The 144,179-nt window shown below is 38.6% G+C and overlaps 1 pseudogene across 1 annotated transcript; it reads left to right on the top strand.

Annotated features, from left to right (window-relative positions):
• The first annotated feature begins 49,293 nt into the window (after positions 1-49,293).
• Positions 49,294-108,524, top strand: LOC149172601 (serine carboxypeptidase-like 20; annotated as a pseudogene). The gene is made up of 14 exons (XR_016259275.1): positions 49,294-49,499; positions 49,683-49,828; positions 50,657-50,730; positions 51,400-51,522; positions 51,774-51,876; positions 51,981-52,018; positions 52,127-52,228; positions 52,554-52,639; positions 52,755-52,926; positions 53,780-53,845; positions 101,846-101,970; positions 107,853-107,966; positions 108,063-108,108; positions 108,253-108,524. The product of XR_016259275.1 is annotated as a serine carboxypeptidase-like 20 (transcript).
• The last annotated feature ends 35,655 nt before the right edge of the window (positions 108,525-144,179 follow it).

Genomic DNA, 144,179 nt, shown 5'->3' with positions numbered 1-144,179 from the left:
ATTTATATTACATATGTTCACATTCCACGATCTGAGAATTCATTACCAGACTCCATTGCTAATCAAGCATTAGATTGGCATATTAATCATGCATCAAATTAAACAAACATCAAAAAATTTGAATCTGTATATATATCATAAAATCACCTGTGTATAGATAAAGTGCTCAAAAAATAATATACAAAATTGGGACAAAATGCCCTCAAAATTTAGGTTCATGCCTATAATCATGTCCAGTCTATCTATCGACTCGGCTTAGGATGAGCAGCTAAAACATTAACTATTTCATTGGCTACATGCCGAAGTATGCGGACCCACTCCCGTGGTATCCCTACCATGCGATGGTGCATCTCCTTAGGTAGATCCTCTATGGCTATCATAGTACCTAGTGAGTCAGTCTCACCAAGTTTCTCTAAATTGCATATAGGACTCTCTCTGTCTTAGTTGCTACCTCCTCGGCACCTCTTCCGCAATGCCTGTGCCTCGGAAACCCATTTGGTCTCACTGGACCCACATCTGGATCATGGTCATTTTGTCAGTATTTTGTCTCACCAAAAATATTTCTAATTTCATTTCATATTTAAAAAAAAAAAATCTCTTAAAAATTTAGAAATACTTAAAAAATTGTTACCTATGTCTCCCCATGCTGTGTTTTGTGGCAAAACCAAGTCTGGATCTCCTCAGAAATCCATACTAGTATATGGGTAGTCATCTACTGCGATGATCTGTTGGTCCCACCAGGCAAAAAACTCATCATCGAAAGTCATCCTAAGCATGTCCCCACCTCCAAGGCATTTCAGCAGGTTAGCCCATCTACCCGTCTGAGGATCTCGAGGGCTGCTGATGGAGACAGATAATTTGGGATGTCACCCAAGAACCTTCTCGAAGAAGAATGAGCATAAAATAGTCCCATATCCAAAGTTCTTTTTCTGACCCTTCTGAATAGAGGTCAATTGGCTCTTCATGTTGGTTAGAAGAGGCATGCACCAATCAAAAACTGTGGTAAGGCATTCCACTGCCAGGCCCATGGACACTCGTGAAGCCTGGTGTAATGAATCTGATCCATTTACCCTTGCAATGGTAAATAGTAGAATCCTCAGAGATAAACTTTCCATGTATTTGATTGGAATCTAACTTCCAATCCTTTCTGGGTGTCTAGGACAGTATATATGTACATAGTCTTCTACTGAAAGACTACTTATTGTCCTACTAGTCGAATTCACGACCCCCCCTCTTCGGGAGAGACCTGTAATAAAGTAGATGTCTTCAACCTCAATTCCTAGAGGCATCTGAACTATCATGAAGGCATCATCTTCTACACTCCAGTACTGGATCAACAATTTGAGCAGGCATGTGTTGGCTTTCATGTTTGGCATTTTGAAAAATTTCAATAAGCCACACCCTGTGAATGCATCTAGTGCATTTTTGTCATTCATTACCTCATTATCAATTGTGGTATGTTCTATTTCTCTCCATGTGATGGTCATCCTAAAAAAAATGAATTTCAATCATTAGTTTTTGTGTTTAAACTTTAACTCACGTTCACGGAGGTTCCCTTTACACACAATCATGTGTTAGGCCATCGTATACGCGGGTTGATCACATCCAACTTGCGTGTATGCAGAGTTGGATTTTGGGCATAAATTTCCATTGTCAAATATTCATGAAAACTTCTAAAAACTATCACAAAACATTGCAAGCATGATTTGAGGGTTACCTGATAACTTTGGTGTGATTTGAACGGTCCAATTGTTTAGGGGCAAGTTTTCTCCTTTTTGATCCACAGCTCTTTGCTCCAAACAGAAATAAATAGAAAAACTGTGAGTCTAAAAGTCATTATATAACTTTGAAATTACAAAATATTTTTTTAAAAATTGATTTTTGTCTCATGGATTTTTTGACCTGTGGGCTTAGATTATCGAGAATGGGTTATCTTTCAGGATATTTTGGAGACTTCTTCGAGATTTTATTTCAGTCCCATGACCATTGACCCATCATGGTAGGTATCATTCACTCACTGGCATATAGGTTAGGGAAAACCAATTTTTCCATTGCATCTTGCATACTAGCCTTTTCTCAGTGATACATTAGGCATAGGGTCGACCCCATCATATCTTGGTTAGAAAACCATGTTCACTCACCGATTTTTAAAATCATGATGCGATGGTAGAGCCATACCTTACATGGGCACTGTTAGAGTCAGTCTGGTCATCCCTCAGTCAGAGATCAAAACTCTTTTTGCATTTTCATGTTTAGGTGTCCCATCTCGCTCGATCAGTTCCATTATGTTAGGAGCATGCCATAAATCTGATGGAAGGACTTTTTTCATTCATCCCCCTGATGCTTTGCACTGTTGGCTCAGGTCTGCTCATCAAAATCAAGTCTTAAAAGTCATTTGCAGTCCTGTTTCAATTTCTAGGTCATAACAGTCATTTTAGTCATTACGTATAGGGTTAGTGAATTTGGTCTTCAACAAGGTCTAATAAAGCCAGTAGGCCAGAGGGAGGTTCTTAATAAGTTGTTATTTCAAAGATTTTTATCATCATACAGATGGATTGTGACTTTTCTTCAAAACTCACTTTTGAAGACAAGTCAACATTTCATTTTTGTAATAATTTTCTAAAATTTTCAGTTCTTGAAATCTTCAGGCACAACCCTGGTCTCCTTTTCCAAATTCCATGTCAGTTATTCCTGCAAAAAATTGCCAAGAATTTCATCATTTCAACCAAAAAATTGAGGAAACAAAAAGACAGAGTTGTATTAATTGTGCAAAAGTGCCAATTTCAAAACATTACAAAAATGGGTTTTGAAGAACCAAAAATCAATTCAATATCTTTATAAGCTTTTGCCATGAAGATCAATGTCATTTTGCATGCCAAGGTCAAAGAAAAGAATTTCAAACTGAATTGGGTGAGCAAGTGCATGTTTTGGGGTGAAACTGCTTGCAACTAGCTGGTGCAACGCACAGAATAGGTGGCGCGGCACACTGGAAGCACGCGACGCACTGGGAGAAACTGCCCAGTGTTATTTTGAATGGTCACGACACACTGGGAGCGTGCGGCGCATACAGTCCATAGCCCGATATTGCTTGAAATTTGTCCAAGTTGCTCATTCCTTGCGTGAATTTACCAGGTAGGGCCTTCTTCTTGATGTTGCATCAAATTTTGTGATAAGTGTTGGTGGTTTATGGGTGATAACGGTTGAAACAAAAATCCAAACCCTACATCTAAAGTGCCTTCAAAGGAAGATTGTTGTGGGTTCTTAAATCTTTGATTTGTCACCAAGGACTCTCCTTCTTCCCCATTTCTCCCTTGTTTCATCATTTCCTACCCCGCCCCACTAAGCTCATCAATCCTACATTTTCTTTCCTACATTCAAATCCCAAAACCCCAAAACCCTAGCCCTTATAAAAATCTCCCAACCCTATACAACAATCCCAAACCCTAAACCCTATTCCCATACATAAAATTCCCCTCTTCTCCTTAATAAAATTTATTTCAATATTCCCTAATCCCCTACTTTTTTCCCCTTCCTAACATTCGTTGGTTGCATTTGTTCTTTCCCCTTGGTGGAAGAATCCAACTACGTTATAAAAGAGCAATACACAGTTTCATCACCAGCACTCATTTCTCCAAGGCAGTTTATATAAAAGCAATTATGTCATCTGATACTTCATATGACTATGAAGAGGATACCCAAAGTGACTCACTCATGGAGGGACATGCACCCAGGAGGCTTTAAAGAGGTGGCAGACACATCATTAGTTGTCATGGAACTTGGTGTGCAAAACGAGAATCAAGGTGAAGAGAGCATTAAGGAGGAAAAAAGTGGATGAAGGACTTCAGATATTTTCCAAAGCCTCTTCGGATCATCATAGCTCTTCATAAAGAATGTCTAGCCCAAATTTCAAGAAATTTGGAGCAAATTTTTCATTTTGAGAAATTTTTGCACTAAAAAACAGGGTTTTTTCTCCCTCTGCGCTGCGCCACGTGGCGCACGCTTTTGATAGGAAGCTCCGAATGCAAAAAAGTTTATATTTTTGCATTTTTCATGAAAAATAATGAATTTTGGTGCATGGACAAGAAGTTTGGGAAAGTTTTGAGTCCTCAGGAGGTCAAGAACACCCTAAAAATGACCTCTTTACCCCTAATTTCACACACAGGAAGAAGTCTTGGGAGATTGCGGTTTTGGAGGGGAAAATGGGCACCAAATTCAGAAATTCCACTTGGGTTGGAAAGTAGAAAAGCATTGATTTCCAACAAGCACACCTGCGCTCAAATTTTTCTTTACGGAGTGCCTCAAACTCAGCTTGAGAGTGACGCAATGCATACAAATTTCGGCACGGTGCATAGAGGAGTTTTGCTCAATTTTTCACCTTCCAGCTCAGAAATTCGGCCAGTTTGACTAGTTTTTCTTTGTGATGTAATTTTTGATCTATCTTGAGGTAATTGTAGGTTTTAACCCTGTACAGAAATTACCTACATACGAATTCTAAAACACAGAAAATAAACAATGCGAGAGCGTAACACATAAAACACATACACAAAGATTTTCCCCTGGATCCCAAAACCGGGACTATCAGCTTGATTTTTCATTATATTCCTTTCAATGTTACAATACATATTTATACATGTTGAAGCATCCAATACCATGGACTGAAAACCATCGCGTCCAAAACCATGGACCGAAAACCATAGGTAGGTTCACCCAACCTAATATAGGGTCCAAAAAAAAAATTTCCCGGGGTGCTGCCCCGGACCCCGTAGAGGGGGGATACCCATCCCCCTCAAACCCCCTGGACAGGGGGGGTTTTCGCCCCCCCTGTGACCCCCCCATTGTGTAATCGGCGCAACAAAGGGGGGGCTCTGCCCCCCCTCTAACCCCCCGGTTCACTACGTAGGTTAGTCGTGGAAAGAATATAACACAACCCAACAATCTCCCACTTGTTGTTTTCTTTCCAGAGGGGGCCACAGGAGAGCTTAGTCATTTTTCCAACCCTGAAATGCCAATTGTTTCTCTACACCAAGACAGCTTCTCAGAGCTCACAGATTTTGTCAATGCATCTGCAGTATTCTTCAAAGTTTCCACCTTTACCAGCAACACCTTTTTGTCTTCTATCATATCCCTCACAAAGTGATACTGAACATCAATGTGCTTTGTCTTTGAATGATAAGCAGGGTTCGTTGCCAAGAAAATTGCATTTTGGCTGTCACAGTCTATTCTTATAGCTCCCTGTACTAACCCCATACTTGAACACAATCTCTGCAACCAAACTGCTTCCTTGCTTGCATGAGTGGCTGCCATGTATTCTGCCTCTGTAGTTGATAATGCCACTACAGATTGTTTCTTATTCATCCAAGTGACTGCAACTCCAAATAGGTTAAACACATACCCACTTGTAGATCTTCTCTGATCCAAATCTCCAGCCCAGTCTGCATCAACAAAGCCACGAATATCCAACACTCTGTCAAATCCTGGTCTTCCTTGGTAGTACAAACCATAATCACTAGTGCCACGCAAATACCTGAACACCCGCTTCACTGTTGTCCAGTGCTCCTTCCCTGGTTTTGACATAAACCTACTCAATACTCCCAACGCATGTGCAATGTCTGGTCGAGTAAAGACCATTGTAGACATCAATCTACCGACTGCACTCGCATATGGAACACGGGACATGTCCTCTTCCTCTTCTTGTGTCTTGGGACACTGTTCAACAGATAACCTCACACCTACAGGAATAGGAACCTTCACCGGTTTACTATCCTGCATATTAAACCTCTGCAGTATTGTCTTGACATACTTCCTTTGGTTTAACTAGAGCTTCCTCTTTTCCCGATCTCTTTTAATTTCCATGCCCAAAATATAGTTTGCAGCACCAAGATATTTCATGTCGAATTTGGAGGACAATTGGGTCTTCAAATCCTGGATAATTTCTTTGTCATTTCCAACCAGCAACATATCATCCACATACAAGACCAGATAAATAACACAGTCACCAATTAATTTAAAATACACATAGTGGTCTGCTTTGCTTCTGGTGAAGCCAAGTCCCCGTATAAATGTATCAAATTTCTGATACCACATCCTTGGTGACTGTTTTAACCCATACAGAGACTTCTTTAAATTTCATACTAGTTCTTTCTTAGCCTTCACCGCAAAGCCTTCAAGTTGCTTCATGTAGATTTCCTCTTCCAAATCCCCGTGAAGAAATGTTGTCTTCACATCCATCTGTTCTACCTCAAAATTAAAAGCAGCAGAAACAGATAAAAGTAACCTAATAGAAGTTACCTTGGCAACAGGAGAAAAAATATCACCAAAATCAATTCCCGGCACCTGGGAGTAACCTTTTGCTACCAACCGAGCTTTGTATTTCTCCACCTTCCCTTCTTCATTTGTCTTCTTTTTGAACACCCATTTGCTGCCAATGGGTTTCCTTCCAGCCGGAAACTCCACCAGATCCCAAGCCTCATTTTTGTGCAAAGATGCCATTTCATCAACCATGGCCTCTTTCCAGAGTTTTCCATCCTTTGAATCCACTGCTTCCTTCACAGTTCTGGGATCATCATCAGTAACAGACAAAGAAAAATTTGAACAGAAAGCAGATGCACTATACCTTTCTGGCTGCCTTCTTTCTCGAATTGTTCTTCTCAGAGTTGGAGTTTGTGGCTCTTCATCTTATGATTCCTCCTCTGTTGTAGAGTCTGATTCTTCCTCCTTTAGCTCAAACTCTATTTTCTCAGGTTCCTTTGGCTGGACTTCATGTTTAATAACATCTTTCACCTCTTTGAACACCACATCTCAGTTGTACACAACCTTCCTTGTTACTAGGTTCCAAAGCTTATAACCCTTTAAACCATCCTTATACCCAATAAAGATGCACTTTTCAGATTTACTATCCAACTTGGTTTGTTTCTCCTTTAGAACATGTACATATGCATCACATCCAAATACCCTCAGATGTGAAAGAGAGGGTTTCTTACCAGTCCATACTTCTTGTGGAGTCTTATCCTCCAATGCTGATGAAGGTGACTTGTTGACCAAGTAGCATGCAGTATCCACCACCTCTACCCAGAATTCCTGTCCTAACCTGGCACCACTGAGCATGCTTCTTGCCATTTCCGTCAATGTCTTTTTCATTCTTTTTGCGACTCCATTTTGCTGAGGTGTATATGGAGTAGTCTTCGGCCGTGCTATACCAAACTTCTTACAAAATTCTTCAAATTCCTTGCTACAAAGCTCTCCACCATTATCTGTCCTCAGCACCTTTATCTTCTTCTCTGTCTGATTTTCCACCAGAGCCTTAAATTCTTTAAACCTGTCAAAGACTTCAGATTTCTTCTTAAGGAAATATATCCATGTATTCCTTGAGAAGTCATCTATAAATGATACATAGTACACAGACTTACCCAGTGATGGAACATTCACAGGTCCAAACACATCATTGTGCACAAGATCTAATATATGTTTCGCCCTCTTAGCACCAAAGGGGAAACTCACCCGATTCTGCTTCCCATATACACAATATTCACAGAAATCAAAATCCAGAGAGCTATTACTCATACCTTCTACCATACCTTTACCATGAAGTATTCGAAGGCCCTTCTCTCCGATATGTCCAAGCCTTTGATGCCACAGCATGGTCTTCTCTCCAGAGACCACTAGATTTTTAGCTCCACTTTCAGGAACTACAAAATTGTTGCACCCATCAACAACAGTGCTACCTTGCAGCTTGTATAGAGTTCCAGTCTGAACTCCCTGCATCAATACCAGTGCTCCTCGAACCATCTTGCAAGTATCCTTCTTGAACACTATTTTTACACCTACATCATCCAACTTTCTTACAGAAATCGGATTTCTGGCCAATGCAGGAATATGCAGAACACTCGGAAGTGTTCTAACCCTTCCACCTTGCAACTTCAACTTTACTTTTCCGCAACCAATGATTCTATCCTTCCTATCATCTCCTAAGAATACATCACCACCATCGTATTTATCATACTCACAGAACCACTCTCTATGGGGAGTGAAGTGAAAGGATGCACCTGAGTCAATCAACCATGCCTCATGATCTACATGTGTACTTGAAGAAGCCAAGTACACATCCCCACCTTCATCTGAGGTGGTTTTCGCCTCTGCAGAAGGAGCATCATCAGATCCCTTTCCTTTATTAGGAGCTTTATATTTACAGTCCCTTTTGAAGTGCCCTTCCTTTCTGCATTTCCAGCACACCACCTTTACAGGTTTTCCTAGAGATTTAGATCTCCCTCTAGATTTAGATCTCCCACTCGATGAATTATTTTTGTTTCTATTCTGGGACCGTCCTCGTACAAACAAGGCATCACCATTCTATCTCTCCATATTTTTCCATCTCATCTGCTTTGTCAGCAAGGCTAAGACTATTTCATCAAATTGCAAAGCAGTTGCATTGCTACCTATTGCAATAACCAGACTATCCCACGAGTCTGGTAGAGAACACAACAAACTAATGCACTTATCTTCATCTGAAATTTTAATATCAACAGATGGTAACTGACTTACCACAATATTAAATGCATTCAGATGCTCTGTCACCAAGTCTCCATCCTTCATCCTCAAGTTATAGAGCTTTTTCCGCAGGAACAGTTTATTCACCAGAGATTAGATTGGTACAAAGTCCCTAACTTGTCCCACAAAGCCTTCGCCGTAGCTTCCCCTAATACATTCAGCAATACTGAATCTGAGACACACAATCGTATTGCGCTCTTTGCCTTCCAATCCAACTTCTTCCATTCTTCGTCGGTAACTCCCGTTGGTTTAGTACCTGGATCTACCGCGATCCACTGATCTTTATCCACCAACAGATCCTCCATCTTGAGTTTCCACAACTCAAAACTCTGACCATTGAACTTCTCGATCTCTATATTTCCGCTGCTCGCCATCTTCTTTCACCACTAGAATCGATCTCGCAAATCTCCCATTGAACAGGTTCTACCACAAGCTTGAGCAAAACCCCTCAGCAGCAAAGGCGTCCCCTTGATGCCAAAACATATTTGATACCAAATCTAGGTTTTAACCCTGTACAGAAATTACCGGCATACAAATTCTAAAACACAGAAAATAAACAATGCGAGAGCATAACACATAAAACACATACACAACGATTTTCCCCTGGATCCCAAAATCGAGACTACCAGCTTGATTTTTCATTATATTCCTTTCAATGTTACAATGCATATTTATACATGCCAAAGCATCCAATACCATGGACCGAAAACCATCGCGTCCAAAACCATGGACCGAAAACCATAGGTAGGTTCGCCCAACCTAATATAGGGTCCAAAAAAAATTTCCCGGGGCGCTGCCCCAGACCCCGTAGAGGGGGCTACCCGCCCCCCTCAGACACCCCGGACAGGGGGGGCTGCCGCCCCCCCTATGACCCCCCCACTGCGCAATCATCGCAACGAAGGGGGGGCTGCCGCCCCCCCTATGACCCCCCGATTCACTACGTAGGTTAGTGGTGGAAAGAACATAACACAACCCAACAATAATTGGATAAACATGATGTAATTTTGGCACTTATTTACTTGTTCTAGAGTATTCATTCACTAAAAAGTGAAAATTTAATGAATGAATCAGTTTCCTAGCATATAGGGGTAAGTTGTTTGACTACCTAGATTTCAGCTCCTTGTTTAGAATTAGTTCAAACAGCTCCTAGAATGATGAGCTGGACCCCTAGAGGCAAGGGCATATGTTTGGCTTTCCTATATTATGTAATTTCTAATTCATTTTTAGGTTGGACTCTTGGGAAAAGTTTGGCACTCTATTGTACATTCACTTCTGCATTTTTGGCAAAGGAAAGACCAGGGTTTTGCAGCATTGTTTAGGATCCATGAGGCTTTATGTTTTGATGGTGTGCTTCTCTGAGTAATTGTAAGTCCATTAATGTTATGTGTATCATTTTCCTACTTCTTCTTCTGAATTTGAGAAAATGAGTGATTAAGGTAGGATCCATAACTGCTATGCTCTACCTTTCAATTTGTTTAAATTTTCATGTTTTCATCTGTTTAAGGAGAATTTTGAGACTTTCTTGCTCTCCTTAGCTCCTCACCAGTCTAATCTATCCATCTCACTCACTTTAAAGCATCAAAACGATTGCCTTCCTTGCCCCAATCAGAACTCGGCAGAAATTGTGCCTCATCCCCAAGCCCAAATTTGCCTTTCCCATTTTTCAACAAAACTCACAAAAAACAAAATCAAATCCCTCAACTTAATACGTAGCCTAAGATCAGTTGCAAATTTAGTCATCTCGAGCCTCATCGATTACCTTTTGCCGAGATTGACCCGGAGAGAGCCCTCTCCTATCCTCGTAGGGCTAGCTACGTGGCTGAGCATGGTTTGATGTGGACCTAGAACCTTGTCTTTTTAGCCTAAGACAAATCTAGGCTCTAACAGGCACCTTAGTTAGAACCTCACTGAAATTGGTTGCCCATGCTGCTATACTGAGTAGGCTTAGGAGTCCTCCTTAGTCCGGCCATGACTTTTGCATTGAAGACACATTCTCCTTTCTTCCGTGCTGATTTTTGGCCTTATACCCTAGAGGCTCCTTTGTGTTGAGCTATACTGCTACATTGAATTTTGACTATTTGCACCTTTTGGCCTTGAGCAAGCTTCACCTGGACTCGTGTTTAAGCCACTTATTCGACCATGTCTTCTGCAAAATCAACCATGCAATCACTTAGCTTGAAACTTGATGCATCCTTTGACCCATGGAAAGAACATCCCTTTGAGTGTCCTTGACCAGTTTCACCTCCTTACATTGAGCATAAGAATGTTCCCATCCTAGGGACTAGATCATCTATTTCTCTGACCCTCATTCTTTCCATTGCATTATAGCATTCTTTTATTCTTTCTCCAGCATAAAAAAAAAAGACAAAAAAATTTATATTTTCCAAAAAGAGCGAAACAGGACAACATTTCCATATTTTTTTGGTAGCTAGAGTTAGTCATGATGCCCTTGAACAAAGCACTCAAAAGAAAGTCTCTCCTCCATTTTGGGTGGGATTTTGTTTGACTTAGGTATGCCTTAACTTTGTTATTGAGTCAGTACTCCTCTGGTTGCTTACCTCTTCCAATCATCTGTAGAGTTTTCTCGTGCTTCCTGCATGAAGAACTTATACAGAGTTATCATATGCTGCGATATAGTCATCATTGAGTCATGCTTTTGTTCAAGGGAAGTTAGCCTGAGTCGGCCTCTCTGCAGTATCCCTTGACCTATTTTTCAGTCGGCCATCCCTGGTTTTCAGTGTCATGTTTGTCATCACATCAATTATATTGGTCCTTTGCTCATGCCAGTTTGAGAAGGTCTCCATTGACTTCTTGCTGGTAGGTCTTGTCCTTATTGATGACAACATATTGCTATGAGGGTAGACCTAGAGCTGCACCCTAGCCCTATTTTCATTATTGATAGGTCACCTTGTCCTCAACATTGATCAGTATCATGGGTCTTTGACTAAGTGGTTTCCCTTTTGTTCGACATCGGCTTTCATTATCACACATTGGGATTTGTGCAGTGCCTCGGTTTCCATTTGACCCTATCGGTGGATTCATCGCCTCTGTGTCAGCTTTCATTATCGGCTGGTTTAGAGGGTTTCTATCGTGTGCTAGCTACATCTTGTGTATGCTAGAAATGTGCTTCAATTGCGTTACTACATCTTTTTCATCTGATTCCTTCCACATTATTGGCCTGCGGGTTACACTCATGCTAGATTGATGAAGGATGCCTTAATGTCTTCCTTCTAGTGGATCTTTTCCTATTGACTACAGCTCATTTGCTCTGGGAAAAGGATCTAGATTCCATTTGGTAGTGCCTTGGGGTTTGCAGTCATCAGTGGCAGATTCCTTCACTATCAACAGTCGGAAACCATCATTGTCCCCTGATTGATAGATTCTTCCAAGTGTTCAACTTTAGCTCATTTATTCGCACTTGTTAGATTATACTAGGTACCTTGACTCTCATGTTCATTATCAGTGAGTAGTCTCGCATTTGTTAACAGTATACATCAATGACTGGTAATCAAATGATTTCTCATGTGGTCAGCATCAGATCATTTATTCCCATTGTGTAGAAATGTACCGTGGCGATTGGTGAAGACCTTGAGTTGCATTACATGTCTTGGTTCACTTGTCAGTTTCTCCTGTTGCTACTAGTTGACACCATCCACCATATATGTTGCAGTTCTTCACAGAGACATTTTATATGCTGGCATTTGGGATGCGATGTAGTATCATTTTATTCCATCATGTTCATTTGGTATTGTTGGGATCAATTTTTGACATCAGTGATCAGCTTCATCTTTCAGCTTCATTGATCGTCTTCTTATATGTGATATTCAGACATGTACTTTTTCAATCATGATCAGATGATCCATTATGTACTTTCAGTTCTTTGTACTTGTATCCATAGTGGATCCGCTTGTACTTGATATGTAGACATGCTTTACTTTCTCTAAGCATGGGTATGCCCGCCTAAGACAAAATTTTCTTTCTGATCTCTTTAGATGGCTTAGCAGGCTGAACTCTGGTGAAGTCCTTCTCAGTTTTCACAAGATTATTTCAATACAATTAATACATTTCAGCGATCATGTACCCCTTTTGACCTCATATATTATGGGGAATCTATTATAGAACTCGTTATCACCCCAAGAAACTCTCCTAGGTTGTAGCTTGGAGATGCCTAGGAAAATATAAATTCAACTTAGTGTTGCAAATGGATGAATGGAAGGAATGATGCTTGTTCAAGACAGATATCCACTCCTACTTTGTTTAACTCCAAAAATAAGTGAACAGCCCCTGACTACAAGGCTTTAGATCACCAATTACTCACAGTTTAAGGATTGGGTGAATATGGAGAATATTGACCACACCAGCAGATGCACAAAACCATGTGCTGGTCGGCTGCAACTAGTAAAGAAGTTTGCAAATCTAATCTACCAATGCATAGACAGGATGACAGCTCTCTGGCACGAGAAGAAGAGAAACTTGAGTAACTCATTCAATGATACATACAAGACTTTAACATAGAAATAGGATGACAGCTATTCTAATGCTAAACGTCAAGAGTTCAGGAATACATCATATCAGGCACAGCTTAGAAGATGAAAGAAATGGAAAGTGAGCAATTAATAGCAAAAGAAGCTTGTATTAGCTGAAAATGATGACGAGACACTGCAAGTATCAAAATAGTTACAGTTTCCAGAAGTTGAACCTTACATCAAAACATCAACCATCAACCCTGATTACATCTTATTTTTGGGTATATATAGAGTTTCATTACAAAGGAACTTGGCCAATTTAGGTATGGAGGGGTCGTAATTGACCACCAATCACATTTAACTACTAGGTTGAGTCTCTAAGTGTGCTTACTTGTCTTAGTGAATGAATTTGATCTCCTCAGGTGCTCCGTTTTCCTCTCAGGTGGCTAGAGTGTCATATAGGGTGAAGTTCCATAACTGTTAAATGCAGTTACCTGGTCAGGCTCTGTCTTTTTCCTTCTCAGCCATAATGTTTGTTAAATATGGTTGTTGAGGAGCAACTGTGACTGCTACTAGAAGGCCGGTCACCTTCATCCTTTGGACATACGGAATGGTCAAGGGAAGTGGACTGCGTGGCAAACGGACGAGCTGGATGAGGGAGAAAGATCGGTCGTCGGATCGGAAGGATAGACAGTGAAGATGACTTGGCGGAGGGCATTGGGTGGGTTTTGAGTGAACATGAGCCATTGGATCTCAGGCAGACAGATCCAACGGTTAATCGGAAGGAGAAGGCGTACGGCAATTATCTAGCAAGTACAGAGGTTTACGGGGTAAGCGGCTTTGATCGCACTGCCGTTGGACGTTGAGCAGTAAAAGGGTGAGGACGCGCGACCCCATTCAGTGTGCGACACATGGCAGTGGGAAGAGAGGAAAACCACCCTCCATAGCGTGTTAATGGGCCATTACCTCATGGGCACAGTGAGAGCGAATGTCGTCCAATCGTGGTGGAGATGATCGGATGATGAGGGATCAATCGTGCAGATTTTCCATTAGATGTGATGGGAAACGATTGGATCGAGAGGTGGAGATCAACGACAGAGGTTACGGGTTAATAGTTTGTGGAGGCACAAGGTCATATGGGGTGCGGTTTTATGAGGTTTTGGTTTTTAACACTCGGGGCTTAAGAAACAGGGGTGTTGTTGGTTTTTAGAAGAAAGCGGAGGGAATGAAGATAATGGAGGGTAAGCAGGGTAAGAGAAATGTGCAAAAATGACCATTAGGGGCTCGTTTGAAGTATAACTGAACCAACCAAACTTCTTTCTGATCCTCCAATATCAATGATATGTAGCAAAGCTAACACTGACTCCTTCTGGGGATGAGATCCTCCCTATGAGGCCTCAAGAACTTTAGACCAATGCCTTTCCTGTCAAAACTAGATGACCAAAATTTCCTAATGCTCCATTGGGCATGGAGTCTAATTAAGCTTACATCTAAACTAATAAAACAACATATTTACAATTTAAAGGCCTGAAGACCTTAAACAATATAATTTTTCAAAAATCGCCCATTTACTGGGCCATCAAAAGTTGTCTATCCTTCCATACTTTGCAGCATGAAAGTATTGTTCCCCTGGATCTGAGTGATGACAAAAGGTCTCGTCCATAGGGCATCAAACTTCCCATGATTTCCTTTCTTCTCTTTCAGTGCATCCCACTTAAGAACCAAGTCTCCAACCTGAAAATTATCTGTTTTTTCCCTCCTGTCAAAGGCTTCCTTAATTCTCTTATGATGTGCCGCAGATCTTTCAACCAGCTATTCTCTGATTTGATACACTTCTGCCAAATCACTGATCCTCCTAGCCATGTAATTTTCTTCATTTTGTCCTTCCTGCAAGAATTTTGCCATAGGGAGAGCTAACTGAATTGGGAATACGGCCTTAGTTCCATAAACCAACTTGAATGGGGAATTCCCTATGGATTTCTTGGTTGTGACTTTGTCAGCCCACAATGCATATTTTAGCTTGGAATCCTAATTCTTTATTTTGCCTTCCAACAGCTTTTTAATTATCCTTATCAGTCTCCTGTTGGAAGATTCTGCTAGACCATTCCCTTGAGGGTAATATGAGGTGGAATGAACCAGCTTAATGCCCATTGAGTCACACAGGTCCACCAATTCATTTACCCTGAAGGCTATTGCAATGTCTATAACTAATTTATGTGGACAACCAAATCTGGTGAAGATATTCTCTGTCAAGAACCTCATGATGACATGATGATCAACCTTTTTGGTAGGGATGGCCTCAATCCATTTAGTGAAGTAATCTGTAGATATTAAGATCCATCTGTGCCGGCCACTGGAATGTGGATTGATTTCTCCAATGAAATCCAAACCCCACTATTGAAAAGGGCCGCTAGCATGTATGGGTTTTAAGGGCAGGGACTTCAATTTTTGTTTCCCTTCAAATCTTTGGCACCTGTCACAAGATTTAACAAAACAAAAAACATCAGATAATAAGGTGGGTCAATAGTACCCAGCTCTGAGGATATTATGGGCTATAGTTTTCCAATAGTGGTATCCTCCATACATGCTGGAATGAAACTGCTGCATGACTTTAATGGACTGTTCTTTGTCCAGACACCTTAAAAGAATTCTAGAGGGGTCCCTCCAATAGAGAAAATTTTCATGAATGTAGTATTTGGCTGGCCTGAGCTTGATAGTTATATCTTGGCTTGAACTAAGGCCTGGAGGAACTTCTAGCTCCAGCAAGAATTGAGCTATTGTAGAATACCATTCACAAGAAGCTAGATTTTTTGCCAATGACTAATTTTTCCCTGGTTCAACTATCTCCTCTTCTGTCTGACTATTCTCTAAATTCATGATTATAAAGTTCATTTCCAACATTCTGCAATTTTCTTCAGCCATTAATCTAGCAATTCCCTGGGCTCTGACAAGCTTGGTGGGCTTCAGTTCTATGCTAAATTCAATCATCTTTGCAATCCATTTAGCCCTTCCTCCATCAACATTTGGCTGCATTAGGACATATTTTACTAAAGTAGAGGGCACATATACAATTACCTTGGAATACAGAATGTAAATTCTAAAGGCTTTCAAAGATTTGATAAGGGCATATGCCTGCTTTTCAATGATATCATACCTCACCTCAGCATCTCTTAAGGTTTTGCTAAAAAATGCCACTGGATGTTCTGAACCTTCCTCATCTGCTTGCAACAAAACTGCTGCAAGGGTATCATCAGAGGCAAACGAAAATATATGGAACTCCTTGTTATAATCTAGGCTAATCAAAGTAGGAGCTTCCATAATAGCTCTCTTGATGGATTCAAACGATCTTCTTGCTGCTTCGGTCCATTTGATTTCTGACCCCTTTTTCAACATGGAGGTAATGCGTTTTACAAGTTCTGCAAAATTTGGGATAAACCTCCTTACAAAATTTATCTTGCCCAGAAAGGACTGGATATCATTCTTTGATCTCAGGACAAACAAAGTTTGTATTTCTCTTACTCTTTCTGGGTCGATTCTAACACCTACAGCAGAAACAACATGTCCTAACAACTTTCCTTCTTCTAAAGCAAACTGTGACTTTTAAGGATTGACTGAAATCCCAAACCTTCTGCACTTCAAAAATAGTTTCTTCAAATGCTGAAAATGGTCATGATGGCTACTGGAGTACACTGTTATATCATCTAGGTAGATAATGACAAACTTATCCTTATCTCCTACAAATTTTATATCCATAGCTCTTTGAAAGGTGGCTCCAACATTCATCAGCCAAAAAGGCATCTTGGAATAGATAAAAGTGCCCCAAGGAGTGGTGAATGGAGTCTTCTCTTGGGCATCTGGATGTACAGCAACCTGGTTATACCCTGAAAATCCATCCAGGAAAGACATCACTTTGGCTCCTGAGACTTTCTGCAGCAAATGCTCCATCTTGGGTAGAGGATAGTTGTCTTTCTTAGAGCATTTGTTTAAGTTTCTGAAATCAACAAAGAGCCCGAATTCTCCACTTTTCTTCCTTACCACTACCAAATTGGATACCCATTTTGAATATCTAGGAGGGACTATGATTTTGGGAGCCAGTAACTTCTTAATTTCCTTTTCAATTAGAGGAAGGAGCAAGGGATTTATGGGCCTCAGCTTCTACTTAAAAGGGATGGTGTCTTTCTCTAAAGGAATTTTATGTTGGATGATCTTTTTGTCATATGTTTTCATGTCACTATATTCCCAGGCAAAAACATTAGCAAATTGCTTCATTAAATTGCAGTACTCAGAACTTTGGGCAACAGATAGATGGGTGGACAGATTTATGTATCTTGGATGCTCTGGACTCCCTATGTTATGCTTATAGACTGCAAATTGATCTTCTTTTTGGGCAGCCTTATAAGGCACATCATTCTAGTCAAACAACTTTTGTAAGGGAACTAGACCTTTAGGTATTCGATTGCTGGGCAGTTGGACAATGCTATCTTTGCCAATTTTGTTTCTAAGATGGGGTTGGAGACTTTATTCCAAGGCTTCATTCTCTTGGTCAATTTGCATTTCGGAAAATTCATCAATTACCTGAAGAAACCTATTTACCTCATCTTCATCCTCAAAAACTTTCCATTGCTGGACATTATCAGGCAAGGATGGTCTATATTTCATCTGGACTTCATGAACTAGTCTAGGAGGCATGGGAGGGATAAGCATGCTAGCAGATACAGCAAGGGAATCAGAAAGCTGATTTTTTACTCTAGGGATATATGAGATACAAAAATTATCAAAAGAATCTTTGAGTCTCCATACCTCATCTCTATATGCTTTTAGCCTTGGGTGCTTTGCTTGAAATGTTTTGTTCACTTGCTAAATGATAAGGTCTGCATCTCCAAACACCTCTATGTTTCTGATTCCTCTGTCTTTAGCTGTGTTAAGTGTTGTGGGGAAAAGTATCCGATGCGGATGACCCTATCCCTACTCTAAAGGTGACAGTCTTTAGCAACAACTGAAAGTAAAGTTTTGATGATTTCCTTTATGAAAGTACAGAGAGAATGAAGAAAGATTAACCAACCTGGCGTCTTTCGCTTAGTCGATCCTTGTCCTCTCTCTTTGTCTCTTGTTCCCAGCTCTTTGCTCTCTTTGCCGGTTCAGCTACACACAGATCCTGCACAAAACAAGAGAGCAAACTACAAGATACATGTACTCATAACTGAAGCATGGATTAGGATGAATCAAATATACATGTAAATACAATACATCAATGCAATACAAGTATATAGGAGAACATGCAAAACTTTATTGATAGAAGTAACAGGTTTCTGAGAAGGTTACAACCAATGATGGCTCCAATCCAGCAGCACCTCCCCAGCAGCAAGAACTCTCCTCTTCACCTCTAGTAAAACAATCACCCAATAGCTCTAACTGTAAACCAACAGCACCTCCTTGCTTTACACAAAATTCCAGCCTCTCTAGACCTCATAGAAGAGCTCTATATATAGGAGAGAAGAAGAGAGGATGAGTCAGCTTGAGACTGACATGAAGCTGCCTTGTGTCCTCTCCCTCTTCAGTTAATCTTCAGTTCTTGAGTCCACTTGGAGATCCTTGCTTACACATGGTGATCAAGTACCTCTTACTCATCACAGGGCGAATCTCATGAACCAAGTGTCAGTTTGGAAGCTTCCTGGGCAGTTGACACCTTGCAGGATGACTGTGCCACTTGGCCAATCTCGCCCAGCGCAGGTAGCCTTCATTAACTTTGACTTCCAGCGCAGGTACAAGGAGGGACAGTTGCATTCCAGCGCAGAAGGTCAGTGGAGCAGCTGACATGATCCAAAATAAGCCTGTTTTGAAGTGTTTTCAGGTGGAGAACTGATTGGAAGTGCTGTTGTTTGATGACCTTGTTCTTTTAGGGGTAAGAACAACATGTTTAGGGACTGAGGATCCCTGTAATTATCGACATTTCATGCTCCATGATGCGAGGCACAAAAATGTCTATAACAGTTGCCCCCTAAAGTATGAGGCCGTTTATCGGGTGAAATGCTTTATCTAGAGGGTCCGAAGTTCGTTCCAGTGCTGAGGAGGAGCCCTGTAATACAATACAATACAATACATTATTTTTCATTCTATTTTCATGATCTAGCTGAGGCGGGCATTCCCATGCTCAGCTTTTATAAATACATTTTGGTACATATGACAGACGATCGTCTGAAGGTAGACTGATAATTTTCTGCTGAAATTATCATCCTTTGAATAGGATGATCATCTGCTGCAATGATGTACATGACAAATGCTTTTATATTTCCTGAATATATATCGCAGCCCGGATGGATGAAACTAGATCCGGGGTCTTCAAACTCGTTCGATCTTCACTCTAAGTACAAGTCGATCCATGTGAGAATTGCGCTGAAGCCGAACATGGAAAGACATCGCTTGATTACCGGTCAATAATGAAAACCGTTAACAAGCACGAGAGGAATCACCAATAATGACGATGACCCTCAAGGTACTGCAGTACAATTCACGTGGCGTGAATAAAGGACTTGGCGTCGAACGCCACGCAAAATCTTCTGGTCGAAGGTCATTGATGTATACCTGTCGCCGGAAGTGAGAAACTTGCCATTGAGGCATGCAAGCTTCAAAGTACTGATGGGGGTGTTCCTAGATCAACTTCTTGGATAATGAGCTGAAGTCGACAAGAAGCGATCCGTCAAAGGAGGGCCTTAATGAATCCCACATCAATGACACAGAATGGAGCTAATGACTTTAGTGGAGGTGAAAACAAACTGTGACATATGATTCAGGGTGGCAATCATGAATGGATGAAGGATAATGTATGGCAGTGGATGGGACACGGTTGACACTTTCAGAATGACCCCTCTTGAACATATAACGACACTGATGTGATGGATCGGTAGCATTACCCCAAATGTGGATGGTTTGGCGAGGACCATGGTGATGAGACCGGTGAATGAAACAACCCAACCCGATGTGGTACGGAGGAAAAGTGCCATGTTCAAGAGTGACTTGCTACCTTTAAACTTTGATGTTCTCCCAATTTTTCCCCAGTCATTTCTGACCAGTACCTCTTTATTTTTGTCAAGCTTGAGGAGGATAACATATGCTTGTTCTATAACCTGCCCTTCGGGCAAGCCCATCGCTATGATTTAACGAGCCTAGCGATAGGGAAACTCGTTCTCGTCTAAAGACAAGTTTGTCGCTATTTAATCATTTTAACGAGTCTAACGACAAAGAAAACTCGGTCCTTTTCATTTTTAGAGAGTCTGAAAAGGTACAGAAAGTCAACTCCATGATTCCTTTTTCGTCAGCAAATCCCTTAAGTCCGAAAAAGTATAAAACAATACAGAAGGGATGGTTGTTCGGTACTTTTAACGAGCCGAACAAGACAAGCGCTCGATCCTTTTGTGCAATAATCCCTCAGGTCCAAAAAGATTAAAATTTAGAGGAGGGATAGCGTTCCAGTCATTTAACGAGCTGGAAGGCCAAAACTCGGCAAACTTTTCATATTTTATGAGTCAGTGAAAAGAGCTGAAAGAAGACTCGTCTTTTGAGGAACGAGTGATAAACAGGGATAGCAGCAGATTCCAGGTACAGGTTGGAATTTTCCAATCACGGCAGTGTCACAAGGATGGCTAGGTGAAATCACTCTTCGCAGCTGTTTCTCAAAAGAGGTAAACACACAAATGGAAGTGAATGATCGGCCAAATGAACAGTGGAGGTGATGGATGAAAACACGATCAAGGTTCTTATGGCTGATGAATTTACGATCTCAAAAGGTTATTTACCGGTTCATTTTTTCATGAGCTTGAACTCTGGGGGAAACTTTTTCTCACACTTTTCTATTTTTTAACGAGCATAGATTCAGTCATAAAACTGCTCGAATTTGCGTTTATTTTTTAACGAGCATGAACTATATGCTAAAACTGCTCGATATACCAGTCATAAAAAGAACGCCTCCCATAAGGACCAATTTTTATAGAGCTTATGCCTTACCACAGCTATGCTCACTTTTGGCAAATTTTACTTTTGCCCCACAGGCTTCTTTCATGCAAGTTTGGAAACGGCTAATCTTAAAACCAGATAAATAACCGTCCCTAGCTTGCACTCCAGAAGGTTTGCATGCCCCCAGGTATAGGATAGAATTTCGAGGCTGCCCCTCCTCTCCCCTACCTCTGCTTTTCTTTGGGTGTTCACAGTTACTTGTCATCTTGCCAATCTAATGCTAACGATACTTGTCTTCTCGTTATTCTAAGGGGTCTTACGCAGTACTCAGGCTTCCCGTCGGCCCACTTTTAACAAACAGCTATTTGTGACAATAGAAGAACACCACTCAAAGATAAAACATTGGCATTATTGAGGGAGGCTTGCCTCTTTCTTATTATTCCAAAGATTGTTCGATTTGCTGCCGCAAATCAATCTCTTTCTTCGGCGGTGTCTATCATTGGGATGTCCAAAGATGGTTACCCTCTGTCACAACAATACGGTCTCCTTCTTCGTAGACTGCCCCTGATTATCCTTCAAAACATATGTTTCGATGGGCGAGGCTTGAATTCAAAGATGGTGACTACTTGTTGCAATAAGGGAATTCCTACTTGGGCATTGCCCACTTTTTAGACAAAGGTGAATGATTCCCAGACACATAACTTTAACAAAAGATCATTATTCTAGAACAACCCCACTTCCTACGGACGGGGTACGGACTAGTCATGTTCTTCTGCGGAAATTCTTTCTTATACCCGGAGTTTCTTCTGCCCGAAGCAGACCAGGGTGCATGCCCCCTGGGTCCTAGTCTTTCTTTCCGAATCACTCGCGCTCATCGGGAAGGAGGACCGGGGGTGGAGGCGAATCTTGAGTGAACAGACCATTTAGGAATGGTATTTGACTATTTGCGATGCGAGATCCCGGAAACGAAAGTTGGTCTACGAGCTTGACCACCCTTCCTTCGTGTGGAAAACACATTACTCTAAAGAGTGAGGAGACTATCGCTCCCATGCAATAAATATAGTCGCGTCCAAGGAGTAGGTTATAATCCAAGGGTCCTTGAACTACCAACACGTTCATCCTGACGGTCTTCCCTTTCAATGTAACAGGTACATCGGGGAGGATCCCTAATGGTCGACTGGTTCCTTTATCAAAACCTGAGAGATTTCTCAACTCAGGTAAAAGCGCTGGGGAACCCAGTGCTTTCCAAGCAACAGAGGAAAGGATACTCACAGACGCCCCTTCATCAATGATAGTACCAGCCATAATCATTCTATAGATCTGGACAATGATTCTGAATGGTGTACTGGCTGGTAACCGGGGTCTGCCTAGTTGATTCCAATCAAAGGATACAACCAGGTTGCTTGGTGGTGGGACCGAATATACGGCCGGATATGACTTCGATGATGTTCCTTCCTGCGATAAAGGAATGGGCGCATTGCCCGGATGCTCATCGGAGTCGGTGCTGATGAAGAGAACCTGGATGGTGTCATCCTTGTTCTCATCAGTGAGGGTGTCGCATGAAGATGACTCTTCGACGACGGTGTCATTTGAAGACGGGTCTTCAATGACGGAGTCATTGGACGATAGAACCTCTGAAGGAAGAACCGGGCCAACTGCCGTATCGACCTTTAGACTTGCGTCTGGTCTGGATTCAGTAGGTTCATTCTCAATGACCGACACTTCAGCTGACCACTTGAGCGGGCCAGCTGGATTTTCAACTATCGAGGGATTAGGCACGAGTTTTTGGTATCCAGGAGGAAGTCGTAACGGTGATACCGGACGATCTTCCAAAACTCTCTTGGCCTCATCTAAGAATGGACATTTGTGGATGGCATGATTGCCTTCACACAATAGACAGGGTGATCTTGGTCCCCTTCTTCGTCCTTCACTCTCGTTAGTTGACGGAATGCAATCAACATGACAACCAGAGGTTGATGCTACCGGATTGTGCAACCTTGGGGACCAGTCCCTTAGTATCCGGGGAATACAAGGACAATCACGATGGAAGTGGGTCCCTTTGCAAATGACACATGGTGATTTAGGCCCGGTCGGTGCAGTGTGTGGGTTTTTGTCAGCTTTCTTCTGCTTGCCCCCAGTCGCCTTCGCCAGAGGCTCCTTCTGCTTCTTTTCTCTCTTCTTCTTTTCCTTCTTCTCCTTGGGAGGCTGACTTTTGCCAGCTCTACCTTGCGAAGATGAAGGATCAGAGGAAGTGTCATAAGAAGTGGAAGGCTGGTGGGTAGTTCTAGATTGTTCTGACTGTTGATTCGACTGCTCAGGATTAGTGGCGATCTGGACTACATTAGTTGAAAAGAGCCATACAGGGAGGCCAATTGTCAATCCTGGAAGTGACAATGTAGCCATATGAGGCACACCAACATCTCCCCAAGAGGAGAAGGGGTTTGGACTTCCGCCAAGGTTACTTCCTTGGTTGGTGGGCTCCATACTTTTCAACTGAAAGATCAACGTGGGAATAATAGGTGATTATGTTCCGCTTAAAATAAATTTTATTAACGACGCTTTTAGACACAAACTTGCTTTTTCATGTTTTAAGAGTCGAGAAAAAGCTAAAGATGACTCTAGTCGCCTTCGATGTATTAACGAGCCTGAAGTGACAAATGCTCGGTTGGACTTTTTCAGTTATAGAGTTTGAAAAAGGCCAAAAGAAACTGCTCTGGAGATCTAGTCAGAGGGTGTGCCAAACCTTTCGCGAAACCACAGAATACGTTTTACGGTACGGGTGGTCGATCTTCGTGAATGCTGTGTTCACTGCATCGCGATCAATAGGGCGGCCGACACGGTTTCCTAAGGATAAAGGATAAAAGCCTATAGGGGTCTCCCAATATACGCGACGGTACGCGGGAGCTCAAGTCCGTGTTAGTGCCACCGACTCTCAGGAGGAATCACCCACCTTCGTAGAGATCGACAGTCACTATGTTTAACGACGCCGGAACACGTCTCTACCTAGACCTCTAGATGTTTGCGTTAAATTCCAAAGCGTTGTTATGTAAATTGAGTTTATTTTAATGTTGATCTTTCTTAACAGTTTGCCTTTCAGGTTCGCCACGAGATGTATATATACAACTTCTTATATGCAATCTAAGAATGAGAAGCAAATCTTTTCAATCTTTCAACTTTGAAAACCTTAATCTACTTGAGGGAAAAGAAAGACACAACTTTTTCCACAGATCAAAGAACACACACTAAAATGCACATCTTCCTAAATCGTCAAACATATAGTCAAATGCAAAATGCACAATGCATGTATTTCTTTTCGTTATCCTTAATGTTGATGCTAGACAGAAAGGAAACTGTTGTATAATTTTGAATCTAATTTCAAGTAGAAATAAACAAGCTTGTCCACAATCAAAAGACACCTTATGATAGACTTGTTTAAAACACAGGAAATGTATAGATTCAAACCATGAAATGAAAAGCAAACAAACTCAAATAGCCATGAACAGTAATAAAACTAGCTCATAAGATCACAAAGACACTTTTACAGTTCAGGATCTAAGAGGTCACAGCTATACTGGTTCGCTTTTCACAATGGGAAACTGTAACTGAAACAAGAAATACTGAAAGAACATTCACAGTTTCATCACACAACTGAGGTGGAATAATGTCAAGGAGAAGTGGTCTACAGCAAGTACAATGACCAGCAAGCAATCAGCAAAAAATCAGTGAAAACAGGGCCAAGACACAATGGGAAAACTGAGCAAGACAATGGCTAACTGGACCAGCGCAGGTTCTAGTCTGCCAGTTTGACTCTCAGCGCAGTTCCCGAAGCGAGTACCTACGCTGTAATGCAGACTGCCTGTGGACAGCCTGCACTGACTCACGAGAGTTTCGTCTACAAAGAATTCCGGGTCATAAAAAGCTCAAAAATGCACTGTTTTTGCTGAAATAAAAAGCTATAGGTCAAGTACAGGCTAAGGGATGATCAAGAGGATGAAGATCTATCACAAAGAGTAAAGAGTCTTTTGTAGATAAGCTCTTCAAATCTTGAATTCGCTCAGCAAAGGAGCAAGAGTAACAGACCCTCTACTTTGCTTTTGATATAGTCAAAAGCTTTTCGATTTGGTACTCTTTTCTTCAAGAAATGAATAGCAAAATACTACAAACACCAACAAGATACTGGGTTCCCCAGCGGAGTCGCCAGTTTGTTGTGGGGAAAAGTATCCGATGCGGATGACCCTATCCCTACTCTAAAGGTGACAGTCTTTAGCAACAACTGAAAGTAAAGTTTTGATGATTTCCTTTATGAAAGTACAGAGAGAATGAAGAAAGATTAACCAACCTGGCGTCTTTCGCTTAGTCGATCCTTGTCCTCTCTCTTTGTCTCTTGTTCCCAGCTCTTTGCTCTCTTTGCCGGTTCAGCTACACACAGATCCTGCACAAAACAAGAGAGCAAACTACAAGATACATGTACTCATAACTGAAGCATGGATTAGGATGAATCAAATATACATGTAAATACAATACATCAATGCAATACAAGTATATAGGAGAACATGCAAAACTTTATTGATAGAAGTAACAGGGTTCTGAGAAGGTTACAACCAATGATGGCTCCAATCCAGCAGCACCTCCCCAGCAGCAAGAACTCTCCTCTTCACCTCTAGTAAAACAATCACCCAATAGCTCTAACTGTAAACCAACAGCACCTCCTTGCTTTACACAAAATTCCAGCCTCTCTAGACCTCATAGAAGAGCTCTATATATAGGAGAGAAGAAGAGAGGATGAGTCAGCTTGAGACTGACATGAAGCTGCCTTGTGTCCTCTCCCTCTTCAGTTAATCTTCAGTTCTTGAGTCCACTTGGAGATCCTTGCTTACACATGGTGATCAAGTACCTCTTACTCATCACAGGGCGAATCTCATGAACCAAGTGTCAGTTTGGAAGCTTCCTGGGCAGTTGACACCTTGCAGGATGACTGTGCCACTTGGCCAATCTCGCCCAGCGCAGGTAGCCTTCATTAACTTTGACTTCCAGCGCAGGTACAAGGAGGGACAGTTGCATTCCAGCGCAGAAGCTCAGTGGATCAGCTGACATGATCCAAAATAAGCCTGTTTTGAAGTGTTTTCAGGTGGAGAACTGATTGGAAGTGCTGTTGTTTGATGACCTTGTTCTTTTAGGGGTAAGAACAACATGTTTAGGGACTGAGGATCCCTGTAATTATCGACATTTCATGCTCCATGATGCGAGGCACAAAAATGTCTATAACATTAAGACCCAATATCAGAGCCTCATACTCTGCTATATTTTTGGTGACTTGGAAAGCTAGCTTAAAAGACAGATGTGTGCTTTCTTGTTTTGGAGATATCAGCACTACCGCTGCTCCTGCAGTTTCCCTTGAGCATGTTCCATCAAAAAACATCTCCCAAACCTGATTTCCTTACTCTCCGAGGGCCTGGACTATTGGTTTCTTGAGTTGCATGGAGGCCCTCTGAGATTCTTCTATTTGGAGAGTACATGCTACAAAGTCAGTTTCCACAGCGTAGATAGGATAACTGGAAGGATTCTTCTCATCACTGATGATGTAGGCCAACTGTGCTTCTCTGTACAATCTCCTGCTTTCTCCCCCAAAGACTACGATAATGGCATAATATAAGTCATTTTGTAACGTCCCACCTAGTCTCTTAATTGATCCTCTGGACAACAGCATGCCAAACTTGGGAAGGACGTCTGCTACCACAATTTCCATCATCATGCTCTTCATGGGCAGCTAAGTTAGGGTAATAGCTAAATCTTTGATTAATCCCAGACATTTGACCTTTCTTGAATAAGAGGAAAATAGATCATGATAGGGTTTGGTAATATCAAGGCCTAACTCTTCCATGACAGCTTGGGGCATCAAATTGTGGTTGGCCCTTGTGTCCAGTAGGCAATTGTGGAGGATTTTGTCATGAATGGTCAAGGAGAGATAAAATGATGGAGAATTATCATCAGCAAGTTCAGTCATTCGGCTAAGGAGAACTACAGGCTTATCATCTTGCAAATTGACGTAGTCAGTGGAGGCTTGTGAGGCTTTCAGATCAAGAGCATCAAGGATAGGCTTTCTAAAAACTTCACTCTTTGCAAGTTCTATTAGAGGCACATATATTTTTAACTTCTAGACTTCTCATTCAAAGCTGAAAGGGGAACGAGACTTGTTCAGACCTCTTACATCTTGAGCTATTGCTTTGAGGATGACTAGGTCAGTTGTTGACCTTTTATGTTTGGTGTTCGGATGCTCTGTGGGGATAACAGTTCTTTGGATATGACTCTCCTTGACATTTCTTGTTCTTGATATCAAATTATATCTTTGTTGTTCATCAGTCTGTATAACAACCTCTCTATCCCACTCTTGACTAGTTTGATCCTAGAGTAATGATTCTTCATAGGCAGCCAATGTCAAGAAGTCAGCACTGCCCTTATCTTCCATGCAATGAATTTCATCCTCTTCTTCAAACTGCTCCTCCTCAATGACTACGTTTTGGAAAGAAGCCTTAACCTTTTGTTCTTCACCTGCTTATTTACCCCTCTGAATGATTTGCAATTGTTCATTTTCTCTTCTGAATGGATTTGGATTTCTTGGAGCAAATGTGTTTGGAAGCCTTGCCTTCCCTGAACTCTGCTCAACCGTTAGCTTAGATATCTCAGCAGCCAATGACACTATCATTTTAGTCATTTTGTCCAACTTAGGTTATGAAGATGAAGCAGAGGAAGTAGAAGCCTCACCTCTCTACCTCCTTCTATCAGCATGACCTTTGAGCCTTTCTACGACCATGATATTAGATTCTACCTCTAGGGCTGCATCCTGCATTTCAACTAGAGTGACACATCTTCTTTCTCTCAAAAGTAGGAAAAAATCAAAGTCAAAAGCATTGGCATAGGTGAGTTTGGTAGAGGTGGGTGTAGGGTTTACTTCAGCTAGTATCTTACTATACATATGATTGAATATTTTATTGAAATTAGACAATAATTCCCCATTTTCCCTCTTCAGGTTACCATACTCGGTATGATAATAAAGCAAGTCTTTCTTATCCCACCAATGCTTCAAAAATGCATCATCTAATGCTTCAATGTCTATTATATACCTAGGGGTTAGTTATCTGAACCATTTCCTAGCCTCTCCATCAAGGCTCTAGACAAATACCCTCATCCACACATCATCCTCACCGATATCTAGGTTATCAGCATAACTATAAAAAGACTCAAGATGTTCTTCGGCTGTTACTCCCTCTGTACCAGTTAACTTAGGCATGTATTTTTTATATTCTCCTGTAGGCATGGCATTCAAAGGAACAGGCAAGACCAGGGGTCCATACCTTGCAGCTATGATTCTTTCCATCTTTGTGGGAGCTTGTTGGCCTGCCATGACTGGGGTAGGTGCTAGATACTAGAAGTTTGAAAGGTAGGGAGCTGTGAAATGAATGATAGAGATGAAGGAAAATGATGGACTATGTGGGAGGCTGTCTTTGGATTGAGATCCAAAGGGGAACTTATTGAACAGGGAGCTTTATGAATATCTGGAAGGATTTCTTCGCTAACAATGCTAGGCTCTATACTCTCAACACGTACATGCTCAGCTACAAGGCTTTCTTGCAGAGATACATAAGATTTTTTAGACTTACCTAATCATGATTCTCCTTTCTATGATGTTCTTCTTTGCTTAACAATCTTCTCGGGGTCAGGCACTAGGTCAGCTGGTGATTTCTAAGGATTTCTCTGAGTATGCTGCACAAACTGAGCCAGAACTGCAATGTGGAGTCGCCACTAGGTTGGTTCTCCTGTAGAGTCACCAGATAGATGATTACAACCATAAATGTGTCCAGAATTTGACTATCATCAAAGCTGGAACTTTCATTCTCCCACGGAAGCTAAGCTTCAATCTCCTCTCCCCGGAAACGGTGCCAATTATGTTATCACCCCAAGAAACTCTCTTAGGTTGTAGCTCGGAGATGTCTGGGAACATATAAATTCAACTTATTGTTGCAAATGGATGAATGGAAGGAATGATGCTTGTTCAAGCTAGATATCCACTCCTACTTTGTTTAACTCCAGACATGCGTGAACACCCCCAGACTATAAGGCTTTAGATCACCAATTACTCACAGTTTAAGGATTGGGTGAATATGGAGAATACTGACCACACCATCAGATTCACAAAACCATGTGATGGCCAGCTACAGCCAATAAAGAAGTCTGCAAATCTAATCTACCAATGCACAGACAGGATGATAGCTCTCTAGCACCAGAAGAAGAGAAACCTGAGTAACTCATTCAATGATACTTACAAGACTTTAACACAGAAATAGGATGACAGTTATTCTAATGCTAAACGTCAAGAGTTCAGGAATATAGCATATCAGGCACAACTTAGAAGAGGAAAGAAATGAAAAGTGAGTAATTAATAGCAAAAGAAGCTTGTATTAGCTGAAAATTAAGATGAGACACTGCAAGTATCAAAATAGTTATAGTCTCCAGAAGTTGAACCTTACATCAAAACATCAACCATCAACCCTAATTACATCTTATTTTTGGGTATATATAGAGTTTCATTAGAAAGGCACTTGACCAATTTAGGTATGGAAGGGTCATAATTGACCACCAACCACATTTAACTGCTGGGTTGAGTCTCTGAGTGTGCTTACTTGTCTCAGTGAGTGAATTTGATCTCCTCGGGTGCTCCATTGTCCTCTTAGGTGGCTGGAGTGTCGTGTAGGGTGAAGTTCCATAACTCTTAAATGCAGTTACCTACTCAAGCTCTGTCATTTTCTTCTCAGCCATAATGTTTGTTAAATATGGTTTTTGAGGAGCAACTACGACTTCTACTGGAAGGCCGATCACCTTCGTCCTTCGAACATATGGAATGGTCAAGGGAAGTGGACTATGTGGTGAACAGACGAGCTGGATGAGGGAGAAAGATCGGTCGTCAGATCGGAAGGATAGATGGAAAAGATGACTTGCTAGAGCACATAAGACGATGTGGGGGTGGAGCGAACGTGAATCGTTGGATCTCGGGCGGACAGATCCAACGGTTAATCAGAAGGTGAAGGCGCACGGTAGTTATCAGGCGGGGACGCAGGTTTATGCGATAAGCAGTTTTGATCGCACCGCTGTTGGAAGTTTGGTGGTAAAAGGGTGAGGGCACGTGACCCCATTCAGCGTGTGACACGTGGTAGTGGGGAGAGAGGAAAACCACCCTCCATCGCGCATTAACGGGCCATTACTTCATGGGTGCGGGGAGAGAAAATTCCATCCAATTGTGGCAGAGACGATTAGACGGTGGGGGATCAATCATATGGATTTTCCATCGAATGTGATGGGAAACCATTGGATCGGGAGGTGGAGATCGACGGTGGAGGTTACGGGTGAATAGTTTGTGGAGGCGCAAGGTCGTATGGGGCGCGGTTTTATGAGGTTTTGGGTTTTAATGCCCGGGGCTTAAGAAACAGGGGTGTTGTTGGTTTTTAGAAGAAAGTGGAGGGAATGGAGATAACTTGAAACTATGAAGGTGTTTGACTAGCCTTGGTATCACTAAAGAAAAAAAAAGGGGCATTGAGCATGATAATATATTGGAAGGAAACAATTTTTCTCAAGATTTTTTCCTTATTTTATTAGTCATTTTGGGTTTAAGGAATACAATATATATTGATAATGGTGCAATGAGCAGTTCTTTTTTTTTCAAGGGCATGGATGCTTGGTATATCGTATGAAATAAGGTTGAAAATACAAATGGTGATATTCTATATGGATAAAATATAGTTTTTCTCTTTCCCAGTAGAAGTATTTTTTTTACAGTACACAGATTTTTTCTTGCTAGCAGAAGTATTTTTCTATCAGCAGAAATATTTTTTTTACAGAATGCATTCAATCATATCTATGGTGGGAATAGTTCTCACTGGCAAGGAGAACTATCCTGAATGGTCATGAATAATAAAACACACCCTCATTTTCAATGAGTTGTGGAAAGGAGAGTGTGTCGGAGACAGAGACAATGAACTAGTACAACCTACCTCAGACAAAGAGCTCGTCATTTGGGAAAACAAGAACAGAAAAGCTTATGCATTAATCGCAGCATCTATAAATGAAGAGGTGAGTCGCCATATTTTGTCATATTCAACTACCTTTGAAGCCTTACAAATGCTTAAAGAACTCTATGACTCACATTCTGCACTTGAAGTTGTTCAACTCATGATTAAACTCTTCACTCTTGAACTACAAAATAATGATCCTCTTGCTCTTGCATCTGAAGTAAAGTCTATAATGCATGATATCAAATCCACAAAAGTTGAATTGGATATTCCACTTATTGCTTTTCTCAAGGCACGTTATCCTACTTACTCCAGTTATCTTGAGTCATTGCAAGCAAATGGAAATCCCAAAGATATAACCTTTGACTCTCTTGTGAAAAAGTTTGCTGAAAGAGAGAAAGCTTTTGGAGAGAAGACAGCCCCTGAATCTTCTAAAGAGGTTGTGTGCCTTGCTCATAAAGAAAAGCATCCTGCTCAAGATTATACAAGAGGAAGAGGTGGTCGAAGAGGAAGAGGAAGATATTTCAGAGGCAGGGGGGGCAGACATTCTCAAGGAGAAAAGGAAGATTTGCACTACATTCGCTACAAAAGAAATGGATCACATGATGCCTCTACATGCAAGCTACCATGGGACAAAATTGAGCAGAAAAGAAACCAATAGAAAGGTAAAACCGATGATACAGACAAAGGTAAAGCACATGAATCCGCTCACTATGTTGTGGCACAATGTAACATTGGAGTAAATGAAGATTTGTTTAATGCTTCACTTGCTTCTTGGAAAAATGATTGGTTGCTAGATTCAGGAGCAACCTGTCACATGACTCATAGAAAATATCTTTTTGAATATTTCACTGAAAATGTTGATGGAGCAGTATACTTGAGGACCAATCAAAAATCAAGCCATCAGCGCTTGGCACAATCAGGCTTAAACTACCTGGTCTTCTAGAATTTCTTCTGCATCATGTTCAATATCTCCCACAACTCAAGAGAAACTTGTTGTCATTGGTCCACATCCTCCAGCAAGGTCACTCCATTCATATGTTTGATGGCAAGCTTGAGGTAAGAAAAGCATTTGACCACTCACTTATCATGAGGGGAATAGAAGAAGAAAGGCTTATCGAGCTACAAGGAACCTCTTCTTGTGCAAAACATTTCTCATCATGAAGAAGGTACACTTCCATCAAGTTTATTATGGCATGCTAGATTTGGACATTTGAACTATGACAGTCTCCACTTGTTGAAGAAAAATGGTGTTGCTGGTTTTCCTACAATTCCTAGGAAACTTAAGCAATGTGATGCTTGCATTCTAGGAAAGCATAGAAAACAGTCTTTTCATGATTCACATTCAAGAGCACATAGAAAACTTGAACTCATTCATTCATATTTATGTGGTCCAATGCCTGTTCCTTCTGCAAATGGAAATAAATATATCATGACATGTATTGATGACTACACCAAAATTTGTTGGGTTTATTTATTGAAGAACAAATCTGATGCTTTTCAAACATTCAAGAATTTTCATAAATGGAATGAAAATGATGCACAATCTCATATTGGGTGTATTCACACTGATAATGGAAAAGAATACACATCAAATGAATTTGAAAACTATCTTCGCCAACATGGGATCAAACATCAAACAACTCTGCCTTATAATCCCCAACAGAATCGTCTAGCTAAAAGAATGAATAGGACAATCATAAATATGGTACGATCCATGCTTTTCTTCAAAAATGTAAAGATAATATTTTGGGCTGATGTTGTTCTATGTGCTGCATATATAAAGAATAGATGTCCATCTAATGCTATAAGAAACAAGACTCCATATGAAATGTGGTATGGACATGTTCCTTCGGTAAAGAATCTTAGGGTCTTTGGTTCCACCTGTTATGCCTTGATAGTAAAGGTACATAGAAACAAACTTGGTGCTAGAAGTCGTAAGTGTATCTTGCTAGGGTATTCAAACACCTACAAAGCATACCCCCTATATGATGAAGTAAATAAGAAGTTTGTTGTATCTAGAGATGTAATTTTTCTCGAATCATCCAAAACTAACAATGTTGTTGAGCGGAAACTTGATCGCTTGAAAAGATTCACAAAAGAAAAATCATTTCAATAATTTGATAATCAGATTCCACATATTGAAGGGGGGATTCCTATACTAGATCAACATGTGGAATCTTCTTCTAAAGAACACTCTCCCCCGCATGAAACTCCAAAAATGGATGATGCTTTAAGTGATGTAATTGATAGAATTGGGAGACTCAATCTTGATTCAGTCCCAACTCAATCAACGGAGCAGCGTGGACCATCTGAGAAAGGTCCCCCAAAGTGGCTGACAAAGGCACTTGAAAGTGTATATCCTGATGAAGTTGGAAAGACAGGAACCAAAAATTCAGATCGTCAAAATGGAGGTGATGTAGATGGCTCTAATTCACCTGTTGATATGGATGTTTCTTATGATTGTGAATTGAACTTGTCTACATATTTTGAACCAAATTCCTTCAAAGAAACTGCTTCTCATGATGAATGGAAAGAAGCGATGCAAAAGGAGTATGATGCCCTCATAAAGAATGGCACTTGGAAGTTGGTTGATCCTCCATTAGGAACCAAACCAATTGGTTGCAAGTGGGTCTACAAGAACAAGTATAAAGCTGATGGCTCACTTGACAAGCACAAAGCTAGGCTTGTGGCAAAAGGCTTTGCATAGAAGGAAGGGGTCGATTATGAGGATACTTTTCCCCCACAAAAAAATGGGCTACCGTCCGGACGCTCTTTGCACTAGCAACTCAGAACGGTTGGAAATTCCATCAAATGGATGTAAAAACTGCTTTCTTGAATGGAGATCTAAAAGAGAATTTTTTTATGTCCCAGCCTGAAGGATTTGTTGTGAAAGGACATGAACATAAAGTATGAAAACTTGTGAAGTCCTTGTATGGCCTCAAACAAGCACCGCGAGCCTGGTATGAAAAACTAACTAAGCATATTCTGAAACTCAATTTCAAACATTATGATCTTGATGATGCAACTTTATTTGTCAAGAAAGTTGGCAAAACAACTGTATATCTTGTGGTATATGTAGATGATCTTTTGATGACAGGGAACAATGAAAGCTACATTGCATCCATAAAGAAGGAATTGGGGAAAAGTTTTGAAATAACTGATTTGAGCTATGTTCATTACTATCTTGGCATTGAAATAACCCAACATCCGAAATCCATATTTCTTTCTCAAAAGAAATACATTGGAGATCTGTTGAATAGGTTTGGCATGACAGAATGCAATCCTCTTACTACTCCAATGGAACAAAACTTTAAGCTCACATCTATTGAAGGAAAAGAATTTGAGGATGCAACAAAGTATAGATAGCTTGTAGGAAGTCTCAACTACCTAACTACTACCGGACTGTACATTTCATTTGTTGTTGGAATCCTCTCCAGGTTTATGCAAAATCCTTTTGAGGGACATTGGTCTACTGCAAAAAGAGTTATAAGGTACTTGAAGGGAACTCAAGACTTTGGAATCAAGTATACACAGGTGGACAACTTCAGTTTGATCGGATACTCTGATTCAGACTTCGATGGAGACAAAGAAACTGGGGTATCAACTTCAGGATATGCTATGAGTCTTGGATCAGGAGCTATCCCTTGGATATCACGCAAACAATCAGTTCCAGCAGATTCCACAACAGAAGTAGAATACATGGCAGCAGTTCAAGCAACAAAAAAAAATTTATGGCTCAGGAAAATTCTTGAAGATTTGCAGGTAAAACAAGTACAATCAAATCCACTCATGATTGCCAATATCTCTGCAATAAAGTTGGCCAAGAAGCCAAAGTTCCATGATCGAACGAAGCACATCAATACTAAATATCATCTGATTCAACATCATGTTGAGGCCAAAACAATCCATCTCCATCATTGTTCCACAAATGAGCAAATTGCAAACATCTTCACCAAAGCGCTTGGAAGAGAAAAGCTTGAACGATTCAGAATGATGCTTGGACTCACCAACATCCCTTCAGATTAAGGGGGGAATGTTGACACCTAATCCTTGTGATTGGGTGAATTTATGTAAATAGATAAATAGGAAATATGAACAGTCATCGGGAGACGAACTGAACAGTGTCTCCCTCAGGTATATAATGAAGACCTACCTGATGGAATAGAACACATCAATCATTTTGCCTTATGGAGTTACTACCTAGCCTGACAGAAATTGACTAATTTTGGGTCAGAGCTTCTCATCGAGTACAGAGATAGGTTATTCACGTGTAGGTTGTGCTCATAGCGAGAAAGAAATTATAATACATATCTATTCAACTTATTAATGAAATCAAGTTTCAGGGGTTTCTAGCAGTTGTTTTCCCTTGGAAAAATTATCTGCATGTGTGTTATTTATTATAGCATGTGTGTGACTATTGTTCTGAATTGTTAATTAAATTTCGTAGATCAGTAGAGTAAGATTGTGTCTCTTGATTTTAGATCAAACTTCTTGAGTATTTGCAATTCTATCACCATCTTTCCAGATGTAGACATTAGGTCACCATTATAATCATGTTGATATTGGATGGCCTTGGTTGATCGTTTTTAATAAATAATTAATATTAATGTTAATGTTAATGTTATACTATATATATATATATGCACTATAAACTCTAATACTAAACCCAATATTACAAACCCTAATATTAAACCCTATATTATAACCCCTAATATTAGAAACCCAATACTATGACCATAATGGTTGAGCATATTCAACTAGGTTTGACCATGGTTTACAACAATTAATAGTGGTTGACTAGGTTGGCCATGGTTGATAATGGTTGACCATAATGGCTGATGATTGTTGACCTTAGTTGGCTAAGGTTGAGCATTAGGGTTGAGTATGATTGATCATTATGACCATTCTAACACTATTGATATTGGTTGACCATGGTTGATAGTCGTTGATCATGGTCAATCATGGTTGACCTTAGTAGACATTAGTTGACCATTCTAATCATGTTGATCTTGGATGAACTTTGTTAACCATTGTTGACCTTAGTTCATTTTCATTGACCATCATTGGCCATGGTTGATCATGATTGACCATATAGACCTTGATTAACCATTATGGTTAATTGACATTATTTGACTATGTTTGAATATTATAAATACTAATATTATAAGTCATATCTTATAAAACCTAATATTAATCCCAATATTATAAACTGTAATATTAAAGCTTATTTTATAAACTCATTATTATGACCATAATGGTTGACCATGGTTAAACATATTCAACTAGTTTTGACCATGGTTCACAATGGTTGATCATAGTTTACCATGGTTGATCATGGCTCACCATGGTTGATCATGGTTGACCATGGATAATCATGGTTGACCATGGTTGATCATGGTTGACCATGGTTCATAATGGTTGGCCATTATGAGCGACCATATTGGCTAATGATTATGGATGATCATAATGGTTGACTATGGTTGACTATTATGTTTGACCTTGGCTCAGCATAGTTAACCATGGGTGACGATTCTAATCATTGTGATATTGGTTGACAATAAAGGTTGGCCTTGACCATCGTTGACACATTTATGACCATAATGACTAACCATGGTTAACCATTATGGTTCAACATGGTTTTCCATGGTTAACCATTATGGTTCAACATGGTTTTCCATGGTTGACCATTATGGTTGAGGTTTTTCCATGGTTGATGATTATGGTTGAGGTTTTTCCATGGCTGACCATGGGTAACCCTTATGGCTGAAAATGGTTGACCTTGGTTGGCCATGTTTGAACATTATGGTTGATCATAATTGATCATTCCAACCATTTTGATATTGGTTGACGATGGTTGAAAATGGTTGATCATGGTCGACCATCGTTAACCTTTGTCAACATTGGTTGATCATGTTCCACCATGGTTAACCTCGGTCAACATTGGCTGACCATTATAATCATGTTGACATTGGATGACCTTGGTTAACCATTGCTGACCTTGGTTGATGATCATTGATCGTCCCTAGACATGGTTGACATTAGTTGATCATGGTTCTTCATGGTTGACTATGGCTAATCATGGTTGGCCATTGTTGGACATAGTTTGCTATGCTTGGCCATTGTTGGCCTTTGTTTTCCATGGTTGATCACGGTTAACCATAAAGGCCTTAATTAATTGTTATGGTTGATAATGTTCACAATTGGTTGACTTTTTTTTTACTATTTTTCTATGTTTGAGTAATGTGGTTGACTATGATTGATGATGAATACTAACTAAGAATATCATAAGGTGATAGTGTTTGACCCAAGTTGAATAGTGTTGACATTGGATAAATTGCAATGTAATGTAGCATTGCGACAATGTTTGTCAGATTGACCATGTTTGACCATATTAACCATTGTTGGAAATGTTTATCATCAGTCGACCATGGTTTTCAAAGGTTCATTATGGTCACTATGGTTGACGAAAGATGGACATGATTGAAAATGGTTGACCTAGGTTTCCCATGGTTGAACATGACTGGTCATAGTTTCACATATTCAGGCATGACTGACCATAGTTTCCAATGATAGATTACGGTTGTCCATTTTGACAACGTTTGACCACGATCAACCATGGTGGATCATGGTTGATAGGTTTTAGCCATTCTAACCATGGTTAACCTTAGTTGGCCATTAGGAATGGGTAGAGAAAGGGATATTCTAGGTTGAAAGGGATGACCATGGTGGATTATGGTTGACTATGGTTGACCAAGGTAAATGTTGTTGATTATGGCTAAATAAAGTTATGTATCATTGAGCATGGGTGATAATGAGTGACCATGTTGTCAATGTTTGATGATGCATTACCATGTTTGAGTTTGTTTTACCATGTTATATCATGATGCAAGAGCATCAATAAAAAAATCTTAGTTTCTTAAGACCAAGGGGATCATGTAAATTTCTAACGAATCTTACTTTCCCTCAATTCTATTGTGTATAAATTAGAATTAGCAGGATTTTTGTAATGAGGCCAAGTGCCTTGATTCTGGGATGGATTCTATTAGGATATTTTGATGAGTTAGTTTGGGCTATGTGATTCTCTATAAATATTGACAAATGTCCAATTGAGATGTTAGGAATTTTTTTGTTTGTTGGGATCCGTGTTCATGCAATCTAGGATATGTTAGGACATATTTTGGCTAGTAAATAGAGATATGTTTATGGAATAATGAGTTCAGAGGATAAGAGTAAAAGGGGGGATTTTGAGCTTGTAGCACTCAGATAGAGAGTGTAATAGCTATTGTAAAAATTATTTTCTTGGAAAACGAATGTAGTAGCAATTCTTCCGATGTGTATGTGTGTATAGCTTCTTCATATGGCTAGATTGTGCATGTAATTTTATTGGTCTGTTATTAGTATTATTAATATCTTGTCAGGTAGAGAAAGTGTAGTAGTCTACAAACACATTTATTAATTTTGAGTCGAAGCTTGAAAATGGGAGTAATGGATTGAAGGGAACAGGAAGACTAAGAAAGCTTAAACCACAAGCCCATAGTGTGTGTGTGTTAATTTATCAAGAGAATGAGACCGATAAGATCCAGGAGAAGGAATAGAGAAAGAAAATGCTCGCTCAGGTACAAGGTTAAAGAATTTGGACTTTTTAGAAGCTAAAATTCCATAGAACTATTGAGGGGTTCAATGTCTAGAGGGGACACATTATTTGGACCCTAGAAGACTAGGAATAAATAAGATGTTGGGAACTCTAAAGTTATTGTGCCAATATAGAGTGCTAAAAATCGAATCATGGTAAGTAAAGTTTGTGAATGAATTCTGTTTTTTTTTTTTGGCGAAAATAATTAATCCCACTATACTTTAGAATCCTTCACCTAACAACCCTTCCAAACATGAAAAATCATGCTTAGTTAAACATAACATATACACAAATTCAGAGAGGTTACACATCAGTGCTCATGTAGTCGGAACACTAGTCAGCCCTCCATAGCCAATTCACCTAAAAATATAAAGGAGCCAGATAATTCCGATCCCAACCTCCAGAGGGACCCATGAGGTCAGGCCCTACTTTAGTCCAGCTTCAAGGCAAGTCGACTTCAACCTTTGTTAGTTTCATCAAATTAGTTGTTGTGTTTCAGCATGACATTTTTGAATCCTCACCCGGACTAACAATAGCCATAACCTAGGGTCGGCCCCGACAACAACATCATAGTGGGGTCCATGAGTTCAAATTTCAAGGAATAAGATCCATAGATAATCATGCTCAGGCTGAATCTGAGATAGGAGTGGGAAACAGATTTTGGAAAATTTTATAGGTATAACCATATAGCAAGGGTGAAGGGTTCAAAAAGATATTTTCCTTTTGTGCCTATGCATTTCTTTTATTGGTAATTAACTCCATTAAATATGTTATGAGCAAGGTCCTGGCCCTTGATGGTGATTTTTGTTTCAGTTTTTATGTGAGCTAGGATTCAAACATAAAGAATTTGGTGTCTCATTGTATAGAAGGTACTGTTTAACTTCTAACATGTTTGAATTGTATCAAGTGGTATCAAAGTCAAATCTAAACTTTCATTTGAATAGGAACTATTGAAGACGAGAGTTAAGGGGAGAAGGTGGAGCAACATGCAAGGTGACTTAAACAAAGGTTGTTGTATGAGGCAAGAGAATGAAAGTGTCAGGAACACAAAGGAAGAAGAAGGTAGAAGATAGAAGTTGAAGAAGGGGGAGAATAAGTTTCTCATGGAAGTGACCAAGGAAGTCTACAATAATAGACAAGACAATTGATGGTAGAAATATTTGTGAAGAGTGTCCAAGATTGAGGAACAAAGCTCATAAAATAGCACAAGGGAAGAGATTGCATCAAGGGAATGAGTTGGATGAAAAGGAATAAATCCCAACCAAGTGAAGGGATCTCAGGTACAAATATATTAGAAGTAGAAGGAACTTAATAGCTAGTGACTCATAAGGCATTGTAGTAGTTTGTAGCAAAAGGTAAAGGAATGTGGCAAAGGAATTGCGATAGAGAGGCTACATAAAGAAAGTGATATTTTAGCTAATGTTAGAATAGAGGGGACAACTTCCAATTACAGTTCGGTAGAAGTTGTTGTAGGAAGTTCCACAACTGCAATTGTGGGTAGAATTTCCAAGAGAGGTGAGTAGAGAAGCAATATCCAAGAGGGTAAGGAGGCTAAAAAATTCCTAGAGAATGACTATGATACCAAAAAACCAAGTCCTGAAGGAAAGCGCGTGGTGAGGTGTCTTGTGGAGGCTAGTTGGTAGCTCACAATGAGTAAGGAAAAGCTCATGTAGAAGGAGAAAAAGATGGCCATTGTTGTTCATAAAGAAGTTCTAGGTGTATGCCATAGTGAAGAGAAGAAAACTGCCTAAGTGGATGGCATAGGAAGAAGAATGAGTCAAGAGGAATTTGACCATAATTAGCATAAATGAGAGAGTTAGCGTAATTTGATTTAAAGGAAATAGTTTGCATAATTTTGTATCTCCTAGAAGAAATGGAATAATCCTACCGAAAAGGTCGGGTGTTAATTAAGAAGTTGAAATGGCCTCTATTAGAAAAGTGGGTGAAGCATATCTTAGGTGCTTCATTATAGGTGAAGGAACAAAGGATGATAGAGTATGAAAGAAACATTTTTCACTTTTTTGAACCCAAACAAGGATCAATCCCATAAGAGGATGATGACAGTGGTGAAATGATAATTGTCTTAGTTGATACTATATTTCTAGCTAAGTTTTCGTTTGAATATGCAAGCACTGAGTGTCATCATGATGAGCAAGTGCTAAATATTACGAAGGATGTAGTACCTCAAGATAATATGAGCTACATGGATGTATAATATTAGGAAGAAACTGATTTAGATGATGAATAGTCTCAAGGAATTATCACAGAGGAAGTGGATGCCGAGTTAGCTCATGACGATAGCATGGAAGAAGGCTATAAAGGAACTTAGGCTAGAACTCTTTAAGTATGTTAGAGGAAGAGTACACTTAGATCTATATTTAAATGGTTATGTATTCTCTTACTGAATGTTTTATGGATATATTTTAAACATGTTTTGTCATGGATTAAAGACCTATGGAAGTTGGGAAAATAAAGGATACCACATGTTTTGCAGATGTGTGGATTGGATCAATGTAAAGATGGTGGAGGAGGGCCTAACAAGAAAATATCGGCTCGATATATTTTGGCTAATCCAAGGGAGGAAAAAAAGAATCAATGACAAGAAGACAACCAAGAATCCATCATAAAGGGATATGATAAATCATTGTATAATATAATTAGGAAAGGGAGAATATTGTCTTATGAGGATGTCCATGAAGAATGGCACATAGAATTACCTGAAAGAGGAAGAAACCAAGGCATAGTCACATACAACCATACAAAGACTTGTACAGAGCAAACAATTCTCCTATGGAACAATGAAAATAGTTATATTCAGGAAGTTGCAGGAGATGAGAAGAGAAGTCAAGGAGGAGCTCATAAACATGATGAGGCAGAGAAATATGAAGTTTCCAAAGAAATCCAAAAAGGTGAAATTTTTTTATGTAACATGATTGTTGTATGTGCGGATGTGACTAGGATTGAGAAATTTGGAAGGGACAACAAACAACCTTCCATGAGGATAGTAAAAGAGTTGGAATGGAAACCATATACCATGAATATTAATGAAATAGTTCTTGGAATTCCTACAGAGAACAATGTGGAGCTAAAAGGGAGTTGTAAAGGATGGAAAATTGTAGCATACATAGTTAAGTTGACCATCCATAAATCTGAAGATATGACAATTTTTCTCCAAGTGATGGTGTACATAGTTGACACTAGACAGGCCTTAGTGATTGATTCAAAGGGATGAGAAATATATAGATATCATGAATATCGAAAAGAAGAGGAGAGTCAAATCAAATAAGAAACAACGAAGAAGTGTTGGACTAGTTGATACAGAGGGAACATTTCCACATTAACAAAAGCATGAAGTTTTATGAGGGTGAAGATGCAGAAAGTTGCACAATAGAAGCAACCATACATTGGTGTACAACCCTTATGGTGTTGCTGCAATTGGAAGATGGGTGACGGATGCTGGTAATAAATGTAGTGAACTATAGGACAAGATTAACTGTAAGATATTTCGACAATGGAGTGAACAAACCATAACAAAAGAAGGAATTGGACCTTGGTCAAGCAACAAAACTGAAAGAATAGCGAGGACAACAACAACATTCTATATGTTATCCAAGAGGACCAAATTCATTCAAGACATATGACTAGGAGGTCATCCTTTTTTTTTGTCTAGGGAGTCTCATGCAGGAACATCAACCCAAATATATTATTTGCTTAATACCAAAAGCATCATGTAAATTGTGGATGAAAATCATACTTTCCTTGATTTCTATTTTGTATAAATTAGAATTAGGAGGATTTTTGTAATGAGGCCATGTGCCCTAGTTCTAGGAAGGATCTAGACATTAGATTATTATCATATTTTGATGAGTTGACATTTTGGTCTCAGTGAATCTGTGTAAATATTGACAAATGTCTAATTAAGGCGTTAGGCAGTTTTCGAGGACAGATGTCCAGAAATCTGGGTTATGTTAAGAGATATTATAGATAATCAATAGAGATATATTTATGGAATAATGATTTTAGAGGATAGGAGTTCAAGTGGGATATTTCAAGCTTGTAGTGCTCAAGAAGGGAGTCTGTCAGAACTATTGTAAATATTCTTTGATTGGAAAATGAATGTAGACAAAAAAAATATTCCATGTCTTTGGGTGTGTAGCTTCTATGTATGGCCATATTGTGCATCTGATTTTATATGCTTGTTATTAGTATTGCTAATATCGTGTGAGGTAGAGAAAGTGCAATACTATAGAGAAATTTTGAGTCAAAGCTTGAAAATAGGAGTAGAGGACTCAAGGGAACACGAAGAACGAGAAATATTAGACCACAAGCCCATAGTGAGTCCGTGAAGTTCTCCACAGAACAAGACCCATAAGATGTGGGAGAAGGAAAAGAGAGAGGAAATACTCGCTTAGGGCCAAGGTTAAAGAATTTCGACTTTTCAAAACTCAAAATCCTATAGATCTGTTGAGGGGTTCAATGTCTAGAGGGGACGGAATATTCACGTTTGAAACAACCTACAAGTCTAGGAAGTGATAAGTTGTAGAGAACTCCGAAGTGCATGTGGTAGTAAAAAGTCCCGATCGAAGGAATCATGATAAGTAAAGTATGTAAATGAATTGAATTTGTTTTTGGGGAAATATTTAATGCCCTTGTACTCCAGATTACTTCATCGAAGAACCCTTCTAAAGGTTTAAAACCGAGCTCGGTGGTACACAAATTTACAGAGGTTTCAAGTGGGTGGTCCCGTAATCGAAGCACTAGAAGTTGGCCCTCCATAGCCAATTCGCGTGAAAATAGAAATGATCTAGACAATTTTGACCCCAACCTCCACATGGATTCGCGAGGTGAGGTCCTAGTTTAGTCGGGCTTCTCAGAAAGTCAGCTCTATCCTTTATAGTGTCATTGAATTGGTTGGTGTGTTTTGGTGTGAGACATTAAACACTATCAACAATGTCTAGGGCACCCAAAATCTTGAAGTTTGACAACTGTAACCCAGATTTTATCATAATCTTACCGTAATTTCCATTATTTTTGTATTTTTTTTAGACTACTCATTATCGTCTAATCAAAATTGTACCCTCATTAAACAATACCATTATCATAAATTGAATTCCAGATGAATTTTAGTTCCTCGAATATTGGGCATACCATTATCATAAATTGAAGTCAACATGAACTTTACTTCCTTGAATATTGGGCTTTACTTTTATTTATTGTGCTCAATGGGGAACTAGATATTGTCAATATTAACTCCCTCGGATATGTGATATTGGATTTTATATTTATTTATGGTCGTTAAATAGGGGAATTGCATATTGAATGTGAATATACAACCTTGACTAGATTCCACACTCTCGGCCCATGGATGAATAGTTATACTTGGAATATTATGGATTGTAGTGTAGTTCAATGAAATAGTTAAGGAGTGTCCTTAATAAATTGAAGACATGAAACTAAATGTTCACCGTAGGTTGGAATATGGTTCACTTGATGGGAACATATCACAACAAGCCCATCAAAATATGTGGAGTCACTAACAGAGAAAACTCGTAATAAAAATTTATATGCAGATACAATGGATGTTAAGAAAATAGTTGAATACAGCAATGAAGTACATATTGCAAAAAGGTAAGGGGTTCATGTTTAGTAGAGTTGTTTGGTTGAGAAATATGTACTAGCATTTGTACCAAATGTTACAAAGGAAACGTCGTAAGTTGGTAATGCATATGGAAGAAGAGCATAGATGAAAAAACATGTGATATAACTATAGCCGAAATTGAGTGCAAAGAAATTCTTAATGTTAAATGTAATACAATCAAACAATCTACTAAAAACAAAGGCATGTGAAACTTCCCTCCTAGGTGCTCAATCCAAGAGCTTATTTTGATTGAAAATTGCATCAGAGACTGGAAATTTGTCTTTCATTGCCTCAACCAGACTGAATCCTTCACCCTTATATGGTAATGGTCCCAAATAAAATTTCTCTGCAAGTATTCTCCATAGGCGTTTCCATTTATACACATCTCCATTAGCACAATTAAAGACATGGTTCTTTGGATAAGGATCTGTGGCATCCCAAATTTATTGTTCTTTAATCAATTCTACACGAGATGCATTCATAAATTGTTCCCACCATATATTTTTCCATGGGTAATTGAAAGACAACCCTCATGTTTGCAAATGGCAATGTAAACACACAATGTTCCTAAAACGTTCATCAATCTCCAAGTAGAGAAGTCAAATATGTGTGTTGGAAAATGAATGGGCCATGTTAATCCTTATTTCTTCATTGTAGCCTCATAAACAATATCCTCAAAAGTGTAGAAAAAATATGCACAAGTAACCTAAGAGGCTCTTCATGAAAGGGTTCCTCATTGGGATGATATTTTATTTTCTTTATCGCTGTATCAAATGGACCAATGTAATGTTCAGCCCAATCTGAAGACAAATATGTTGTAAATTCACCGCATTAGGAAGGAGGGCTTCTAACAAATTACTCAACATTCTTCCATTGTACGCATAGTTATGCTGCTATGTCTCTCTACTAACCCAAACAACCCAAAAGCAATGGGTGACATCCTTCAATCGTGGGGTATTTTCTAAAGTTTTCTTTCTATCTAAAACATCACATTGAACATATTCCACTAGACTATCTAAAGACTAATCTGTCTTAGCCCTCCTAGCAACTCCATAAACTTTCCAAGGTCCACCAGGAGTTTCATAGAAACCCAAGATTTCTCCCGAGCAATTTCATACAATTCCTCTTGCCCATATAACCAACAACGCTCCCTATTTCTTCTTAGATTTCACTCTTGAGCTTTCAGTAATGGTTTGGAATTTTCTCTGCATTGAAAGAGGTACAAATTACCCAAATAGAAATCAACATTGCAATATAATGAACTAACAAAGACAATTGCAAATGCAACAAGATGCTTATCATTTAACCGATCCAAATAGAGGTTTGACAAACACATCGAGATTGTGAAGCCCAACTATGTGTATTCAAGTTCATACATGAGTCATTTATATGTTGTAAAAATACACAACATAGATTTACAACCCAAAGGTACATATCAAACAACGTTGAAATGGATCTATGTTAATATTCATATTAAGTGCAATGTACCTTCAATTCACCTATAGAGACAAAAGGTTTTAAATCACATAATGTCACCCAATTGTATTTAATGCATTCTACTTTCAATCCACCCACCCATAAATACAGGGAGCATTGATGAATCCTTCACTGTCACCTTATCGAGCACCTCAATTTGTTTGACCTCAACATATGCAACCTCGAATTGATATTGAACTCGGTTTACAAGAGTCTATGCTAATGTGTATATCTAATGGACCCTAGATTCAATGAACCCAACCCCTTGTGTATAGGAGATGGCTCTCTTGGTATAATACCCTAACCCTAAAATCCTAAATAATTAGGTAGAAGGAAGAGAGGATAATACTATCATTACATAAACCTAAACCTGAAATCCTAAGAAATTCATGGACATAAGAATATTATCATTGGTGAATATTTTTGGTTGTAACTATGTGAGAGATATTTTATTCCTCCGTGTCTCCAAACCCTTTATGGATCATGAGAAAGCCAATAAGAAATAAATATGTGTTTTCTTGTAGAACTTTATCTCACAAGAAAAAACATATTTGCAATCCAAAGTAATTCAATGAAAAAAGTATGAAGCATGATTATAAAAACACTACCCCTAAATTAAATGTGCAAATAAAAATGAAAAATGTAATTTTTCATACCATGATTAAAATATCAAAACAAATAAACATGAAAAAAAACTATATTATTATAAAAACATTACCAATTAAAAAAAGGACAATTACTATATTAATAACTCTCTCTCATTAACTATATAATATTAATAATGGACACTTTGAAAAACTCATTTAAAAAAAAAAATTACTCTGTGCACTTCAAAGAAATTAAAAATTAATATCCATTACACAAATAAAAAAAAATGGTTTATATTTACTCACATTCAACCATTTAATTTCTTAATTTTAAAATCAAATAAATAAACTAAATTTAAAAAATTTATACAAATGAAATTACTTCTTACTTAACTAATGCTAAGTTTTAACTAACGCAAAGTTTTTAATATTATTTGTTTTTAATATTATTTATTTTCTCTTTTCTAAAATCTTAATAGATAAAAGATATATTATAATAAATGGTGGTATAAAATATCTTTTATATTTTTCCTTTATAATTATTTTAATTAGAGTGTTTTTTTAATTACTTGTTAAGCTTGTAAAAATATAAAATAAATACCAAAATAAGATTTTATGTTCAAATTCATAACGAGATGATTAGAAACTCATTAACTAAGAAAATTCACATAATTAAAAAAAAATCAATATACAAAATAAAACATATTAAATGTTAAAATTCACCCTAAAACTAAAAAAATCTAACTATATATGAAATCTTTTATTTAAAAATAAATTCATTTATTTAATCTCCTTGCCACTTAATTCACTATGAAATATACGGCAAGAAATATTCCGCAGTTTTCTAAATAAAATAATTAAATTAGAGCTTGTATTTTATCCGCAACGATGGTTCAGACAACTTAATCCCCAATATCCGGATAAAATACAAATTTAAATTGCAAATTCCATATATTCCCAAAACTTGTCCGAGGCAAACATTGGAAAACGACAACATTTTATTTTTTCATCATTATTTAATGCAATATTCTCCCACCCTAGATATTTTTGGCTTCCTCGGGTTCTCATTGAGTACGAAGTTCCCTGAGATGAGTATTCCGCCGAGCGGACACCTGATTGACGGTGAAGCGAGCCCACAAGGATACAATAATAGTAATGGTGGAGGATTTCATGAATTATTCCCATACAAGCTCTGAGCCATGACAGCTGTTATCAGATTAAAAGACAAATTTACAGATGGCAGAATGATATGAAAAAGTCCTATTGTTTCTATCAATTGCTCCTTTACTTTGTGAGAATTCATTCACAGTGCGCGTGAGTTGGATGTGTGTGGGATTGAGCAGAAGAATAATAAACCAGGTAAGTTCTGAAATCCTCCATTGTTTCAGAGTATTTATAACGTGTTACAACTCTTTGGTATTTAGTAAATTTTTTGATATTCTGTTCTTTTAAGGTTTCTCTATGTAGTTAGTGATTGCCCAATGACTTATTCTATTAATTTTTTCATAGTCTGTTTTTTTAGGTTTGTCTCTGTAGTTAGTGATTGAGCCAAAAGACTTATTCTGTGGCAGACAGTATAGTCTGTAAGATTGTCTGGGTCAATCATTGAAATTGAAATTTTGCTTCCATAAACAAAATCACTTTTTTAAATAAATATAAAAATTAGATAAAAAAGAGCGTTATCATGACAACAGTTTAAATTGGTTAATTTAACAAAGAAAGAAATGTAACTGACGGGAAACTGAATACAACTTCACAAGAAATAATTCAGGATTTAAGTGGTAAAACCTTGACAGAGTGTCAAGGAAATATCCACTGGCAATTGATTGGAATATCTCTATTCATTCGATAAAATGATTCTCAATCCATAGTTTGGACATTCATCAGTTTTATAAATGAGCCTCCTTTACAATGTACATAACTGCTGATTCAGTATGAAACTAACTTTTCAATAACTAATACAATTTACCCAAATTTACTTTACATTAATTGGTTTTCAATTACCAATGACTCATATCCTTTGCTGCATGTAACAAGCACTACCTGCCCAAATCCCCGTTTTTTCCTTTCGTATGTAATTTTGCTTTACATTTTCGTTCATTCATCTTCCCCATTGCCAGTAGTCAGAAGTACTTCATGTCCTTGACACCAATGGTCCAGAGAAAAAAAAAATAAAGAGAGAAGAACTACAGAGATCAATACGGCTTTTCTGAGCTTTTGTCTGAGCTCCATAGAGCTAGTGGTACTAAAACATGTTAGGACTTTAGTCCCCTGATTTCTGTCTTTAGATGCCAGTTCTGAGTGTGCCTTTTCTACCAAAACTCCCAAGTCCTTGCACCTAGCCCCATTGCTTGGAAACTCATGCCATCCAGGCGGGGCAGAGTACAGCATGAAAGAAACCCCATTGGACGGCTTAAAACTCCATCAAACCTATGAGTGAACCAAAGCCGCATTGAATTAAAGAAGATATGAGATCCAAAAGCAGATATCACTGTTGGATAGTTTCAAATAGTTATTTTCATATCTTCACCACCAATACGATTTAACGATGCAAATTTTTTTAATCCTCTAACAAGCAAATTAATAATGACAACGCACAATGAAACACTGTGGTGGTGATGCGAATTCTTTTAATCCTCTAACAAATAAATTGACAATGACAATGCACAATGAGACACTCTGGCGGTGGCAGCTGGGGGAGTACTTCTCCTGGGGAGTACATTTTTAGGATAAAATATGAATAGAATTCGAGATTGATTGCATCTCTCCAACTTTAAATCTTCCCGATAAAATTAATTATGAAATTTTAAGAATTAATTAAAAAATATTTGCTTATACATATTTTTATTGTATAAAATATGAAGAGAATTCGAGCTTGATTGCATAATATTTATGGCATATGGCATGAACTTCCGATGAGTATAGGCTACATTTGTTCTGGTGGAGTAGGATTTCTGTATTAGGAGAAATTATTGAAGCCGCTTTCAAAATGGATTTTGAAAAAGTTGTCTGGACATGCTGCCTTCTTGTATTGGTCGCTTTGCAGTCCTATACAACCTACACAGAAGCAGAGCCCGCAAATGCAAGAATCACATCTGTGCCTGGCTACAGCGGTACTCTTCCTTCGGATCATTATGGAGGGTAGGGATAATCTTCATCTATATTTGTTTCATTGTCAGCTTGTTTGAAGTGCCTTGAAGTTAAAATTCTGTGAATGATTTGCCTCTGAATATGATCACAATGGTGACCACGAAATTTCTTGTACCATTATTCTAATGTGTTTACAATCATGTTATTTTATTAATTTATATTGGTGCTGTGTAGATATGTAAAGATAGATGAGACTAGTGGAAAGTACCTCTATTACTATTTTGTCACATCAGAAAGGAATCCAGCGACAGATCCAGGTGTTCTTTGGCTTAACGGCGGTCCTGGTGGCTCAAGTTTTGATGGCTTTGTATACGAACATGGTTAGTTAAAATTTAACTTTCTAGATTCACGATTTGTTTATAACTTTAGACATTAAATCTACAGATGTTTAGATAATTATGTCCATTGAGCATATCTCGGTTGTATGTCATTGACCAAGTGGTTGGCAGGGTTTATGTTAAGCCTTTAACTAATCTAGGTAAAGGGCTCAGATTTATTATAAATATAGGTGTTCAGAGAGAGTGGGACATCCCACATCCTAATTCTTATTTCAAAATTTGTTAGTTTAATGTGGCAGCTTTAGCTGTCTTTTGGTCCTATGGTATTGTTTCTTTCTGTTTAATAATTATTTCTCACCTCAGTTCAAGTTTCATTGTGATTTGATACTCCATTATTTTCATTATTTTAACAAAGTAATAAAATTTAAAAGAAAATTATTTTATTATTGAGCCTAGAGGCTTATTCTACAGCCCAGTATGAAGTGTAACTCTGTTAGTCTATTTTTGTTATTGAGCTTAGAGGCTTATTCTACAGCCTAGTACAATGTATGACCCTGTCAGTTAGTCATCAAAGTTGAAATTTTTCTCATCTCAATCAAAATAAAATAAAAAATAAAAAATATTAAATAACTACACAAAACCTTCGAATAATGACTACTCATAAAAAAAATTACATAGGAAAAAGGTGCTAATTTAAGATAAATCTATGCTAAGTTCAACATATTTGTATTTGATTTTCTGAAAAAAAACTCTATATTTCAGCTCAACACCCAAATGATTCAGAGATCTGTTTACTCTTTTACAGAAGAAAACTGCCAACGTCCTAATTCAGAATGGCTCACTTTTAACAGTAACATTGTTCACTTGCAGGTCCCTTTAACTTTAAAGCCGGAGAGAATGGAAGTTTGCGGAGACTACAACTGAATCCATACTCTTGGTCAAAGGTATTTTTCAGTGTATATGGATGAAGCTAATAAGTGTACAGCTCCTTTTATTTCTCTGAGTTTACTTCTATTTCTAGTGAGTTTATTTCTAGTTGAACCATTCCTTTTTAAAAAATTTGATATATATAATGTTAATAGGTGAAAACTTGTAACTGTAAGAAATATATGAGATGTAATCCTAACAGGTTATAGGTTCAAGATGAGGGTTATCTTTAGGGAAATAAAACTATAAATTATTTCAAAGAGTGTTGAGATTACTATAAAATTATTTCAAAGAGGGTCTAATCTCAAACTAACTTTATACAATCATCACGGTAGCATCCACTTTCGACAGATTCAAAATAAATACATAAATAAATAAAAAATCCATGTAAACACAAAGTTTCCAAGTTTCGAGCTCAGACAAGAAGAATTTCAGGAAGGGCACATTGACTTAAACCAGTCATCAAACTTACCCTTTTTGATTAAGTGCTAGGTTGGATTCAGCGGCGAATATTGAGTTAAACCACTCAATAAACTTACTCTTTCTTTTTTATATTGATTAAGTGCTAGGATGGTTTCAACGGCGAAGAGTTATAGAACTTATGGAACAATGAAATGGCTAGTTTTTCTCGTCAATCGAATTACAAATCCAATTCTAACGACTATATTATTCTTTTATAAACCCAGGTATCAAATATTATCTATCTGGATTCACCATGTGGAGTTGGTTATTCATACTCTGAAAACCATAGTGATTATGTTACTGGTGATCTCCAGACAGCTTCAGATACGCATCATTTCCTTCTGAAGGTCTTCAACTTTTCCTTGAAAATCAATTACACTGTTATTTCCAGATTCACTAATATTAGAGGTGCTTAATATGTTTTGCATCGCTTGGAGTTTTTTGATTGAAAATAATTAGCAATCAAGTATTATACAGTAAAGGTGTAGAAGTATATTTGATAATTCTGCAGACATCATGTATTTTTTTTAACAAACACAGATCTGTTCTTGTTGGCTCAGCCATGGAAATAAAACTCATTTCGTTAATGTTCAAGCAGTGGTTTGAAGAATATCCGGAGTTCATTTCAAATCCGTTATATCTTAGTGGAGAATCATATGCAGGAATCTATGTTCCAACTCTAGCATTAGATGTGGTTAAGGGTAAGGCAATATGGATTCCATTTAACAAGATATTTGGTATAAGTTTAGAATGGGTGAACCATTAACTCACTTTTTTGGACTTTTGTGATTATGTTATGCTATAGGAATTGAAGCTGGGGTAAAACCCGTTCTGAATTTTAAGGTAGATGGCTTTCGATTGTTTAGCACTGAAATTGCTAACAATCTTGCAGTCTGTATATGTTCTATAAACTTGAACCTCATTTGGCTTTTATCGATGCTGAGCTTTCAGGGTTACGCAATAGGAAATGCCTTCACAGACAGAAAAATTGATGGCAATTCGTTTGTACCATTTGCTCATGGAATGGGTCTTATATCAGAGAATCAATATCAGGTAATTTCTTAATTTTTTTTTTTCTGCTCTTAATTTCTTTTAAAAACAATAAATGCATCCCTCTCATCGCATCCCTCGCTTTTCTCTACCATAACTCAATTCCTACACAGGTTGGCACTTCTCTACCATAACTCAATTGCTACACAGGTTGTCAGTTCCAAAATCGTAAAACCTAATCGACTAGTAATATGAATTAGTCTTGTAAAATTTACTTTCAACGTGCACAACCAAGTACTAATAATGTGCAGTTAAATTGACTTTTGGGTTTCAATGATGTCTATATTGTTCTCTACTGTCCAGATGATCAATTGTCTACATATTGTAGGAAGTGTTGGATGCTTGTAAGGGGAAGTATTATGACGTCGAAGATGATGATTGTAATAGGATACTAGCTGTAATAAACGAGGTAGTGTCTTTTTCTTTGTTTCAATTTTCTTTATTCCGTAAGCCCTTCCATTGTCGTGAGAATTTTTTCATGGTTTGGGTACATGATAAAACCTCTAATTTTTTCATTGAATGTGCACAGGCTTTCAAGACTTAACGTTTATAACATTCTTGAGCCATGCTACCTTGGGATTGAAACGCAAGAGGTTCGTGGCAGTAAAGAAAACTTGCCTGAAAGTTTAGGCCAGACTAACCTGAGCCTTCCAGGAAGAGAAAGTATGTATGGCCTTCCCGGACAGGACATCAAGTGTATGGTAAGGATTTGTGGAACATTTTTAAGTGAATTGTAGGTTAAGGGAATATTCAGTAATGAGATCAAATAATTAATCTTTATAATCTAAGGAGTATTAAATATGGTCTCCAAATACAGTTAAACATATATAGATGACAGATTCAGAAAATAAGCACTAGAATCCGTTTACAAAATAAAAACAAACACAACTGAATGCGATAAAAGAGAATACTAATGCCATTTACAAAAACCAAAGCTGCAGATTGATTAATGGGGGTGACACCACCAAATGCCACAGACTCATTCCTAACGGACAATATGCAATAATACACATGAAAGGGCATTACAATGCATTTTTTCATCAAATTTTATATCATGAATGTGTGAATTTAGTTGTGGTTTTTGTGGCATCTACCTATGCTGCAATGAATTGATGAAATTTAATCTGTATGCCAAGTTCCTTACCGTCCCATCCTTCTTATTGACTCAATATTAAACACATCAAAGTGCTTTGGTTGATATTTTACAAATTCCAAGATGGTATTGACAAGTCTTAATGGGCTAGCATGTTTCATGTTTTAACATTATAGAATAGACAATGTAGTTGTAGAAGTAATGCTATAAATCATCTATTAGCTATTAAATTGTAAAATTTTCAGTATATTTATATTCGGAATAGTATTTATAAAAAAAAATTGAGGTAGTTGTAGAAGTGATGCTATAAATCATCTATTAGCTATTAAATTGTAAAATTTTCAGTATACTTATATTTGGAATAGTATTTCTAATTTTTTTGTTAGTATTTATAAATTTCCTTAACTTACTAATTCAGATTTGCTTTCTCTAACACAGTTCCGTTCACTTTGTTAAATCAGGACGTTAGAATTGCTACGATTTGGTGTAACGAAAAATCTGTGAGGAAGGCCATTCATGCACAAACGGTATGCTCTTTGACCAGAGATGGCTCCTTTCCCATTTATATATAGCTCCTTTCACATTTCTACGCCTGTTCTGTCCTTGCATGTCTGCCTTGATTTGGGTGTACGTGCGGAGAGATATATCACTTTATCTATACCCTGGTAGAGAAAACGGGGGTGAGAACCGAGTAATTGACGTAAACAGAAGTTCTGCTGGCTTTACACTATTTTTTTTTTTGAAAAAATATACTTGTGTTATTCGAACATAAATAACAAAAGGTATAATGTCAGGGCTATTAAGCAGCACATTTGTTAACCCTTACATAAAACTTTCTATCTTCTAAATGGATTCATAGAATAAAACATATTAAGAGAAAATTCAGAAACTAAAACATGACTATGAAATTCGGCATATGAGCAGACTCCGTAATTTGGCAACAAAGCTTGTTTTGAGAGCATATTCAACATTGTTTTCCCTATAGGTACAACAAATCTTCCTCTGCCATGATTCTAAATGGAGAATTTTGAGTTCAATTTTCCCATTTAATCAATCTACTATCCCCTAGAAACTTGAATGCCTTTAAGTGTTTCTAATTCACATTACTATTAATTCAGGCAATGAAGTTGCTTCATTGACCTATTCCATGTTTGCACTAGAATATCACATCGTAAGACAAGAATAAAACTGCCTGCTCAGCTCCTGCTCCGCAACCTCCCTTTCACTCACTCCATACAAAAAAACCCAACAAACCCCACACCGCTCCATAGAAATTGCCAGCTCCCTCACATACCTTCTCTTTTTTTCTCTCACAGGCTTAACTTGTTGAAGGTAAGAAATCCTTATGTGATGAGTAATTAAACTAGAAAAGACAACTGAATTTTGAAAGAGAGCTCCATTCAGGCCTAGTCAAATTCCTCAAAAAGAAAATGCTGGAAGAAACCTTAAAGATGAAGAATTGAATCTCTAACCCAGGTGCACTAACACTCTTCCATAAAAGAGCCAATCCACTAACTATTTAAATTAAAGGATGGAATCACATTATTCCATATATACTTCATATTTATTGTCCATCTATGGCTCACATACTTATGGAAAAATTTTGATTTACTATCTCCTTATGCAACCCATGTAGCTCTACCCTTTAGCTTCTCGTTAATCTCTTGCTCTATGACAATTTTTTTTCCGGGCTAATCACAAGTCACTCTCTTCTGAAGACCATATTTGAAATATGCCTTTTAATACAATCTAAGAGTCCAATAAACTCTTCCCTTTTCTGTTTTAGCCACCTACACACTGCATCTTTCCACAACTTCAAGTTTATGGAGAATTATTCCATTGGACACAATCTAGAATTATGTGTCTATATGATTCCAAGAAGTATGTACTAAAGTCTTGAAGCTTTCCTCAAAAATCCATCTTCTATTAAATTGTAAAGGATAAAGATTATTTTCATCCTCTCCCAATTCTAAAAAGATAGGCTAGATTCATAACTTACCCAAGAACTAAATAGAGAAAACTTTGAATTAAGGTTTGTCAAAGAATGGAGAGGAAATCTTGGAGTAGAGATTTATCTTCTGAGTGATCAAAATAGCTAAATAGATTACCAGGAAAACATAAAAAATAAAGGACTAGAGTGGAACTTACTAAACTGAAGTAAACTGAACTATCTATGACACCTAGCAGAAAGTGAGATTAATATGTCAACATCCCCTCCTAATCTCAATTGTTACAAGTAGAAACAATTACAATGCCTAATTTTTCTCTTTAAAATTCAAATACATATTTTCCCAATGGCTTTCAGAAAATATTCTGATCTTTGGAACCACAAAAAACAAGTACTATATCCCCATCATTCACTAGCTAACTGATAAAATGAAAACATGTGTCAATGTGCTTGCTCTTTTTATGGAAAACATGACTTTTTGATAAAGAAATTGTTGAACTCTTGTCTGCTTTTGAACATTTGAAATACATATTCTACCTCTGTAGAAGATATTGAAATGAATCATTGTTTCATGGATGCCCATGACATCAAATTTGCTTCAAGATGAAAAACATACCTTGAGTTTATTTTAAGATCATCTAAACTCCCTTCATAATCGTTTCCGTCATAACCTCAAAATAGGCAATCTTCAGAATGTGAATAGAACAAGTCATAGTTTATGGTCCATTCAATATACCTTAATATCCATTTTGCAACCTTCCAATGAGAAATATTTGGTGATTGAATATACCTCGAGACAAAACTTTTTGCAAACATGATATCAGGTCTAACTACAATGACATTGATCCATATCTCTTCAGCTACCGAAATTAACCAAGATCTTTTACTTATGTGATGTTAGTAGAATTATGTATAAAAGAGTATAAAACAACCACATGTGCATACTAAAACAAGAGGAAACATAATGACGATTAGCAAATGAGAGGACACAAACACATTGATAATGAAGTTCGCCGAGTGTTGGCTACGTCTCCAGGCTCTGGTGTCAATAGTGAGGGAGAGGGGTGGGGTGCTTCATTAATGTTAGAAGATGATGATGTACATGCAATAATATTTGTCATTACAAGGATACACTCCCTCAATCAGAGTGGCATGTCTCTCCATGAGACGTTGTCAAGAACTCTCACTCACATGGGAAAGATCCCACAATAAGAGTGGTGTGCCTCTCCACGAGACGTTCTCCCTATAGGAACTCTCACTCAAAAGTGGCATTCCTTTAGCGTGAAAAGCTCATAAAATTTCAGAAGATGTGGCATAGAAGTATCCATCAGCATAATGGTAATCAGGGATCTCAGCAACAAAAACAACATCTCAGTGAATCAAGGAAAAGCATGAAATCACTACATCATATACCTCCACTCTTGGAAATGAACAAAAGCTTCAAAGCTTGGCTACTGAGATGGACTGCACCACTAAATTATTGGTGATGAGTGGTGCAAAATCGATTGTAAACTTGTTCAATTATAACACTGCCAAATTTTGGACCCTCGGGAATCTTGAAGATCCCCCAAATATTCCTTCTTGAAGATGGCTCGAAAATATGCTGCTCGGATGAATATTCTGAGCATACCATTGCACTCCCTATGAAATTATGAGAAAAATGACTATAAGTTCAGCATCACTCTGACATTGGCAAAATTCAGCGTCCAAGGGAATCTAAAGATTCCTCATGATTCTCCAAAGATTCTTAGCTACTAGGCACCTACATTTCTGCTACTCTGATGGATATCATGACTGCAAAATTGAAGTACTGATGATAAAACGTGAAAAAATGATCATAAGCATGACACATTTTGTCACTCGCATCTCTGACCCTCAAGGGAATATTTCTCGGCATCTTTTGGATTCATGTTCATGGTTCCACCCGCTCAGGGGCTCACGGTTACACCGTTGGTTCGTCCTTTGTCATTGTTTCCCTGGTCGAATGATAGTTTTTGTTTAAATAATAAATCCTGGGTGGACATATAAACAAGTGTTGTCGGCACGTTAGGTAAGGCAATGGAATAGAGGTGGGGAGATCACGGGTTCCAACCTTACCAATTCCCCACCTTGTTATATGTTTTAACAATCGTTTTAAAAATGAACGAGGTTTGTAATTAGCAATGGTGGTTACATGTTGTCATTTAATGTTTGTTGTAGCATTATATGATAAGGTTTGGGGTCGGTGGGGTTTGTTTGCCCACTGACCAAACATGTTTAATATCTATTTTCTTAATACACTTTGTTACAGTGTGGAATCCACCGGGGGTGGTGACCCACCAACCTAATTTCGGTTTTTTTTTTACAATGTTGACCGGGGGTGGCAGCCCACCCCCTATAATATATATATTTTTTATTTTTATATAATTTATATTGGCCATTTTCATTTTAAGTAGACAACGATTTCACCCATCACAGTGGTTGGATTCTGTGTGCCTAGTCTCGATTAAATTGTTGTCTCGTTAATCCTACCACTTCGCCAAATTTGACCAAACCTTTGATCGTGAATATCTGGAGCATACAAAATCAGACTTAAGTGTTGTTTGTATAGTTGGAATCAGGGAAACAAGCGCTATGATCTGGTCTTAATTTCCCTCCCATCTGACAAAATTTATTTTTGAGCTATTTTGAACAATATTTTACCTTTGAGTGTCTCTAGAGCCACTTGGATCATTCTTCCCCAGAAACATGAGCATAATCTACAACTGCTATGTACAAGTGTCATGACAGGTCACCCTTCCTTCTCCTTCACCTTCGTCCTTCAAAGCCATAAGTGATGAGATGAAACCTGTCCCCATACTTTCCAAGATTTTATAGGACATACTCTTTGGTTAAGTTTACATCAGAATAGAATTCAATACCTCAACTATCAATCAAAGTCCAAAACATCATTGTTTCTTTAACAAATGATGCAAAACACATCATCACTTTTATAGCTTAAACTGCAACATATGATTTACAAAATGAAGCCATGACAAGCTATCATATCTAGAAAAACCATCTCTTACTCAACAAAATGATACACAAGGAATGTGGTGAATTTTCTTATTGAACACCTTCATCGGTTGGTTTCTGCATGAACGCTTCATCTTTAAGACATTTTTCTGGATGGAGCCTCCAACATGTGGCTCTTTGATGTCCACCTTTGTTGCAATGACTGCAAAAAGTCTTCCTCCTCTAGACCTTCTTAACCTGCTTCCTTCCTCAATGTGGAGAAGGTATTTCACGCTTCATCCTCTTTCTTGCTGCCATTCTCTTCCGGCATTCAGCAATCACATGGTTATGTAAACCACAAAAGCTACATGATTTTCCACGCCATGATTTATTCTCATTATTAACATGTTTGTAATCAAATGAACATTAGAGTACTAAGAGTATTTATACCTCTCTGGACAGTCTCTAGCGCAATTCTAGTGATGAGAGCTTACCTTAGCTCTTCCTCTACAATGTGCATTGTCATGGGAGGATGATGGTGTGTTCCAATCATTCTCTTTCCTCGATGGTTTCAACAACATCTTGGAAGCTTCAAACAACTTTGAGCACCCTCCTTCAGTGTATCCCAAACCTACAAAATGAGGTCTTTGTACAACCTTCAACAATTGAGTTATTCCTTGGAAATTAACACTAAGTCCTCCTCCTTTGTACCCTATCTTGGTAAGGAGTCTCATGCGAGTTCCTAAAATGGGTACCTCCACGTGTCCAACATAAATAGTATCATGTGAACATAAAATTGAAGAATGATCAACACTTTTACCTCAACTGTCGATTCTAAAACAGGTGATGATGGATTCGCTAAGTCTTAGTTGCACTTCAATTCTTCCAAGGCCTCTTCACTAGCTTGTAGCTCAAGCTGCAATCTTTACTTCTCTTCTTTCTCTTCTTGTAGGAGTCTCATCAATTCAACATTATCTTCTTAAAGGATTTCACTGATCTCATCGTCTTAATGATGAGAATACGATGAAGAATATGAGTATAAACTCGAGGGGGTAGATGGAGCATCGTCCTCTCATATTTCATTCTCTCGTTCCCCTCTTGCCATCTTCTCCTCATAAAATTCATACATTATATCCACCATTTTTGACATACTTTGGAAGGCCTCATACATATCTTTGTCATCCTCCATTTGTATTTCTTGTTGCACATTCAATCATTCACACTTGCAATTCACATAGGAGTGAAAACCTCTCTGATACCAAACTTGATCCAAATCTCTTTAGCTAATGAAATTAACCAAGATCTCCTACTTCTGTGATGTTAGCAGAATTGCATATAAAAGAGTATAAAACAACCACATGTGTGTACTAAAAGAAGAGGAAACATAATGATGATCAGCGAATCAGAGGATACACACACAAATAATGGAGTTCACCCAATGTGGGTTATGTCTTCGGACCTTTATGTCAAGAGCTGGGAGGTCACTTCATTAATGCTACAAGATGATGATGTAGATGTCATAGTCTTTGTCATTACAAGGATAAATTCCCTAAATCACAATGGCATGTCTCTCCACGAGACACTCTCAAGAACTCTCACTCACATTAGAAAAATCCCTTAATAAGGGTGGTAGGTATCTCCATTAGACGTTCTCCCTATATGAACTCTCACTCAAAAGGGGCATTCCTTTAGCATGACAAGCTCATAAAATCTCAAAAGATGTGGCATACACATATCCCTCAACATAATGGTAATCACGGATCTCAACAACAAAAACATCTTATCTTCAAATCCGAGAAAAGCATGAAATCACAGCATCATATCCCTCCAATCTAGGAAATGGCTAAAGAATTCAAAGCTCAGCTATTTAAATGGACTACACCGTTAAATTCTTGGTGATGAATGGTGCAAAATCAACTGTAAAGTTGTCCAATTCTGACACTGTCAAATTTTGGACCCCCAAGAATCTTAAAGATTCCCCCAAATATTCCATCCTAAAGACGGCTGGAAATTCTGGTGCTTGGATGAATATTTTTAGCACATCACTGTTCTCCTTGCGAAATTCTGAGAAAAATTACTATAAATTCAGCAGCATTTTGACACTAGCAAAATTTAGCCTCCAAGGGAATCTAAAGATTCTTCATCATTCTCCAAAGATTCTTAGTTGCTGGGCACCTGCATTTCTACTACTCAAATGGATATTTTGACACACATTTGGACTTCTGACGAGAAAACATGTAAAAATGACTATAAGCATGACAGATTTTGTCACTGGCACCTGTGGCCCTCAAGAGAATCTTTCTCAACATTGTTGGCTTGTTCGGGCCTGACCCGGGTTCAGAGTTAATTAGCCAAACAAATCCCAGCACTATTGGCCCTTCGGCAATAGTCCGCGGAGCGCGGACTGAGGTCTCACCCAAAGTAGTATGGGAGGGTTCTAGAACCATGTTTATGCACCCTGGAGATGTCTCACGAGTTCAACTGGTCCTTTGTTTGTTCCTGCATGTAGGTGGCTTTGCGCACGTTCTGTGCCTCATGGCCTGATATCCTGCCCTTGCGTAGCCCTAATCAGGAGTTGTGCCGCGCTCTGTGTTATTATCCGAGATATTATTTATCCTTCAGTGTTAGTTAAGCACCTTTTCCTACTTAAATGTCTTAAGTTATACTTAACAATAAAAAACATTCATACAAGTGTGCGTAGTAAATAAAAAATATATTCACAAATTATATCTATCATGCATTAACCCAAGAACAGATACACATAATGATAACCAAACTTCTCTTTATTAGTTTTCCACCAGTTACAAACTCGACCTGCCTTGTGCACTCAGCTGTAGGGGTCCGCGCACTTAGCTATGGACTATTAGGCCTCTGCGCACTTAGCTGTAGAGCCTTCTCCTAATCTACGACCCAAAAACACAATTTACACTTCGGCTCAATGACTTAAACTTCCTTGTTCATTCCTTCTCAGTTCGTTTTCTTTCACACTTAGATCCTCACTCTATTTATACAATCCCATGGTCTGCGAACCATGGGTAGGTCTATCCAGCCGACATTACATTACAAAACTAGGGTAGACAACCTTGTGACTCTATCATACTTTCGCGCCCTGCATCTGCTATTCGCAGAGCTTTTACAACAAGATTTGGTCAAAACTTGGGCTTTAAGCCCCAACACATGCATTTGGGGGGATTCCATGCCCAACAAGCCCCCAACACAAACATCATGACTCACCCTCGAGTCACTTTGTCGGCGCGGAGATCTTTGTGCGAAGTCCCTCCAACTGTTCTCAAACTACGGTAACATCAGCAGCACACTGAGTTGCTGCTTGTTGGATCTGCTGCATCCATTATTCCAAAATCTCTGTGTCGAGAGTGCTTTGCTCCATTAAGGCATACATCCCCTACATGGGTGCGAGCTTGCCTTCAATTTCTACCGTCATGGTGAAGGTCTCGTCAATCCAAGGTTGAACGCACGCCTTTAGGACTACTTCCTTATGTCATGCCACGTCCACCTTCTCTTTTAGCGCTTTAGCCTGTTGCATCCACATGAGACTCTGAGTGAGGACCACCGTTTTCGTAGTTCCTTGGACGTTGTCATACTGCTGTTGGAGTTCTTGCGCCTCTCTCTCTAAACCCTGGATGTTGGGGTCCTCTTGCAGATTTGTGAGGACCTCAAGTGATACTTCCAACATATAGGTGCAGTTTCGCACTGCACTGCCAATCTCCTCCAGTCCCACTATGATAGCCTAGCTCATTGTTCTTTGATATCCGGGGGGGTGGATGGCTGTGCCCTCAACTGCAACTCAGTGATGTGAAGGTTCGGCTCTAGCTAAACCTTTGTCATTTCATCCCTTGCCTCGTAGACCCCTGCTGCTAACTTGTGGATCCGCGCCTCTGCTGGCATGTCTGCTAGGATGGCCAGCTGCGGGATTCTTTGGAAAGCATCGTTTATTACATATACTAGCTTTTGGTTCTGCGATACCACTTCGTCGTGCTGCAAGCACAGTTGTTCCATATTGATTTTCTGCTCAATGAGGACTTGCAGTGCGCAACTCTGTAGTTATCCCATCCTCCAAAACATATAAGGTCTCTCGCGGAAGTGCAGTCATATTGAGACTGAGACCTTTCAATGCACAAACCGTAGGCATGTCAGCCTCACTTGATGTCACTAGTGCCCCTTCTAGCAACACTACGGTATTCGTCATCTGCACGCACAACATTTTCTCTGCTGCTGTTGAGCCGACTGCGATGCTGGTCAAAAGGGTACCAACCTAAGGAGGGCATGCCTGTAATTCCTGCAACTGCACTCTGAGGCCCCTAAAACAATTTGGTTCTACTGCATGAAATCTTGGAGAGCCTCAGAGGTGACCCTGCACACTATCTTGCCGATGTCATGTAGATCACCCTTGGTTAGGGTGATTGGGTCAATAGACAACTTTGATGCCTTGACCTTCTTACGTGACCTAGCCTGCTCTGTTGGGTGTTGGCGCTTTAGAGGTGTCGATGCGGTTCATGGGTCTGCACCTCCCTCTTCTTTCTTGGCTTCCTCTGCTTCCTGCCCCTGCGAAGGAGTTGTTTGGCCCTCGCCTGCCTTAACAACTACTTCCTGTGCTACTACTACTACTGCGGCATTTTCCTGCTCAGTTGCTTTTTGTACAGCATCCTGTGCTGCCCGTACTTCTACTGTTGCTGCTTCCTTCCTTCGATTTTCGGCCAACTATGCGATGCACATCTTGGCCTTGTCTTTCTTTCTTTGCGCCACCAACTTCTCAATCTCTGCGATGTCTAGGGTGCGCCACTCTGGTAGCCATGCCTCCAATACATTGAAAATGACATCATTTGTGGCTATGAAGGGTAGCTTTGTACACTGTTTAGTTGTGTCCATGCATGCTCTTATTAAATGTTATGCATGTCCGCTTTGAATTCTGCAAAACTCTGCAGACTGTTGTAAACAACGGGTGACAATCACGGCTTATAGTTGATCCCCATTCTGAGGTTCATCTCCATGAACACCCAGAAGACTTTACTATTGTAGATCCTCTTAGCATCCTTTGTGGCCCACATTGAAGCATACTTCACGGTCTCCGATAAATCCCTATCAGTTATGGGGAATTGACTATCTTCCGGCAATTCCCCAGCCACAAGCACTATGAACAGCAGAAGCCATGCATAGTAGAACGTTTTTCCCTATTCCTGAGCTTCGCAGCAATTTTCTAAAAACTCCTTGCAGAGGAACTCGGACCAGTTAAAATGGACCCCCTCTACGCACAGCTGAGCTAGTGCTACCACCGGCGCGGTACTTCGTCTGCACGACACTTGCGCATAACCTTTCTTGCCAGGATTTGGTCGCCATGCGTACTACTTTCTCCTTGATGTTGGAGATGGCATATGCCCTCTTCTTCTTTTCTAGCTTGTACTCTTTCTTCATGGCCTTTGCGATGGCCAAGTCACTGCCCTTCCCTTCCGATATGTTCGTAGGGTCCTCTCCTTTGCATGGAAGTCGAGAGATGCGGTGAATCAAGTCTGCCGTGATGGGGATGGGCTCCTCCAGCCACAAACACCCATCATGCACCAAGTAGAGTAGTTGCTTGATGATGAAAATGGTTATTGGGGTGCAGTGGAAATGTGGCACCCATAGCAGATTGAGTAGCCCAACATTTTCCACTGCGCACAACCACTTTTGTGGCTCTAGCTCTATAACCCTCGCTGCGGTGTTCTACTTGGGCTTCATAAGGTTATCAGTCTCGAGGTGGAGGAACTTCTCGTGGTCAACGAGGTCCCAATCTTTGAATTTCAGGCTCAGCATGGGTCCTAGGTACATGCCCTCAAACATAACGTTGTTTGGGAGGAGCGGGGTCTGGAGCGAGCTCTTGGTCTCGTCCAAGTCCTTGGGCACTTTAGCCTTCCCTTTTTGCGAGGGGACATAAGAGGGCAATTTTGTCACTGGGTGTGAAATCTGAGTGTCCTCCTCATACCTTCATCCTCATCCTCGACAATAATAAGATCCTCCAAATCTTCTTCTTCTTCGGCTTCTATGGTGATGACTATCCCTTTCTCCCCCATTGATGGCTTGGTGCGCAACGGGTTCTACGGGGACGCACATACGACAACCATTGCTTGTTTGTCCTTCCTGGGTCTTGGTGTGCGTGGTGATTTCAGGATTTCTGCCACAATCCTGGCACCTTCTGGAGCATCCCCCACAGTCTGGGCCTACGACGCCTCCTTGATGGTCATTTATGTTATCTCGATAACATCCTTAGCTCTCGTCACTGTATCTATGCAAAAATCTATCACTCGTGAACTCAGGGGATCAATCAACACTCAACACTCAATAAGGGCTCTACTCAATAGCTCAATTCACAAATGACCAAGTGTTGTTTGTTGGGTATCCCTTTGTAATTTATAGTGTTTTTTTAATTTGAATTCGACCGCTCCCCCCAAATCTGATTCATTAATGCTCCCTTGGTGGCAGATTTTCCCAAATCTTGCCCATAAATCGTGTCTTAAATGCTTTCCGCCAGCTCCATTTGGCCTCAAGTCGAGCATCCCATCATGAATAGTGACTTCAACGGTCACTTTCTGGTCAACTTGTTTGGCAGTGCAACCCCCCGTGCGTAGTCATGGACCTTGTGACTCTTTGCTTCTGCGCGCAGATCCAACATCGCGCAACTCCTGGGCATAATAGTTTATAGTTCCATGCTCCCCTTCAACTGCTCGGAGTGCTAAGACTGTCCTTCCTTCAGCTAGTCAGGTGGTCGCACCACCTGTGAAAAGTTTCATCCCATCATCCATCATGTCTCCTAGGGAATCCCCACCTTTTATTGTTAGGGTCGTCTTTGCACACTACCATTTGCAACACAGTACCCTGGTCACTATGCTTAGCAATGTGCGGTCCAAGCCAAGGCATCAGCCTGATCAACTCATGGCAATAGGCCTTAAACCTGTCATCACGATTGTACACATCCAGCCTTTCCACCCTGGTCCTTTTGTCGAGAAAATATTCCTTTATCTCATCCTCTATCTTCTTGACTTTCGCATCCGCCAGAGTGCTTTTCTTCCTTAACCATACCCTTTCTTCTTCAAGTTCTTGGAGTCTAAGATTTCCCTGTTGGATTTTTGCTTCCAAGGTTCCATGAACCGTCGTATCTATCGGTGCTATCGGGCGCAGTCTAAGTTACACAAGTACTATCGGGCTTATTATGGTTGCTTCATACTCCATCCTTGGTGGCGCCTATGCGACCAGAATTTTGCACGTGGTCCTATAAGCCCAGAGAACTGCTGGTACGCGCAGGTCCTAGTTGGTCCGCTTCACATGGTGGACCTTGTTCAACACGTCGTGTACTTTGCTAAATGCTTCTACGTAGATATTCTTTTGTGCACTTGATCTTTCCATACTTCGTGGTCCCAACCATTTGCGCCATTGCCTTACCGTTCCTACTTACTAATCGTGTCTCCTACAGCAAGGACGATAGACCCTTGTGTGGCTTTTTCACCATATTCCTGTATTTTCCTGGATAGGTGGGTGCACGGGATGGTTCGTCTATCATACTTATCTTTCAATTGAACTTGAGGTTTCCCAAACTGCATGAGCATCATCCTTCTACATTCACGCCAGCCCTCAAAACTTCTTTGGTCCGTACCCCACCATCTTGCGGGCGTAGTGCACAATACCCATTTTAGAGCATCAAAACGTTGTTGTTCGGGCACTTCTTTTTCAAATTTGTGCAGAAAGTCATCCACCTCGCTTAACCCATCATACCTAGGTAGGTCTCTTACCTTTGTTGCTACGTAACACAGCAACCTAGTCATCATGTTACAGTTGAGCGTGGTTACCTCGTGTAACCGGTTCTGCCATCGTTCTATCTCCTCGTCAGAATCTAATGTGCAGGAGATTTCGCGTTCCTAAGAGATTCGGCCATCCGTAATTGGATTTACCCAATCCTTCTCCTGTGCGGTTATCTTATAGATGCAGTCCAAATCGTCGTCACTGTCCATTTCGCACACTGGTACTGTGTAGCATGATCCTTCTGCAGGGTCTAAAGGTACCACTACAACCAGTGACGTTTTCTCAAAGATCATCTTGCGCTTCTTTAGATTTATTATTCGATTCATGTTAGTGGCCCAATTTATTCCAAATAGCACGGGATAGGGATTGTTGTCATCCACAATCTCTATCACTTCGAAATCTACTAGTGCACTTACTCCTTCGATCTCTACTGTGATTCCCTGCAATATCCCCATAGGTAGGATATTTTCTTGGTTCGCCATTCGCAGTTGGATAGGAGACCATTGAAGCGTAGGCTTGCCCATGCGTTCCCATGTCTGCTTCGGCAGGACATTCGTGTCTGATCCTAGGTCTAGAATCACTTGGTCCATCTCATATTCCCTGCTCTGCATGGTTAATCTCATCTTCCTTCCTGTTCGTGTCGTGTGCTTCCCGAGCTTCTGGACTACTTGCAGTTCTCCTCTCGAGGTCCCAGCGCATCTCGTTATGAGTTCTTGCAGCCCTTTTACAACCTTGCTGTCGCGTAGAAGGTTCATGCATGTCTCCAAGAATGTAGTGAGCATCGATGGGTCCATTTCTTGCTCCAGTCTGTCTTTACTTCCCGAAGTGGAGGCCTCAGCGAAGCTCCTCTTAGCTTCCATGAAGGTCTCTTTAGTGCACTCCAAATCAAATTCTGGTTCCTTTGTTGGAGCCTTGCAAACTTCAAGCTATTACCTTTGTCATCCGCTATCATAATACCACTTCGGATTATGATATTTACATTAGGGTCTTCCTTGTGCAGCTCATACCTCATCATTTGTAGGCTCTGAGTCAGGGGAGGTTGGAGTTGTTAGAAAATTATATATTACGGAGCAATGGAACACATAAAATACTACAGAAATATAAAGACAGAAAAAATGCATAAAGGAAGAGAGACACAGATATACGTGGTTCACCCAGTTTGGGCTACGTCCGCCCCGAACAGCCAGCCCTTCCTTTCTATTATACAGCAAAATAAAGAGACACAACCTACAGCAAATCTGCTGTAATATCCTCTGTTTTGTCTCATAGTCTCACCTCTCTGTTTCTCGCTCAGAGAATACACGTCTGTATCACAGCCTCAAATACAATGCCCTCATACAAAGAGAGGGGTTTCCTTCTAGGGCAAAAAACCCTAAACTAAACATAAGTTCTACCGTCAGATCATCTGCCTAATGAACGACCTAGATTGACTAGAAATTTCTATACTTTTACAAGGAAATTTTACATCTATTTTTGACTCTGGGGGAACGCTGGCCCTTGGACCCCCAGTCGGCTGTGGAGGGGTGTACAAACTTCCTAGGGTATACATCCGGCTGAAACAAAGACCTCTGAACAATCATGCTCCACACACAACAGTAGTGCTCCTTTATCGCGTAACCTCGCTATTAGTTTTGGACAATCCTCTGTCTCATGATTAAACTGCGTACAATATAAGCATGATGGTCTCGTTGGATTTGTACAATCGTGGCATAATGCCCCAGTCCTCTGCAATTGTAATATATCAGTTGTCACCAACTTCTTCCTGGCCCCATTCCACCTTGTCATCATCAGTGCCCCTGAAATCCAGTGCACACCATTCTTGCATTTTGATTGAGGGCCCGTGTTTCAGCCTAAACTTTGTAGGTAGGAGTCTGATCCATCATCAGTTCGTAACTTCTACAGGTGCACTCATCATGTCCTACTGACCTGCAGAAATTACAGAACAACTGTTGGGAATTCTGTATATACTTCTGTAATAGATGGCAGTTATCTGTAGCATGCTTCCCTCCTATTTGACAAATCGCGCACCACAATGCAGGTTCCGCGCTTGGTCCTACATGTGCCTCTAGTATCAATGGCATTAGTCCTCCTCCCACGAGGTAATTCGCAAACACTGGGTAGTGATCCTTGTCATGCCCCTAGCCCTTGCACTTTACGCACCATACCTTGTTGTTCTAAACAAGTCGTCGCGTCTTGTTTCAAACTCTGCATCTCAAGGCACAAGTTTTTCAACTGCGCATGAATCTGCTAGACTCCCAGGTTAGGATCTTTTATCAGAGTCTCATGTAATCTCATCGCAACCTCCAAAGCCTTAGCTTGAGTGGTTAGCCTTTGTTGCGATAGCGCATTCCATAGATGTAGTGTTAACGAGGCTACAAACCATTCGTGGTGTTACCCGTCTATTAAGGTCATGTTCACTTCGCGAATTGTGCACTTCAGCCTTTGATCCAATTCCCATGAGGTTTCACGTAGTAGAATTTAGATTTCCTTGAATCCAATGATCGAATGTGCCTCTGACTTTGGCCTGATAAATTCTTTGTTTAGCATAGTCTGGATATCTGCTATCCCCGCATTTGGATTGTCATTGGAATGATTAATGTACCAAGTCAGCGCGTGATCCTGTAGAGCACTGACCAACGTACCCTTCCTTATATTGTTGTCTGTGACACCCAGTGCTTCCCATACAGCTTTTATCATGAACCAAAACCTGTCCGGATCTTCATTCCCTACTCCCTTGAACACTGGTAGCTTTATTGCATTGGCCATACTGCTTCGTGGTGGTGGCGGAGGTGGTATGGGCAAAGTCGGGGGTGAAGATGGTGAAATTGGTAGTGGTGTGGTTGGGGGTGGTATGTGCGGAATTCTCTGCCTTATCAGGTTGATCACACTTCTTGGAAAAACCTTTGGGAGCTGTTCTTCACCCCCTTGTGGAGGTGATATCAAGGGGATAGTTTATAGTTCTGTGCTACCTTCACTCTTGTAGATTCTCCCACTCCGTGTAGCCCCTAACATCAATTTATTCGCATAACCCACTTTTCACACAGTAGCATTTTAATCCAAGTGTTCAAAGATTTAACATACTTACCTCATGGTCCCTTGAGGAAGCATCATTCTGCCTAGCTATAGCTGACTGAAGCATCTACCATGAATTCAGTGACGAATCCTCCTATGATTCGATCCAACCAGTGATTGACAACGCATGTGATATTATCTTCCGATGCTCCCAATCTGTGCACCAATTCTGGAGTCCATAGAATAGGTTCGTTGAGTTTACACCTTCCTTGGCTATCTGCTAGCTTTGTGATCCACTCATACAACTCAGTAGGGAAGGATGCAAAGAAAATTTCATGGATCTTTGTATACAAGTAGAAATCTAATGACTCTTCCTTTGATGGTCGCGAATTCTTGTTTTCATGTGTCGCGAACTTGTGAATCTTTCTGTCCAACCACTCTTCAATTCCTTTCTTGGTCAGATTTATAGTGACACGACATCAGACATCTCTATGCAGATTCACGTCCCAGCAATGAAACCATTAGTTGGCTTGTTGGGGCCTAACCCAGGCTCAAATTTAATTATCCAAACAAATCCAAGTACTACTGGTCCTTTCGGCAACAGTCCATGGAGCGCGGATTGAGGTTTCACTGGAATTACTATGGGAGGGTGTTAAAACCAAGTTTTCGCACCCTGTAGATGTCTAATGAGTTCAACTGGTCCTTTGTCTGTTCCTGCGTGCAGGTGGCTTCACGCACCTTCCGTGCCTCGCGACCTGATATCCTGCCCTTGTGCAGCCCTAACCAAGAGTTGTGCCTCTCTATGCATTATTACTCAAGATCTTATTTATCCTTCAGTGTTAGTTAAGCACCTTCACCTACTTAAATGTCTTAAATTATACTTAACAATACAAAACATTGATATAGATGCGCGCAGTAAATAAATAGTATATTTACAAATTATATCTATGATGCATTAACCCAAGAACAGATACACAAAATGATAACCAAACTTCTCTTTATTGATTTTCCACCGGTTACATACTCGACCTGCCCTGCGCACTCAGCTGCAGGGGTCCGCGCACTCAGTTGCGGACTACTAGGCCTCTGTGCAGTCAGCTGTAGAGCCTTCTTCTACTCTAAAACCCACATACACACTTTACACTTTGGCTCAATCACTTAGAATTCCTTGTTTGTTCCTTCTTAGTTCGTTTTCGTTTACACTTAGAGTCTCACTCAATTTATACAATCCCATGGTCCGTGGACCATGGGTAGGTCTATGCAGACGACATTACATTACCAAACTAGCGCAGACAACCCTGTGACTCTATCATACTTTTGTCGAGCTTTTACAACAAGATTTGGTCAAAAATTGGGCTTTAAGCCCCAACACATGCCTTTAGGGGGGATTCCATGCCCAACAGGCATCTTGTGAATTCTCGTTCATGGTTCCACATGCTCAGGGGCTCATGTCTCCTCCACTAATTCTGTCCTTTGTTGTCGCTGCTCCATTCAAATGACAATTTTGGTTTAAATACTAAATCTTAGGTAGAAATATCAACAAGTTTTGTTGGCATGTTGGTTAAGGCGATGGAATAGAGGTGGGGAGATCGGGGGTTCCAACCTTATGGATGCCCCACTTTGGTATATGTTTTAACAAACGTTTTAAAAATGGGTGATGTTTTGTAATTAGCACCGACAATTATATGTTTTTGTTTAATATTTGTTGTAAGATTATATGGTAAGGTTTGGGGTCGGCGGGGTTTTACCCCCCACCAACCAAACATATTTAATAGCTATTTTTTTATACAATGAGTTATGTGATGGGGTTCACCGGGGGTGGTGACCCGTTGACCCAATTTTTAAATTATTTCTATTGACAATCTTGAGCGAGGGTGGCAGCTCACCACCCATAATATATATATTTTTTAATTTTTATATAACTAATATTGGCCATTTTCAGTATTTTCGAAAATAAGGGTCATTGACATTTTAAGTAGGCAACAATTTCGATTTTCTCGGTGGCTGGATTCCATGTGCCGGGTCTCAGTAAAATTGTTTCCTCATTAAGCCTGTCACTTGGCCAAATTTGACCAAAAGTTTGGCCGTAAATATCTGGAGCATACAGGCTCAGATTTGAGTTTCATTGCACCATTAGAATTAGGGCAACGAGCACTAGCATTGTATCCTCATTTATCTCCCATATAAATTTTTTTATTTTTGAGCTATTATGAACCCTCTTTGACCTTTGAGCATGTCTAGAGCCACCTAGATAATTCCTCCCTACTTGGGAGATTTTGGTCCTCCAAAAACATTAACATAATTTGCAACTACTATGTACAAGTGTCATGACAAGTCACCCTTCCTTCTCCTCTGCTTCACCTTTGTCCTTGAGAGCCATAAGTTATGAGCTGACACCTGCATCATCTGTAAAACTGTAATACAATCTTTGTAAATTACATGCTCAATTACATGACCAAAAATGACCCAAGTATCCCCATACTTTCCAAGAGTTTATAAGACATAATCTTTTTTCAAGTTTACATCATAATAGAATTCAGTACCCCAACTATCAATCAAAGTCCAAAACATCATTATTGCTTTAGCAACAGATGGAAAACACATCATCACTTTTGCATCTTAAAATGCAACATATGATTTATAAAATGAGGCCATGACAAGCTACCATATCTAGAAAAATCATCTTTTACTCAACAAAGTGATTTATGAGGATTGCAGTGGATTTTCTTGTTGAGCACATTCACTGGTTGGTTTTTGCACATATGCTTCATCTTTAGGACATTGTTCTAGATGGAGCCTCCAACATGTCACTCTTTCATGTCCACCTATGTTGCAATGATTGCAAAAATTCTTCTTCCTCCAGACCTTCTTAATCTACTTCCTTCGTTGATGTGGAGAAGGCCTTTCATGCCTCATCCATTTTCCTCATTCCATTCTCTTCCAGAACACAACAATCACATGGTTATGTAAAGTAAAAAAACAACATGATTTACTATGCTATGATTTCTTCTCATTATTAACATGCTTGTAATAAAAATGAACGTTAGAATACCAAGAATCTTTATACCTCTCTTGATGGTTTTTGGCTCAATTCTAGTGATGAGATCTTGCATTAGCTCTTCCTATTCAATGTGCATTGTCATGGGAGGATGGTGGTGTGTTCCCATTATTCTCTTTCCTCGATGGTTTCAACAATGTCTTGATTGCTTCTGACACCTTTGAGAACTCTTCTTCAGTTTATCCAAAACTTTCAAAACGAGGCATTTGTACAACCTCCAATGGCTGAGTCATTCCTTTGCCATTTACACGAAGCCCTCCTCCTTTGTACCCTATCTTGGTAAGGAGTCTCATTCTAGTTCCTAAAATGGGTACTCCATGTTTCCAACAGAAATAGTATCATGTGAACATAAAAATGAAGAATGATCAACACTGTATACCTCAATTGTCGAGTCTGAAACAAGTTATGATGGCTTCGCTAAGCCTTCGTTGTGCTTTTATTCTTCGAAGGCCTCTTTTGGGGGTCTTAGTTGAAGTTGCAGTCTCTTCTTCTCCTCTTTCTCTTCTCGTAGGAGTCTCCTCAATTCAACATTCTTTGCTTGAAGGATCTCCTCATCTCAAGGACGAGAAAACAATGAAGAAGATGAATGTAAACTTGAGGAGATAGATGGAGCATTGTCCTCTGCTCTTTCCTTCTCGCATTCCCCTCTTTCCATCTTCTCCTCATAAGCTTCATACATTATGTCCACCATTTTTGACATCCTTGGGAAGGCCTCGTACATATCTCTGTCATCCTCCATTTTCCTTTCTTGTTGCATGTTCAGTCATTCACACTCGCAATTCACTTCTGTGAGAAGACCACTATAATACCAAACTTGATCTAGATCTCTTTAACTACAAGAATTAACGAAGATATTTTACTTTTGCGATGTTATTAGAATTGCATATAAAAGAGTATAAAACAACCACATGTGCATGTTGAAAAAAGAGGAAACATAATGACGATCAACAAATCAAAGGAGACACACACATATAATGGAGTTCACCTAATGTGGGTTACGTCTACGGGCCCTGGTGTCAAGAGTGGGGAGGTCGCTTCATTAATGCTACAAGATGATGATGTATATGGCATAGTCTTTGTCATTAGAAGGATAAATTCCCTCAATCAGAGTGGCATGTCTCTCTACGAGACATTCTCAAGAAATCTCAATCACATGGGCAAAATCCCTCAACAAGAGTGGCTCGTCTCTCCACGAGATGTTCTCCCTATAGGAACTCTCACTCAAAAGGGGCATTCCTTCAACATGAAAAGCTCATAAAATATCACAATATGTGGTATACAATTATCCCTCAACATAATGGCAATCAAGAATCTGAACAACAAAAACATCATCTCATTAAATAAGAATCATGAAATCATTACATCATATATCTCCACTCTCAGAAATGGATGGAAAATGGACTGCACCACTGAATACCTGGCGATGAATGGTGCAAAATTGAGTATAAACTTGTCCAATTCCGACACTATCAAATTTTGGACCATTAAGAATATTGAAGATTCCCCCAAAGATTCATTCTTGAAGACAACTAGAAAATCCGCTACTCAGATGAAGAGTCTGATCACACCACTATGCTCCCTGCAAAATTCAGAGAAAAGGACTGTAAATTCGACATCATTCCGACACTGGAAAAATTCAACCTCCAAGGGAATTTAAAGATTCCTCATGATTCTCCAAAGATTCTTAGCTGCTAGACGGCTGCATTTCCCCTACCCATATGGATATTTTGACTGCACATTTGTATTACTGAAAAGAAAACATTCAAAAATGACAATAAGCATGAAAAATTCTTTCACTAGCACCTATGGACCTCAAGGGAATCTTTCTCGACATCTTGTGTATTCTAATTCATGGCTTATGGTTTCACTACTCATTTCATATTCTACCATTGCTACACTGGTCGAATGATAGTTTTGGTTTAAATACTAAATCCCGTGTGGAGATATCAACAAGTGATGTTGGTGCATTTTTTCAGGTGATGGAATAGAGACAGGGAGGTTGGGGGTTCCAACCCCGCTGTCACCCCACCTTGGTATATGTTTTAACAAAATATTTAAAAATGTGTGGGGTTTGTAATTAGCACCGACGTTAAATTTTGTCGTTTAATGTTTGTTGTAACATTATATGGTAAGGTTTGGTGTCAGTGGGGTTTGACCACCCGCCGACCAAACATATTTATTATATATATTTTTTAATACAATATGTTATGGCATGGGGTCCAGCAAGGGTGGTGACCCATTGACCCAATTTCAATTTTTTTTTTTGACAATATTGACCAATGGTGGCGGGGTGGTAGCATGCCCCCCATAATATATATATATATTTTATTTTTATATAACTAATATTGGTCATTTTCAATTTTTTTGAAAATAAGGGTCATTGGGAATTTTAAGTAGTCAATAATTTTGCGAGTCCTAGTGGCCAGATTCCATGTGGTGGGTCTTGGTCAAATTGTTGCCTTGTTAAGCCTCCCACTTGGCCAAGTTTGACCAAAATTTTTACTACAAATATTTGGAGCATACAAACTCAAAATTGAGTGTCGTTTGCACCATTCAAATCAAGGCGACGAGCACTATGATCTGGAGCTAGTTTTGCTCCCATATGAAAACTTTGATTTTTCAACTATTCTAAACCCTCTTTGACCACTCAACATCTCTGGAGCCACTTGGATGAAATGCAAATGAGTGTCAATGTCCTTGATCTTTTTGTGGAAAACATGATTTTTTGATAAATAAATTGCTGAACTATTGTCGTATTAAATAGGAGTTGGCTCCTTTTGAACATTTCAAATATCTTTCAATAATCTTCTCAACCACACTGTTTGACAAGCTGCTCAATTTGATGTTGCATACTCTGCCTCTATATAAGATATTGAAACGATTGATTGTTTCATGGATGTCCATGAAATCAGATTGGTTCTAAGATGAAAACCATACCTTGAGGTGCTTTTATGATTATCTAAACTCCATGCATAATCGTTGTTTGTATAACCTGAAAATAAGCAATCTTCAGAATGCGAATAGAAGAAGCCATAGTTTAAATATACCTTAATATCCTTTTTGTAACCTTCCAATGAGAAATATTTGGTGATTGGATAAACCTGGAGATAAAACTTGCTACAAAAATGATATCAGGTCTCACTACAATGAGATACAATAAACTACCAACTAGACTTTTACACAATCTGGTATCAACTATTGGTGCTACATCTTCCTTTCTCAGCTTGGTGCCTTGAGCAATTAGTGTATCATCAACTTTTCAATTGGTCATTTTTAAATTTTGGATGGGTATATTTTTGTTGACCAACAAAAATGCCATTAGAATATTGTTGAATTTCAATGCCTAAGAAGTATTTCATGACCCTTAGATCAGTCATATCAAAATCTGTTTGTGTTGCTTCTTTGAAGTCATCTAACATCATATTTCCTGTATAAATAAGATCATCTACTTATAGGCATACACTAAGAATTTTACCTTCATGAGCTTTGGTATAAAAAGTTACCTCATGACTGCTTCTGCAAATACACTTTTAATGAGATACGCGTTGATGTGACTGTACCAAGCTCTTAGAGCTGTTTTCAAGCCATAGACATATTTATTCAATAGGTATATCTTATGCTCTTGTCTTGGAACTTCAAAACTAGGAGGCTGCTCTACATAAACTTCTTGTTGCAATATACCATTAGGAAGATATTATGTAAATTATTAATTAGTATAATTTAACGGAAGGGCATGATCAAAAGGTCATGCCTTTTCCTAAAAGGGTATCCATGGCGATATATATGCCAGAGACCTTCATTGTAAAATAATCATTGAATAAATAATAAAATATATATGTTTTCTATCATTTATGTGTTTTTATTCTTCATTTGGTATCAGAGTAGGTCGTTGCTCAATTCATTGCTGGAAAGATCACCATTTTTTCCAGTTGTTACTCACCTTCATCTCTCCATTACCAAGTATTTTGTTGTCGGGGTTTCCATCATTGTTATATTCCTATCTCGCATTCCTCCGCTAGTCAAACCTATTTTCCTCTCACCGTACTCCATCCACTAGCATCGACACCCTCGCACTCTGTTCATCAACCCTCCATCAGACAATTGATCCAAGTTAGCATCTTCCAACCAAGCCATCCACCTTCTCTGCTTCATCTAATGCCATCCATTGTTGTATTGTGTTGGCCACTGACCATTCTGTTGCACTACCCTACGTCTGTTCCAAGTTGTCGCGTATTATTTCCATTTTCCTGACATCTATATAACCCCTTGCCGCCACATTTTTTGAGTCCCAATCATCACGTCTTCTCTGTTGACATTGGTCTCCTTCCCATCTTGACATGTTAGGTTATAACCTTGCAAAATAAAACATTTAAATTAAAGATAACACATTAAATTTAATAATTAATTATATGATATTATATATATATGTGTGTGTGTGTGTGTGTGGGCACGCGTGTGCGTCTGTCTGTTTAAAATGATATAGTTAATTATATAAGTAATTTATTAATTTAGTTATTAATTAAAAAAAAAAATTATTAAGGTTAACTTAAGAAAAATGGTTAGCTCGATAAGTATACTCCACATCATACTTTCTCAATGTCTTTATCAATGTCGATGGCCGATTCTAATAAAAGATTGATATCTCTTGAAACTAAGGTAACTAGACAGGGTGAAAAAATCTAGGAGCTCCAGGGTACAAACAAAAGTAGAGTCATAAGGATCATGCAGTCCTTTCAAATAAGGTGGATCTAAAGTATAATCAAGCAATGGTGATGTTGACCTGTAGTTGTGATAAGTTGAAGGCTACACTCGATCAAATACCCAAGAATAATGAAGCTACTCAACATCTCAATTCTCTGGATACATCAAACTTCTAAAACTCACATGAGAGCCCTATGTTTCCAAAAGCATCGCCCACCCCCCATAAAAAAAATAGTAAAATTAATTTTCAAAATATACAGCTTTGGAATCAATACTCAAATATGTAGCTCTTAAATCAATACCCCATCTTCACTCCATCAATGTCTACATATCAACAAAGAGAAAAACTTGAGCTCTCCAAATTTCACGATAAAGAGAAGTGTCGTGTTGTGTGGTTCAATAAAATAAAAGAATATTTCGAGATTTACGGTATTGAAAACGATGATGAAAATATCAGGCATACGTCGATGAAAATGGAAGGTGAAGCATCTAATTGGTATATGTGGTGGAAGAAGACAACACTTGTTATCAGTTGGAAGAAATCCAAAAATGCATTCTTTAACAGGTTCCAAGGGGTCAAGGAAGAAGAATTCTTCTCAGTACTCACCAAACTACAACAAAAAGGAGATTTGGAGGAATACACTAGAGAACATGAAACTTTAACTACACGAGTACTTGGATTATCATAGAATCGTCTCATTCAGTCATACATAATGTGGCTTAAACCCCATCTCCAGGTCGAGCTTGAGCTTCATGACATCACTTATGTAGATGTAGCAAGACAAAAGAAAAGGGTTGCTAAAAAGAAGCATGAAAATATGCAGTCGCCAAAAGTTGAAAGAGTATATTCGAGACGAATATTTCACCAAACTGCGGGCGTGAATAATACAAAATATGTTCCACCACATCGTCATAAAGGAGAAAAAACTAACATGGAAATGTAAAGAATGAAAGAAGGCATGTGTAAATGTTGTGGTGAAAAATGAGACCCTCAACATAGATGTCCTAAGGGAAAAGAAACCAAGAACCTATATAAGTGTGAAGCAAATCATGATCTATAAAGTGAAGAATCAGAAGTAGAAGATATCGAAGATTCTCAAATTTTTTATCTAGAACCAAATAACGAGAATATTCTACAAGTGTCATTATCGGCCATGACAAGTATATCACAACCCCAGACATTAAAGTTAAAAGTTTATATGAAAAAAATCAATGTAATGGTTCTAATCAATATTGTTAGAACCCACAACATTTTGGACTCAAATATGGTGAAAAGACTCAACATTTTCACGTTTCCTATGCACAACATGAAAAATATAGTAGCTAGTGGTAAGAAAATTGAAAAAGTAGAGAAAGTCATAAAGTCAAATTACAGATTCAAGACTATAATCTAGAATCTTCATTTTACGTTGTACCATTAGGAGGGGTTGATGTAGTCCTAGGTATCTAATGGCTACAAAACCTAGGCACTTACTCTATCAATCATCAAATGAAATTCACAAAATTTAAATGGGAAAGGAAGAAATATAAGTTGTATGGGTTCCAGCCACCTGAGAATCAAATTGTATTATCATCTGAGATGATTAAAATGATTCAAAAGGGAGCACCAACTTATTCAGTGCAGTTTCATCAATTCGAGATGCTAACTTCAAACCTATTTAACGAAGACTCACCTAAATATAAAGAACTAATTCAAGAGCACAAAAAAGTGTTTCAAGACCTTCCAATGAAGATGCCTCCTAAGGGAGAAATTGAGCACACAATTGAAGTGAAATCAGGATTAAATCCCATGAACATCAGACCATATCAATATCCACATCATCAAAAAACCAAAATCAAGATATTAGTCCAGGATCCTCTAAAGTGTGGTATTGTCACAAAAAGTAGAAGTCCATATGTTTCTCAATTTGTACTAGTTTGAAAAAAATATGGATCGTTTAGAATATGCATAGACTACCTAGGGCTAAATAAGATAACGATTAAGAACAAATTTCTTGTTCCTTTCATTAATGAAATGTTGGATGAACTACATGGAGCTAAGTACTTTTCAAATTTAGATTTGAGATCAGGATACTACCAAATAAGAATAAGGTTGTAAGACATAGAAACTTTGTTCCATACACATGAAGGTCACTATGAGTTTAAGGTAATGGATTTTGGTCTAACTAATACTCCAACAACATTCCAAGTCACCATGAATGATATATTCGGTCCACATCTAAGGAAGTTTGTGTTAGTGTTCTTCGATGATATTCTACTTTATAGTAAAATATGGAAGGATCATCTCTAACATTTAGAACAAGTTCTCACGGTATTAGAAGAGCATAAATTTTATGCCATAAAATCCAAGTGCACTTTTGTGAAAGAGGAAGTAGGATACCTCGAACATATAATATCCATGGAAGGAGTAAAAGTAGATCTGAATAAAATAAAGGATATAAGAGAGTGGCCCAAACCAACTAACATATCCAAGTTATGGGTTTTCTTAAGGTTAAATGGATACTATCGAAGTTTTATTAAAAAATATTCCCATGTAACTGCACCCTTAACGAATCTTCTAAAGAAGAACTCATTTCAATTGGATGATGAAGCAGAATGGTGTTTTAAATACTTGAATATAATTATGTCTAATACACCTGTATTTGCAATTCTAGACTTTTCAAAACCATTTGTAATTGAGTGTGACACTTCAGACTTTGGCATACAAGTAGTATTAATGTGGATGGTCTTCCAATCACATTTGAAAGTAGGAAGCTCAACAAGCAAGAACGTCTCAAATGTACATACAACAAGGAAATGATTTCCATTATGAATGACATAGCCAAGCAGAGAAAATATATTTTGGGAAGTAAGTTCTCCATACAAAGAAAACATAACAGTCTTCAGTACCTCCTCCAGTAGAAAACACTCTCTGAAGAATAACAAAAAGGGGATTGAAAAAATCATTGCATTTGACAAGGAGATATTAAAATAAAAGGGGAAAGGACAATGTACTGGCATATTCTCTCTCTAGAAAAGATGAAAAAGCATCCTTGTTTGCAGTCTCAATTATAATGCCAGATTGGCTTAATGAAATACGAAGTCAGTATGCAAGAGATTCAGAAACAAGTGCTATAATCAATAACCCTCCTTGAAATTCAAAATTTGAATAGAAAAAAAAAATTGTGGTACAAGGGAAGGTTTTACCTAAGTCCAAATTCCAAATTTAAATTTAAGGTTCTCAAAGAGTTTCATTATTCACTATCAGCCGGAAATGTAGATTTCTTCAAAACCTACTATAATGTACATCAATAATTTTTTTGGAAGGGAATGAATAATGATATTCAAAAATATGTAGCAGAATGTGATCAATGTTAATGAAATAAAAGTGAGACCATTATGACCCTAGGTCCGCTCCACCCTCTAAATATCCCAAACCAAAAACGGGAAGAAATATCTATGGATTTTATTAAAGGATTACCCATGTCAAATAGAAAAGATAAAATTCTTGTAGTAGTAGAAAGGCTCACAAAGTATGCACACTTCATAAGAATGAAGAAACCAGATTTAGCATAAGAGATCGTCGAGATATTTTGCAATAATGTCTACAAATTACATGGACTTCCTAAACTTATTGTTACTAATAGAGATGCCATGTTTAAAGGGAATTTTTGGAAGGATATTTTAAAACATGTTTGAACATGCCTCAACATGAGTTGTGCATATCACCCTCAAACAGATCGTCAAATGGAAACTGTTAATAAGTGTTTAGAAGCTTACCTTTGTTTTTATGCAACATACAAACAAAGAAAGTGGGCTTTGTGGTTACATCTTGCTGAATGATGGTACAATTCAACTTATCACACTTCCGCAAAGATGGCCCCATTTCGAGTTCCATATGGATATGAACCTCTTAAATGGAATGATTTGGCCATTTCCGAGACAAAATTTCCAGTAGTTAAGGAGAAATTAGATGAAGCCCAAAACACTTTTCAAACATTAAAATAAAATTTAGGTATGGCGAGAAATCACGTGAAGCAACAAGTCGACCGACACAAAGCAGAGAGAGAATTTGAAGTTGGATAATGGGTATCTTTTAAAATTTATCCTTACATGCAATTATCCCTAAAACAAAAAGGAAAAAACAAATTGGCGAAAAAGTTTGATGGACCATATCATATTGAAAAAAGGATCATCCAAGTAGCATACAGTTTAAGAGTTCCAGATAATAGTCGAGTTCAAAAAAGTTTCCATGTATCTTTTCTTAAAAAAGCATTGGGGAAACACTAATCAGCACAGACAATGGTTCTCATACTAGACGATGCAAGAAATTTCATCTTTGAACCAGAAAGAATTATTACCACTAGGGAAAGGAAGTTGCAATCTCGAGTAATTAAAGAGTACCTTATCAAGTGGAAGAATCTACAAGAAGAAGAAGCCTACTGGGAGATAGAAGAATTTCACTAAAAACACCTGTCCTTACATATGATTTGAGGAAAAAGCATATTTTTAAGATGGATACAATGTTATGTAAATAATTAATTAGTATAACTTAACGAAAGGGCAAAATCAAAAGATCATGTCCTTTCCTTAAAAGGTACCCATGGTGATATATATGTCACGGAACTTCATTGTAAAATAATTCATCAATAAATAATAAAATATATATTTTTTCTATCATTTATGAGGTTTTATGCTCCATAAGGTAGATTTTATATCAGTTTGATAGAATTTCCATTTGTGTTAAGTTGTTGATAAAATGGTTTTGACATTGGCTAACCTTTCTATTGGAGAAGATGTTTTCCCATATTCAACATCTGATTTTTGTGAGAATCCTTTGGTAAACAACCTTGCCTTATGTTTCTCATTCTCTCCTTTTTCATTCAACTTGGTCTTATATACCCATTTTACACTAATTCGGGTTTTGTCTCTTGGGAGATCAACTAATTCCCAAGTTCGGTTCTTCTCTATGGCAACACATTCTTGGTTCATTGCATCAACACAATGATTTTCTTTAACTACCTCTTCAAAATGGGTTGGTTGAGATGAAAGAAATGAAATCATATTTTTTTGGTCAAACTCATGCTCTTGCTCATCTATTTCTATGATGTTTCTTATTTTTTGACTGCCTTCTGAATATTTTGAATCAATAGTGGATTCACTGCTTGAAGACGTACCATTTTCAGAATGGTGTGGCTCTTCTTGGACCTGTAATATTGGTGGTTGTGGTGGATAAAAAGTTTGATTTGAAGCTTTACCAATATGATTAGACCAAGCTTTATTTTCAAAAAAATTAACATCTCTACTTAAAACAAATTTCTTGGTAACTAGATAGTAAGGTTTGTAGGAATTTGACTTCTCATTATTGCCTACAAAATACATCTTTCACTCCTATCATCAAGCTTCTTTCCTAGTTACTCAAAAACATGTGAAAATGCTACTGATCAAAAAATTCTAAGGTGAGATACCTTTACCTTTTTACCATCCCATGCTTCTTGAGGTACTGTATCTTGGAGACTCGTTGTTGGAAATCTATTGAGAAAATAAATTGTTGTCGAAACTGCTTCAGCCCAATAGTTATTTGACAACTTCTTCTCACAAAACATACATCTAGCCATGTTCATGATCAACTAATTTTTCCTTTTTGCTACTCCATTATACTGTGGAGTATATCTTATTGTGTTTTGCATGATGATTCCTTATTGTTGACAAAATGATTTGAAGTCATTGGAGTTGTATTCTCCTCCTCTGTCTGATGTAAGTACTTTGAAAGGCTTACACTCTACTTTTCTACTTCTACCTTGAAATGTTTAAATCTTGAGAAAATATCTGATTTATTTTTGAGAAAAGACATCCATATCTTCCTTCTATAATCATTGATGAATGTCAAGAAATAAAGCCTACTACCAATGGACTATGTTTGCATTGGGCCACATATATCTACATGGACTGCCTCTAAAGGCTCTTTTTCTCTAGAGGAAAATGTGGGAAAACTACCTCTTTTATGGTTGGATAGAACACAAATTTCATAATTACAATCTTTTTCATTCATAGCAGGGAGATCAATGACGATTGAATTTTTCTAAAGCAGACTTAGAATGAGATGTGGCCATACCTAAAATGCCATAGCTAAGACTCATCTATTCTTGACATATTTTGGACTAAAGATAGTGAGATATTTCAGCTTCTAAGAGTCAATGGAAACATCCTATTCTTGGTTTTCTCAACCTTTCCTATCATTATTATATTTGGAGGTTTTTCATATATATATAACACGTGTTCCCTTGAAATATTACAACATAACGATGTTCAAGTAATTGTCCTACACTAATAAGGTTATGCTTCAGAGGCGGAACATAATAGATATCAAGAATGTATTTGTGTTGATTTTATTTAGTAAGAATAGGGACAATACTTTTCCCTTCAACTTTAATACAGGAGCAATATCCAAGTGTAATTTCTGATGTTATGGGAGCATCAAGATAAGAAAGAAAATTTTTATTACCTATCATATGATTGTTGCAACCATTGTCCAGTAACCAAAGATCCTTGTTATCAGTGTCTACAAAAAGATGTCATGAAAGGAATGTTGTTTCAAAGGATTCTCCTTCATTGTTGGAGAGATGGAAACTGCCTCTTTGCTGATATGACTATTTCTTTCTACATTCGTGTTCATAATACCCAAATTTCTTGCAGTAATAACATTAGACATTAGATTTTCTCCATGTTCTACTTCTCTAAGTTTAGTTTTTTGGAGGTCTCCATTGCTCTGTTGCATGATGATGTTTTGATCTGAATCTTCCTCGAACTCTACCTTTCTTTCTACCACCTCTATATCTTCTGCCTCTACCTCTATGAAGAAAGAGTTGTTCTTTGAAATCTTGTTCAATGGAATCTTCTGCCAAGTTAACTCTTGTCTCATGTGCGAGAAGTGATCCAATAAATTGTTCTATTGAGAAGGTTGTAAATTATTTTGATTCTAGAGAGGCTGTTACAATCATGTCATATTTATTGGGAAAAATTCAAAGGAATTTTTCAACAATCTTTTGATTTGTAATGGTTTCACCAATGAGTTTGATCTGGTTGACTATTCCCATGACTCTAGTCATGAACTCGTCCACATTATCTGCATCTGTCATCTTTAGGGTTTCGCGCCGAGATCTCAATATCTCCATTTTAACAGTCTTCACTGTATCATTACCTTGATACACAAATTTCAATATTTCCCAAGTTTCTTCTATTGTGGATGCAATAGTTATCTTGTCAAAGATAGAGTCATCGACTAACTTTTGCATCTAGAATTTGGCTCTATGCTCTTTCTTTGTGAGTTCAAGAGCTCCATTCCTCTAACTATTGGTCATGGCCGCCCATGCTTCTTGGGTCGACTCTAAATAGATGTTTTCAAGTGTATCCCAACACTCTTGGGCTTGTAGAAATATCTTCATTCTTAAAGACCAAAACTTGTAATTTTTGCAGGCTTAGTCGGGGGTCTGTGTCAAAAAGCTAGAGGAAGCCATTTCTTCAAACACTGATGTGCATGCCTTTTTACAGTCTTCTTTCAAAAAAGAACTTTAAAAACATAGTGCCCTCTTTCTTTTTATTTCAATAATAAACTCCTCTTTTTTTTTAAATAAATGGGTCACAAGGTTTATTAAAATATATATATATATATATATATATATATTTAAATAAATTAATACAAAACCCAAATCTTAAAAAAAACTTTAAGTTGAATGAAGCTCCTTTTTAGTGTTTCGTTTTACATATGAAACCTTCGAACGAAGTGTGAGGGATCGCTTCAACGAAGGAAGGCACAGAAAAGATTTCTTTGACCTTGCTTTTAAAAATCAAACTCGTAGATTAAAAAAATGCTGGTTGTGTGAAGGCTTTAAAATTCAAGGAGGCTTCCAAAACAAATGAACCTTCGATCTTCGAAACCTTGTTTGTCGTTTGCACAATTCCCATGTCTTTTTATGAGAAATTTTGTGCACTCCTCTCATGTACTAGTTCTGATACCATGCCAAAGAACGAAGAGAAAAGTATGGAGTAGAGATTTCTTTTCTTATATTCCAAATAGTTAGTTAAATAATTATATAGAAAATATAAAAAATAAATTCAGGAGTGAAACTGGACTAAATTGGACTAAATTGAAGTAAACCAAACTAACCAACAATGAAATTAATATCTCAACAATGTTTACCTCACTAATTGATCTAATCTCTTTCCGATAGCCTGATCACCTTTTCGATTGTGATCAAGCTATATCCAGACACACTACTGCTTCCATCCAGTTTCTTAAAAAATCCAGCCTGCAAATCATTCCTTCCATGAACTCCCCCTACTTCCTACGGGTCAGAGTGAAAATCAAATTACCTGCGATTATTAAATTTCCTTTTTCTCATAGCTTCGTGGAAACTATATTTATTTTTTTGTACGATCTGTGCCATAGTTGGCCTTCAGTGTTCAACTAATGTGTTTTTGCAACAAAGCGTTCCGTCGACAGTGTTGAGTACCCGATAAATCTTCCATTCCTACTTATACTAGTTTCGCACAATTTCATTTTTTCCTTACCAAAAACCATGGAAAAAAACTCTTACCTCACTTTTTTGCAGAGGAATAGGCGAATATTTCATTCCACTTACGGTATCTCACAACTCCACCTGCCTAATTGGGTGTACTAAAGCAGATAACAATGGGAGCAAGTACACAAATTGTTTCTATAACAGATTTGTACCGGGAATATTACCAGCCCAACACAGTCTCCGATAGAAACGAAACTTTGGATTGGGACAAATAAGTTATAAGAATCCAATGGTAATCATCATTACTTTGACAAAGATATAATACTAAAATAAACTTAAACATAAAACTAGAACCTTATTGTTAGAAATAGAGATTGTTTACACAACACACTTCACACCACAATAATTTTATTGATCTCACACACATTACATATATGTAGGACATAACACACTTACTTTGACACATCTCGAGTGTGACTTCAAGTCATAGTGTAGGAATCAACAATTTTTAGATTCACCCCTTGTAACTCATAATGACAACTATACATGACATTGAAGCATTACTTCGAACACCCTCCTTTAATGCTTACATGGAAAACACATTTTAAGACAATAATAATAATTTTTTATGACTGGTCTTCATCAAAACTCACATCCACTCAGGTATCTCACCAACATCGTTCTTTCACCACCATCTCTCCGAGTTGTCACTAGACCTCCATTTAAAACGTAATCTTTTCAAATCATCGTTGATGTGCTTTGCACAACTAACCTTTCTCAACCTTCTAGAGTGAAATAGACCAATCTTGATACTGAACCAGTGTATGGAACTGCCACCATATCTGAATCTACAACCCGCTGCGACCTTCATCAGTGATGTAAGATAACATTCTAGGTATAGAATGTCTTCAGCGAACATTCCTACAACTTGACCATATAAAATAGCATGTATTGATGCTCAGAGAGCATGACGGGTCACACAATCTTGACCTTTTTAAGAACTACCTGACTAATGCTCCCAGAGTAGGACCAGTCACATTATTCTATGCAATAATTGGCCTATTCCTTTTGGTTCTGCATTTTTCTCTTCCTTTCTACACATAAATAATTTTACCACCCACACCACAAACATCAACACGATTTCACAACTCTGATTGTTATTTATATTTTTTTAATTATAAATCACAATACCCAAACCTGAAAACTCTTGCTTTGCCTCTTTATAATATAACAAACTGCCACACCAATATTAAAATAACCTTAAATAAATAAGGTTTTCACAAATCAAACTAATAAAAGAAACCAATTCATGCGGCTATCCACGAGGGATTATTTCATGAGAATGGAAAGTAGGTATCCCAAATCGAGATAGACAAGATCATTCTTTCTTCCACCGCCGAGACCTTGATCAAGATAAACGAAACGAGAACAATGATTAAATGAGTCGAGGCTAGTGATGGTACAGAGGGCGGATCCGTTCTTAATTAATGGGTGAATCATGAGACTCTTCCTCTCTCACACGGATCCACGATCCACAACCATCTTTGCATATATCTACAATCGTGACAATGTTGCGACCCTCTTCCTTTCAAAACAAGATGCACAACTTTTATGTCACACCCTCTGCCACATGTTATGATAGGATGTGCTTTGTAGATCTATCGAGTGTTATCGGGAAAACTAGTGTTCATTCAGAGCTGCTAGTCCCACTAAGATGGGTAGCTATCTTAGAAACAAACAAACTAAAGTTACTTGTGTTTTCCTTTATGAGAGATAGATGAAAGAGAAGCAAAGAGTACCAACTTCAGTATTTCGCTAATCTCCTTACTTGTTTCCTCTCTCCTTGGATAGAGCTTTCGCCACTCCTTTCTCACTTGTCCCACTTCAAAGAACACCTGTAGAGTCAAAGTAGAAAAATGCCATCAAAGCATAGAGATCTATAACCATAAACAATGTAGGATCAGATGTACATTAACCATATAAATGCATACACAAATACAAGATTCAGAGATATACAAGCATATGAAGAAAAAATCAAATAGCTTTATTGATAGAAGTAGTAGAAGAGAGGATTACAACCAAGTTGTATGATCTAGCATCATCCTCCCAGCATGAAAGCCCTCTTCACCTAATACAAAGCAAGATCACCCAACAATGTCTTCAAAGAGAAACCAACAACACTTCCTTGCAAATTACAAAATTCCAGCCTTTGGATCTCTAGGATGAGGTATCCATATATAGATGTTTGTAGGAGAGTTAGTCAACTTCTGGGATTTTTGTTAGTGTCGTTTCACTGATAGTTCTTGGTTCCACTTGGAGATTTCATAATCTCTTACTCATCCCTGGGCGAATTCAAAGAGGCAAGTGTCATATGAGCAGTTTCTAGAAGATACTTTGAGTTTTGACCTAGCAAACTGCTTCTGCCATTTATCTGCTCTCACTCATCACACCCTATAGAAAGGTTTTTCAGTATGCATCGCAACCCTGGTGTGTAATAGGTGAGATGCATTGCACCCTTAGCATGGAGAAGTTTGTATGGTCTAGTTTTGACCAGTTCTAAGCAGTTTTTCAGGGAGAACTTCTGGGAAATGACGTAGTCAGTTGCCCCTATTCCTTTAGGGTATGAAACAACACTTTTAGGGGCTTAGAAGCCCTTGGTTTATGGACATATGTGATCGGGGTTGCAGTGCCCAAATATGCCTATAACAGTTGGCCCCTAAAGCATGAGGTCGTAAATCTTCTAATGTCGGGTGAAATGCTTTATAATGAGGATCCAAGGTTTTTCGAACTTGAAGGTGACCTATAATAAGATATAATACAATACATTATCTTGATAATATTTTCATGATCTAGCTGGGGCAAGCATTCCCATGCTCAGCTTTATAAATTCATTTTCATGTACATAAGATAAACAATTGTTTGTGTGGTAAACTGATGATTTTGGTAGAGCCATCATCCCTTAGTTTGAGTGATTATCTGTGCAGCTGTGATGTACATTTGATATCTTTATTTTCATGAATATATCACAGCCCGGATGGATGTAACTAGATCTTGGGTCTTCAAATTCATTCAATCAACGCCCGAAGTACAAGTTGATCCATGTGAAAAGGTGTTCTGAAGTCAAACATGGAATGATATCACCTGATTACTAGCCAATGATGTAAGCTGTTAACACGCTTGAGAGGAATCACTGATAATTATAATGACCCTCAAGGTACTGCAGTAAAGTTCACGTCGTGTGAATACATGAGTTGATGTCGAACACCACGCAAAATACTTCGGTCGAAGGCTACTCATGTAAACTTGTAGCCGGAAGTGAAAAACTTGCCATTGAGGCATGCAACCTTCAAAGTACTGAAAGGGTTGTTCCTAAGTCAACTTCTTGGATAATAAGTTGATGTCAACAAGAAGGGACCCGTCGTAGGAGGGCCTTAATGAATCCCACATCTACGACACAGAACAGAGCAAATGATTTTGTGGAGGTGAAAACGATCTGATGATACAAGGTTTAGGGTGGTGGTCATGAAAAATGGAGAGTGAAGGTATTGCAGTGGATGAGGCGTTAGCTAGGTTGGTGAATTCTCTGAGCGACTTCTCTTGAACATATCGGTGACACTAAAATGGATTGGTAGCATTAACCCCAAAATGGATGGTATGGTGGAGCAATGGTGATACGACTGGTGAATGGAATAACCCAACCCGACTCAATCATGGTGACAGAGTGAAACTGTCACGTTCAAGAGTGCCCTGCTACCAATGAAGTTATTCAAGTTTTCTTCCCTTTTTTCCCAGTCATTTCTGACCTGTGCCTCTTTATTTTTTTTAAGCTTGAGGAGGAAAACATATGCTTGTTCTATAATTTTCCCTTCGGGAAAACCTGTCACTATGTTTTAACGAGCCTAGCGACAGTGAAACTCGATCTTGTCTATGTGGACAAGTTTTTTGCTATTGTTTTAATGACTTTAACGACAAAGATAACTCTGTCCTTTTCAATTTTAGAGAGTCTAAAAAGAGACTTAAAGGAAACTCTAGTAGTCCTTTTTCGTAATATAATCCCTTAAGTCTGAAAAGGTATAAAATAATACGAAAGGGATGACTTTTCGATAGTTTTAACGAGCCGAACAAGACAAGCGCTCAATCTTTTTGTATAATGATCCCTCAGGTCCAAAAAGATTAAAATCTAGAGGAGGGATGGCACTTCCAATCACTTTAACGAGCTGGAGAGGCCAATTTCTCGTCAATCTTTTCATATTTTATGAGTCAGATGAAAATAGCTTAAAGGAGACTTGTTTTTTGAGGAACGAGTGATGTTTTCAGATAGCAGTTGGTTCTAGGTAAGGTTTGGAACTTTTAAATCACGACAGTGTAAAGAAGGTGGCCAACAAAATCACTCATCGCAGTTGTTCCTCAAAAGGGTAAACAATCAAATGGAGGCATATGATCCGTTAAAAAAGAGTGGAAGTGATGGTAAGAACACGACCAAGGCTCAAAAGGTGATAAGTATGCGACCGCAAAGATTATTTACCGAAGGTGGGTTCATTTTTTAATGAGCTTAAACTCTAGGGGAACATTTGTTCATTGCTAGGTTTATTTTTTAACGAGCTTGAACTTCGCGTAAAACTGCTCGTGCTAGTTGTATAATAAGGATGTCTCATCAATAGGTTCATTTTTTAGGGAGCTTTCCCCATTCGAAACTTTGCTCTGAAGCCTTTCGTATGCAAGCTAGGAATGAACAACCTATGAGTTTAAAGGGTTGAGAACCTACAAACTAAGAAAATAAAAGGTCGTTTTTTACTTCCATGCAAAAAGGTTTGCATTCCCCCAGGTATAATGAAGTAGAGTTTCCAGGTTACCATACGGAAGTTCTTCCATTAGCAAGGTTGTTCAATCCCTGTGGTAGACAAAACACTTCCTTGGCATTGTCCATCAAAATGGACAAAGGTGATTGTTGTCAGTGCCAATCACATAAGCTTTGATGAAGAAAAGATATTTCCAGACTGATCCATTTTCATAAACAGAGAGGATAGTCAGACTAGTCATATATCCTACGTGGAAACCTACCTTATAACTGGGGTTTTCTTGCTAAAGTAGACCAGGGCACATGCCTCCTGGGTTTTAGTCACAATCACTAAATCACTCGTGCTCATCAAGTGGACGGACTAGAGATTGATGAGACATTCCTTGTGCAAAAAGTCCAGTTAGGGGCGGCATTTGACTAATAACTGTGTTTGAACCAGGGAATGAAAGTTGGTCAACTAGGTGGACCATTCTACTTTCATGCAGAAAACAACTCGAAAGAGTGAGGAAATAATAGCTCCCATGCTATAAATGTAGTCACGCCAAAGGAGTAGATTGTAATCTAGAGGCCCTTGGACTACCATCATGTTTAAATGAACAGATTTCCTTCTCAAAGTTATAGGCAAATTTGGAAGGATCCCTAATGGTCGATTGGTTCCTTTGTTGAATTCTGTTAGATTTCGAATCTTAGGCAGAAGCGATGGCGAACCAAGTGCTTTACAAAAGGAAAGGATACTCACAGAAGCCCGTTCATCTATGATAGTACCAACCATGATCATTCTGTAAGCTTGTACTATGATTCAGAATGGTATATTAGATGGTAGGCGAGGTCTCCCTAGTAGATTCCAATCGAAGGAAACAACTAGATTACTTGGAGGAGGGACCACATAAATGGCCAGATAAATCTCTGATGAACTTCCTTCCTGCGGTAAAGGAATGGGTAGATTGCCCCCGTGTTCATCAGATTTTGTGTTCACGAAAAGAATTTGAACGGTGTCATTCTAATTCTCTTTCCTGACAGTATCATCTGAAGGTGGACCTTCTGAAGACAAGATTGGGTCGACTGCCATCTCAACCTGTTGACTTTGGTCCAGTGTGGACTCAGAGTGTTTATCTTCAATGACAGGTGCTTCGAGCGACAAAAAAGGTGTGTCAGTTGGATTCTCAACTAGTGATGGACTCGGCGAGAGTTTCTTGTATCTAGGAGGATGTTGCTGCAGTGAAGCAGGACGGTTATCAAAGACTCTTTTAGCTTCATCCAGGAAAGGACAACGGTGGAGGGCTTGATCACCTTCTCACAGTCTACAAGGAAAGTTAGATCTTCCATTCTTTCCATTGGCTTCGTTTTCACTAGTTGATGGTGTGCTCTGAACATGATTGTCAGAGGTTGAAGACACTGGATTGTGCAAGCGAGGAGACCAGTCCCTCAGGATCCATGGCATGCAGGGACAATCTCGATGATAATGGTCTCCTTTGCAAATGACACATGAAGATTTAGGTTTGGAAGGTGCAGTGTGTGGATTTTTTCCAGATGATGCATGGTTGCCCCCTTTTGCCGTTGGATTCTTCTTCTTCTTCTCCTTCCCTTTATTCTTCTTCTCAGATACTTGGTTTTTAGTGTTACTAGCTTCACCAACCATAGAGGAAGAAGGAGAGAGAGAAACAAACAAAGTAGAAGGTGGGGGAGCAACCTTAGTATCATCTGGTTGCCAATTTGATTGTTGAGGAATTGTGGTGTTTTGAATGATAGAGGTCGAGAAAAGCCATACTGGTAGGGAAATTGTGAGTCTTGGAAGGGACAATGTAGCCATGTGTGGAGCATAAACATATCCCCAAGAGGAGAAGGGACTAGGATCTCCCCCAAGGGGAAATCCTTGATTGGTAGACTACATTTTCTCAACCTAAGACCAACGAGGGAATAGTGACGTTATTCCGATTAAAATAAATTTTATGATGCTTTGACACAACTTTCTTTTTCAATTTTTAAGAGTCGAGAAAAATCTAAAGATGAGTCTAGTCGCCTTCGATTTTTCATGAGCTAGAAGTGACAAGTGCTCAAATGGACCTTTTCTTTTAGGGAGTCTGAAAAGGAACAAAAGTGATTTCTCTAGAAATCTAGACAGAGGGATTACCAAACCAATCACAAAACTACAGAATACCTTTTACGGTATGGTAGTCAATATCCCTGAATGTTGTGTTCAGTGCATTGCGATTGATAGGGCAGCAGACATGGCTTCCTAAGGATAAGGGATGTAGCCCATTGTGGTCTCCCAATATATACTCGACGGTACGTGGGAGCACAAGTCTGTACTGGAACTTGTCGTATCAAAGAAGAGGAATCACCCAACCTACGATCAAAACGATAGTTACCAGGCTTTACGATGCTGGAATACATCTGTAGCCTAGAATTCTAAATGTTGTGCGTTGGGTTCCAAAGCATTTTTATGTTCATTGACGCTTATTTTATAGTTTATCTTTTTTAAGAAGTTTTCCTTTAAGGTTCATCGTGTGACGTAGATATACAATTCCTAAATGTGCAATCTAAGATGATAAATAGTTGTTTACTTTTTTTTTGCAATGAAAATCCTAGCTACTAAGGAAGGAGAAATGAAATTTTTTCAACATAGAGCAGAGAGCACACACTAGATGCACTTTTCCTAAATCAATTTTACCATGCAGTCTAAATGCAAATGCACATGCATGTACTGTTTTTCAGTTTCCTTAATGTGAGAATGACAAAAGAAAACTAAGTACAGATATGAACTATCTTCTTTCAAAGCGACAATACTAACAATTTTCTCTTCAAAAAATGAAAGGAAGGTTAAGACAACACTTTGCGATCTCGAATTCCAAACTGCTTTCGACACTTGAAATACTATTAATTCAAATCAAATACAATGGAAAAAGTGTAATTGACTATCTAAAAGAGGAATTCTTTATGACACTCTTTTTCTTGACCAAAAACGACACTTGCAGCACTTTCAAATCAAAAGGCGACAGTTTGATTAAGTTACTGTTTGCAAAAGAGAACTGCAAATGATGAAAAATACATAAAAAACATTCACAATTATTTATCAATGGAGGCTGAAATAATGCAAAGGAAGATGGTTTCAACAGTGATGTACTAATCATAGACAGCAAAACTATTGAATAAAGCTGAAGACGATGATGAAAAAACCAAATCTGGAGGAAAAAACAGTCTTACTCAGTCATCACACCTGTAACACAGGGAAACAGGGATGCATCTCACTTGCAACACATGGGAGGTACGATGCATCTAGATTGTCAATGAGAGACAGTACGATGGTCCATGGACGAGACTGAGCTTAGTTTACACTCACAGTTTGTAGCTAAGTTTAGGGATTTAGGCTGAGCTAATGATTGTCAGTAAACACAAAGTATAGGGGATTATCTAATGAGGTTATTTGAGCTACCACCAGGGCACTTAGGATGTTTACAAGTCAGATGTTCAGTTCATAAACCAACTTGAAGATTGACTGAAGCAACATTGATCTACTTTGCATTTGCATAGCAAAAGCAGTTTGAAGGCTATCTGGCTTAACTTTAGGCTCCGTCTCTAGTTTATAAAGCAAACAACAGTAACAAAACAAACAAACTATTCGCTCCCCAGCAGAGTCGCCATTTTGTTATCGGGAAAACTAGTGTCCATTTAGAGCTACTAGTCCCACTAAGATGGGTAGCTATCTTAGAAACAAACAAACTATAATTACTTTTGTTTTCCTTTATGAGAGATAGATGAGGGAGAAGAAAAGAGTACCAACCTCAGTCTTTCGCTAATCTCCTTACTTGTTTCCTCTCTCCTTTGATAGAGCTTTTGCCACTCCTTTCTCACTTGTCCCACTTCAAAGAACACCTGTAGAGTCAAAGCAGCAAAATACCATCAAAGCATAGAGATCTATAACCATAAACAATGTAGGATCAGATGTACATTAACCATATAAATGCATACACAAATACAAGATTCAGAGATATACAAGCATATGGAAGAAAACTCAAATAACTTTATTAATAGAAGTAGTAGAAGAGAGGATTACAACCAAGCTGTTTGATCTAGCATCATCCTCCCAACATGAAAGCCCCTTCACCTCATACAAAGCAATATCACCCAACAATGCCTTCAAAGAGAAACCAACAGTACTTCCTTGCAAATTACAAAATTCTAGCCTTTAGATCTCTAGGATGAGGGATCCGTATATAGATGTTTGCAGGAGAGTGAGTTAGCTTCTGGGATTTTGATTAGTGTCATTTCATTGATAGTTCTTAGTTCCACTTGGAGATTTCATGATCTCTTACTCATCCCTGGGCGAATTCAGAGAGGCAAGTGTCATATGAGCAGTTTCTAGAAAATTCTTTGAGTTTCCACCTAGCAAATTGCTTCTGCCATTTGTCTGCTCTCACTCATTGCACCCTACAAAAGGGTTTTTCAGTATGCATCACACCCCCCGTGTGTAATAGGTGAGATGCATCACACCCTTAGCATGGAGCAGTCTATATGGTCCAGTTTTGACCAGTTCTGAGTAGTTTTTCAGGGAGAACCTCTGGGAAATGATGTAATCAAATGACCTTGTTCCTTTAGGGTATGAAACAACACTTTTAGGGGTTTAGAAGCCCTTGGTTTATGGACATATGTGATTGGGGTTGCAGTGCCCAAATATGTCTATAACATCGAGCCGTAGATCTCCTTGTTGGAAAACATTTTAGGGTAAGAGGAGAGGAGTCTCGCTCAAAAATCAATTGCGACGAGGCGAACATTATGTTATGGCAAGGAAATCGCAACTATACAGAGGCTTAATTAAAACACAGAAAACAACTCACGACAAAACAAATTAAAACTTGGAGCAACTAAATAATATTTTGGAATAAATTATAATTCATGAAAATACATTCATATCAGACTGCGGCTCGTTCACTAAGTAAAAAACAATAGGTTTAATGTGATTTACTCTTCACCAGGTGTTGTGGAGTAACAGAGAGTAAAATGCAGTAGTTGTTGTTTTCACACGCCCACCAAAATTTTCTCCATGATTTTCTCTTCACCTCTCGCCCTCTATCTCTCTCAACTATATAAATGAATTTTACTTTCATACTTACCAAAAAAATAACTTTGACTCATTAATTTATGTCAGAGAAAATATTTAAGACACATGATGGGCGATTATACAGAATGAAGGATTTCCTGAACTTTTAGAGGTTGTGGACTGCAACTAAGAGTTGCACTATAAATGTTTCACCCATACATATTTACCAACCCTCATTAAGCACTTTAGCTCTCTGATGTGTTGTGGAATGGTCAACATTTTACTACTGCTCAGAACTTCAGTCCTTCTGCCTATAAACAAAATCTCATCTTGCAAAAGTTGACTCGGCAAGTATGGTGGTTGTTAGTGTGTTTAAGGCAGTGGTTGGGATTAATTTCCAAGACTCCCCCTTAATCACAACCGTCACCATTGGCTATTCACAAATAGTCTCTAAGATAAACAAAACTTTCATGTGCCAATGGCATTGTGAAAATATAAGAAAATTGTTCATGTGACCTGCAATGCTCCATCACAATTTCACCATTGTTAATCAACTCTCTAATAAAATGATATTTAGCATCAATGTGCTTGGTCCTCTTGTGAAAGACATAATTCATTGACAATGAAATTGCGGAAGTGTGGTCACAGAAAATAGTTGTCATTCCCTCTTAGTGATGACGAAGATTCATCAACATCCTTCTCATTCAAACTCCCTCACACGTTGCTTTTGTTGCAACAACATATTTAGCTTCTATTGTTGATAATGAAACTATCAGTTACTTCTTGGAGGCCCATGAAATGGCTCCAAAACCCGAATGAAAAACATATCCTGACGTTCTCTTTCTGTCATTGACACTTCCCGCCCAATCACTGTCAGTGTAACCAACCACCCTGAAATCATCTGTTGCAGCATTCAAAATACAATACTCCTTTGTCCCATTAACATACTTTAGAATCCTTTTGGTTTCTTGGCAATGTGTTTCCTTGGGTTTCTCCATGAACCTCGACACCAAACTCACTGCATACTTTATATCCGGCCTAGTGGCAGTCAAATACATCAAGTTGCCTATCATGCTTTTGTATAATGTCAGATTGAAATTGTTGTTGCAATTTTCTTTGCTCAACTTCAATCCCATGACATTTGGAGTTGGTGCAGGGTGGTTGTTTTGCATATTAAATATCTCCAAAATGTATGCTACATACTTTGCTTGAGAAATAAAAATGCCATTTTTTATTTACTTCACTTCTATGCCCAAAAAATATCTTAACAACCCCAAGTCAGTCATTTCAAATTCACTTTTCATTACTCCATTGAAATCAACGATGAGGAAATAATTGTTGCGTGTAAAAATAAAATCATATACATATAAGACAACAATAAGAATATTTCCATCACTCTCTTTGATGTAGAGAGTAGCCTCACCATCACATTTTTTGAAACCATTGTCCAACAAGTAAGCATCTATCTTGCTATACCATGCACGGAGTGCTTGCTTCATCCCATAAAGAGCTTTCCTCAACCTATACACCTTGTCTTCCTGGCCTTCAACCTCATAACCAGGTGGTTGCACAACATAAAATTCCTCTTTCATCACTCCATTCAAGAACGGTGATTTTACGTCCATTTGATACACTTTCTATTTATTTTGCGCGACAATTGCCACAACTGCATGCATTGTCTCCATCCTCACAACTATTGAAAACATCTCTGCATAATCTCTTCCATGTTGTTGCTTGTATCCTTTGACAACTCGCCTCACTTTATAACTTTCAATCTTCTTGTCGACAACTCTTGGTCTTATAGACCCACATTACTCTAATGACATTTTTTTCTTCCGGAAGGTTCACTAACTCCCATGTGTCATTCGTATCTATTGCTTTTATTTCTTCCTCCATTGTCGCAACCCATTTTTCTTCTTTGACTGCATCCTCAAAATGGATTGGGTAATCTACATGACAAAATAATGCAAATAACGAATTCAGATCAATGCTACTATAAACTTCATCTTGCTCGTAAATCTCATTTATACTTTTGAATTTTGGTTTGCTTGTGCTTATTGAAGATGGGCTTGACATGTCACTTGGTGTTGCGCTTTGTGGCGTGCTTGGAGAAGCACTTGCTTGACTATGCAATGCTATCCTATTATTTGTTGATGATGTTACTCACTACCTACTTTGTTGCGATCGAATAGGAGTAGAGGGAGTCACTATTGAGGAATTTCTTGCTACTGTCAATTCCTCTTTGTCCTTATGTAGTATACATGCCTTGACATTGACTATCGTCTCTAAACTTCCATCACAAGCTTCCTCTTCTATGAACTGCACACCTCTGTTGATTATGACATTCTTTGTTCATTGATTGTAGAGCTTGTATGCCTTGGATTCATCAGTATATCCAACAAATATGCATTTCTCCCCCTTGTTGTCGAACCTCTTCCTCAACTCATCCGGGACATGTGCATATGCCACACATCCAAGGACTCTCATGTGAGTGACACTATCATTTCTTCCACTCCATGCCTCTTCTAGAACTACATTTTGGATGATTTTTGTTGGACATCTATTAATGATATATGTTGCACAAGCAATAGCTTCAACCTAATAATCATTTGGAAAATTCTTTGCCTTCAACATACTCCTTGCCATTTCCATAATGGTCCTATTCTTCCTTTCGGCTACACCATTTTGCTGAGGTTTATACCTTGTTGTAAATTTCTTGTGAATTCCATGCTCCCTACAAAAGGGTAGGAAATCATTTGAGATGTATTCACCACCTCTGTGAATCTTAATGACTTTGATGTAGTGTCCACTTTTATTCTAAAAACGAGTCTTGTATTGGTGAAAGAGCTCAAACACTTCACTTTTTTGTTTTAGGAGACAAATCCATGACTTCCTTGTGTAGTCATCTATGAAGGTCAATAAATAATGGATGCCACCAATTGATGGTGTTTGCATCGGTCCACAGAAATCTGAATGCACAATCTCCAAAGGTTCATTTTCCCTTATTGACTTTCTTGTTGGAAGTGTTTCTCTATGATGTTTGCCCAAGATACATCCTTCACATAGGTTGTCCGATTTTTCTATGAGTGACAATCCCTTCACCATGCCTTTCCTATGCAGCAAATTCAAACCTCCAAAGTTGAGATGACCAAATATCAAGTGCCATAACCAATTTTCATCTTTGACCTTTGCTTCATAGTTCACTTCTGTAAGAGCTGCAACTTTTCTTTCATCCTCTTGTGAGTTCATTTAGAGTTGTTCTTGTGCACCTTCTTCCTTTAAATATGATCTTATCTTTAGGGGAAACATTATATTGCTTGTCATTTGAACTTTTATAATCAGTGGTCTACTTGGAGGCCTATCCAAAATTGTGCACTCATCATTTTTGAAAAAGACATTGTAGCCCTTTTGCATGAGTTGTCCAATGATTATGAGGTTATGCTTTAGACCAGGGACAAAGTAAACAATTGAGATGTACTTCTTCTCCCCCTCCTTTGTTAGGATATTAACTCTTCCATTGCCCATGACAAAGAATTTGCTATGGGTCCCTAATGCCACTTTATATTTCACACTTTCATCTATGTTGGAAAACATTTCTAAGTCCCTCACATGTGGTTGCTACACCTTGTATCTAGATACCATATATCACTTTGTTCTTCCTGTGCTACATTACAAGCTAAAAACATGCTATCATGGTTTTGATTTTCTTTTATGATATTTACACTTGGTTTGTTACTAATGTCATATTTCTTCTTTCTACATTCATTTTCATAATTACCATACTTCTTACAGTAGTGACATTGGACTTGATATTTATCATACCTCTAACCTTGTGCTTGATTTTGGCTTGGGCCTTGACTTGGATTTTGATTGCTACCCCTTCCACTTGAGATTGTAGGGCTGCTTCTTCCACCTCTGTATGGGCTTCTTCCTCTTCCTTTAGCATATGATCTTCCTCTGCCTCGACCTTGACCAAATGAAACTTGTGTCTTGAAGGCATGCTCCAGTGAGGAGCTTGTTGCTCTACTAAATCTATGTTCATGACAAATAAATGATGCATGAATCTCATCCACTGAGAATTGTGAGAGATCCTTTGTCTCTTCTATGGCCACAACAATGTCATCAAACCTTGTTGGAAAACTTCTCAAAACTTCATGAAGTATTCTCCTTCAATCAAGTGTCTCACCATGAGACCTGATTTGATTAACCACCCCAATTACATGTGTAAAAAATGAGTCTACGTTCTCAGACTCTTTAATACAAAGTGTCTCAAATTCTCTCCTTAGAATTTATAGTTTTGTTGTCTTCACTTTTTCCATGCCTTCGTAGGTTGTCTCGAGGGTGTCCCATGCTTGCTTGGACTTCCTTGCTACTCCAACTGTTGGGAAAATACTTTCATGAATTGCTTGAAAAATGTCGAAGAGAGTTTTTTCATCCTTCTTCCTGTTGTCCCTCAACAAATCCCTTTCTTCTGGAGACAAGGCATTTTATGCTGCTACATCTGTTGGTTCTCGAAAACGATTCTCCACCAAATCCAAAATGTGTTGAAAAGAAAACAAGGCCTTCATTGTAATAGCTCAATAATTATAATTTTTTCCATTAAACTGAGATATATGAGCATTAGACAAGCTTGTGGTTGATGTTGTCATTTTTGAGCGAAAAATAAATAAATAAATAATAAATAAAAAAATAAAGAAAAAATAAGAAAAAAATCTTCCTTCAAAACAATTTTTTTTTAAATGCTAGTAAAAGCATTTGTTTTTACACTAACAGTTGGAAAAATTTTCAGGGCAGAGGAGAGGAGTCTGGCTAGAAATAAGTTGCATCAAGGAAAATCTTATGTTGCAACTCATAGAATAACTCACGGTAAAAAAGAGTAAAACTTGGAGCAGCTAAATAAGATTTTGGATTAAAATCTAATTCATGAAAATACATTCATATGAGACTGCAGTTCATTCACTAATTAAAAAAAACAATTTTACAACCATTTAGACTTTGCCATGGGTTGTGGACTTTCACCCTTTCTCTGGCTCAACTATACAAATGACTTTTACTTTCGTATTTAACCAAACATACAACTTTGACTCATTAATTTATTTGAGAGCAAATATTTAAGACACCGGATGGGAGATTATACAAAATGAGGGTTTTTCTAAACTTGGAGAGGTTGCTGGCTGCAACTAAGAGTTGTGCAGTAAATTTTTCACCCATACATATTTACCAACCCTCATTAAGTTCTTTAACCTTGTAATTTGTTGCGGAATGGTCAGTCTTGTCCTATTGCTCATAAATTTAGTGCTTCCCTCTGCAAACAAAATCTCAACCTGCACAAGTTGACTGGGCAAGTATGGTGGTTGTCATTGTGTTTAAAGTGGTGGTTGGAATTAATTTTCCAACTCTCCTTTGATCCACCCTAAAAATAAACAAATATTTCAACACTTCCTAGTCCATGCAGCCTATGTGGCCCAAGCGTCCTTGAGTAGAGTTGAGACCAAATTGAAGTAGCTTGAATGAAGTCTTTGACGACAGAAATAAACCTCATACAGTGGCTTTGAAAATGAGGGTTGTGTAGTTTAGTTTGATAAAATTGGTGGCCCCACACACATTTTCGTTTGGGTGTAAGCTTCTCTGTCTAGAGCAAAGAAATGATCAAATATGCTCTGCTATATAACCAGCTTCTCGGTGAGCAAAGAAATGTTAAAATATGCTTTGCTATATAACAATGATGTCTGTTATCCCTCTGTCTAAACGGTACATACAAGGAATGCTACCTAAACAAAATATTTTTCTTCAAAGGCTCACAACAGATGAACTCAATACTTCAACAAGCATTCAACATACAGATCTATAAAATCCAGCACATCTAATCTTGCTCACACATACTGCGGACATATCTACAAACAAAAAATAATATAATTTACTCACACAACACCATCTCTTACCCTATTTATTTACAAGAATAAAATTCACATCTTTCTCAATTTTCCTGGCCCTCCCTTGGGAGAGTTAAGAAAGAATATAGTCTCACACCATGTTAGAAATATAAAAGAGAGTCACAAATCACAACACGACAATTTTATTGATCTCACAGACAATAGATATATATAGGACATAACACACTTAGACATATCTAAATTATGACTCCAACTCATATCATAGGAATTGACTTCTAATGCAACCATACATGACAGGGAAACATTATTTCCAACACTTACTAAAAAAACCAAAATTTTCCAAACATATTTTTTTTCCCAAAACATTAAAAATAAACCCTGATAAAAGACCAAAGGGACCCTCAACACAAATTAACTATAACAGAATATCTTACAGAACTCTCCAATCGATATGACAAGACATTTTCAATTAAGTCATGCTTCATGTTGCAGTCATAGGTCTCTCTCCTTATATTCTAAAACCGAAAACCGACTAATGATATTTGTTGATCTCATATCGTTACTTTCGGTTCTCTTCACCTTTTTAACTAGGGCAGTTTAACACAAGGTTAGCATTTGAGATATATATAAAACAGTCAATAACATAGCCAAGACATGAAGAATCTTTTAGGTTGTTTTGCAGCTATATTTTCATTTTGTATATCTGAGATTAATATACGCTGTCTTTAGCAATGTCATTTAGGTTGTTTAGCTACATTTTCCGACGGCCATTATGTTTCATTGAAGAAATTGCTACTTATGCAATTTTACTTGCAGGAAGAAATTGCAGGAATATGGCAGATGGCTAGTCACCGTCTTCATTACAACATAAATGGTGTTGGAAGCACGATCGTCTACCATAAATATCTTACGAGTAAAGGCTACCGTGCATTAATTTACAGGTCGATTGCTCCTTGTGCCCACATTCTTCCTAAATATATCTAAATTTTGTGATCATATATTTTAAAACCTCGGAACTTCTTTGTTAGGATAATGATTTAGGATTATTCCTTAAAAGCCTTTATTACATTATGCCATACTATTCGTTACTCGTCTCTGTAATGAATTGGTTAGTTTTAAAATGATCATAAATCCTTTTAAGCTTCCAATTTACTAAAAGCTTAGGATTAAAATTATCTATATAGATGTAAATTTGAAACATTTCTATTATTCAATTTTTATTCTATCAAAGTCATATATTTTCTTATGTATATTTCAGAAGGATCTTCGCTCGTTAACAATTTCACTCTTTGGCTTAAATGATCATTTGAGGGAAATGTAAATAATGCAGATTTCATACTGGTCATTTTCCAACCTTTATACTCTTTTACAAAATCCTAAAATATTCAAAATACTGTTTAATAATTTTGTTAAACACACATGGACAGCAAGACAATAGGAAAGATAAATCATTCAGTACGATTTTTATTAACAAGAGATGTACATTTATAATACAATGTTGTGACTCTTGGATTTCAGATCCCAAGGTCTCTTGGACTGCTTTGTCCATTCGACTTCCACACTAACCCACTTAGGATTAGGTGTCCAACATTCCCCCTCTTAATCCAAAGGGTTATGTATGAGTCCAAGAAGAGAGCTGTAATATAAAATGTGCAAAAATGCATGGTAGCACTAGGCTGAATGTGCTCTATGAAATGTTGGTATAAAGAGCGGTGGTTTAAGGATGACCACCAACACTGGAACGCTTAGTGCAGCTCCCGGAACTCTTCCAAAACTGGCAAGAAACTGAAGTTTTCTGCAAGAGGAAGTGATCCTATTGTTTTAAAGAGGGAACCTTCAACCACAAAAGGGAGGTCTCACCCCACATAAAAGGTAAAACTTCAACCTGAAAAGGGAAGTCTCAACCTGTGATGGTTTAAGGATAACCAACAACTCTGGAATGCTTAATGCAATTCCTGGAACTCTTCCAACACTGGCAAGAAGCTGGTGTCTTCTGCTAGAGGAAGTGTTCTCAATCTGTTCACGGGCATCTTTGTCTCTGGCTACAACTCTGAAACTGGTGTGGCAGGTTGTGGCTCAGGCTCGCTTGATGTGACTTTGAAGCTTGTATATGACCATCATTTCCCCCCCTGTCAGATACAAGGTGAGAAGATGGAGAAAAGTCAACTGCAAGACTGTTCAATACTCGGGAACAAGTTCTGACATGTGTTTGGAATATCTTCTTGGCTGTTGATGCCCATTGCCAAGAAGCGATCCATCCAAGATGAATCTTTGTTCTTGCAGGACGTTTGTTTTTGAAGCATCTGTGTGAAGAATGGCTGGTTTTATGACAGTGCTTACATGGATGAAGATCAAAACAGTGATCTTTCAAATGGCCAACTCGGTCACAGTTTTGGCATTTCACGATCTGTTGTTGTTGTTGTTGGTGTTGGTGTTGCTGTGGAAGAGGGGCAGAGTCTGGAACAGCTGAAGCTGAACTGTCATGAGGAGCAGGTGAACTGTCATAAATGAATCCAGCACTCTGAAACTGAATAGGCTTGGCATAGTCTGGAATATGAAAGGACAAGTCCTTGTCATATCCAAGACCAGTTTTGTGCTTGTTGTGGACAAGCTGTTCCCAAGGTCTGATGATGGGCTTGGGAAGTGCAGACTGAGTTTCTGCATCTGCATGTACAACTGCTGCTTTATTGGAATGAACTGTAACATTATTAACATGCTGCTGATGGGTGGTTGTCTCAATGTTCTAAACAAAAACAGGTTCAGAATGGTGTCTATTTTGATGTAGCTCTTCTTGCTGTAGCTGTGATTCAAGCTGCAAAAAATCGATCTTTTCTTGTACATTTTGCAAACAACTATGAATATCGGTGAGAAAATCCTTGCTGATTTTGACTGTATTATTCATACTAGAGAGTATTAGATTGTCCACTAACTCTAATATTGCACCGATTGGAGCCATTTCTAACCTCAAAAGATAGTAAAACAATGAGGAAAAGATGGACACCAAATAAACTTATGGCAACAACTTCAAATCAATCAGCTTGCAATACTGTGTACAAGAATACTCTCCAGCAAGGTACCTTACCAACGTACATATGAATAAGACTTAACTCTTTGACCACATACAAAATTCCAACTCTACTATATTCTTGTTGACAACACAAGCATCATACATTATTCCCACTCAGCACCTAATACATGACTCAGTTTTGTACATGATATAAGGCTCACAATCATTGTTCTATTGTAAGCAAATTTCTTGAAATCATTTGAGAACAGGATTGATAAGAATTTCGAAGACAGAATTAGAAGGAAGAATATGCAGGAACCTGGGACTGCTTCTCTATTGACTTCCTCTGCAACAATATTCAACTCCGAAAATGAAGGTAGCCTACCAACAACACGGTTTCTTCAATAAGCTGTCATAGGACCTTGGTCTGATCTGAACATGAAATAATTTGTGCCAGCCAATCTGGAATTTTCAATCACCAAAGACAAACTTGAATTTACTGCTTGGGAGTTGCTACATGCATAATGGATGTGATTCTGGGTGAGGCTTCTCCAAATTTATTGGTCATTGGAAGATCAACTCAACAAATCGGATCTGCAACAAATACAACTCCTTCAAGGCAAACAATCCAGGTAACAATCCGAGTTCGAATCCGAACAAGTGCTCAACATAATATTCACCTCAACAGAATATTACTTGAAAAAAGATGACTAAACTCAGAGATAGTGAAACCTGGTATACACACTGCCCAGAAAACTTCAACTCAGTGTTTACTTTAGCAATAGAGGTTCGACACTTTGTGCTATTTAATGGATAACAATAGACTTTACTGGAATTTCAGTCCCAGAATACCAAAAACTCATCCCTCAGTAGAATAGTGAATGTAATTAGACTTGAATGTAATTAGACTTGACCAGTTGGTACAGGAATGGCTTGGACTCAAAATAAACAGACCACAACTTCAACAGATGTTTATGGTTTGACCCTTCTCAAGGAGTGAAGTAGCATAAACCTCAGGACCATATAGTCTCATGATTCATCCACATGGATCAATATAATATCAACTCCTAATTATAAGCCCTTGCTAAGAAAAATGTTAGTCGAATAATCGCTATTCTTGGCATATAAAACACAGAGATGTTTGTAATGTTCAGGCCACACGCCAAAGTGCACACACCATCGCATTATTTGATCTCAAGCTATCACAACCTCTGCTATAACAAAGTGTAACGATCTAGAAAATAATGTTTCTCAGACCAACGAAGACTCAGCAACATCAAACTCTCAATGACCTTATTTACAACTCTGCCATTTACTTATCGCACTGCCTTGCACCCCGTAACAGGTTCTTGCAACAAATTCATAAACTGGCTTATCACACTTGTTCCGAGCATACACTCTGCGCACTGGGTTACCACGATGCGTTCACGCCACTATGAAATCAATTGATACATGCAAGATTACACCTCCATCGAAGGTAGTCAATTTCTTTATGCACTTCCTGAACCTACAGATATATTCGACCCAGTCAACTGGCTTTTTCCTTTGCCCTCGAATATGAGAATATGGTATTGAAGAATCCACATCTAGAGAGATAAGGGAGATGGTCCTGTCTTCCTCGATCCAGAGTTTTTTTTTTTTTTTTTACATCAGGAAACTACACAACTTCCCTTATGCTCCTTTAATCCCTTGATCCCAGTTTCACGGCCCTTTGATTACTTCTGCACGTCCACACTCCTCGGATTGTCAATCACACTCACGGCCCACGATCCGCCATGCTCTTCAATCTTTTATCTTCACAAAGGATTGTTTGTAGAGTCAAGCTACTTCCGTCCAGCAATTTCGAACCAGTGCTCTCGAGCATTTCTCAACTTACGCTTCTCTCCTGCAGGGCTGCATCAATGGAACAGTCTGTCTGGAGGGCAAGCTTGTCCATGCACATATCCTTCAGACCGGCTTCGAACCCGATACCTTTTTAGAAACCAAACTTATGATAATGTATGCCAAGAGCGGGTGTCATTATAACAGATGTACATATCATCCCATTTCTGATTATCTGCGGCAATTCCAACTTACAGATTCTGTAATGCTTTTACTTTTGAAAGGCTCCTCTCTCTATGAACGAACTGTCATTCAATATGGCTCCGGAACATGCTTCGTCTAATGGAGGAAAGTCCTCAAACAAGAAAAAGCGAAAGTCTTTGGGTAGTTCAGAGAAACATCAGTTTACACTTGAACAGAAAATGGACGCACAGTTTGATAGACCTGGCAGGAAACGTCATGGCAAAGTTCGGAAGCAGCAGGAGAGCGAACAGTATGTAAATCAAACCATCAGCAGCAAGATATTGAGAGAGGCTCATAGGCAGCAAAAGGAAATCGATAATGAGAGGGATGAAGAATCTGGTTTAGTTTGGAATGTAAGAGGACAACCTATTGCTAAACTAGACCATGGAAAGCCTCTACTGGAGCAGTGTAAATATTTTTACGCAATACAAGAACTGAGCAGTGTTAAACAACGGAGCATTGGATGGAACAGCCATACATATCACCTTATTAGATGCCATACATCTAGATCCAGCTTCGGTGGAAATGGAGAAGCGTATTGTGGCGGTTATACATGAAATCCTCTGACACCAGGATTCAAATCAACGGACAAGCGTTACAAATTTTGGGGCGTTTCTCTGTGGGAGCATTGCAGTCAGAGAAGAATATGAAACCAACATAAAAACGCATTAGACACAGTTCTAACAAATGCAGTCATATGGCAGAGGTGAGCAGCGCATCATTAAACACAGTTTTGTCAGGGAATAATGGTAAATCCCAGGTGGTGCAGCGCTTTTAAATGGAGCGTATATGGACAGAAAACGCAGGTCTCATAACGGCTTGGACAGATGCGTTATATGGCAGAGGCAGAGGCAGCATGTCAGGAGCGCTGGAAAAGAATATGGCAGAGGGCCAGGACTGACATGCACATAACAGGCCACAGAAAAACAAGTGGCTCTGATACCATGTTAAACACACATGGACAGCAAGACAATAGGAAAGATAAATCATTCAGTACGATTTTTATTAACAAGAGATGTACATTTATAATACAATGTTGTGACTCTTGGATTTCAGATCCCAAGGTCTCTTGGACTGCTTTGTCCATTCGACTTCCACACTAACCCACTTAGGATTAGGTGTCCAACAAATTTGTTTTTCTACAGTTTTTTAATGACTTTATATTTGTGGTTGTCCTACCTCACCATACTCTACCTACTTGAATGAGAGTTCAAGAAATACTAGAATGTGACATTCAACTTATTTGGTTTACTATTTTTTGGCGTTTCAAATCTTGTTTTTGATGGTGGAAATGGATTCAACACCATTAAAAAAAGTATAGGACACCTAAAATTTTGAAGTTTAACAACTATAACTTGGATTTCCAAAAATGCTTGCCATATTTCTCTAAATATAACAGGGATTTCCATAACTTTCAAGGCAATTCCTCTAACTAATTGGCAGTATATAGCGACTTTTTATATATTTAGAGTATCTTATATATTGATTTAACATTTTTAGTTTTTAGTTTGAAATTAAAAAAAAATAAAAAAATAAAAAAAAAAAAATATATATATATATATATATATATATGTATTTTTTATAAATTTTAATAAGTAAATGATGATTTGATATGCAGTAAAATTAAATTCTAATTCTAAAATTAAATTAATAATAATAATAATATTTTTATGTTACTTCTTAAATTTATTTCATGGGATGATAGTGGCCACCCATTTTCTATGATCCTCACATTTGTATTTATGATGACAGTGGCGACCATGATATGGAGGTGCCTTTCACTGGAACAGAGGCTTGGATAAAGTCCTTGGGTTATGCGATAATTGATCAATGGCGCCCCTGGATCCTAGATGATCAAGTCGCTGGGTAGGGACATGGTCACTCCTTCAACTGTGCTACACCATGTTAATTCAAACACATTTAAATAAAATATTGTGCCTTTTGAATTGTTTGTGTGCACAGATATACTCAAGAGTATGATCACAACTTGACCTTTGCAACTATAAAGGTGGGTTGTCTTCCTTTTTTATAATTTTGGAAAGAAACCAGATATAGGGCGAAATATAAAGATTTCCTCTTAAACATTATTTTTCATTGCAATTAACTAAGATGGTTTTTTTCATTTAAACTAATTACAATGTAGTCTTTGCAGGGATCTGGACATACCGTGCATAATATAAACCTAAGGAAGCGTTAACATTTTATAAGCGGTGGTTGGATGGAAAGTCACTGTGAAACACCACATATTTCCAAATTTTCGATTGCCTTTAATTAATCAAACTTCTTTTAGATTCTATTTACATATTAAGTTTGCAAATCCTTTATGTAGCTTGTCGTTTGTCCGAGTTTGCTGGCCCTTAATTAATCCAACTACTTTTATATTCTATTTACATTTTAAGTTTGCAAATTTTTTATGTAGCTTGTCGTCCCCCTGGTTTTCTCTTTATTAGCTTGTGAGGTGCAAGCTCTAGTATTGAAACAATTTAAGCCTTAGCAATTTTCTTCAATGGGATTGGATTATTATTCTCTCTTATAAATAACCATATAAGAAAGAGTAAATAATAAATGTCTATCTTGTATGCTAGGTTATGCAAGAGCACAAACATGCTTTGTCTTGTGGGAAAAATCCTGATCGTTATTTAATTTCATTATGTGATTGGATACTTTACGGAAATGTGTTGTATTTTTGTGTGATTTAATAATTCCATGAATATGAATATATATAACTGTTTTAGTTATTTTATATAATAAAAATTTTAAAATTATAAGTTTTTTAAATATTATTATTATTATTATTATTTACTTTTAGGGCCATAGCTAATTCAAAAACCAAATTGGTGTATGAGAATCACTAGTTTGTGGGACAAGGGACTCACTTCCATTTAGTGATTTTAGTGCTAAGTGTATTAAGGCATACATACTCTCCTGCCCTTTGGTTTTGAACTTGTGACTTCTTAGGAGGAAACACATGCTCTTAACCATACATTAGGCCCACTTAAAAAAATTCTATTGATGGTAAATGTGTTCATTATTTAGGTACTCCATGTAAAGAGGTCATTAGTTCAAATACGTTGAAGTGTTTATCTCACAAAAAGAAAAATACAAAATATTAAAATAGATATAAATTTTGAAAATTAAAATATATAATAAAAAGAAAAATGATTATCTATATATATATATATATATATATATATTGTAACATCCTTGTTCAAAATTCCATGTAATAAAGTTAATAAAGGAAAAATAATAACAAAGGTCATGGGACATGTATTCTAAGCTGAATGTTGGGCATAAAACATCCTAGTGTGGTTGTTCATTTGGTTTATTATGGCTAACGAAATTGGCAAAGGCAATGGAAAAGGATTTGAAAAGGCATGAGGTACTAATTGGCATTTTATTTATAAAAATAATGGAGATTAGGAGAAAAGAAAGGTTAAAGGTTGCAACTTGCATGTGAGGATGAAAATGAAGGAAAATAATGGAAAATTGAAGAAAATAGAGGCTCCATTAATAAAAAGAAATTTGAGGACCAATTGATAACTTTTTGTGAATTCAGTTTTAGAGCTCCCTCTCTCTACTCTCTCCTTGTCACACTCTTAGACACGTAGAGCATTCTTGGAGCACTCTAGAATTGCTTTAAGGAAAGTGAAGGAAGTATGAAGAAGGAAAAGGGAAGAAAAGTTCAAGAGAGGAATAACATGATCAAGCAGCTAAAACAATATTACTTGAAGGTATCAATTTGAATGTGTTTTTTCCTTGCTAGATGTGGCATGCATGGTACATGCATCTTTGTTTCTCGTTCTCTTCTTGTCATAAACATTGGTTTTTCGAGGTGTGAAAGTGTTCTTCACCCTTCCGTTTCCATTTTCGGATAGCCATGGTGTGGTGGGTTCTCTTGTATTTGGTTGAGCTTGATTTCTAGATGGATTCGAAGCTCAGTGGGGTAGTTTAAGGACTATTCACGAGGAATATGAATCTCGGGATGGGATACACGGTAAAGTCTCGATGTGAAAACCTCGATTGAGCCTAGGAATATCTTCACGAATGAATGGTGGGATACACAATAAAGCTTAGTGGTGAATACCCTTGATTGAGCCTAGGAATCCATTAACTAGTAATGGTGGGATGCACGGTAAAGCCTAAAGGGGGTTGATGTCATAGGCCGAGGAATACCTTGGTCGGTAATGTCACGATACATTGTAAATCTAAGAGGTTGAGATGGACAAATTCCTCCTAGTTTAGGTAGAGAGATCCGAAGGAATCCATGCTTGTTTAGGGCCTAGTGATCCAGTGGGCATTACGGTAAAGTATGGTTCTATTGGTGACGATTGAGGTGGTTTAGCCTTAGGAAGCCATGGTTGGTATTGCTGTGAGTCCCATATTCATGCTTGGAATATGACACAGGGGGTTCTTCATGCTTGTGGTATATGCTCTTGTTATATATGAATGGTGTTGGTCACTGTTGAATTTGTGTGACCATGTGAAACTTGATGGCATTATTGTTGGATGTGATTCATTCGTGCATTGGTTATGCATGTTAGTGCTTATATGTTGTTATGCTAACATTGACATGATTATAGGTGTCGTGTATGAGATCATGGTATGTGGTTGTTATGGTCATGCATGTTAACTGGATGATTGTTGAAATGATTTTTATTTATTCATATGACTATAATTATACATGTGTTGTTCTACTCTTGTTAATCTTGTAGATGAGATATCCCCCCTTCAATTGTACTAGGGTATGTTGATTATGTTATGTTTTGGTTTAAGATGGCATGGTATACTTGTAGGAAGAGATCATAGATGAATATAAAGATGTTATACTATAGTACATGAGACTCTCTCTATGGATTAGATGAGCAATGTGGTGTTGGGCACCCTTCTAAATTAGCAGACACGTTGAGAATTTTGAAGGAAAAACTAAGAAGTTACAGGGGAGATAATGATAAAATCATGCACATACTAGAGAAACAAGTAGAAGTCAATGTAGTAGTCACTCGTAGTTTGTCAGAATTAAAGAGACAATGATTTCTTAGGATCAGCCATGGGAAGGAGGACAAAACTAATGGGACATATGGTAGTAGGTCTTATGGTGGGCACATGTCAGATAGGGATGACAAAATCAAATATGCATCCCCTTGGACACTCCGGATATGAGAGGAGATGGACATAGATTCTATTCTAGTTTTGGATTTGACAGACGCTATTATTGTCATTGTTATCATCATTAGAGGAGGAGTGAGAGGGGATATTTTCTAGATGAGTTCAAGAAAGAAAATCCACCTACCTTCGATGTAGATTTGAAGAATCTGAAGGATGCAGAAGCATGGCTACTTAGTATGAAGAAATTATTTGAGTTGCATGAATACATCGAGTATATGAAGGTCATAAAAACTATCTTCAACCCTAAAGAGAAATAAAACATCTGGTGGGAATATTTGAAGTGGTTTATAGACATCACGATAGAAGAATTTAGTTGGAATGAATTCAAGAGAATTTTTAGGAAGGAATACTTGTGAGAGAGGTACTACGAAAGGAAATCCAACGAGTTTTATGACCTAAAGTTGGGATCGATGAAAAATGAGGAGTATACGACGAAGTTTATGGCGTTATTGAGGTATGTACTATATCTTATAGTCAAGAATGAAAAATTTCAAATATTTTTGAGTGGATTTCCATTAGCATTTAGAGATTGGATTAAGTATGATGAGCCTTCATCACTTGACGAAGTTTTTGATAAATTGAAGCATTGTTATGAGAAGTCAAAGCGTAAGACAAAATCACCGTGGTGATGGAAAGGGAAAGACAAAGCTAAAGGTATACGACACCTGAAAAATGATCTACGAGGATCCATAAATACCACTGGCCTTTAAAATAACTCAAAAAAAAAGTATTCATATGGAAGTGAAACCATGACTAGCTCGGAGTGCTTGTTTGCCTAATTCCAACGGTGTGAATGACACTGAAATCCGAGTTCGTATGATCAAGTTATAGTTCGTCAAATTTCTGGTCAAACATAGACAAGTGCTAGCCTTAATGAGGCAGTAAATTGGTAGAATCCCGATGCAAGGAATTCGATGGTTAGAAGACATGAAATTGGCGCCTCTTTAATTTTCCTAATATCCCTTATTTTATGGCAGACAAAAATGAAGAGTTGGTTTTTTTCAAAACAAAAAATAATAAATTTGGGTGTCGGGTTGTTAAACCTACCACCCCAAACAGTTGGTTAATATTATAATAAAAGAATGGGTGTGTGCAGTGGGAGGGCCACCCTTGATGGACTCGCGCGACCATCGGACAACGAATATATATATGTCTGTGCGTATGTGTGTACCAATGTTGGAACCATATACCGCGGAACCACTAACTGTTGTTTAATATTATAATAATCACCAACCTTTGTGACCACCCACATGCCATGTATCTTAACCATAGGGTCTTTCCCAACCACGCCAACTATTTGTTACCATATAAAAGAAAATAGTCAACCTTTATGGGAGTGATCTGAATTGGATCCTCAAACAATTTGATGACTATTAAGAATGAATGACAGACTTCAAGAAATCTTATAGCTATCAGAAATAACCTCTGAATAATGGAAATTTTCAGCTAGCACGGAGCAATGAGGACCTTCGGTCAAAGCGTGCTAACCGCTGGCCCATGGAGACCATGCATTGCGCAAAAATGGCAATTGGGAAGCTCGGATTTGGAAATGGAGGCTGTTTCTGATACGCAATTAGCGCATTGCTAGGCAAAACCCCTCGAGAAGGGAAGGCCCCGAGTGGTTTGTCACAAGGGAAAACCAAAAAACCATGGGAAAGAGCTAAAAACGACCAGGCGGGTCCGGCGCTCAAAACCAGCGGAATATCAGAGGAATTTCAGGCGGTAAGCTGATTTGGCTGAGGACCCAGTGATTCCATACACTGAGTGACACGTGTCCGGCGAGGAGAGAGAGAAACCGCTTACATTGCGGACTAATGGCCGAGAAACTCAACTGCGCGATATAAGCGAAGACCATAGAATCTGGGGGCTCCAGATCAACGACGGAGGTTCAACCTGATGGATGACCAGACCCGAGGGAGAAATAAACTACGACGCATAAGATTTGAAGTCCGATTTGATCGATGAAATGCCAGAAGTATCCATTTCGTAGGCATATGGGAAATAATAGAAAAATGACTATTTAGGAAGAAATAACACTCAATTTTAAAAGAGACAGGTGGCCACCTCTCTGTGAAGCATTACATAGTGATGATGACACAGAGCAGAGGAATCCTAGCAGACAGAGGGAGGCGATCCAGAGAGACGGGAAGCCAAAATGAATAGTCGAAGGAACGAACAAGCTTTAAAGGCATGAGCTGACAGAGACAGGACAGACAGTGAGGCACAGAAGTAGTGAAGAAGCCGAAGGCTGAGAGACAGAGAAAGAGAGGCAAAGTTGTAGAGGGCAGAGAAGTCGAGCTGACCATCAGACTAAGGGCAGCATTGAGCAGACAGAGACCAATTGAGGTCGAAATTCGATAAGGGGAGTCTATGAACTCTAAGGACTTGGGAATTCCAAGTGCTATCCTACTGATCATCCTCTGTCAAGTGAGACTCAGATTGAGCTCCTTATTGTAAGACTCTTCTTTAAAAACATAATAAAAAGGCCACGACTGAAGGCTGGACCAGGAGACGTAGCCCAGGAGGATTTGGTGAACTCCTTATTAAGTTTTGTTGTGTTTATGTTTGCTTACTCTGATTTCTTACTATTTCAAGTGTCTATGTATTTCAAAATCTTATCGATTCGTTGCACAAGATAACATAGACACACACACCAACACATGAGTCTGTAATATCTTCATTAATTGCCTTAGGTCACCTAGGGGTGATTTCAGATCAAGTGGTATTAGAGCTATAGGTTGTTAAGGTTAGACAAGCTTGTGTTGGAGTTAGTTGTTGAATGCTAACTAGATTGAAGCTTAAATTATTAGAAGGAAAGTTGGTTGAAACTAATGCTGAAATTGGAAGAGTCTACCCTTAGAAGACCATGTTGGGGGAAGGTTTCGTTGGCCCAGACCCTCAATTTATAGATAGTTTCCTGGCCATGAGATCCATGTGTTGTTGGGAAAAGTGTCTACTCAGAATGCCCCTATCCCACTAAGGTGTGACAGTGCCTTAGCAACAAACAAGGAAAACTACTTTCGTATTCTTCTTTATGAAATGTAAACGAAGAGGAATATGATGAACTAACCCGTATCTTGCGCTAGTCCGTTGATCAAATCACTCTCCTCTTTGATGGATCCCACCTACCTGCTCCCTTACTTGCCCAACTTCACCAAGTTCCTCCAAGATCACAGAAGCGGAAAACTACACAAAGACATAGATTTACATTCATAAATAGCTTAGGATCAGATTTAAGCTAAACATGCAAATATAACAAAACATCATTGATCCACAAGCATGTAGGAGAAAATCAAATAGTTTCATTGATATAACAAGAAGATCCAGGAGGAGATACAACCAAGTGAGTCCCGATCCAGCATCTACCTCCCAGCAAAGGAATCCCTTCTTCACCTCCAACAAAGCATAAATCACCCAATGCACTAATCTCAATTTCAAAACCAACAACAATTCTCTGCAAAGTACAAAATTCCAGCCCCTGGATCTCTGGGATGAGGGATCCATATATAGATGTATGCAAAGAGGATGAGTCAGCTTATGATTTGACTTGTGGCTTCTCTCTATCAGTTCTTGCTTCCACTTGGATACTGAGAGCCTCTTACTCATCCTTGGTCGAACTCAGTGAGGCAAGTGTCATTGGGGAAGATTCTGGAAGCTTTCATTGTCTGTCCACCTCGCGGAATGAAACTGTCATTTTTCATTTCCCGCTTAGCGCACCCTGGTAGTGCATTTAGGTGCGTTGCAACGCACCTAGCTAGTGTATTGGGGTGCTATGCAACGCAGGTAGCTAGTGGAGCAGCTGAAATGATCCTGATTTGACTGATTCTGAGTAGTTTCTGGTGGAGAACTTCTGGGAGAAGCTGTAATTGGTTGACCTTGTTCCTTTAGGGGCAGGAACAACACTTTTAGGGACTTAGGATCCCTTGGTTTATGGACATTTCATGCTTAGAGCTGTAAGGCACAAAAATGTCTATAACAGTTGCCCCCTAAAGTATGAGGCCATTTATCGGGTGAAATGCTTTATTAGGAGGATCTGAAGTTCTTTCAATGCTGGGAGGAGACCTGTAATAAGATACAATACAATAGATTATCTTCATACTGTATTCATGATCTAGCTGAGGCGGACATTCCCATGCTCAGCTTTATAAATTCATTTTTATGAACATAGGACAGACAATCGTCTGATGGTAGACTGATGATTCTGATGAAGTCATCATCCTTTTGGTAGGATGATTATCTGTGCTGCAATGTTGTACATGTCAATGTTTTTATTTTTCCTGAATATATATCGCAGCCCGGATGGATGAAACTAGATCCGGGGTCTTCAATCTCGTCCGATCTTCACTCGAAGTACAAGTCGATCCATGTGAGAAATGTTTTGAAGTCACATGGAAAGACATCGCTTGATTACCAGCAGATGATGTAAACCATTAACAAGCGCGAGAGGAATCACCGATAAGGATGATGACCCTCAAGGTACTGCAGTACAATTCACGTGGTGTGAATAAAGGACTTGGCGTCGAACACCACGCAAAATCTTTCGGTCAAAGGTCATTGATGTATACCTGTCGCCGGAAGTGAGAAACTTGCCATTGAGGTATGCAAGCTTCAAAGTACTGAATCGGGTGTTCCTAGATCAACTTCTTGGATAATGAGCTGATGTCGACAAGAAGCGATCCGTCAAAGAAGGGCCTTGATGTATCCCACATCAATAACACGGAACGGAGCAAATGATTTTGATGGAGGTGAAAACGATCTGATGATATATGGTTCAGGATGGCGGTCATGAAGGAATGAAGTATAATGTATGGTAGTGGATGGAACACGGGTGACTTCTCTGGATGACTTCTCTTGAACATGTCGGCGACACTTATGTGATGGATTGGTAGCATTTACCCCAAATGTGGATGGTATGGCGTGACCATGGTGACGTGACCGGTGAATGAAACAACCCAACCCGACTCAAGCACGGAGTGGAAGTGTCATGTTCAAGAGCGACTTGCTACCAATAAAGATTCTTTGAGTTTCTTCCCAATTTTTCCCCAGTCATTGCTGACCAATACCTCTTTATTTTTATCAAGCTTGAGGAGGATAACATATGCTTGTTCTATAATTTGCCCTTCGGGCGATGGGTTATCAAGCTTGAGGAGGATAACATATGCTTGTTCCATAATTTTCCCTTCGGGCAAACCCATCGCTATGTTTTAACGAGCCTAGTGATAGTGAAACTCGTTCTCGTCTAAAGACAAGTTTGTCGCTATTAATGTTTTTAACGAGTTTAACGACAAAGATAACTCGGTCCTTTTCATTTTTAGAGAGTCTGAAAAGGTACATAAAGTTAACTCCAGAATTCCTTTTTCGTCATCTAATCCCTTAAGTCCGAAAAAGTATAAAACAATACAGAAGGGATGAATTTTCAATAGTTTTAACGATCCGAACAATAAAAGCGCTCGATCTTTTTGTGCAATAATCCCTCAGGTCCAAAAGGATTAAAATCTAGAGGAGGGATAGCACTTCCGGTCGCTTTAACGAGCTGGAAGGCAAAAACTCGGCAATCTTTTCATGTTTTACGAGTCAGATGAAAAGAGCTTAAAGAAGACTCGTCTTTTGAGGAACGAGTGATAAAATGGGTAGCAGCTGATTCCAGGTAAGGGTTGGAATTTTCCAAGCATGGCAGTGTCACAAGGATGGCTAGTGAAATCACTCTTCGCAGCTGTTCGTCAAAATGGGTAAACAATCAAATGGAGGTGAATGATCGGCCAATGAAAAGTGGAGGTGACGGTGCAAACACGACCAAGGCTTTAATGGATGATAATGCTACATTCACGGTGGTTATTTACCGGAGGATAGTTCATTTTTTAACGAGCTTAAATGCGGATTGAAACACTTGCTCGGTCTTATGTTTATTTTTTAACGAGCTTGCACTATGTGCTAAAACTGCTCGATAATCCAGTCATATGATAAGAATGTCTCATATAAAACGGCAACATTTATATTTTTGCCCCACATCCTTTCTTTATGAAAGTTAGGAAACGACTAATCCTACGAGTTTAAAGGGTTAGCCTACGGGTTTAAAGGGAGGACCTAAAAATTTAAAAAATAAATAGCCGCCCCTTGCTTGCACTCCAAAAGGTTTGCATGCCCCCAGGTATAAAATACGATTTCAAGGTTACCCCTCAATTTGCAGACAAAATATTTGTTCTATCAGGAAAGGCCTACCTCTTTCAGGTTACCAAAGATTGTCTCATTCGTGTTACAAACGAAACACTTCCTCGGCGATGTCTACCGAGATAAACAAAGGTGAGTGACAATGAGCGCCACACACATAACTTTGACAAGAGAATCTTATTCTAGAATAACTCCTCTTCCACTGACGGACGGGGTACAGACTAGTCATATTCTCCCGCGGAAGCCTACCCTATACCCGAAGTTTTCCTGCCGAAGCAGACCAGGACGCATGCCCCCTAGGTTCCAGTCATATCCCTCTGAATTACTCGCGCTCATCGGGAGGACGGACCGTGGATTGAGACATTTCTTGCGTGAAGATACCATTTAGGGATGGTATATGACTATTTGCGATGCGTGATCCGGGAAATGAAAGTTGGTCCACGAGCTTGACCACTCTTCCTTCGTGTGGAAAACACATTACTCTAAAGAGTGAGGAGACGATGGCTCTCGTGCGATAAATATAGTCTCGTCCAAGGAGTAGGTTGTAATCCAAGGGTCCTTGAACGACCGTTACGTTCATTTGAACTGTCTTCCCTTTCAACGTTATGGGCACATTGGGGAGGATCCCTAAAGGTTGACTGGTTCCTTTATCAAAGCCTGTCAGATTTCTCATCTCAGGCAAAAGCGATGGCAAACCAAGCGCTTTCCAAGTAGTAGAGGAAAGGATAGTCATAGAAGCCCCTTCATCTATGATGGTACCAGCCATGATCATTCTATATATTTGGACGATAATTCTGAATGGTATGCTTGCTGGTAAACGGGGTCCGCCTAGTTGATTCCAGTCGAAGGAGACGACTAGGTTGCTTGGAGGTGGGACCGAGTAGACGGTCGGGTATGGCTTTGACGAACTTCCTTCCTGTGGTAAAGGAATGGGTAGGTTGCCCCCGTGTTTGTCGGAGTCTGTGTTGATGAAGAGAATTTGGACGGTGTCATCCTTGTTCTCTCCAGTGATTGTGTCATTCGAAGATAAAACCTCTGAAGGCAAGACCGGGTCGACTGCCGCCTCGACCTTTTGACTTTCATCGGGTATGGATTTAGCTGGTCCATCTTCAATGACAGACGCTTCAGCTGACCACTTGAGCGGGCCAGCTGGATTCTCAACTAACGAAGGACTCGACAAGAGTTTTTTATATCCAGGAGGAAGTCGTAACAGTGAAACCGGACGATCATCCAAAACTCTTTTAGCTTCATCTAAGAAGGGACAATGGTGGATGGCGTGATCGCCTTCGCAAAGTTTACAGGGAGATCTAGTTCTCCCTTTTTGTCTTGGGGCTTCACTTTCGCTAGTTGACGGTGTGCTTTCAACATGGCCATCGGAGGTTGACGACACCGGATTGTGCAAACGGTGAGACCAGTCCCTTAGTATCCGAGGGATACAAGGACAATCTCTGTGAAAGTGGTCTCCCTTGCAAATGACACATGGCGATTTAGGCCTGGTCGGTGCAGTGTGTGGATTTTTGTTAGACGACACTCGTTTGCCCCCATTTGCTTTTGGCTCCTTCTTCTTTTTCTCTTTCTTCTTCTTTTCCTTCTTCTCCTTAGGAACTTGACTTTTGGCTTTGCCAGCCCCATCAAGCGAAGAGGAAGGAGGAGAGGAAGAATTAGAAGAAGTAGAAGGTTGGTGGGTAACTATGGACTGGTCTAACTGTTGATTCGATTGTTCAGGAATAGTGGTGTTCTGAACGACATTGGTTGAGAAGAGCCAGACTGGCAAGCCAATTGTCAATCCTGGAAGTGACAATGTGGCCATATGGGGTGCACCAACATCTCCCCAAGAGGAGAAGGGACTAGGATTCCCACCAAGGGGAATTCCTTGATTGGTAGACTCCATTTTCTCAACCTAAGATCAACGTAGGAAAAAGGATATAAATGTTCCGTTTAAAATAAATTTTACGACGCTTGGACACAATTTGTTTTTTTCAATTTTAAAGAGTCGAGAAAAAACAAAAGATGACTCTAGTCTCCTTCGATTTTTAATGAGCCTGAAGTGACAAGTGCTCAGATGGACCTTTTCTGTTAATGAGTCTGAAAAGGAACAAAAGGGACTGCTCTGGAGATCTAGGTAGAGGGTGTGCCAAACCAATCACAAAACTGCAGAATACGTTTTACGGTACGGCAGTCAATCTTCCCGAATGTTGTGCTTGGTGCATTGCGATCAGTAGGGCGGCCGACACGGCTTCCTATGGATAAAAGGTTTTAAACCTATAGGGGTCTCCCAATATATACTCGACGGTACGTGGGAGCACAATCCGTACTGGCACTTATCGTCTCACAGTGGAGGAATCACCGAACCATCAGTGAGGACAACAGTTACCAGGTTTTACGACGCCGGAACACGTCTCTAGCCTAGACCTCTATGTTGTGCGTTAAGTTCCAATGCGTTGTTAGATTCATTCAATTTATTTTATGTTGATCTTTCTTAGAAGTTTTCCTTTTTGGATCACCACAAGATGTAGAAATAATTCCTAAATGCAATCTAAAGATGATAAGCAAGCTTTTATCTCTTTTCAACAATGAAAATCCTAGCTACAAGGGGAAAAGAAAGACACAATCTTTTCTCAAAGAGCAAAGAGCACACTGTAAATGCACTTTTCCTAAATCAAGTCATACAAACTATCAATATGCAAATGCACATATGCATGTACTTGTTTTCACTTTCTTATTATTGATGCCTAAAAAGAAAGTTGATGTACAAATATGAATTTTCTTTCAAGTGAAAAACATAAACAAGCTTCTTTTCGAAATCAAAAAGGTAGAGAAGATTACGACACTCTATGATTTTGAAATAAACACTTGTTTTGACACTAGAAAGTGACAAATGCAAACCAAAGGCAAAAGTAAAAAGTGTAATCAACTATCAACAGTAAACAAACTTTCTCCTGAGATCGAAATCGACACTTACGACAGATCTAAATCTAAGGACGACAGTATGACTATTTTACTTTTCAGTGGAAAACTGTAAATGATGTAACAAACACACAAAGAACATCTATAATCTTTTTGTACAAAGGAGGCAAAATTAAGGCAAAGAAAAGGAGTTTTCAGACAGGTACACACACTGATATCAGGCTGCAAAAATTAGAGATAAAACTGGACAAAATGAAGCAAAGAACCTCAGATGCACAGGGCAAAGGCTGATCAGCGCACCTGTTGCACAGAGAAACTAAATTGCAGCGCAGGTAGCCCTCTCGGGACCTGCGTTGAAATGCAGAACCTCTTCACAGAGCCTGCGCTGGGGCAGAAACGAGACTTCTATCCGGGTTCTGGGTCACAGTTTGCAGTTTAATCTATGGTTTTTGGCCGAGTAAAAGCAATCAGTAAGGTACAATCAGAGGGATGATTTAAAGGAGGACTAAGAGCTATCACAAAGGGTAATTAGATCATTTTTGGATCAGCTGTTCAAATCATAAACAAATCCTAGTGAGTGGATTGAAGTAGCAGCTACTTTGCATTTGATAATGGCAAATGCAGTTCGATTGCTACTTCTGTGTTTATGAAACAAACAACAAGAGAAACACAAATAAACTAACTAGACACGCTCCCCAGCGGAGTCGCCATTTTGTTGTTGGGAAAAGTGTCTACTCAGAATGCCCCTATACCACTAAGGTGTGACAGTGCCTTAGCAACAAACAAGGAAAACTACTTTCGTATTCTTCTTTATGAAATGTAAACGAAGAGGAATATGGTGAACTAACCCGTATCTTGTGCTAGTCCGTTGATCAAATCGCTCTCCTCTTTAATGGATCCCAGCTACCTGCTCCCTTACTTGCCCAGCTTCACCAAGTTCCTGCCAAATCACAGAAGAGGAAAACTACACAAAGACATAGATTTACATTCATAAATAGCTTAGGATCAGATTTAAGCTAAACATGCAAATATAACAAAACATCATTGATACACAAGCATGTAATGGAAACTAAAATAGTTTTATTGATATAACAAGAAGATCCAGGAGGAGATACAACCAAGTGAGTCCCGATCCAGCATCTACCTCCCAGCAAAGGAATCCCTTCTTCACCTCGAACAAAGCATAAATCACCTAATGCACTAATCTCAATCTCAAAACCAACAGCAATTCTCTGCAAGGTACAAAATTCCAGCCCCTGGATCTCTGGAATGAGGGATCCAAATATAGATGTATGCAAAGAGGATGAGTCAGCTTATGATTTGACTTGTGGCTTCTCTCTATCAGTTCTTGCTTCCACTTGGAGACTGAGAGCCTCTTACTCATCCTTGGTCGAACTCAGTGAGGCAAGTGTCATTGGGGAAGATTCTGGAAGCTTCCATTGTCTGTCCACCTCGCGGAATGACACTGCCATTTGTCATTTCCCGCTCAACGCACCCTGGTAGTGCATTTAGGTGCGTTGCAACGCACCTAGCTAGTGTACTGGGGTGCTATGCAATGCAGGTAGCTAGTGGAGCAGCTAAAATGATCCTGATTTGACTGATTCTGAGTAGTTTCTGGTGGAGAACTTCTGGGAGAAGCTGTAATTGGTTGACCTTGTTCCTTTAGGGGCAGGAACAACACTTTTAGGGACTTAGGATCCCTTGGTTTATGGACATTTCATGCTTAGATCTGTAAGGCACAAAAATTTCTATAACACCATGGTAGAGGAAATGTATAAGGACTTTAGAAAACATAAAGATGAGGAATCATGAGGCTCCAAACAAGATAAAGGAGAAGAAGAGTCCCCCCTCCATGACCACTCAAAAGGCAAAGGGAAAGAAGAAAACTTTCTCACACCTCCTAATAGCCTTGAACATGAAAAGAAGACATCTTTGATTAAACTAGATTTGATTTACCAATATATGATCGGGAGTTAAATGTAGAAAAGATGGACAATTGGATCATACAAATTAATGTTTATTGCAGAGTGCAAAGTATCGACTCAGACAAGAGCAAGATTTAGCTGGCCAGCCTATGCCTTGGGGGCACTGCCATGGTCTGGTGGGAATGAAGGACCCAAGAAGACATGGTAAGACTCTTTCTGTCTAAAGTGAATTTGTTTCTGCAATCGAAAAACAGTTCTATCCATTGGCCTACATGTAGCAAGCCATGATGAGCTGGAAAACAATTGAAAGGGTAAAGTGTACAACGTTACACCCAAGAATTTAGGAAGAGAGCTTTGATTCTAGGAATCTCATTAGACTCACCTGGGACTCGGTTGAAGTACATCAGTGGTCTACATAGCTACATGAGGCACACTATCCTGATGTTTAATCCCAGTAGTATAGATGAGGTATCTGTTCAAGCTACGCATCTAGAAGCTAGAGGAAAGAATGGGAACCCAGAGGTTGGAGAATCATCCAAGCCCATTACAAGCTAGGATAAGGAGAAAAGAAAAAAGAAATGGAAAGATAGGAAGGCCAACACTGCACAGAAAAGAAAGTCTTCATGCACTTACTATAAGAAGGATGGGCATGATGATGAGCACTGTGAGATTCTGCATCTGGAGCTGAGACCTAAGAAGTTCAAGGGCAAGAAGAAGAAGACTTATGTAGCTATTCAAAAAGATTTGGGGTCAGACTCAGGAGATGAAAAAACCATTGCAGCCACAGGTATAAAAGGTAAGAATTATAAAGCATCTACTAGTAATTCTACACAAACTACCATTGCTGAAGAAAATGGGAGAAAAAGACATGAGCTTTTCTATATTCGAGTTATTTCCAAACATCAAAAGATTGATACTTTGTTTGATAGTGGCTCACAAGTAAATTTAATTTCTGAAGAAATTGTAAAGAAGTTGGGCTTACTAACTACACCTCACAAGAAAGCATACCCATTAGTTTGGTTAAGTGATAAAGAACAACTACAAGTGACTAGACAATGCAAACTAAAGTTTTCTTTTGGGTCAGCATTTGTAGATGAGGTTGAGTTATATATAATTCCTTTGGATATATGTGGAATTGTTTTAGGAAGTCCTTACTTGTATGACAGAAAAGCTATTTTCTATAGAGCTGAGAACAAGTATCTACTCATTAAAGATGGAATCGAATACTTTTTAGGAGCTCATAAGCTCAAGAATAATTATACACTCGTAAACTCAGGGTAGATGAAACGAATTGTAAATTCATGAAAACAAATTTTACTGATGGTTGTAAAGGAAAAGAAACCTAATAAAACCAATGTATTTGAGGGCTGTGATGCTAAACAACAAGCTGATTTAGAAAAATTTGTTTCAGAGTACGATATCTTGTTTCAAGAACCTAATGGTCTGCCACCCAAAAAGGAAATAGTGCATGATATTAATTTGCAACAAGATGCTCCATTGCCTAACATTGGGATGTACAGGTTGTCTACTTTAGAGAATGCAGAAATCAAGAAGAAAGCGCAGGAGTTGCTCGAGAAGGGGTTCATCAGACCTAGCGCATCACCATGTGGGTCACCAATCGTTTTGGTGAGAAAGAAAGATGGCTTATGGAGAATGTGCATTGATTACCAAGCATTGAATAAAATAACAATAAAAAATTGTTATCCCCTTCCTCTCATAGATGATATATTAGATTAGTTAAAGGAAGCTGTTTATTTTTCCAAGTTAGACTTGCATAGTGGATATCATCAGGTCAGAGTTTCAAAACAAGATGCATGGAAGACTGCTTTCAAAACAAAGCAAGGATTGTATGAGTGGCTGGTTATGCCTTTTGGCTTAACTAATGCTCCTACTACTTTCATGAGAATAATGAATGATTGCTAACACCTTTTCTTGATGATTTTGTTATTGTATATCTCGATGACATTCTTATATTTAGCAAAACATGGGAAGAACATTTAAAGCATGTTAAGGAGACACTAGATGTTTTGAAAAGAGAAAAACTTTATGTTAAACTCTCAAAATGTGAATTTGGCAAAAAATCTTTGAATTATTTGGGACATATAGTAGGGGGTGGTGAATTGAGGATGGATCCCTCTAAGGAGGCAGTCATTGTAAACTGGCCTAAACCCAAATCTGTTACAGAAGTTAGGAGCTTCTTAGGAGCAACACAATCTTGGAGAAAGTTCATTTCTAACTTTTCCTTGATTACAGCTCCCTTATATGCTTTAATAGGATTGAACAAGGTGTTTCAGTGGGGAGGAAAACAACAGAAAGCCCTCGACACCTTGAAAGAAAAGATTAGTACAGTAACAGTACTAGCACTGCCAGATCTTCAAAGACTGTTTGAGATCCAAAAAGATGTTAGTGACTATGCCATGGGAGTAGTGTTGATACAGCGCCGTAAACCCATATGTTATCATTCGGAGATGTTTAACTCTGCAGTAGTTAACTATCCCACATATGATAAGGAATTGTATGCATTAGTACAGAGTTTGAAAAAGTGTAAACATTACTTAATGGGCAAAGAAATAGTTATCCATACTGATCATCAACTAGTTCAATATCTACACTCCCAACCTAAGTTGCAGCAATCAAAACATTATAGGTGGATGGGGTTCCTACAAAAGTTTCATTTCGTCATCAAATATAAAAAGGGCATACATAATAAAGTTGTAGATATGTTATCTAGACCCATTATAAATGCATCTACTATACTTAAGCATAATTTTGTATTACATGAAAGTTATATTGAACAATATGCTCAAGATATAGACTTTAAAGATGTATATGGAACTTTAAGTCAAGGCAAATGAGTAGAAGAATTGGATTATCATATTAAGGACCAACTCTTGTATCATTGTGGGAAGCTATGCATTCCACAAACTGAAAGAGTAAAGATAATTCGAGAAGCACACACTTCTCTAATATCAGGTCACTTTGGGGTAAGAAAAATAGTTGCACAGCTGCAAAGATTTTGTTATTAGCCAAAAATGAATGAGACAGTTTCTAGATATGTAAGAGGTGTACTATGTGTGCTAAAAGCAAGCCCAACAATAGGAAAATAGGCTTGTACACTCCATTTTCAATTCCTTCTCATCCTGGGGAAAGTGTTTCCATAGACTTTGTTGGAGGACTGCCTAAATCTAGAAAGGGTCATGATTAGTTGTATGTCGTTGTGGATAGGTTCAGCAAAATGTGTATCTTGATACCTTCTAATAAACAGATTACAACTGAACAAACTGCACAATTGTTCTTTCAACATGTATGGTTTCATTTTGAATTGCCCACTTCCATTATATCTGATCAAGACACAACTTTCCATCCACAAACCGATGTCCAGACAGAAGTAGTCAACAGGACGGTGATCCAGTTGCTCAGGGGATATTGCAGCAAGCATCCCAAGCTTTGGGATGAACCTTTGTGTTATGTGTAGCATGCTTACAACCAAGCCAAACATTCTTCCACACAATGATCTCCTTTTGAGACATGTTTTGGTTTCACACCATGGTCTCCCCTAGATTTTTTCTTTGGTAGGGACACAACAGTTGAGGGACACAATGACATGGACAAGGAAACTAGGTTCATTGAACAAATCCAAGAGATCCATCAGGCAATATAGGAATAGTTTGAAAAGGGCTAGGAAAAATACAAGGCAAGGCATGACAAGCATCAGATGGAGCATAGTTTCCAAGATGGTGATCAAGTCTGGCTGTATATCAGCAAGGAAAAGATGCAAGGTGAAGGTAAAAAGATAAATCCAATAAAGTATGGACCTTTCAGGATCCTTGAGAAAATTGGTGAGAATGCTTTTCACCTTGATTTGCCAACTTATATGCACATCTACTTAGTCATCAATGCAGACAGCTTGAGACTATTTGAAACTTTGTTAATTGAAGATCATGAAGAGTAGAGTCAATTTCCTTCTATTGATGGCCTATTACCTGAATATTTTAATGAATTGCAGGAAGACACAGCTCTAGATAGGAAGGTGAGAACAATGCACAGGGGAGATGTTGAGTACCTCAGAATTGGGCTCAGGGGTTCAAAGCCAAGCAGTGAAAAATGGATAGAGATTGGACAGGTGAGAAAGTTGTATCCTCACTTATTCGATGCTTGAAAACCAAATTTTGGTGGTCCAAAAGCTTTTTCAGTGCGAAGGTTGTGATCCGAATTGGATCCTCAAACTATTCGATGAATGTTAAGAATGAATAACATACTTCAAGAAATATTATAGCTATCAAAAATAACCTCTGAATAATGGCAATTTGCAGCTAGCATGGAGCAACAAGGACCTTCGGTCAAAGCACGCTGACTGTTGGCCCATGGAAACCGTGCATGGTGCACAAATGGCAATTGGGAAGCTCAGATCTGAAAATGGAGGTTGTTTCTGATACGTGATTAGCGGAATTCGCATATTGCTGGGCAAAACCCCTCGAGAAGGAAAGGCCCTGAGTGCTCGGTCATAAGGGAAAACCAAAAAACCATGGGAAAGCGCTAAAACCGACAAGGCAGGTCCTGTGCTAAAAACGGGCGGAATATCGGAGGCATTTCAAGTAGTAAGCAGGTTTGGTCGAGGACCCAGCGATTCCATACACTAAGTGACGCATGTCCGGCGGGAAGAGAGAGAAATTTCTTACATCGCAGACTAACGGTCGAGCAACTCAACCGTGCGACATAAGACTGTAGGATCTGGGGGCTCCAGATCAACAACAGAGATTCAACCCAATGGATGACCGGACCCGAGGGAAAAATAAACTATGGCCCATAACATTTAAAGTCCGATTTGACCAATGAAATGATAGAAGGATCCATTTCATAGGCATCTGGGAAATAAGGGAAAAAACAACAGTTCAGGAAGAACTGAGACTCAATTCACAAAGGGACAGGTGGCCACCTCTCTATGAAGCGTTACACAGCGATGATGATGCAGGGAAGATGAGTCCCAGCGGACAGAGGTAGGTGATCCAGAGAGCCGGGAAGCTGAAACAAACAGTCGAAGGAATGAACTAGCTTTAAAGCCATAAGCTGATAGAGACAGGACAGATAGCGAGGTAGAGAAGCAATGAAGAAGGTAAAGGCTGAGAGACATAGAAAAAGAGGCAAAGTTGCAGAGGGCAAAGAAGTCGAGCTAACCATCAGAGTAAGGGCAGGATCAAGCAGATAGAGACCAATTGAGGTCGAAATTCGGTAAGGGGATTCTGTGAACTCTAAGGACTTGGGAATTCCAAGTGACATCCTATTGATCATCCTATGTCAAGTGAGACTCAGATTGAGCTCCTTATTGTAAGACTCTACTTTAAAAACATAATAAAAATGCCACCACTGAAGGCTGCACCAGGAGACGTAGCCCAGGAGGATTGGGTGAACTCATTATTAAGTTTTGTTGTGTTTATGTTTGCTTACTGTAATCTCTTACTTTTTCAAGTGTCTGTGTATTTCGCAATCTTATCGATCTGTTGCACAAGATAACATAGACACACACACTAGCACATGAGTCTGTAATACCTTAATTAATTCCCTCAGGTCACCTAGGGGTGATTTCAGATCAGGGAGCTAGGGGGATTTGAAGCTTAAACCCTCGCAAACCTAGTTATCTTCGTAACCAACAAGCCATAGGCTCGTTCTTTAGTGGCTCCGCCAAGAAAAAGGTGTTTAAACTCTACTCATTTGGTCGACCAAATAACGGAGTGTAGAGGTTTCTGTGGAACCCTAAGCAGGCAAAGGGTGTATAACCCTAAGTGAGGAGAATCAAGAGATGCCAAAAAGATTCCCTAAGAGTGCCAGAGCTTCCAGCGTCATAATCAGGCAAGTTTATAGTCGATTTTTCACATTTTCGTGTCAGGAATTGAGTGGTGATGTCTGTTTCTCTAGTTGATCTTCCCATTTACTTTCCATCATTCAGATTGGAGGTATAATGGTTATTTTTGTAAATTTTATTGTAACCAATTTCTTTGATACCACTTCATGAAAGAATGCCTCCCTATTATTGAGTAGGGCTTCAAAATGTAACCCACATTGTGTGGAATCCATAATCAAATTGTTATGTCTTTGATCTCATGTTTTGTTATGATTTTGCACCTCTTTCCATGTGATTTTAATTTACTTGGTTAACATGCTCTGTTATATGTAATTTTAAATGCATCCTTGAAGTTAAAATATCTCGATCAAGTTTGGTATCAGAGTAGGTCTTTTTGATGCTAGTTACATGACTAAATTCTAACTAGGAAGAAGCTCCGAAGAGGTGATCAAAAATGCAAGTCCTTTTATCTTGAAGCTGTTCGCACACCACGAAGATGGAACATGACAGATGAGGATGCATGAGTGGAAGAAGAGTGAAATTATCCCAAGATCTTCTTCACCATAGAAGAGAAATTTGACAAGCTATTTGTAGAGTTTGAGAAGACAATCAAGCCCGAGAAGAAAGATCTAGATCGCCATGCATCAGTAAATATGGAGGTGGTGGAAAATATCCTCCTCCCTCTCGATCTTCTAGTGACAAATCTTCTTCTTCTTCTTCTCATCACTCTAATAGGCATCATAGGAATACATCTAAGAATCCATTTTTTATGCTAGATATAAAGTTTGATTTTCCCTCATATGATGGAGAGAAACTTAACATTTGGATTAGAAAAATGGAGGTTTATTATGATATTCAATAGATTGAGGAAGATGGGGCAAAGATCCAATTAGAATCTCTTCAGCTAACTAGCACCACACTTGTTTGGTGGAAGAGAAAGTTGCAGAAAGGCATCAAAAACTTGGGTAATCTCCTTTCTTCTTGGTCCAATTTTGTTTCTACATTAAAATATTAGTTTTATCCTTTGTGTTATTGAAAAAATTATTTAATGGAATGGAAATATTTAAGGCAAGGAGAGGGTCAAAATGTGCAAATCTTCACAAATGAGTTTAGAAAACAAACATTGAATTTGGGCATTTCACTCGATTCACGCAAAACTGTCACAAAGTATATTGGTGCTTTACATAGTTACATAAGAATTTTTTTGTTATTATTTGATCCTACTACTATTGATGTTACCAGTGTGAAGTCCATTCACCTTGAAAGCAGGGACAATAATGATAAAGAAGAGAAACCAAAGAAATCATCTTTTAAACCTCATAATGCAAAGTTCAATGGAAAAGGAAAGGGAAAGGACAAAAAGGAAGCTACAACCAAGAAAGAGGAAGGAGTGAATCCATCTTTCACACATTGCCAGAAGGAATGCCACGATGATGAACACTATTGGAAATTTCATCTAGAGTTGAAACCAAAGAGATTTAGTGGAAATGGAAAGAAAACGACAGTGGCAATCATGCAATAGGACCTTGATCTAATTCTGGTGATGAGACATTGATCACAACAGTGGGCACACAAGGTACACTTTTTCGTCATGCGAATGAAAATTTTGAATCACATACAAGTACAGTTTCTTTAAATCATCCTCATAATAAATGAAAGAGAATTAAATTACTCCACATTACAGTCATAATAAAGCATACTAAAGTGGAAATCTTGTTTGATTCGGGCTCAAAAGAAAATTTGATTGCAGAATCCTTGGTCAAAAAGTTAGGCTTAGAGAGAAAGCCTCATCTGAAACCATACCCGCTTAGTTGGGTGTGTGATAAAGAAAAATTACATGTAACCAAGCAGTGTAGAGCTATATTTTTGATTGCATGCAAACTAGTTGATGAGGTTGATCTTGATGATGTACCCTTAGATATCTATGGTATTGTATTGGGGAGTCTCTATTTTTATGACAGGAAAGAAGTTTTGTTTTTCCATGAAAAAAAGTATTACCTTATGAAAGATGGGGTGGAATACACTGTTAGAGCTCCTTGTGTCAAAGTTAATGCTATTCTTGTAAGTGTAGGTCATATGAACAGATTGATTAATTCCAAAAAAGGGTGTATGCTTATGATTGTGAGAGAAAACGATGATGTAACACCCTCCTCCCACATCTTCCCAAGTAACCGATAAACCAAGGTAAAAATATGATGAAAAGTTACTATGATATGATTCAGACTCCTAATTCAAGTCAAGGATGTGGAACCGATAGAAGCACACCATAGAAAACTTTAACATTAACAATAGGACTCCTAGGAACCATCCCAAACTTTTTGCTAACCAGACCCTGAGTCCCATTGATGTTTTATACCACTTGACCTCTGGACGCTCCCATGTTATAGGCATGCTAGCGTCTAGGAGGCTCTAGACGCCCTCATGACAAGGCATGCTAGCATCCAAGTACTAAAATACATAGTGTTGTGCCAGCGTCCTTGGGATTTGAGCCACTTTCTGAGGCCAGAGCTTCCCAGAATCGAATGAAACTCTCATAACAAAAAGATAACAGGGAAACAATGAGGCAAATTAAAATACTTGAACAAGTCCTTGACTAGACCCCTACTAGCCATGACAGACATTTCGTGAAACATATCATGGATATGTAATCTACACGTGTAAATAACATATCTAAGCATATGGGTCTCATACTTTGTTGAGAGTCGCTAAGAACCATTGATTCGTCAACACATTAGCTTCTGTTTCATCCATTAGGTCATAGATGCATCTTTCATTCATTTACAAGTAAAAAAATGATGAGGGGCATACATAGCGACTGTCATAAAACATATACATAACCAACATAATAGCAACATAAATACCAAGGAAATCACACCCATATAATCCACATATAAACTAGTATAATACTCATAGAAATACAAGGAGAAATAACCTAATATTAATGATGCAAAATCCAAACTGAGGATGGGACTTCCACGTTCCACCCAACCGTAGAATGGCTGAGCCAAATATTTCTTCATCCATTCACCCCCATTCCATATTCCAAGCATGAATGTGGGATCTCATCAAATACAACAATCTAAAACCATCCATGGCTTCCAAAGGCATCTGTCTCAACCCATCAAATAATGATTCCACCTCACAGTTGGACATCAAAAAACCATTATAAGGTTGGTCTCTACCCAAGCCTTTCAGGGCTCCAGAGTGTTTTTTCCAAGAAACGCTTGCAGAACTAATAGCTCAACCCACGATTGTTGCTAGCCTCTAGAGCATTTGTCGAGCCAAGGCTCCAAGACTAGTAACTCAGCCCATAACTTTTCTGAGCTTCCAGAGTGTTTGTCCAACCATGTCTTCCAAGATTAGTAATTCAACCCACCAAGGGCTTCCAGAGCATTTATTCAACCAAGGCTTCTAAGACTAGTAACTCAACCCAAGATGATACAAGTCTTCCAGAGCATTTTTCCTACCAAGGCTTCCACAAATAGTAACTCATCCAAAGCCATTACATGGCTTTTAGTGAATTTTTCCAACCAAGGCTTCCAGTACTAGTATCCCAACCCAAGCCATTATTGGGCTTCCAGAGCGTTTGTCCAACCATGGCTTCCAAGAACTAGTAACTCAACCCAAGCTAAAGGAAACATGAAAACCAACCAGAAAGTAAAGAAATAGATCCACAACACCGTGGCTATCAAGGAAATGGAAAGGCTAGGAAAATCCACTATCAATCTAGGCAATCCTCCATGCCAGTAACAAATCATGACCAATAAACCACGTGCATATGTCATGCATGCCAAAAATAGTGAGGAGAACATACATGGAACTCAGTACCTACAAGTAAAACCCATTGTCCTCTTGTGGCCACAACCTCCAAGAGTGCTCCAAGAAACTCTACTTGTCCAAGAGTATGAGAGAGAGAGCTCCAAATATTAACTAACAAAAGTCCTAGCAACTGATTCTTATAAGCCTTTTTATCATTGAGGCCTCTATTTTCTTCAATTTCCATTATTCCCCTTCGATTTCCCTCTCACATGAAACCTGTGACCTTTCACCTTCCTCTTCTCCTAATTTAAATTATTTTCATAAATAAATGTTTCAAAGTTCCATTTTGTCTTTTGAAAGCCTTTGCCATTGCCTTTGCCAATTTCCTTATCCATAATAACCGAATGAACACCCACTAGGATGTTTTCTTCACCATTCAGCTTAGAATATGTGTCGACCGTGTTCTTATATATTTTTACATGCATTTTTAAGCAAGGTTGTTACAGAACCCTATCCCTTGTGCTAACACCATCCTCGGTGTTCAATGACACCTTTAAACAATAATACTATTGAAAATAAAAAAAATACGCATGGAACTTTAGAGCACAACTTATTACAGTATTTACAATGACCATGTGCTAAAACATGACAAACATACCATTTACTGAAGCTTTATAAAATAGCTCATTACGGTATTTACAATACTAACCACATATGCACACATACACATTTGCTTCACCCAACAAATAATGATACTATTTATGGAGCTTTATAAATCCAGCTTGATATAATATTTACAATAATACACACATATAACATATGCACATTTTCTCAACTAGAAAATAAAAGGATAATATCCATACATCTGAAACAAGGGAATCTAGAGGCTCACACCTCCACCCTCAAAAGTAATAGCAAGATTAAACTCCTTCCCAAGAAGTCCGGAATCCATAGTCATAGTCAAAGTTGCATCGAATGTCCACTGCTAGAATCCTATGCAACTTGTCCTCTCATTGAACAATTACGACTCATTGTTCCAATGCACACTCCCAATGTGGATTTGATTCCATCTATAAATTCTAATGACCAAAAACAATTCATCCCTGACCTTCCCTTCTCTGCTACATAGTCCCACGGGAAATCTAGTCACCCCCTTTCGTGTAGTCACACACATTCCAAGTTCCGCTAGCACTCCCATCCGGGCAGTCCATCCCTTGGTAAGGCTTCCTCACATCTAAAGATACAAAAAACCAAGGCATATACTTGCCTTAAAACCATCATACCAGTCATAGAATGCTCATGGAAATAAATGGACACTATTGGGTACCAGTGTCCCACAATGGCCCCGCTCCTAAATGCTTTACCAACATACTACTGCCAGTTCCAATTCCTTTTATTGTTGTTGTTAATCCTTGTAGTCAGTTTCAACCACCCAACTGGTTATTTCATGATTTCGTGTACCAAGCACATAATTTCCATTAGATACAAAATAAATTGAAATAAATTCAAAACATACCTCATTGGTGGCCCATCAACAAGGTACACTTGCAATTCTGTTTGCTTCCTATCACAACAATTGAAACTAACATCTTTGTCCAAATCATCATGAATAAACATATCACATCTGCTTAGCTAAAAATCAACCATCATAAATTAAAATCACGAATTTCATGAAATAATTATAAGCCATAATCATAAATCACATGTAGCCATCACAAGTCAGAATCATAAATCACATGCATAATAAAACTGAAATAAATTATTGATACTTATCCTTCGTCGATCCCTACTTCTTCTTTTGTTCTTTCTTTACACACACCAGATCAATGGCCACACCCAACAAACATCCAGTTCCTTCTTCTCAACCATTTGCAAATACACATAGTGTGCATCACACACATACAACCACACACGACATACAACACCATGAAATACATGCACCTACACCTGACATACAACACATACACGTACACCCAGTGTATGATGAAACACAATACATATGCCTACACCTGGTGTATACCACAACGCAATATATACACCTACACCCGATGTACAAAACAATACATATACATACAAAAAGTACAACAAAACGAATACACATGTCATGATACCATGACTATAAAATGCACATACATAGTACCACATTCCCGCAACACAACATGTATGACATGTGCATAACACCACACATATACCAGTACGACATGTACAGTATGTACACAGTACCACCTACACAACGTGTACACATCATCACATTTACACGACACCACCTGCACAACGTGTACACAAAGCCACATGTGCATTGTACCACCTATACAATGTGTACACAATGCCAGATGTACAGAGTGCCACATGCATGACATATACACGACACCACATGTACACAACACCACCTGAACACAACACCATATGTACAACATGTACATGGCACCACTTGTACAATCATGCACACAAAACCATATGTACATAAGACCATATGTATAACATGCACAAAACACCAGATGTACATAACACTGCATATACAATATTTACATAGCACCCTATGTACCCAACACTACATATCCAACATGCGCACAACACCACATACCCATCATGTGCACTATACAGTATGTACACAACATTGCATATCCATTATGTACATAGCACCATCTATACCCAACACTGCATATGCAATATTTACACAACACTATTTGTACCACCCTGTACCTAACATTGCATAAATAACATGTACAAACACTATATATACACAACACCGCATGTGCACAACATCATAGATGCAACATGTACAACATATACAACATATGCACAACACTAGAACCACACATCCAAAACCACATTGTCTCCACCATGAAACCTTTCTTTTAGTGTCTTATCTAGCACTCATGCTTATCCCACCATGCCATAGAACACATTGATTTTCATTTTGCTGATTTATTCCTCGGTATAACCTATCCATAACATAGAGATAATATAATCACATAATATCAACTCATGCGCACATGATAATGACCTCATATATTTTTCATGACTATTCTTCCTTTTGATTCCTCATAAAACAAGAACCTCTTCATATCATTCACTTTCATAAGCAATCATTCCTCCACAAGAATGATTCCTAATGACCTTGTCAGACAAAACCATACATACATACATACATACATACATACATATACATATAAATATCATCATTAAACAATCATTTTACATGATGACCCTGTCAGACATGACATACATACATACATAAATATATGCATACATATATAAACATCAACATAATCATGATGATAACATAATTACTAGATATCATAAGGTCAATGTTAAGAGAACTCCCTTTATGTGTGCACACCATGCATAACATTGAGAAAAATTGTTCCCAACATAGCCAAGGCATATGAGGTCTCATATCCATTTACTTTAACTTTCTTTATTATTTTCTCTCATGGTTGTCCTAATTTTGTCCATTTACATTAATCAACCCAACCAATCCAACTAGTTGTCATAATCTTGCCTTCAACTGCCTGTATACATGCACTAAGATTCATCTGAGTCTTACACTACTTATTGGATTTCACACAACTTTCCCCGAGCTCCATTGACTTCCTATTTCCCAACAAATTCCCAAGACTCTCAAAATAATAAAAGCATGAGCGAGAAGAAATCAAGAATAAAACCATGAAAACCAATAACAATACGACACCATAAACAAAGTGGCAAGGCCTTAGACCAGACACAAAAAAGGTTCGAATCAAGTACAACAAATCACCAAAAGACCAAAACCACAAGACTAAAAACAAATTCCATGACTCAGTCCCTATGGTTCCCAGTTCTTTTGAGGGAAAGCTCAACCTGAGCCTTCTTCGAGGTTTCATGGAAGCCTCTTTTCATGCAATCCCTTGCATCCTACTTCCATCAACACATAATTGTCAGTGCATAAATAAGCATAAAAATATACTAGTAACCTTGCCATGTCACGCCAATCATGTTGTCTTTCAACCTAACACATCCACGCCATCTCACAAGGGACTTAAATTCCCTTGATAGATCTAGCTATAACAAGATACCAACATTTATACCTGTAAAATACATTTCCATGAACATAGAACATATCCATATAATTTCAGACAAATTAGGGTTAAGAAGACTTCTTGTATATAAAGTAGTCATTTGTTTGGAATTAGCGTTTCCAATCATAACCAAAGGGATTCTTACCCAACTCCTTTCTTTTACCCTTTTTACCTTGTTGCAATCAAGGCTTATTGTGTACTATCACATCAACCAATTGTTATTTATATAAACACATAAACTATTACATTTTCATGGTAACGCCAAGCATGTTCCCCTCCAACTACTCACACATGTCAACCATATGTTGCAAATTACAAGACAATCATATCTATCAGTTTGAAATCAACCTTTACCAAGACTAACAATCCTATCATAATACATAACCAACTCATAGTCATTAGACATAATGCTACAACTCTCACCTACTTACACTAAAGTACATATTATTTGTCTCAACACATATGTGTTAGTACAATCATCGTAAACAAGATCATTTGAACACATACTCATATTATGCAATTCATAAAGCATTCAACAACAAATAGATGACATAATAGGCACCCAATTTCAAACACCAAATAGATGATATAATCAAACATTCAAGCACAAAGTAGATGGCATAAGCAAGCTCATACCTTAATATATCTTTGGGGAGGCTATCTTGTCTTCACAATCAATCTATATTAGCATGATATAACTTCAGAACATATCAACTCAACCATAATTAAGGTCATGATATCCATGACAATAACTAGATAACATGTTCACATTATAAATTCATAAATAATTATCATTCATGCATAATAATCACATATGGATTGTTAGTATATATTAGTATGACATAATATCACAAGCTATTAATGCATACCTGAATGTCATAACCTTACCATTTGCATAGACCAACCTAGCTTAGTTTGATACATATAATATCAAGATCTTAATGTAATAACCCTAATCATCAAATTAATAGCATATAACAAAAATAAGTTAACATATAACATGCTCATCAACAACATATAACATAATCATCAAGCTAACTATCATAAAACAACAATAACAATGCATAAAATCACATCTTACTATCATTCATGGCCATCTGACACATGTTCATATGACTACAATAACAAAAAAACATTTATCATATGTGTAACCATAACATCAATAGAGTGAAATGGATACACCTAACCATAATGCATATAACAATCCTTAACCTACATACTTGCATGCCTAACATAAAAAATTGTATGACAACATGCTCTTTCCTCAAGGTCCAATGCTACAACTTCACTTTGAATATCTATGTCTCCTACTCTATCTCATCCAACACATTAGCATCGTAACCTACCAATATCATTGTGATTCCTTAATTGCATACATTGACGTTATGCACAACAACCTTCACAATGAAAATGCATGGATAACAACATATATACATCGACATGCATAACAAATTCATATACCACCATACACTCATGATGACACATCTCACAACGATACCATCAACCTTCACATGGTGACATGATTACAACCATGATCAACACCATGAAAATGAAACAAGCACATGGAGTACAATAATAAGCAACACATATGAAACTGACATAAATGCATGACCAGCACACTACCCATCTAGCACGAGGGGTGAACCATTCTTTGATACCACTATGTAGTGCCCTCCTCCCACATCTATGCAAGTAACATGCCAACCAGGTTAAACTTGTGACGAGAAGTTACTATGATATGATTCGACCTCCTAAGTCATGATAAGCCAGTGGAAGTGAATAAAATACACCATATAGACCTTCAACATTGGCAATAGAACTCCTACGAACCATCGCAACCTTTCTGCTAACTAGCCCCTGAGTCCCATTTAGGTTTTATACCACTTGACCTTTGGACGCTCCCATGATATAGACCTAACAACGTCCCGTAGGCTCTGGATGCTCTCATAACAAGGCATGCCAGCACCCAGGGACTAAATTGCACAGTATTATGTAAGCGTCCCAGGGATTTGAGACACTCTTTCAGGTGCACAGCTGAGGTCACTACCTAGAATTAAATGAAACTCCCAGAATAGAAAGATAACATGGAAACAATGAGGAAAATGGAAATACTTGAACAAGCCCTTGACTGGACCCCTACTAGCCATGACAGGAATTTTTTCAAACATATCATGAATATGTAATCTACAGGTGTAAATAACATATCTAAGCATAGGGATCTCATACTTAGCTGAGAATCACTAAGAAGAATTGATGCCTCAACCAATTATATTCCATTTCATCCATTGGGTCATAGATACATTGTTCATTCATCTACAAGTAAAAACATGATGAGAGGCATACATAGCTACTATCATAAAACATATACATAACCAGCATAGTAGCAACATAAATACCAAGGAAATCACAGCCATATAATCCACATATAAACCAATATAATACTCATAAAAATAAAAGGAGAAATAACCTCATATTGATGATGAAAAATCCAAACCCAGGATGGCACTTCTACGTTCCACCCGTCCATAGAATGGATAAGCCAAATCTCTCTTCAACCATTCACCCTCATGCAATATTCCAAGCATGAATGTGGGATCTCATAGAGCACATCAATACAAAACCATCTACGGCTTCTAGAGGCCATCTAGCTCAACCCATCAAATAGGATTCCACCTCATAGTTAGACATCACAAAACCATCATCAAATTGGTCTCTACCCAAGCCTTCTAGGGCTCCAGAGTGTTTGTTCCAACCAAGGCTTTGAGGACTAGTAACTCAACCCATGAATACTACTGGGCTCCAGACCCTTTGTCTAACCAAGGCTCCAAGACTAGTAATTCAACCCTCAACTTTTTCGGGAATCAAGAGCATTTGTCCAACCAAGGATTCTAGGACTAGTAACTCAACCTACCAAGGGATTCTAGAGCTTTTTTCCAACAAAGGCTTCCAGGACTAGTAACTCAACCCAAGATGATATAGGTATGCTAGAGCATTGTTCCAACCAAGTCTTCTAGGAATAGTAACTCAACCCAAGTCTTTACAGGTCTTCCAGAGCATTTGACCAACTAGGGCTCCCAATAACTAGTAACTCAACCCAAGCTAAAGGAAATGTGAGAACCAAATAGAAAAAAAAAAATAAACCCACAACACCATGGTTATCAAGGAAATGGAAAGGCTAGGAAAATCCACTATCAATCCAAGCAATCCTCTATGCCAATGACATATCATGACCAATACATGACATGCATATGCCATGCATGCCAAAAATAGCGAGGAAAACGTAAATGCAACTTGATACTTGCAAGAAAAGACCGTTGTAGCTATTGATCCTCTTGCACTTTCCTGCTCTTCGTTTTCTTTCTTACTCCAATACTCTAAGAATTCCACACCCTCAAAGAGTGCTCCAAGGAACTCTAATTGTCCGAGAGTATGAGAAAGAGAGAGAGAGAGAGAATAGAGAGAGAGCTCCAAAAATTAACTCACAAAAGTCTTACCAACTAATCCTCAGAAGCCGTTTTATCAATGAGGCCTCTAATTTCTTCAATTTCTATTATTTCCCTTAAAGTTCCTCCTCACATGTAACCTGTGACCTTTCACCTTCATTTTCTCCTGATTTCCATTATTTTCGTAAATAAATGTGCCAAAATGTTATTTTTCCTTTTCAAAGCCTTTTTCATTGCCTTTTCCAATTTACTTAGTCATAATAACCAAATGAACACCCACTAGGATGTTTTTTCCACCATTGAGCTTTGAATAAGTGTCCCATGATTGTGCTCTTATATGTTTTTACATGAATTGTTAACCAGGGTTGTTATAGATGTCGAGACATCTGAATCTTTCCAAGGTTGTGATTCAAATCATAAAAATGAATTGTATGAAATTGTTTCTAACTATGATGGGATTTTTTAGGAACCAAGTGGGTTGCCTCCAAAGCATGATACAAAACATGAGATTCACTTGCAGCAGGATTCTCCTTTATCAAACATTTCTATGTACAATTTGTCAGCTACTGAGATGGAGGAGATAAGCAAGTAGTTACAAGAATTATTGAACCAAGGGGTCATAAGACCAAGTTCTTCTCCATATGGCTCACTAATGGTGTTGGTTCTAAAAATGGATGGCACATGGAGGATAGGCGTGGGATACATAGCACTGAAAAAAATAACGTGAAGAATCGGTACCCTCTCACTCACATTGATGATTTGTTAGATCAATTGAAAAATGTTGTTTATTTCACAAAACTAGACTTGCGTAGTGGTTATCATTAGGTCATGATTGCAGAACAAGATGTATGGAATATTGTATTCATGACGAAACAGGGGTTGTTTGAATGGTTGGTGATGCCATTCATACTGTGCAATGCTCCAACCACATTCATGAGGGTGATGAATGATATTTTTAGGCCTTTTCTTAATCATTTCATAATTGTGTATCTTGATGACATTCTTCTTCATAGTAGGACATGGGATGATCATGTGTGTCATGTTAATAAAGTGATTGATGTTTAAAAAAAAGGAAAGTTGTATGTAAAAATGTGTAAATGTGAGTTTGGGAAGACCTCTTTAGTTTACTTAGGTCACATTATTGGTGCTAGGCAATTGAAAACAAATCCTTATAAAATTGATGCGATTGTAAAGTGGCCTAAATTCACCAATGTTACAGAGGTTCGTATCTTTCTAGGTGCAGTACAATAATGGAGAAGGTCCATTTCTAACTTCTACACCATTACATCCCCCTTACATGCATTAATGAGTGTGAAGAAAACCTTCGAGTGGGGGGGGAAAGCAACATAAAGCCTTTGACACACTAAAAGGGAAGATCAACATCACACCATTTTTGTCCTTACCTCACCTTCAGTATCCTTTTGAGATCAAGACAAATGCTAGTGGATACACCATGGGAGTTGTATTGATGCAACGGAGGAAACTTGTATGTTACCTTTCATAAAAATTCTCCCAAGTCGTTGTAAACTATCCCAAATACGAGGAGGAGTTTTATGCCTTGGAAGTAAAAACACTATTTGATTGGAAAGGCGAGCATCATTCACATAGATCATTGGCCCTTGCAGTACCTTCTGTTATCACTCAGGTTGTCCTTAAGCTCCGGAAAAGGATACGGCCGAGGTAACCACATACCAACTTTGGACTGCAGGTTCTAGCCAACCTGCAATCAGAGAGGGCTCTCTCTTTATGATTTAGCTTTGTTGAAAAGGATTTTAGGCTAGGTTTTGAGTTCAGAGAGTTTTGTTTTGTTTTTGGAGGGAAAATTGATGTTTTCAGACAGAGAGGCAAGGCATAGTCTGGTAGTTTCAAACCATTGGGCGTGGAGTCGAGGAGGAGAACTGCTAGTGCGTTTATTTGGTCGAAAGAGAGGGAAAATGGAACAAGATAGCTGCGCATGAAACAATATTTCGGGTTTAAATGATGGAAATAATGTTAAGTAATGAGAGGCAGTTAAGGATCTCTCAATCAGTTTAACAGATGGAGGTAACAGAGCTCTACCTAGGGTGAGTGAAGAATCCCTAGATAATTGGCCAACACAAATGAATCGGGGTAAACATGAGCCAGGAGGAATTCATATTCATAACCAATTCAATCAGAGGAAAACATAAAGAAATAGCAGAAATTGAGCATAGAGTGTATTTAAACAAATTCTAAGCTATTCTTTCTTTCTGCTATTTAGATAGTAGTAAACATTAAACAGAGGTAAGATGCACTTAATGCTTCAGGCTGCAGTACAAGAATTCCATCTTCATATCTCCAAAAACATTTATTTACAACATTCAGTTTGCTCTCCAAGATTTTGGCAATCTTTGATTATAGAAAAAACTCAGGTATACAATGCGAGTCTCCAGTGAAAATTCTCAATCAACCAACCCTTGTAACAATGTAGAGGGTGGTATATATAGGGAAAAAATCTCTACAACTTCTTTTATTACAACTTGACCTAAACAGGTCTAAAAGAAAGATGATTACTTAACCTAATCCTATCTAGAAATAAATGCAAAAAATATCTCGGGCTGCGCTCAGGGCCGCCGTATCAAAACTGAGTAAATGATGTTGTCCTTGGTGGCTTGCTGCAGTGTTTTCTAAAATAAATGTGTATGGGTTTCTGCATCTTTTCTGTCTAGCTGAATTTAAAGCTTTAACTGTGATTTGAGAGCGAGGATGGGCTTATACCTCTTCGTTTGACTTTCTGGGGGGCTCATCAATGTTCAGGTGCTTCGAGCCCATAAAAAATTCTTCAGCTGATACTCTTCGGCTCTTCATCTTCCTCTGATACTCTTTGGCAATAAACCAATGATGTTCTGACGTGCTAGTGGGTCTAGTCACAAATTAATGGCCGCTGTTCGGCCTCTGTTTCCTTCAAAACTGTTTTCTGCTCCTCTCGGCAAGCTTCGCGAAGAAAAATGGTTCATTCAGCGCTTTTCGGGCTTCCTGGGGGCTGCAGAATGAAAATATTCCCTGAAGATTCCCCATTATGGCCCAAAAAATCTAGCTAGGCGCAAATCACTCATCAAAAACTGCCTCAGAAACTGATTCCAGGGCTCCGAAGTGCGATTTTTGCTCCTTCGTGCCAAAAAGTGATGATGACATCAACATGACGTCACGTTGTACGGCGGGTGACATCAGCGATGACATCAGCATGATGACATGGTGGGATGACGTCACCGGGTGACGTCATCATGTACGGATGGTGACGTGGCATGTACAGTGGCAGGAGGCAATGTGGCTGGACGACATGTCGCGGTGACTGGGCCGGGGGGGTGATGCAGGCGGGTGACGTGGGGCTTACGTCACAGGGGAGGGCGGTAAGCGATTTTGGGCGCACTGCCTTAGCGCCTGGTCGGTTTTGGGGGGACGGGCTCCGCCACACCCCAGAGCTTGACGCGTGGCAGGAGTACGGCGGCAAAACCGCCGAACTCCCAGACGCTAAAGCTCGGGCAGTTGGTGCGCGAAAAGGCCCACCCACCGTAGATCTGGGACGAGCCAGATCTAGTGGCTGGCGGGGCGGACAAAGAGACGGAGGGTTATGGCGGGGCGGACAAAGAGACGGAGGGTTATGGCGGGGGAATATACAGGGAATATCCCGATTTTAATAATGCGCGCGGGGGTTTAGACTTAGGGAAAGGGGTTTTATGGGTTTAAAATGTGCACGGTTAATGTATTTACAGTTGGGGCTTAGGGATATGGGGTAAATCATGGTTTTTTGTGCGCGAGTTTAAAGATTTATGCACAGAACTTTAGTTTAGGGGTGGAAAGAGGGTTTTTTTTTTAAGGTTTAGGGCTAGGGGAGAGGTTATTAATCTGGCCAGGTGTCAGATTAATCCTGGCTTGGACACGGATGGGCTAAAAGCAGCCACAGATGGACTATTCTTTCCCTGACTTAGAAAGAATATGGCTATATTGCCAGGGGGGGGATATTTACATAGGGAATTTTATATACAAATTTTTAGTAGGGGAAAGGGGAAAACTGATAGGGAGTTATATAATATTGTTAGTAGTTAATATGAAGATGATAAGCAGGCGCCAAGGTCAGGGACCTTAGGCTAATTTTGGGGAAAGGAGTTTGAAAAGAAATAAAATCCTTGAGTGAAGCAGATCTTCACCAAGGCAACTGATATGGATGATGATGAAACTAAGAGAAATCAAGCAGATCTTGACCTCTTTGGGAAATTAGTAAGTGACTTGGGGAATTAGAAGAAGGGGGAGTTAGTTATATCCACCTTTGAGATCCTTTGCATGAAAATTGCCTACACTGTGATCTGTAAAGATAAAGCACTTTGTAACACAAAATTGATCATAAATTATTATTCTGCAACCACACAACTACCTACCCAGCCTACTCTCCTAACATTTTTTCTTCTTTTGAATTGGGTGCACTTAGACTTGCAAACCCAGATTTACAATTTTTCTTTTGAATTTTTCCTATCTAAATCTACACTTATTTCTGCCAGGGCCCAGATTAAACAGTTGGGTCCCTTTGATTATCTACCTATCTACAGATCTGCCAAGATTAAACTGTTTGGACAGATATCATTCTCTATATTCTAAAACAGGAAATTGAAACCTAGGGAGACCAAGATTAAACTGTTTGGACCTCCCTTAAATGAAAATTCTTCGAAACTGGAACAACTCATCAAAAATTGGAATACAACAGTGCATTTGGACTAAGCATACTTCATGGCACCTCGTGGAAATATGGAACACTGCAACCTGCAAAGTATGACATATTTGGCATGTAAAAATGTCAA

Source organism: Pinus tabuliformis, chromosome 4_2 (assembly GCF_031772625.1).
Source record: "Pinus tabuliformis cultivar Carrire ecotype Pingquan chromosome 4_2, CPIR1, whole genome shotgun sequence".
Lineage (NCBI taxonomy): Eukaryota > Viridiplantae > Streptophyta > Pinopsida > Pinales > Pinaceae > Pinus > Pinus tabuliformis.
The sequence above is the reverse complement of the archived record's forward strand: the minus strand, read 5'-3'. Positions and strand labels throughout refer to the sequence as shown.